Source organism: Haemorhous mexicanus, chromosome 15 (assembly GCF_027477595.1).
Source record: "Haemorhous mexicanus isolate bHaeMex1 chromosome 15, bHaeMex1.pri, whole genome shotgun sequence".
NCBI classification, from domain to species: domain Eukaryota; kingdom Metazoa; phylum Chordata; class Aves; order Passeriformes; family Fringillidae; genus Haemorhous; species Haemorhous mexicanus.
The window spans coordinates 6,616,653-6,752,734 of NC_082355.1; the positions used below are offsets into that span (position 1 = coordinate 6,616,653).

Consider the following 136,082-nt stretch of genomic DNA (forward strand, 5'->3'; position numbering starts at 1 on the left):
GAACAACCAAATCCCCAAACTAGAGACCAAGAAAGGGATGTCCCTTTCCCTGTTTTTTTGGGCATGATGTGAAATGGGGGAAACTAACCCCAACATCCCCGGGGGTCTGAGACCCCGGACATCCCTCCTGCCTAGGGACATGGCAGAGCCCAAAGGTCCCATGAGCTGTGACTAACAGTGGCAGAGAGGGGCTGAGGAGGGCTGGTGGCATGTCCCCTCCCTGCCTGAATCCCAAGGACACAAGAGCATCCCTGGAGCACCAAGCAGGCAAGGTGCTGACAGGGAAGGGGTGGGAAATATCCACATGGGATATCTTCCTCGTGCTGTTTACCCATTTCCTCCCCTCTGTCCCCTGTAGTGGTGTCTGGGGACAGACCACGGTGCCTGTAAAAAGGGTGACACCATCTTTGCAAGTAGGGAAGGGACATCTCAAGGTCCTGAGCACAGACAGTGACTGCCACTGCCCCCTGCAGCCCCCACCTGCCACCTCAGTGTGGGATGGGGACATCTAGGGTCCTTGGCACTGCATCCTTCCCTTGTTCCCATAGAAGAGATGTTGGCTTTGACCTTCTGGGCAGGAGAGGACATCCACTGGTGGCAAAACTCCAAGTGTGGTCTGAGATGGCGAGGGCCACATGTGTGCTCTGTTTTCACCAGATTGAGTGGATTCCTCAGCACTGGGGCTCTTCATTGGTGCCCACCCCTGACTGGCACCCATGAGGGCTCCCAAAGCGGGTTCCCCTTCACCAGCCCTTGTGTTTTTGGCTGGCCAGGAGAAGGAAGGCATGAGCCCACTCACCCAGGGTGAAAAGATATGCTGTCCATCCCACGGAGCCACAGCTCCACTTGTCCCTGAGCCCCCAGCCCTGCACTACACAGGATACCCAGTAAATCCTTACTTTGTCCAGTGTTTATCCAGTCACACTCTAATTTGAAATAAAAAACGCAGCCAGTAAAAGGCCTTTATAGCTCTTCAGAGCTCATAAACCGGCAGCGCTGGCAGACAGGGGCCAGATGATTGGGGGCTGCTAGGAAAATTTATTGCAGATTTTGGTAACTTAAACATTACAGCTCTGTGAGCCCCGGGACTGGTTTGCTGAGCAGCTCCCAGCGGCAGGGATGGAACAAGGGATGCTTTATTGGGTAAGGGAAGTGGGGGCTGACAGGTCTCACCCAGACCCACAGTTAACATCCACCCAGATTTAGACTGGCTTGTTTTTAAGGCAAGGCTTTGCACAGCCTGAATCCATCCTCGTGCCAGGAGGGAATGTATGTCCAGGATCCAATCCTCATGTCCAGGGCTGCTGGACACAAGGCTGCATCACCCTGGCATGAAGACAGCCCTCAGCAGCATCCCAGGGAGATGTGAATGGGACTGTGCCAGAACCTCCTTGTGCCAAATCCACTGTCTTGGTGGGTGACCTTGCACCAAGCCCTGCCTGGGCAGGAAGAGCTGGGACAGGCTGGCCAAGCTTGTCGTGGGAGTCTGTAGAATTTGGAGAGAATGAGAGGAAATGGCCGGGGTGGGGAGCGTGCGAGGGAAGGCGGGTAGCAGGAGGGAAGGCATTTTTTCCTTGCCAGTGTCTTGGCTGATTCGGTGTGAACTGCTATAAATTTGTTCCTTATCTCTCAGGCCATTTAATGTTTTCATGAAAAGAAAATAGTCTGCAGGAAAAAAACCCCACTGATAAAAGATCCCTTTGGCATTGGGAGGAATGTTAAATGTCTCTAATCAGCAGGGTTTGGGGCTTGGAGTGCTCCTGGAGCTGGCAGGGAACTGAGGAGTTGTGGAGACTGGGCAATGCTTGGAGCAGACTCTCCCAGCACCCTTCCAGGCCTGGGGGGGAGTTGGCATCTGCACCCCTGGGTGCCCCTTGCACTGAGACCTACATAGAGGAGGTGGTGCTCAGTGTGGGACAACAGTGGCTGGGATGGCTCCAGCCACTTCACCCTGCAGGCTTCAACATGAATTAAACCAAATACTGCCAGAGAGAATAAAAAGTGGGAATGCGAGGTGCAAATTCTATGGGAGAAAAGATATGGATCCAAATCCTTCCTGACTGCTTCCCAGGGTCAGGCAGGAACATGGGCTGTGCCAGGGACCCCCACAGGTCTTTGCACTTCCAGGATCTTCATCCCTCGCCTGTGCCTGCCCCATGGGGAGGCCGGGGGAAGCCCCAGAGCCCCGTGTGGCTGGAAGCATTCTTCCCAAGAAAGCTGGCCCACGGACCAGCTGCTGTTTGGATCTTCAAAAGCAAATCCTGCATGAGTCCTCCTTGGAATGAACCTCCTGGCCCTTACTGACAGTGCCCCGTCTCCTGCTGAGGACTGGGATGAAGGGCTGGAGGCAGAGGGGTCACGAGCATCCCTCTCTGCAGGATCAGGTACTGCCTGGCTGCACTTCCCATGACGTGTGGGCACTGAGCTGTATCCCTCCAAGCACTGGGTGATGCAAGCACACCACATGCTGCTGCATTCCCCACTGGGAGCTTCCCAGATTGGGAGCATCCCCACCTTGTGGCTCACTGAGGGCCATCCCACCCTGCAGCCTGAGGCCAGCAGAGCCATGGCACCGGGACACATGAGCCTCTGAGCTGCAGCTTCACACCCAAGCTGGAAAACAAACAAGATAGCAAAAATGTGACTACAAAGGGGATTTTTCAGGGTGGGAAGGAATGGTTACTGATGATTGCCCCCCACACCTTTTTTTTTCCTCTTTTGGTAATGTTTCATTTTATACTCCAAGGGAGCAGAAATGTCATTTCAAATGAAAAAATCAAACCCTTCTGTTTCAACACACTCCCCAGCTCAATGTCCTCATGCACCAGCACACCTACATACCAGCTTTTCTCCCAAACACAGCTCTGGCCCAGCGGAGCCCGTTTCCAGGCAGCGGTCTCCCTTGGCCAGTCCCAGCCCCATAACCCAGCATCCTGCCTTCCCTGCCAGCCCCACTCCCAGCCCCATCCCGCCATCCACATCCCCTCTCCACAGGCAAACACATTTTCTTCCACATCCATCACGTGGAAGTAGGATGTGCATTCTGGTGCCAGAACATGCACAGCCGGCTGTGCCAGCAGCGCCTGCACGGCTGCACAGAGCTACTGCTGTGCTGGTGGATCGCAGTTGGCTTTTGTGGGATGGTTTTGGCTGAGCCTGGAATGGTGGGGAGGAGCCAGGAGCTGGCACTTGCCATCAACACTGACCTGCTGAAATTGGTGTGGTGCCAGTTGTCTCAATCTTTGCTTGGACATCTGTCTGTGTGCCCACTCTGGCCTTGCTGTGGGGCATTTCTGTGCTGTTCAGAGGCAAAACCATATGTATTTCGTAAAGCTGGGCTTTGTTTGGCAGACTGGCAGCACCACTGGCACCACAATGGCATCGTGGAATGAGGACAGTGACAGTGCATTGGCCCCAGGCACCCAGCATCCTCCTGCCAGTGGGTGTGGGCATGAGGGTCCCAGGCTCTCATCTCTGAAGTGCCCAGTGGCAGCTTCCCTTGGACTTCAGTGCAGCCCCATGCTTTTCCTGCCCTCTGGAAGACCCCCCCCATCCCATCCTGCCGCCATCTCCTCTGACGCAGGCGGCTTCACTCCCAGACATGCGGTGCTCACCCTGAGCCCCAGCCAAGAAAAAGCCCCTTTGTTCAGCTCAGCCAGCAGGGCAGACTGACCCCAGTGACCTCCACCATCCGAAAACACAGTCCCTGCTGTCCCATGGGTCAGGGCAGGCATGAGGACAGGGACAGGGACAGCCCCCGACACACCTTCTCGGGTCAGGGTCAGTGCCCAGGGACACAGGCATGGGTCACAGAGGGTGCAAGGGTATGGAGCTGCCCTGGCCAGCCAGGAGGGATGGATGGATGGATGGAGGGATGCTGTACAGCCAAACCTTTCATCTCATGCTTTTTGAGAAGGGCAGAAATCACTGGGAAATAGTGGAGCTGCCAAGCTCACCAGGGTGGGATGAGGAGCAGGGCTGGTGCTGAACAAGCTGCTGCTAATGAGAAACAGGTGGAGAGCCTGGCGTCGCCTCCCTCCACCCAGTCCTCTCTCAGCCCTCGAGGTCAGCCTGTGTTTTCTTAAGTCCTGATTGCAGAGAAGTTGGAGGCTTGTGTGCCAGTGGGTTCTGGTGTGCTCCAAAGCAAAGGGAGCCTGACAGGACCTGTGTTTATGTTTGGGAATGATTGGAGACTGTTCTGGCACTTTGCACCCTGGCTGAGCAGGGCACAAGACCCATAGGACGATGCCTGTCCTGATCCTGCTCCAGCAGAAGCATCCCAGTTGGGAATGGCAGCAGCCCATCCAACAGTGCTCAACTCATCCCCGATTTGCATGCAGGAGAAGAGGAACCCTGAGCTGCTGAGCCAGAGAGGAAACGAGAGCAGAAAAATGTGATAAACAGCTGTAAAGCCCAGCCCTGGCTCTGTGCTGCTCCCGCCGTCGCGGGTCGGCCCCTCAGACTGTTTATGGAAAGCCCAGTTTGCCGAGAAATCCATCTCCCGTTTCCTGTTGATCGCTGGGAGCCAAGGTCACTCCGCCAAGGGCTGCCGCCGCCCGCGCACGTCTCGCTGTGAGACAGAGCAAGGGGCTGAGCACAGGGCAGCTCAGGAGCTCTCCGGGACGGGGTACCAGTCCTGGGGGGCTGGAGTATCCCCTGGGAGCTGATCAAAGCTCTCTGGTGAAACAGAGCAGCTGGGCATGGAGGAATTAGGAATGCTTCCTCAGGCTCCTCAGCACCGAGGGGGTGTGGGTGGGATGCTCACACCCACCTGCGGAGATCCAGGGCTGGGAGTGCCCATCCCATTTCCAGTAAGGACCCCTTCGGCCCTCGGTGCTCACCGGTCACATCCAAGCCCCCGGTCTGGGGACGGGTGCTGGGTCCCCACTTCCCTCCCTTCCTGCTCGTGTGACGCCGCGGGCGGGTGCGGAGGAGCTGCCGCTCCGTGTCCTCTCGCTCAAGGCCAACCCCATTGTTGGTGCAGTCGTGCCGGGGGGAGCGGAGCCAGCCTGGGACGGAGCCGGAGCTGCAGATCCTGCCGCTCTTGACTGAGTCATCCGCCCGCGGGAGCTGAGCAAGGCAGAGCCGGGTGCTGACCTGAAATCAGGGCAGGGAGGGAGGGAAAAAGGTTGGGGGAAGGGGCGAGCAGTGAGTGGGTTCTGGCTGCTCAAATCTCCCCTTTTTCCAACTGCTCCAGGGAGACATGGGGCCAAGGCTGTGCCAGAGGGATGGAGGGAGGCTGCAGTGAGTCATAATGGGGGCGGACAAGAGGAGATGACAGTCTGCAAGGAGAAGGAAAGGGCTGGGAGATGTCAGGCATATGAGTGCCCATGTTTTCACTGGGCTCATCCCAACTAATCCTTGGAGGAAGAAGAAAGCGGGGAAGAAACAGAAAGAGCTTTCCACCCCCTCTGCCAGGTCCCCTCCCTGAGCCTCAGTTCCCGTTGGGCGGGAATGGGGATCTCGCCCGGCATGTGCCTCCTCCAGCTCCGAGCACGGGGCCAAATCTGAGACAACCCCCCAGGGACAGTCCCATCCCAGCAGAGCTGCGGGCCAAGGGCAGATCTGGATCCTGCTGGCTGGGGAGGATGGCTGCACACCAAAAGTCATCTCTGAGTGGTCGAATGGGTAAAAATAAGTCCATCCCATGGACAGCTGAACCACCCCTCCCCGCACCGTCCCCTTTTCAAACCCCATCAGCAATCGCTGTTGCAGGAAATCCTGCCTCCAGCCCTTCCACGGGGCTTTACAGACCCCCCAGCAACCCCAGCACCAGAGCCAGGGAGAACACCCACCCCAGAGCCACCCCATCCCTACCCTGGGCTGCTCCCCACGAGCGGGGAAGTCCACCAGCACAGCTGGGGAGCTGGGGACCGTCACCCATGTGATCACCAGCTGCTTGGAAACATTTCCCTGGCTCCGGGTTATATGAACAGATTTTTATAATTATTAGTCTTGGTAATTTACCGTAAAATATTTATTCTGGCTCATTCCAAGGCGTTTGATTCCTGTTGGGTCCGTACAGCTTGGGGGGCTGTGAGTGGGGAGCCACGCGGCCGTACAGGGCTGGATGCTTGCTCCTTTCCTGTATAAATATCTATATGGATGTGTGTGGCCGGGGAAGAGACCCTGGTGGCAGCCGGGATTGGGGGTCCAGTTCGCCTTGCGGCTCCTCACCCCCTCTTACTGCAATCCCATCAACCCCAGCCCTGCCGGACATGGGGCAGGGGAGGGTGGAGGTGATGTCCTTCATGGAAGGAATGCGGGGGGAAAGCCCCCTGGCAAACCCCCGCGAGGGCAGGTGGATGGAGGTGTCAGGGAAGGACGAGGGGAGGAACCCGGGGGTGGCAGTGGCGATCCCAGCACGCCTGGGTGGTCGGCAGGGCTGGGCTGCTCGCACCTGGCTGCGGAGGATGGGCTGGGAAGATGGGAGCTGAGATGGGCTCTGTGCCTCGCTGAGCCCCCAGTGAGGGGGGAAAGGACACCCAGAGCCTCCCCTGCCTGCCCCGGCGCTGGGATCCACGGCACGGCTCTCCAAGCCCCGGGGGCTCTGGCAGAGGCGACCCCCGTGATGCGCGGGGAGGATCCAGCGATGAAACTCAACCCAGATGTACAACAGTGGGAACCCTTTAACATTTCCCTGTTCTGTGCCTGCAGCTGGAAAGCCCCTCCAGCAGCCCTGGCTCCCGAGTTTCTCCTCTCTCTCTCCCCACGTGTGCCCTGAAAAGGAGCTGCAGATGCTGTCCCAGGGAGGAACAAGGGCAGGGATCCACGGGGGAAGCTCCAGCAGCTCTGGGCAGTGCTGGGATGGTTGGGGAGGGCAGCAACCTGAAAGCACCAGCAAACAAAGGGCACCGAGTCCCCACGGGGCTTAAAATGACAAGGAGAAGTATTAAAACAGTTGAAAATTACAGATTGTGTGGGCTGAGTTCCACCCCCACAGCAGTGCCAGCCCCTTGGCAGTGGGAATGTGCTGGTACCAGCATGGGATTTGCCTCTCCGTGAGCTCAGACAAATTTCATTTGCACTGACGTGGCCAGAAGCTGGATTTGCTCAAGGAAAAGTTGCCAGGACAGCCAGAATCACACACATCTTGTCACCCTTTGCCCCCCTCAGAGTCTGGAGCCTTGTTTAGTGTCTGCCTTCACTTTTGTTTAGGGCTCAGCATCCCCCCACACCCCTTCCTCATCCTCAGCCTCCTGATGTGAGAGGACACCCCAGCCTGCCTCCCAGCCTGCCTCCCAGCTGGCCTCTGCATTATTAAACCAGATCCTCCTTATCAGCCTTTATCTTTTTCCACTCATGCAAAACCTGCCTGGTTCTAGCTTTGCCAGCCCTCAGTACTTCCAGCAGGAGCTAGAGGACTTCGGGTCACCCCTTCGGTGCTGCCCCTCAGTTCATCCCCTTGTGCCCCTGGAATCCCTCTGGGGGGGGGAACAACCCACTGCTTCCCTGCCTCCAGAGCCCTGGGAAGCAGCCCCTGCTGCCCCCAGACTCAGAGCTGCTCCCACACCTGGTTTCAATAACAAACGGCGCGGGAAGGGACAAAGGCGCCTTGCACGAGGGCAGCGGGATGCAGGATGAGGGGCTGCAGGTGGGGAGGGAGGGGAGCTGCAGGACTGGGATGAGGGGCATGCTGAGGGGGGCACCAGCCCAGGAGCTCTGGGGGCTGCAGGGGCCCAGCTGCCCATCACCACATCTCTGAAAAAACAGCACTCACAGAACGGGGTTAACTGCAGGCACCGGAAAGCTGGGATTAATGAAAATTGGTTATAAGAATTTTCCCAGATGGAAGAAACATCTTTTCGTCATCTGTCCTTTGACATTTCAAGTCTATTTTGCATCCCCAGCATTTTCTGATTTGGGCTGTGACATTTAAATGGGCAATTTGTGTTTACAGTCTTAGGCGTTGTAAATACCTTATATATAAATGCCTTTGCATGTATAGGAGACATTCTATACATTTGTATCTTTGAAAGAAGAGCTATAAATCTTTACAGGAAAATGTAGCTCTACAAAACCATTTACATCAGCTTTGTAGTCACAGGGTAGATGAACATGTAACAGAAATGCATTGCCTTTTTCAGACACTGGGGTCTAGTCTTGTTTTATCACAAAGTATAAATATGTCACTTCAAAATCATGACAGGCATTAAAAGAAATACTTTGCATGGCTTTTATTCAAGGACTTACTGACTTGCACTGTTCCCCCCTCCTAGGCATCATCCCCCTCCAGTCACAGGTCCCATGACAAGGATGCAGCAGTGTCAGGGCTGCAGAGCCAAGGTCACATCCCAGCAGCTGGGGGCGGGATGCAAAGGGACACAGCTCTCCAGCGGGGCCTGGCATGGCCACAGCCCCCTCCCAGCACACAGCACTGTGTAACACCACGTGGGGCCTCAGGAGGCGTTCAATAGCCCCGAATCTGACCTTCCATGAGGGTCCCATCATCCCAGCAGGAGCATGACTGCAGCCAGAGCCTCACAAGCAGCACCTCTGTCACCTCCCTGTCCATGACAAGATCCCTTGGGAGGCCTGCAGGGGAGCAAAGGGCTGTGGAAGAAGGTGAAGCCATTGCTGTGTTCACAGTCCTGAAACAGTATGAAATATTTGCAATATCTGCTTTTACCCTCACCTGGGCTGGGGACACCTTTCTTAGGGAGCAGGGGGCTCCTCCATGGTCACAGATCTCTGTTATTGACTGGGTGTACACACAGCCTGCTTCTCCCTGTGAGAGAGCAGCTTCCACGGCCTGTCCTGACTCCTCCATGGCTGGGGTCTGGCCCTTCTGTGCGTCTCTTTGGAGGAGTAGAGATGGGGGAGTGACAATGAGATTCCTTCAACCGAAACCCGTGGTATAGATATTTGATTGAAATAATTTGATTGAAATAATTCTGATTTCTGTTGAGTCTCATTGTAAAGTTTGATTTAAATGTCGAGGCTCAGCAGGCTGAGAAGGCTGGGGAGAGCACAGGGCGAATGGAGGAGGAACCCATCCCACCCATAAACTGCTGAGCACCCCCACCTCCATCTGCTTTGGGGAGCCAACACAGGAAATGGCTTTCAAGTCATCCAGGAGCTTTGTCTCTTGTCCCCCCCACCCACCCTGCTCACCAGATGATGGAAAGCACAATATCCCTCTGCAGGGGTTTGCATCCCAACAGCCACATGGAGCCAGGGCACCACTGGCAGCAGGCAGGAGGAGCTGGCTGGGTGTACATGCACCCCAAATGCTGGCACTGCCACCTCATTCCCTGGCAAAACCTTTCTCCAACCCCTCCTTCCCAGGGCTGGGGGTCTTAAATCAAGTGAGGCACTTAGTGGTGGGATCCTGGCCTGGTCTGTACAGCTGTGCTGGGGACAAGGAAAGGGTTAGAGGACCACAGGTCCCTGCGTTCAGTGGCACATGCCCATCAGTTACCCCACTGCCTGCAGCCAGCAGCCTCCAGCCCTGTGTCCAGCCAGGGGAGCCCTGTACCCTGCTGCCACATTATACCTTCCCTGCACCCTGCTGCCAGCATCCTTCCTTCCCTGCATCCCTCCTGCCCACACCCCTCCTGGCAGCACTCCCTGACCCCATGGGAAAAGCAGCCCAGGCACAGCTGGGCTCCATGTCCCTCCTGCAGACATTTCCAGCAGGGATTCACTGGCACATCCCAACAGCCAAGAGGATGCAGGACACGTTGGGGCACGGAGGTGGGATGTGTCGGAGCGAGGATACGGGATGTGTCAGGGCACGCTGCAGGATGAATCAAGGTACAGAATGCAGCCATCAGGGATGAACCCAACCTCACAGCAGTTTGTGGGCTGGAAAGCCAGCCCTCACCATGGCCACCGTGGTCCTGCCTGCAGGCTGGGGCTGTCAGGAGCATCCTCATCTGCTCCTCTGGGAACCCCAGGAAGCTGCTGACATACAGCTCATGCAAGCTCAGAGCTGGGCAGGGGCTGCCTTGGGGTCTCTGGTAGGGGGCTGCAGGACAAGGCTGCAGCAGGGACAGCCCAGACAACCCCTGCAGTCCAGGGGCACTGAGGGTTTGAGTCTGCTGGCTGCAGCTGCTCAGCCTCTGGCCCTTGCTCAGCCCAGAAAGGATTTTGCCAACTTTGCACATTTTTGGCAGAAGCTAAAAAACATGACTGGTGCCAAGGTGGGTGACAGGCAAAGGGAACAGATCCTCCCTCACATAGGGCTCTCCTGTGGCTGTGGGAGGGCAGGCACCCAATGGCCACAGCATGGAGCTGAGCTGTGCTTATGATCCTTTTTAATTAACAAGCAATTAATTCAGGACTAAGCTGAGCACCAGCTGGGCCCACCTGGGGCAGCCCAGGGCCAAGATGGAGGTTTCCTTGCACACCATCTGGGGCTGGAGGCCAGCCCCTGACACTGCTTCTTCCTGAGCTTGGGGACACAAGGAAGGGAATCGTGGTGGGTGCAAGGCCAGGATGTGTTCTGGCACGGCCAGGAATGAGCAGCCTCCTCTTCTGGGCAAGCAGCTCCATTGTTCCCCCCAGATCTCCCCCTGTAGCCCCCTCTCCTCCATCCGACGGCTCCTTCGGCACCACACATCGTTTGTCACTCGGACAGGTTCAAACAAACCCGTCTGGGATTAATTAGGCTCCGTCTTCGTTTCCTGCAGCGCTCCGCAGGGGCCGGGCAGCGGAAGGCAGCGGGGAGGCAGCAGACGGGTGAGCAGGCTCGGGCAGGCAGGGAATGGACCATGGGGTAGGGGGCAGAAGGCAAACAGGGACCCCCCCGGCCCCCAAATCCCTCCCCAGTGCTAAAGCAGTCGGTGCTGGATGCTGTCCCGGGAGGAAGAGGCTGTGGGCGCTGTGCAGCGTACATGGATCCGGGACTAGAGAGCTGCTGCCACCTCGTGCATGGAGAGCTGCTCCCACAAACCCCCTTCCCAAAACCCCCAAAGATGGGCCCAAAGGCAGCCAGGATCCCCAGGGGCAGGACTGGATCATGCCAGCGAGGAGAGACAAAGGCAATAACGGCAAATAAAACCAGAGCCCCCCCATTTATTAGCAGTTGGTTCAAGAGGACCTTACACCAGTGCTTGGGAGCCCTCCCCAGCACAGCCCCCATGGCCCCACGTGTGGCTAAAGTGGCTCCTGTGAAACATCCAGGTGGGAATGCTGCTGCCAGCAGAGCAGTGAAACATCCACCCACTGCCCTGGCCCCACTCGGGCAGCACTGGGCATTGCCTCCCCTCCCATGGAACTGCTGCCATCCCACATCCTGCGGGGCAGCTCCATCCAAGGGGAACTGTGGGCCCTTATCCCAGCAAACCCGTGATGGCTCAGTCTCCTCTGCCAGCAATCCCAGGGCGTGGGAGAGGCTGCAGCTCTGTACAGCCCCACTGGTACAAAGATGTGTCTCCCACTGGGAAACCCTCCTGTTTCCCCACTGATCTTTGTCCGTGTCATGTCTAATGACCGAAGACACCACGTAAAACCCTCAGGGTTTAGGTACAAATCCTGGCACTGAAGAAAAACACCTCCCTGCAAAATGGGAACCAAATGAACACTCCCCCCCACACCCGTAAAACCCAGTATTATTAAAATACTTTCATTTTTAATATTCAAGAGGTTTGAAGTTCTCTCAGCATTCTTCTGATTGCCATTATCCCAATGTCTGCTCTGTCCCCGAGCTCTCCTCCATGCCAGGGTGTGCTGGGCACCACTTGGCTTTACCACAGGAAACACCACATGTGTACAAGAGTGCAGGAAGGGCTTGGGGGTCATGAGCATACTGAGACCAGTATGCCCAGACCAGCATGCCAGCCCTTTCTCCTCCTAGGCCACGTTCCCACCACACTGCCCATGGAAGAGGAGCCAGAGGTTGAGGAGCTGGAATATGATGACAGAGATGACAAAAGAAATTGTGCCCCAGTCTTTGAAAGCAAAATCCACCTTGTTCTTAGCTTTTCCAAGTAGGTGCTGGGGGAATCCAGCAAACTCTCCTGTTTCCTGCCATGAGGCTGAGGGCAGGAGTGGTTTCCTCTGTGCTTTGGGTCTCCACCAGCTCCATCCCTCTGCTCCAGCTCAGCAAAGTCACCACCAGTGCACCCAGAACAGCTCCTCCACCCTCGGACCAGGAAGTGAGGGACAGCTCTGGTGCTGCGCTCAGGCCCAAGGCAGCTAGAACCCATTTTGAACAGAGAAAGGAGGAATTTGTGCCACTTCCCTATGCCAGAGCAAGGCGGGAAGGGACAAGGAATTAAAAAGGAAAAATAAAATGAAAGAGATACAGGTGTGGGGCAGGCAGAGAGGTGGGAGCACAGGGATTGCAGAGATGGACCACTGCTCAAACAGCCTCCAGTGGAGCCCTGTGCTCCTGGGGGTCCTCTCCAAGCCTCTGGTGCAGCCATACGCTCCTGGGGATCCCCTCCAAGCCTCCAGTGATGCCGTGTGCTCCTGGGGTCCCCTCCATGGCCAGGTATTGCTGAGAAGGTCCTGCTGGCACAGGGTCAGCCCAGCTCAGGTATTGCTGGGGGGTGGCAGCAGCAGCTACCTGGTGCTCTGCAGCTCCTCCCGCAGCCAGGTGGGCAAAGTCTGCCCCATTTTGTACAGGAGCTTGGAGAGCTCTATGTTATGGTCCCTGTAATAGTCCCGCAGGAAGGAGCGCGACTGCAATGGGAGAGCAAAGAGGAGCGTCAGGGGACCAGCCTGGAGCTCACCAGCCCAGCAAAGCCCTGCTCAGGACCAGCCCAGGAGGCCTTCTGCATACTCACATCTGAATCCATCTCGGGGTACTTCCTCCCTTTGCTCTTTCCCAAGCATTTCGTTTTCCCTCCATCCAGAAGCTGACACCAGAATCCTTTCTTTGGATCAAACCTGCAAAGTGAGAGCTCTGTCTCAGCCCTCTTATCCCCTTCACAGTTTCCATGGACATCCTGTCCAGCAGGTCCCACTGCTGTCCAGCCCTGCACAGGGCAGTTATCCACCTCTGGAATCCACAACCCAGCAAACATTCTGTCATCAACCCCCTGGTACAACAGATTTCCCCCTGCAGCTGTGCAATAAGCAGTCCACCAAGGCTCATTCATTGCCCTGTAGAGGGAGCACAGAGTCTACCTGGGTTTAATCATCATTTTCTGTGGCACTTTTGTCCCTGGATGCCCTCAAGTGCCCCACAGCAACTGGGTGGACACATACATAGACAAGCCACGGCAGAGGAAAATTATTATTTCTTTAGGAGCTCTGGAGGCTTCCCACGGTGGGGTTTAATGGAAGGCTCAGAGCATGGTGACACCTGCAGAGGTGCCACACAGCCAGCAGCTGCTCTCAAGCATTTATGAGGAGTGCCAGGGCTCAATACCACCATCTGTGTCACAAATGCTGAAATCTGCTCCAGGAGCCCAGAGCTGCTCTTGGGCTGCCCGGAGTGACCTCACTACAGTGTCTGCATAAGTCTCAGGTGAAAGCTCAGCCTCATCAAACTCAACAGCAGCTCTGTGGAGAGGCCCAGGGCTGGGGGCTGCTCTGGGACAGTGCTGGGTGTCCCCAGGGCAATACAGTGCACAGGAGCAATGGCAGGAGGAAGGAGAAGCTGGGGGAGGGACTCACGCCAGGGTCTTGTGGTAATCGATGAAGTTGGTCACACCGAGGAATTTCTGGACCGTCTCCATCACTTTGGCGGGTTCTGTTCGGAGCAGCTTGCCATCCAGCACCAGGATCTGCAGGGAGCAAGGCAGAGGGCTGAGGTGTCACCCTCCCCTCCTGAGGCTCCCACCCTTGCCCTCCTGAAGCAAGAGGACACCTTTACCACATCTTTGGTCATCTTGGAGCCAAATCTGCCACCAGCCTGCACAAGGACACCTGCTAAATACCAATGTGCCCTGTTGCTCCCTTACAGTGGATGCTGGAAAATGAAATGCAACTAAAGCCAGGGCCAGGACCCACCCAGGACAACATCAGAGCTTCTGCTCAGGGCTACCCAACCCACAGGCAGCTGGGATTGCAACACAGCAATTACACTAGCAGCTGGTAACTAGTAAGACTTTATAAGGTTAATCAACAGTGGAAAAATCATTCAGGGATTGATCCCATACTCTCTAGCACTGCTGCACTGCATGGGTCACAGTAGGGCTGGCATCCAGCTCCCATTTTCCCTGCAGACAGCCTGAACTATGGGCAGCTTCACCTGCTATTTTTGTCCTGTTCAATGCCACGGTGACACCAGACAGGGCAGCCCCAAAGGTCTGTGGCCAAGAGTGAGGGTGAGTGTTGGGTGACCCTGCAGAGCCACCCGCAGCCCTCTGCCCCCACTCCCTTTCAACCCTGCTGTGACAACCCACACAAGGACATCTTTGTGTGTTATCCATCACCAGGCTCCCTTCTTGCACAGCACCTCCCCTCTGCCCCTTCTCCAAGTACTTTTACTCCTCTCCCCTTAGTCTGTAGAGTGTAAAAAAGTCAGCTCCCATGGGAACAATTAAACAGCGCATCTTGGATCCAAGATCTCTTTCCCCCAGATCCTTGCCTGGGTAAGGGCTGTCCCTGCAGGACTGGGTGCTGCCATCCCTACCTGGTTGGCGTGGTAGCTGTTGAACCAGCGCTCGATGTGGGTGGCGTACCAGCCCGGCACCAGGCAGCGGCTCTGCAGTGCCCGCAGCTTCGGGGCGGCCTCGGGCCCCGCCGTGATCACTTCGTGGAACGTGTACTTCAGGGCAACCAGGTCATCGTGAGCTCGCTGGTGCTGTCAGGCAGGAGCAAGGCAGGTTTGTCCCCAGGGTAACCAAATCCTGGGCTGCCCACGAGGTGCAGCGGCTCCCAGGCCACCACAATGTGTCCTCACGCATCACGATCAGCCACAGTCACCCCACATCCCAAACCAAGCCCACCATCCCATAGGACTGCCCAACCCAGGGGAGAGGTAGAGGCTGACCTGATACCAGGAGTAGGCTCGATCTGCAGGGTTGATGAGGATGGTGATGATTTTGGCCTTGGACAGCAGGGCTGCAGCTCGCCGGGGAGCCACTTCAGAGTCAAAGTAGTTGGCACTTTTCTCAAAGTAGAAGTCAGAGGTGGTGTTGGAGGGGATGGGGAAGAATTCCATGTACCTAGGGGAGGCACAGTGTGAGGCTGGCAGACAGGCACCACAAGATGGCTCCAGCACCGCCCTCACAGGTGTCATCTCAGACACTCAGAAGGGAAACCTGACAGCATCACTGCTCGCTTTCCCAAAGTTATGGGCACTCCCAGCACAGTCCCCACAATGCAGAAACCCACCAGTCGATGCCCTTGTGATAGTTGTGTCCATTGAAGAACTGTATCTCCTCAAAGGTCTCTGAGCTGGGGTAGTTGCTGCTCAGGTCCGGGTGCATCCCCAGGAAGAGATAAAGGGCAGTTGTTCCTTTGGACAGACAGAAAGAGGGAGCTGACACAGGCCAAACCTCCCTCCAAGCGCTGCTTCAGGGCAGGAGGGCTGACAGAGGCTCTTTGTGGGTTCTGTCAAGTTCCCCAGCATGCTCACAGAACTGAAGGTGAAGGGAAGCACCTGTTTTTTGAGGCCCGATGATGAGAAGCTTTGGGAATCGGTCACAGGTCTTTTCTTTGGACCAAATGTCCTTGTGTCGTTTGTCTTCACAGGGATCCTGAAACACAGTGTGGAGGATCAGAGACAGAGCAGCCTGGACGGGACCCCACCACTGCTCAGCCTCTCCAGCCTCAGCAGACACAGGGGAGGCCACCCTGCTCAGCAGGCAGGACAAAGACCAGGGTTATCTCCAGGTCTACAGGACAAACCCCCTTCTGGCACTGCCTGCAGAACCAGTGAGAAGTGAAAAGCCACAGCTTACCCAGGGAACCAGAAAGAAATCCAGGTTGGAAGCTACCTGAGGCCCAAAGCAGGGCCAGATGTACCCCACTACCCTCTCCCAGCACAATAAAAAGAGTCACCCCCCCTACTATAAGCACGGGGGTACCTGCCACAGTGGGTCCTTTTCCTCGGAAAAGATCTGGAAGTATTTCTGTGCCAGCTGCATGGGGGGCAATGTCTGCAGCTTCAAGTTGGTCCAGGAGTTGAGGAAGCGGACCAGGTGCTTGAAGGTGTACAAGCCCAGGCGGTCGTTGCCATAGTTGGACAGATGGGTCATGAAGATGCTTATCTGAAGCCAAGAGGACAGAGCAGGGGTTAGAGGAGCCTCACCCAGCAGCCATCCCACAAATGGCCCCACCCTGGCTGAGGACATTGGGGACATCTCCCGCAGCAGGGCCAGGACAGCTCTGTAAGACGCCTGTCTGTCTCTCCCTGGGCAGTACTTACAGGGTTCAGGAGGACAGTCAGGAACAGTTCACCCCCGTTGATGATTTTGTCCAGTTCACTGGAGCCACCAGGGTACTCATTGTAGAAAATGGTGTGTGTGAACAGGCCACAGGTTTGCCGGGGGAGTACCTGGGCAGGAAAAAAGATATGGATGGAACAGGTGGAAGAGCCAGGGCAATGAAATGGCCACATGGCCTCCTCCTGGTTTTGAGAGCTGGGTCTCCTTCCCTTCCCAACAAAAAGGGGAACCTTACCTCAATCCCTCAGAGGCCAGGACCAGTTCCACTGCCCCTCACCACCCTTGACTTGAATCCATACACAGAAGGGAAGGATGTGGACAGATGGAAACGCCAAAAACTGTCCTCACACAAGCTTCACCCATGCAGGATGAGGAACGGCTAACAACCCCCTCAAACTGGAGCTGCACATCCCAAGGTTCTGGTTTTGGTGGGGGAGGCAGGAGAAGAGAAGCTCCAGAGACAAAGGCCAGCACCCACCATGATGCCGTTGTGGATGAAGCCACGGCGGTAGCGGGCGGGTTTCAGGTGTGGATATTCCTCCGTGCTCGTCACCCTGATGGACCAAACCTGCTTCCAGGCCTCATACAGCTGCATGTGCACAGGGTACACGCCAGAGTGGTGGGGGGCCACAGCGTACCCCATGTCAGTGGGGATGCCATGCTCCTGCAGAGAAGAGAGTGTGGAATGGGTGACTGTGGAGACCCCAAAATCACAAACTAATCCCTCTCCATTCCCAGCTACAAACTGCCTAGCTGCTCCTCTGCAGAGCAACCAGGACACGGATGTGCCTCTGCATCCTCTCCTAAGCCTGGCTGTCTCCACAAAAGGGAACCAAGAAGCAGCCATGCTGGGTGTACACCCACTCCTCTGCTTCATTCAGACCATCCTCATCCTTGTCTTCTGCTGTCACCCACAGATCAGCCACAGCCAGGCTGTTGTGTGAAGAATGAGGAGATACAGCTATATAGGTCTGCAGATTGGTTTGTATAAGTAGATACAAAACAGCCTGGAAATTCTGAGCTGGAACATTGCCCATCCTAAGTAGGAAAGGTCTGGTCTCTCTCTAATTAAGCACTTGTAATTATCAGATAATAAACTCAAGTTAGGTCGAAGATCCCTCCCTTTGGCCATAGGATCCAATTATTAACAGGTCTGGCTTTACCAGCTTGGATTCAAGACAGCTGTCAGTCAATCACAGCATGAACTGTGTCAGTGCCACACAAAGGACAGCCCAAGAGCAAGCTGAAGGTCAGAGCCTGCCTTTACAACCAAACATGTCCCTGACAGTTCAGCCTGTAGAGGGAGTTTCCATCAGCCAGAGCTTCCAGCACGGCCACGGCTCCAGGATCCCACATCATCACCCAGCACAGATTCACACTGCGCCAGGCTGAGCATCCCCCCGGGCTGTACCTCCCGCCTGAGCATCCCCCCGGGCTGCACCTCCGCATCCCCACGGTTCCAGGCCAGGTGAGCACGGCTGCAGGGCAGAGTCTCCCCTTGAACAGCCACTGGGGCAGCTCACTGCCACAGCAACAAGTTGGCTGCTGCAGATAAATCCTTTAGTTCTAGTTACTAGAATATAAATGGATTTACCCACACAGCTGCAACATGGGGGACATGACTTAATGTCACCAGGTCCCTCTGCTCCAGCAAGAAGGGGGCATTCCCTGGGAATCCTCTTTGCTCCTCTTCTACCATCCTCCCCTCAACAAAGGCAACCCCACTGGAAGCATCTTACTCACTACAGCAAATTTCTTGTTTAAGGTCATCTGCTCGGCAAGAACCGACTGGTTGTGGAAGAGGTGAGGCTGCATGTGGCTCCACATGTGGGGGAACCACCAGAACTCCTTCACGTAGGACAGCAGGAGGTCATCACCTTCGTCCTCAGCATCAGTACCTGTGGCATGACACTTGCAGTCACCACCGAGCACAGAGAGCTGTGTGAGCAACTGGGGCAGGGGGAGAGCCAGACCCTCTTGGTGGCCAGGTGATGGAAGAACAGGGTGGGTGGGACACCTGAGGACTGTCCTACAGCCCTGTCAGCACCCTCTCTGAGCACCAACTGGTGTGCCCCAGCACCAGCTGTACAGCACCCAGGAGAAGCAGCGCCCTTGCCCTCCTCACCTGTGTGGAAGAATTTTCCTGAGTATCCCAGGTTGAAGGTGAAGTTTGGGATGTGGGTGCGCAGCTCATTCTGTGTGTCAAACAGTGCCTGGGAGAAGGGGAGAGAAAGCAAAGTGTCCTCAGCGTGTGGCCTCAGGGACAGCTGCCACATCAGGGCAAACATCAGTGTCCCTGAGCACTTTGCAGAGGGGCTCTCAGAGGGACAGGGGAGCAGGAAAGTTCATCTCTGGAGCATCCCTGAGCAAGCACAAGTGTCCAGCCCAGCCCACCCAGCCAGAAGAGCACAGACACACCTTGACATCTTCCACCTTCATGCGTGTGCCCTCCTTGCCCACAAAGATGTCATCAATGTCCACCAGGATGTAGCGGTCAAGGGGCAGAGACAACCTCTTGCCCGTCAGGAAGGAGACAGAGTCCACAAAGACCAACTTGTGCAGCCAGAAGTTGAGGTTGTTGCCAAAAAGCACCCTCTGAATGCCATCGTGGAGGCCCAGGTCCTGCATCACGGTGGTGTGCAGGGCAGCATCCACGCTCATGTGAGGGATGGACTCAGCTGACTTGGTCTTGGCCAGGAGGACAGGCTCATAGGTGGAGTGGTTGGACTGGAAGACAGTCCAGTCCTCCCCGGGGAGCACACCCTTCTCCACCTCATTGGGGCGCGTGATGTAGAGCAAGGGCGACTTGGGGTTGATGCTGCAGTCCTTCAGTGCCAGGTTGGAGTGGAGGAAGAGTGGGAAGCCCTTCAGCTGGGCACTCAGAAGGCTGTTCTCGTTGGCCTGCATGGGGAAAATGGGAGCTACAGGAGATGGGACACTGGGGACAAGGCAGGGGCTCACAAGGAACATCAACAGCCACAGCAACAGAGGCAGAGGCTCATCACCCCTTGAGATCCAGGTTCTGGGTTCTCTCCTTCCTCTCTGGAGCACAGGGTGCCCTCATCCCCCTCACACACTCAGTCCTGCTCATGTCCTACGTGCAAAGTGCCCCAAGGCTAGGGGCCCTGGGCAGGAGAAGGGCTGCTGAGCAAAATATCTGTTCATGCTTTTGGCAAACTCCAGCAAGGGTCACTGCTGGAAAACAAGTGCTAAAAGCAACTGGATTGATCCCAGAAGTGTGTTTTTCCCCTAAAATCTCCAAAGGTCACACAGCCCTTCCAAAGGGAGAGCTTCTCTGCTAGAAGCCTGTGCCTCACACCAACTCACACTGCTTGTAGAAATCATGGGGAGGGCAAAGTCCCTGTGGGGCAGCAGGACACAGGGCTCACATCTGGCCTGGCCATGGATCTTGGTTTGCCCTTACCTTGAAAAAGCCGATGATGCCCACGCCATACTCCACGCAGTACTTGTCCAGCAGCTCCCGGTTCCAGGCGTCCAGGTTGACGTACTTGAGGATGTTCTCGTAGATGATGAGCGCAAAGCGTCCCCGGTCCTTGTCGGTCAGCGTGGGCATGTCCCCCTTCCCCGGGGCAATCTCTGTCCTGTATTTGAAGCGACTCGACTCCAAAATGGCCACAATCTCCTGGCCCAGCTGGGAGTAGAGGCTTTCCACAAAGACCAGCACCAAGGGGTCCGTGCGGGAGGAGTCGGCCACCTTGAGGGTCTTCAGTGGCAGCAAGTGGGAAGGGGCGACCTTGGGCTCGTCGCAGTCTGGCCCTGCCACATCCCCAGAGGGCTCCAAGCCCCTTTTCCACCCATATAAATAATAAGCAGAGACGAAAACACTGAGCAGGCAGAAGGCAAAGAGCAGGAGCAACACCACCTGCGGAGAAAGCTGCCAGATACCCCGCCGGGCCCTGGCCAGCACAGTCATCCTTGCATCCGCTGAGTGAGGTGGGGTCCCTCTCCCCTGCCCGCCCCCTCCCCTCACGAGCCCCGGGGAGGGGAAGAAGCAAGCAACCAACCAACAAAAAATCAGGTAAAATCAAATGGAATACTACGAATAAATTAAAAAACTAGCAGGCTGCCTGTGCAGGCTCTCTCCCCTCCAGCAGTCCGGCGTCCCTCGCTGTCTGCTTCATGTCACCATGGCAGAGGCACCAAGAGTCCCCTTGCTGAGCCAGAATTCTTGTGGTGATGGCAGCAGCAGCAGCAGCAGCAGCAGCTCCATGGCCTCAGCAGGGCAAGGGGGTGGCGGGCGGCCTCGGCGCGGATCGTGCTGGGAATGCGGGCATGGCGGATCCCTGCTTCCCCAGCTTCACACGGCACCCTGAGAGAGAGGGGTGGGATGAGAGGGCAGGGACAGTGCCAACCTGCTGCTGTTGTTTCTGCCTGCCTGACAGCCCCAGCAGAGTCCTCACGAGCTGGCTGGCGTGCCAGGGCTTGCCACAAGAATGCTGTGGCACCAGGGATGCAGCAGGAGTGCGGCGTGCAGCTGTGCCAGGGATCTCGGGTGTGGGTGCACCTGGAGTGCAAGTGCATCACCAGGTGCTATGGAGGGGAGCCCCAGACCCCAGTGAATCTCTGGTACCTCAAGCAGCTGTAGAAGCATCCCCATTCCTCCCTATGCCCAGCAGGAGCTGCACTCTGCTGGGGAGAATGGGCGGTGGTCTGAGCCCCCACGGCCCAGCTCGGCTGGCAGGGAGGGACATGGGGAGCCTGCTAGCTCAAGGCTGAACCAGGAGCCGCAAGCCAAGGTCACTGAGATGGGAATGCAGGAGTGTCCACGTGGAGCCAAAGGGACCTTGGGAATATTTCTGTCTTCCCTGTGAAAGGCTGATTTGAAAAAAGAAAACAATAAGCACTGCTTGCCAGAAGGTGAAGCCAACTAGGGGACAGACTGATGAGGCCAATGTGTTTAAGGAAAAGAAGTGACTCACTGCATTGTCCCCAGACTTACTACCAGTGTTGGGGACAAGGGCAGGAGTCCCTGCTCCTCCCTGGGAGAGCTCCCTGTGCCCTGCCAGCACCACGGCTGAGCACCATCCCTGCTGACACCAGCCGGGCTCCTAACAGGATTAAACATGGCTGGCTGAGCGGCACTGCGGATTACAGGCTGGGGCTTGGCAGGGTAATCCTGTCATCCCTGCCCTTCCCAGTAGCAACTCCTGCTTCAGGCAGTGCTTCCCAACCCTGCCAACATGGCACTGCTTCAGCCAGGCCCCTGTAGGTGCTGCTGGCAGCCAGTTTCCTTCCAGCCTCCATCACTGTCTCTTCCTTCACTATCTCCAGGACACACCAGCAATCTCCCCTTGTTGGCTGTGCTGGGCACGGTGGAACACCTGGGTTTACTGATTTCGAATTAATCTTTGCGCATATGGATGGTCTCCAGGCACGACCAAGAGAGACTGCACCTTCTCTCCTTAGCCCCCTGAGGTGTGTCCTATCTGTTCCCTCAGTCCTTCTGCCTCTCCAGCATACCTGAGACAAAAGCCCTGCTGGGGTTTTGGGACAGGGCACTTCTCCAGGTCTGTTGATTTCTGGGATGTGTTTGTGCAGAGAGAGGCTTCCCTGCATCTCCCTGCCAAGGGATGCAGAGAGCTGGGAATGCATTATCCAGCACCCTGGCTGTGCCATCCCACTCCCTCTCCATTCCTTTCATCTGCCAGGAGCAGTGGGTGCTGGCAGCTGCATTCCCACAGCAACGGGCAGGCAAATGGCAGCAGTGGGTTTGATGCCAAGCACAGGAGCCAGCAGCTGATGGACAGGACTGTGTGTCCATCCTTGCTCCACCCTCCATGAAACAGGGAAGAGGGCTCTGCATCTACATCACCTGCCATTTCCAAGGGTGCTTCATTAGTGCATTCTCTCCTAAGAGCTTTTAATTACTGGTACTTAATGATCAGGCTTTGGAGACAGCATCTCCGGCCAGACTCCAGCTGAGTCTCCCCAGGCTGCCACGTCAAAGCCTGTCCAGGCAGGGGGTCAGCACTGGACCCCCGGAGCAGCCAGGTGAGAGCTGGGGCTGGGATGGGCAGCATCCCGCCCCAAGGACCTGCCAGTGTGGCAGGAAGCAGGCAGGAATCCTGCTCTGCCAGTTCACTGCCAGAGCAAACCCTCCATGGGGAGCATGCCAAGGGCCCTGGGGCGATGCTGCAGGGTGGGGATGCTCCAGCCCAGGGCTTTCCCGTGCAAGTGGGTGATGGCTGCATCCCGCCCAGCAAACCCCTGCACAACCCCAGCAGTGGTGGGATAGCTCATTGCCAGAGAAGGAAGCAGGTTCATACCCAAAAGCACAAAACAAGTCCTTGAGACCAACAGCTTTTCTAAAACAAAAACGGAAACAAGATGGTACAATTTAAAAAACCACAAGACCTGGCAAGGTGACAGCTGGGGTCAAACTTCCTTTTAACCTGATTTTTAGATGCTGCTAAGGTGCCTTTTAAAACCACAGTGGTTATTTAAAAGGCACCAGCTGGAAATGTCAGCCTGAGTCTCACACACAGACCTCAGGCCCCCAAAATCGGTGCTGGCAGGCTCCCGTCACTGGGCAGGTGCTCAGCCACAGCTGCACATCAAGGACCCCGGGAGAAAGAGCCCTGGAAAATGCTCTTTTCTCGTGGGTCTCTGAGCAATGCCCTGGCACAGACTCCACTGGAGAGGAGGCTCAGTGAGGAGGCTTAGCCACTGTGCTCTTGATCCGGCTGCCCTGACAAACACAATCAGCATCCAAGCAGCTTTCCGGCGTGGCTGGGAGCCCGGAGAGCCCTGCGGAGCCGGATCCGACCGCAGGACAGACAGGGAGTGCAACCAGGGGACAGGGAAGCCCTTTACTTTTCAAATCTAAGAGAGCTGAAGGAAGAAAGGAAAAATGTTTGAAAAGCTTTTCAAAACACACCCCCTGGTGCAGTTTGGGGATGGTGGTTTCCCCTTCCTCAGAGTTATTTTCCACAAATACTTTCTGGGAACCACTGCACCCCAGAAAGTCAGGGAGGCACCAGATGGGATGAGAGGGAATGAAACCATCTCCATTAGTGACTTACAGCACTCTTCCTTTAAATACCAGTGTGATTTTGCAGGAATGCAATGGAAGGATTGAATATAAGCAAGGAAGTGCAAACAGATCTGGAGGACAGGGAAGGGTCAGTGATCCCAGAAGACAACCACAGAAGGGTTTGATTTATTGGGAGGTGGAATAGGTCTGGTTGCAGTGCAAGCAGTGAAGATCAGGCAGTTCACAAGTCCCATCTGTTGGATAAATCAATTGTCCCAAGCCCATGGCTCACAAACAAGAGGTGAGCTCAAAACCTCGGGTGTGACAGAGCAAGAAATTGCTTACACATTTCCCTCGTACCACTTCGGAAAGGGCAGAAGGGGAAGATCAGGCATCCACTGTCATGCAGAAAATACTTCAAGATTTTGTGCAAGAACCTCGGTCCCCAATTCTAGAAGCACCCATACCTCCAACATTCAAACCCACAGAAACGAAGCCACATCCTAAACATCACAGCCAGATGGGTCACCCTGCTTCTCTCCTGCTGGCACCCTTTGGGTGAGCAGCCCTGCTTCTCCTCATCACAGCAGGGAGAGACCCACCACTGCTGATTAATCACCTCCTCACCACCATGCCAGCTCCACTTCTCCATGTAAGCCAGCCCTGGGGGTTAAGCATGGATGGAGGAGGATATAGAGGCAGGATGCTAAATTGCATTGCACAGCTCAGCGATTTGCAATCACTCCTGCTCGCTCCAACACTTCCCCTCTCTGACCACTGCAGGGAATGTGGATGGATCAGCCCCACCTACACATCTGCTGCACCACCCACTTGAAAGCAAAAGGCTACTAGAAGGTCTAAATTTGGCCAGGCTGGGGCTCAGGCCCCCAGCAGAGGGATCGTACTCGCCCAATCCCACCTTCTGTCTCTCCCACACCTCAGGCACCCTCACCAGCATCCCCAGAGATCACCAAGTGGTGCCCTGCAGCCCTGGGAATCAGCACTACCTGTAAAAGATGCACAAAAGGCAGCCAAATTATTATTAATAGGTTTAAGTCCCTCTAGAGGGAATCCCCTTCACTCACGGGTAATATTTAGAAGGCTACAGATTTAAAACCACTGAGCTAAGCATGTCCTTAGAGAGGAGATTAATGCCATCACATTATTCAGGAGACAACTGCAAGCTCAAGACAGGGGAGGTTGCTTTGAAAATGAAAAAGTAACTGGCATGAAAAAATGGCCTTTAAACACCCACATCTGCACTGCTGCCTTTATCGGTTCTAAATGACAGTGATCCCAGCTATGACTGGAAATATCTGCAGGCAGCTGGAAACATTGCCAAGGGAAAAGAGCTCACTCAGGGTGTGAAGGACCACTGTCTGTCCCTGTCCCCATCATCTCCCTCCCCAGCCATGGCTGGACCCATTGACCAAGAGAAGGCACAATCAGGAGATGATCTTTATTATGGTGTGTGGTTGTGTGATGATGATCCCACCAGGATGCTCCTGGAGCTGGGGCACAGTCCCTGGGCCACAGGACATGAAGCCACAGCAGCCCAGGAAGAGAAACCCAGCATAAAAACTTCAGCCACTGCAAAACCAGGAGTTTTTCCTGATGATCCCCATGTCCTGACAGCCTGGATGAGCCTTCAGGACGGGCCCAGGAGACTTGGACAGCTGTAGGGACATCCATTTGCCTCCTGCCAAGCTGCAAAGCCTGGGTGTCTGGGCAGGGGAGAGAGATGTGGAGCACACAGAGAGGGGAAAACAGAGAGAAGGACACAGAGGAGCCAAAAGGAGCTTGTCCCAGTCACCCACTTGCCAGAGGTTTTGTAATGCCAGATAAGGAGCATCTTAGTAGTAATTACACAGGCTGCTTAAGTGCTTTGCAAACAGTTACAACCTACCAGGGAGAAAAACACCCTGCTTTGGGAGAGGGACAATCACAGCGCTCCTTTCCTGAGGACACCAGCCTTCCACCAGTGCCCAAGAGATGCCAAGTTAAAAATGGACAAGGGCAGCCCCAGCAGCTGCCCCTGAGACAGGCAGTGACAGGCAGCCACTGGTGCTGCTTCCACTGCAAACCCACATGGCTCAGCTTCTCCCCTTCGTGCACAGGCTGGATATGACCAGACACAAGGGAGTATCAGGAAAATTCAGTCATGATTTATAAGGACTGGAGAATTTCCACCCCAGGAAGACTTCAGCAGGAAAATCCTCCCTTTTTCTCAGCTCCTTTTTGTTAAGATCTGATTTATAGAGCCTGGTCAGAAATGAGCAGTTGGAGCATCCACCTGGATTGCTAAACCAAGCTTCCCCTTGCCACTCCACTCCATTCTGGAAATAAATCTCTGGCTTTGCCTGCCCACCACCTTCCTGTTCCTGGGGGAAAGAAACCAATATGAGCAATGAGACTAGTGAAAGTGGTTACGAATTTTCAGTTAAAAAAAATTTATTTTTAGTCAACGTGTCCAGCTCTGGAAGAGGAATTTTTTCATCTACAAAGCCCTGTTAGCACTTCAGTTTCACTGCAAAAGATAAAAGTCATATTTTTCTCAGGTTTTCTTCAAAAAAACAATAATGAGAACAGCTCATTGCCTGCAGAGGGATAAAAAAGCAAGGTTCAGTGTGTGTGGCATGTATATGCTGAATTTTTAGGGGAGAAAAAACCTGAATAAATTTTTTTAAAAATATAAATCCCTAAAAACTGGGTTAGGTTTCTGGAAACCCATGATTAAAACTTTTCATGGCAGAGCAGCTGGTAAGCCCAACTGGAGGGTTTCTAAGACTAGTTCTAGCAAACCCCACATTACAAACCCACATCCCAAGGTCCTGTCTCTGCTAATCCCCACCTCCCACTTTGTTCCCCAGCCCCATCAGTGAGGCTGTACAGAGGAATGCTCTGCAGAGGTCCTCTCATTTCTGATCCTCGGGCAGCAGTGGCTCCCACTCTCCTTGTCCTCAGCATCCTGATCTGGATGAGCACCTTGCCATTTCCCAATACCCACATGAAATCAGTCTCCTCCACAAACTAGGCCAGCAATTAGCAGCAGTCATTAGTTTTCCTATGCTCCAGGGACACTGGGGTTGGGCAGCTGATCCCTCAGCACTGATGATCCCCAACACCATCCCAACAAAACACTCCAACACCCCACAGCCAGGTTATGGTTTGGGTTGTGCCACTGCAGGCCCCCCAAAAAAGCTGAAGCCCTTCACAGGTGACTCCTCCTCAGGGGTGTTTTTTGTCCTTGAATCCTTGGGAACAGCCTCGGAGCAGAGCTTGGGGAATTCTCTCAACCTTAATTGAAAGAGGCGCTTAACGAGGGGAGTTTCTTTTGTCTGTTAATTGAAACAGGTTCTTACCGACAAAACTACCCATGAATTTTAAGTGGGTTTGCAGGGGGGAAAAAATCCACTCAATGAATTGGGTTTTCCTGCTTTGAAATGTGCTGTGTGTCAGTTCCTGTGGCTTTCCAAGCACCCAAGAGCCTTTCTGGATAATGAGGGTCTGAATTCCAAGTATTTTAAAAAGGAAAAGGATGAGGGGAAAATAATCTCACATGCATTTTTATATTTCACTGGAGTGGCAGCCTGCCCTCTCACAAGCAGGTCACACGAGGACTCCTACCCAAAAAAACATGGTCTGAAAGTCCCTCGATGCCACCTTTTGCTGCCTCTGACACTTGGCTTGGGCAGACTTTCCCTGCAGAGATGCTGGTCCTGCCATGAGTGTGAGGGTGACACTGGATCTCAGAGAGCCTTGAGGCAGCAGCGATTCCCTGTGCTCAGCCACAGCAGCACTGCCAGCCCCATGGGATGGGCCAGCTGCTTCCTTTTCTTGACAGCTTCCCAAGTTGGTAGGAGAGCAGAGCCATCCTGCCAGCTGTTCAGGGGAGCACAGGCTGCCCTGCGAGTGCTAACCCAGCCTCAAACCAGCATTTTGCAAAGCAGAATCCATAAAACCACAGCATGGACCAGCTCACACAGAGCAACCCACCCTCCTGCCAGTGCCCACATTCCAGAGAAATCCCTGCAAGGATGGAGCTGCTCCCTCCTCCCAGGGGCTCCCCTGGATGCTCCTGTCACACCACATCCATCCTGCCTGATGCCCCAGTGCTTTGCTGAGCTGCCTCTGACCTCCACTTCGCTGCAGTCTGCCAGGAGCCCAAAGCAGCCTCAGGGCCAGGTGCTGGCAGCCAGTATTGAATGAGAAGTCAGAGCAGCCCCTGCCGTGCCGTGGATGTGTTCCCACCATGGCTCCCGCGGTGGCAGGTCCTTTGGGAAGGGCTGGGCAGCACACACTGACACACAGGCAGGAACTTCCAGGGCCAGCATGCTCCAAGGTCATGGCCAGGACAGGATGGAGGTCAGATCTTTTATTAGACCAATGGACACAGTTGGAAAAAGCGACACATTTTGGCCACGCAGGCATTTCTCAGGCCCAAGAGCACATCTGTTTTTTCCTAAAGGTATTAGTTAGGCTAATAAAAGACATTACCTCTACATATAAACTTTGTCACCCTTCAAATGTACCAGAGGCTGCAAGGCTCAGCAGCCCAGGGAAAACACAGGGAGCAGGAACAGGCGCAGAGCACAGGGGACACTTGCAAGATTTGTTTTGTTCTCACCCCTTAGAACAGCACTGCCAAAGGCCACACTTGCCCCCAACAAGCACAGCTGCTGGCATCTGAGCTGCCTCTTGCCTCCCCTATTTCCAGATCCAGGCTGAGGCTGCAGGAACCTAGTGGCATGTCCAGGATAAGTATGTCGCTTTGGTTTACCTGCTCCAGCATCAGCCCTGTCCTCTCCTTCTCCTCCGCAGGTGCTCCAAGGCAAGCAAATGCTTGAGGAACCAACCTGCCATGCCCCACCCGCACCAACTCCTTCCCTCCTGGCCTCAGTCCCACTCTCTGACGCAAATCCATGAGACCAGCAGTGCACCAGCACAGCAAGGGATGGATCAAGGCCGATGGAGGAGACTGAAAACGGCCTGAGCCACATGTCCAGGCATTGACAGCATTCACAGCCATACTTCAGAACATCAGAACTAATTAAAAAGTTTACACTTTTTAATGCATCCCCTTTCTTTAAGAGCTCCAAGCCCTGGGGCTGCAGGGCTGTACAGGGCTGTGAAGATGCAGACAGTGTTGGAAGGAAGGGGAATATTTGGTGGGGTGCTGACAAATAGCAAGAAGGTATCTGGATTTTGCCAAGACATGGGAAGCAGAGCCAGGAGAGCAGAAGGCTATCCTGAGGAGCAGCAACATCCTAGGGACTGCCATCCTTCTTAAACATACCCAGAGCTTTGGGGTGAGACACACATCTCCCCGTGTGGCAGAGGGAGCTGAGCTGGACATCCCTCACTACATCCAACCCCCAACATGCCCAAGCTCAGAGACAGGAGACACTTCCTCCCTGCTTTACATGAGTGAATGTAAATTCCAAGATATTTTGGGTTCCCTGGCAGAAGCAGGACAACAGGGCAGAGGTCCTAGAAGAGAGTCTTGATCTCTCCAAGACAATCTCCAATTCCTCAGCTTTGACCAGACCAGTAGCAGGGCTGAACTCAGGACATGCCATAAATACCACGGCAGTTCCTCTTGGGATACCTCCCATTTAGGGATCTCTTGACCTTCCTAAACCGCTTTAGGAAGGCTTGTGCCACCTGAAGGTAGTGCAGAAGGTAGTGTCCTGTTTCTGGAGGCTGCAGCAAGGTCCTGCTGGTTTTGGGGAGGACATGGGAACCGAGGTGCTCCCAGTGGCAGTCCCCTGCCGCCAGCCGCAGTCACACACAGGATTTACAGCTTGATATTGATCAGTCTTCTGCAAGCTCTGCCATTACAGTCAGTGGCTTTTGCAGGAAAACAACATGAATCATAAGCTACAGGCCACCATCTCTCCATGTCCACAGGGTGTGACTCACCCAGCCCTTCTAGGAGTCCGGCACGAGGGCTGTCCTGCTCCTCCACACCTGGGGACAGGCACCACCTCCCACTGGCACCTGCAGACTGGGCACAGCCCCCAAGGCTTGCAGGATGATCTCCAAGAAAGCAGCATCCCATTTTCCCTCCACCCAAGTCCTCCTGCCCCTGTGTCAAGTTCCAATACCACCAAAATACATGTGACAATGGCACAAAGCAATGCCACCACCTCAGCCAAAAACACAAAGGGCTGTCCTGAAGTAGGAAGGGTTGGAAACATAAGTGAGACAGACTGGCAGCCCCTGTTCTCTGAAGGGCTCTCTATTTTCTCTACCTCAACAGCCAAAAATAAAACCACAGCTCATTAACGTACATCTAGAAGGCAGAAAAAAACCCTTTTAAGCGAAACCCTCCATGACTCTGCCCCAGAGTACAAGGAGCCAAGAGAGCAGGTCCATCTCCAGCATGCAGTCAGAAACCGGCCAAGATGGGAAACTTGGTGGGACCACAGCCCTCCATCCTCAGCCTAGCATCCAGAGATATCCCAAAATCAAAGCTGCTTATAAAACCAGGTGCTGATGGTGACACTCTGCAGCAGAGACACACATTCAACTGTGCCATACTTCACCATGACACGCTACTGAAGAAAATATTAATCATTCCCTCTTCATTCCAGCCTGGGTTTTGACTTACGAGGTGTCTTCTTCCTTCAGTTTAAATTACCACCAACAGCACATTAAATATGTCCTGTTCTACAGTACTGACAGAGACACACAGGAAGGGGGGGGAGGTGGGGGGAAACCCAAACCAACCTGTCAGGAAAAGTCTGTTTGCCTGTATGTTGGTAGCATGGATTTTCCAACCCCATCCAAACAAATAATATCAGACCCACCAGCTTCCCAAAGGCACAGGAAGTGGAAAGGGCTTTGTGTGTGTGAGCTTCCCCACCAGCATTTGTGTCCCGTGCCAGCAGCTCTAGGTTGGAAGGGGCAAATCTGGGGGGCTGCAGCTGATGGGATGTCATGGCATGTACTGGGGCTGGGTGAGGTGACCGTAATGGATGGCACAGGGAGGTCCTGGCTTCCCCATACCCACACAGAGATGCCCCAGCCATGGAGGGGCACTGGGAAACATGAGCTTCGCCTTCACTGTCCTTGCCCAAAATGAACACTGACACAGGCAAAGGGAAGATGCTCAGCTATTTTGCCACAGGCCACCAGCATTGGGGTTTATTCTCCTGCCATATCAAGCCCCGCATGTTTTTTCTATTGTTTAATTTCCTTCTTCTCCACCCAAGGCAAGTTCACTCAGAAGAGAGGAACTTATTTCCTACTGAATTTGTCCTACTTGTTTTATTTGGAAAAGGACAGCTTCCTCAGCTGTGGTCCCCATGTGCAGCTGAGGGGAGCAGGCACAGGGCTGCTCATCTCCCCATCCTCATCAGCCCAGCCCAGTAAAAACTACTGTCGAGATGTGAGTAACAAAGGTGCTGTTTTGCTGCAGGAAGAGCTGCTGTTCCAAGGCTGCCGGTGACAAAGGGGCACTGCAAGGCACCGGTTTCCCAGCCCTGCAAGCACCAGCACCGTTAGCGGGAAGACAACCATCCCCATGGTGTGCTGTAGCAGCAGCTGACTGGGATCGTGAGATGGAAGAGTCCCGGTGCTGGGATATGACTGCAGTGCTGTGAGGGAGCGCCAGTCTCGATAGGAAGCAAAGTCTTCCAGGTGATGCCAAAGGTCACCCAAGCTGGTGTGGCTTCTGTGCTGCCGGGCATCAGGGGCTGCCCCCATCTGCAAGGGACAGCCTGGTGCGGTGGTAGAGGCAAACCCAAAAGACTTGAGGAGATAATACCCATGGCTATGCACAAGAGGCCCAGGAGCTCACCAGCGGGGGAGAAAATGCTAGGACCTCTTCAAGAGGGGGTTGTGAGGTGCTCCACAGGAATGCCAGCCAGGCTGGGCAAGCCGTGCCATGCACAAGGTGTGCACCTCCAGGTGTCCTGGCCGCGCTGCTCTGGCCCTCCGGTCCTGCACGGTTTTAGCCACCTCCACTCCCACTCCTCGGAGCGGGGACACCCCAGGCCACGCACCCCGCGCCTGGCACCGTGCTGCAGCTTGGCCTCGACTGCTCCGCGGCGGTGACCGGAGCGGCGGAGCCACGGCAGCCCCGGGCACCGCGCGGCCTCGCCGCCTCCTTCGAGCCCCGAGCGGCGAGACCCCCTCGGCCTGGCGGGGCCGCGGGGCGGGGGGCTCCCCGCCGGACCCCCGCTCCACCCGGGCCGACTCCTCCCGAGGGCACCGGGCCGTTCCGCCGCGGGGACGGGCGGAGTGTGCCGCCGTTCGCGGGGGACGGGAGGAACCGCCGGGCCCGGTGCCCGGCGCAGCCCGGCCGGGGCGGTGCGAGGCCCGGCGGCCCCGGCCCGCGCTGCCGCCCGCCCGCTCCCCCGCCCGCCTTTTGTCTGCGCCGCCGCCCCGCTCGGGCCGTACCTGCCGCCGCCGGGCCCGTTCCGCTCCGCTCCTCTCCGCTCCGCCAGGCCGCCGCCGCCGCCCGCTCCGCCGGCCCGGCCCCGCTCGGCGCGTCCCGCCCGCCGCCCGGGCAGGCACCGCCCCCGCCGCCCCCCGCCAGCACCGCCCCGGGGGCCGCGCGGGGCTCCGTGGCTCGGCCGGAGCCGGGGCTGGCCCGGGACGGCGCTGACCGCAGCGCCGGGGGCAGCGCGGGGCTCGGGGCTGCCCCCGCCCCACGTGCCTTCCCAGCGCAGCCCCCGCTCCGCGCCCCCTGCGGCCCCGGGGTGACCGTGAGGCGGGCGGTAATCCCCCGGCGGGAGGGCTCAGATCCCCGCGCCCGGGGTGCCTGTGATGATCTCGTGCTCGGCGATGCTCGCACCAGTACCTCACATTTCCACTGTTTGACGGGATGAGCACGATGGAGTGTCCAAAGGGTACGGCCCAGGCTATGTGTTTGGTGTAATGGGGTATCAGGCTCCTCCACAGAGCCTTTTCATCCTTCCCCCAGTGTGCACACACCCTTTGTGTCGGATTTCTAAAGCCAGTCAAACCTGAGGCTGTCCCCAGCCTCCTGCCCATCTGCAGAAGCCAGGTGTCATTTCAGGGTGCTAGTATCACATCGTTTCAGCTTTTCCTCCCTGACTTCAAGATAAGCTCAAGGGCCACATCCAAGTTACTGGCTGGCTGCCCCCAGCCTGTATGCACACACACAAAATTCCCTTCATTCCTCAGAAAGGGGGGAAATTAGCTGCTCCACTCCTGCCCTGCCCTTGCAGGCTACTGGGGACTGTGTCGGCATGTGCAGACACGCTCCGGTCCAGAGTTAATCACCCACTCGAGCCGCCCAGGTCTGCCTCACTGCCCACGTTAGAAGGGATATGGTGCATTAAGACAACCCTGTCAGGTTTTGTGTCCAGCCCATGGGGGCAAGTTTCATGTCCAGCCCGCGGGGATGAGATGTGGCAGAGGTCTGCTGGGTTTGGTTTAGGCAGCGTACCCTGGGAGAGCTTCCGATTGAACAAGAGTGGAGGAAGCAATTTCAATCAAATAGAGCAAGCAGATAAACAAACAAAAGGAAAACAAGAAAGGAAATTGTAGGGAAATAGACACAAAGAATGGCAGACTATTATGACTGCAAATTTTCTAAGTGTTCATTGAAGTCAAAGACTTCTTATCCTTAAACATTTCACTTCCCTCACAAGCATTTTCTCTGAAGATCCCTGAATATTTTGCAAATACCAAAGTTACTTGAAAGCTCAGAAAACAAAAAGGGACAAACAGCAAGCTTTTCAACTGTGAACTGCTGTAAAGGGTCTTAAAGGGATTTTTTTTTTTTTCAGCCTTAAATGATTTGCAAACTCAGCCTGAAAAAAGTATCTCCCCCCGGGAACAGAATTCTGAGGCCATACTAACTTCCACCAGAGGAGATTCATGCACAAATCATTGAGCAAAAAGCCAGCAATGAGTAATCAAAGGCACGCACCAAACTCCAAGAACAATCTGCAGAATCCACAATCTCAAGAAGTAAAGTTTTCCACTGAATAATTTCTTCTGAGAAAAAGGAATTTGTTGAATTCTAGTGAATTCTAGGTCTGGCATTTGTGAATACTTTTTTTTTTTTTTTTTTAAAGAAAGAACGACTCACTGGAAACAGAAAGCTGCTCAGAAAGGCACTGGGATTTATTAATACCAGCTTTGCCATTTTACATGAGTATCAGGTAGCTTTTTTTCTTGCCTGTCTTCTGTTTGCAAACACAAAGGAAACCAATTCCTTTCCTGCGTGCTTTAAGCTACAGACTCTTCTTCAGCACATCTGTCAGAAAACAGTTCAGCGGCTTTCCTCTGCATTGTTTCCAATTTATTAATCAACACTTCCAGCTCCCTACTGAGTTACAGCCACATTATGGTCCCCTTGAAGTCCATGGCAGCACTTCCACCAACTTCATTAGGACCAGAAACTCGCTCTTGAAGTCTCTGCCAATTCCTTAAGTGCTTTAACTTCAGCGTTGGAGATTTCTGTTTTAATCTTCCTACGCCTGTTTCTGACACATCATTTTACATGTGTGCTTGCACCAACTGCCCTTTTTGAAACTAAAAATGGCCTTAAAAGCAAATGGAAAAGTTTGGGGTTTTTTTCACCTGTGAATGATGCGACTGGCACCCTGAATGTCTCTTTGCCATGGCTATTAGAGGAGAGATGCCATCTTGAGGGGTCTGTTAGAGAGCCCCAACTGCAGACTCTGCTCCGTATCAGGCAGACAGCTGGGGATCAGCCTGCTGCAGGGGGAATTTTGGCCTCTTCCAGTCCAGTCTCTGTTTCAAGGCCACCAGTAAGGCCACAGGTCCACGGCTCGTGGGAACAAGTCCCAGCCATGGAAACAGTGATATCTGAGCAGCAAAAATTCCTTCTTGTGGGAAGCCTGGAGCTGGGGCCTTCGCAGGTCAGGCCAGTCACTTCCCACTGACCCCACTCAGCCTGAACCAGTTTACTCCAAGGCCAAAGCCCGGCAGGAGAAGATGTTAGGAGCAGCATTCCCGTTTGCCTGCCCTTTTTGTTTAGTCACCAGCTGAGTTATGAAATCCGCCTGCAGCGTCACCGTGTCTGTGGGTTTCCCATGGGCTGGAGAGGCTATTACCAAGGAGCAGCTGGAATGTTAATTACCCATTAAGGAACTAAATCTGGGGGATTTCTCAAAGCAAATACACATAATTTCTGGCACTAACCCCACAGTGGCCTGAGCATCCTTCCCAGCCAGGCGGGAGGATGCAATCCTTGCAGCCCCTGCTGGAAGCCCCTCCCTTCTCATCCCAGCCAGGGAACGCTCTCAGCGCTGTTCTCAGCTGTAGGACAGCCTGACTGGAGCTGGCATTCGAGCCCCAGGAACATTTTGCAGGGCAGGCAGCTCCCTTGCAGACACACCAGAACCAGTGCAAGGCAAAGTGAAAGGGAAGAATGTGTCCCAGGGAGTGGAGAAAGCTCCATCCTGTCCAGAGCCTGGAGGGACTGGGAGCAGTCTGTCTCTCAGCAACTTTGGGGCTGAGGGTAGCACAGGATTTTCAACCAGTGGGTTAATTATTTTAGCAACTCATATGGTTATTTCAACCTGTTGCCCATAAGTGGAGGGTTGTATCTTTGCCTCTGGCTTGCATCTGTTCCAGGGTAATATCCATAAGCTCATCCTCCTGGAGGATTGTTGCAGGCAATTGCACACGTGGCTCCCTAGGGACAAACCCAGCCTGCCTGGCTGCCTGCGCACCCTTCACCATCCCCAGGCTCCTCCTCAGACAGGGCACCCACAGCATACATGCCCTGACACAGGCTGACCTCTGTTGCTGACTCTTTCCTTCCCCTTTCCTCCAAATCAGGCCACAGCCGCTGTCACTGGAGCTGCCGGCTGGAATTACAGCAGCTCTGCCAGTGTGTATTTTAAAAGCCTCTCCTTCGATATTCAAACAGGAAGATCCCTGATGCAGTGGCAAAAGTGTATCGAGCACAGGAGCAAGTGAAGGTGTTCCAGGGGGTCAAGATTGGGGTTGCAGTGGCATCGCTGAGCACAGAGAGCTTTCCCTGGGAAAAATCCCAGCATGGGTGGGCGCGGTGCAGGGGGAGAGGGAACCTTAAGGACTAAAACTCTTTTCCCTGGTGGCAGCCCAGAGGTTTGCATCCTGGAATGCTTGGCCAGAGAAAGGAAAAGGTGTGGGAAATCTGGTTGAGCAATATGGGCAAGTGGATGCTACCCTAAAACCATGTAGCACCCTTCAGCTGCAGAGGATATGGACATGAGAAGGGAGGCAGAGGATTCTGACGGGTCAGCACCAAATACTCTCAGTGATGCAGAGGAGCTGGACCCTCCCTGCAGATGTTTCCAGGCCTTTGGACTGTGCAGCCTCACTAGCAGTGCTGTTACAAGGAGCCTCCCTTGTCTAACTGCTTCTCCTCCATCAGCCCAGCTCTGAGCACAGTTCTGGGTGCAGATCTGAAGCTCTGTCAGGCGTTCCCATGTAGGGACCACAGGTGCTCCTGCTCTATCACTCACGCCCCAGCCCATGTGGCTCAGAGCTCTGTTTCCCAGAGGCAGCCCAGCACCAGTTGAAGCAGCTGGAAGCAGGGCAGGATCATGCCCAGGAGGCATCTCATCAGCACTATAAATTCAATTTCATTGTGCCTCTGTTCCAAAGGTTTTTGGTGTTCCCCATCCTTACTCTCCTGAGCACTTTTTAAATCACTTGGAAACAGAAAATATTGCCTTGTTGGACCACCTTTATGTAAAATTTTACAAACTGACATTCTTTTTGTCGAGGTTGAACAAACCTCTCCATGTCACAGCTCAGGGAGGTGTTCCTGCACCATCACAGCTGCAGTCTCTGCTTCTCCTATCTGCTGCCAGAGCTCCTGAGAGAATCACTGTGACTGAAACCTCTCCCATCAGCTCCTTGACGAAAATACGCCACTCACACATATTAAACCACCACACACCCTCTCGTGGGTGAATTCCCCAACACCCTCTCGCAGTCAGGGCTCCGGCCTGAGCTCGGGGCAGGGACAAGCAGCTGCCTGGAGACCCCCAGGAGCCCTCGCCATGCTTAGCCCTGACAGCTGAGCGAGGAGGAAAGGCCTGCGCCCCAGCCCGGCTCTAGCTGAGCCGGGGCACAGCCGGCTGCAGCAGCGTAGCCGGGGGAAAGCAGGATGCTTGCTGGAATTACACCCATTTCCCTTCAGTTGTTTTGTAAACCGTTTCGTTTCCAAAGCTCTCCCGGGCCGGCTCCGTCCCGACCCTCGCCGCCATCTTGGGGAGGGAGACGGGGGGGAGGCCGCCACCATCTTGGGGAGGTCGGGCCGGCGGGAGAATTGTGGGGGGGGGAACGGCGGCCGCGCCATCCCGCGGAGATCGGCCTGGCCTCGGGAGAGACGGTCACGGTTTGGCCCGGCCCGGAAGGATCGGGACTGGGATGGGGACACAGCCCTGCGCCCGCGGCAGCGGACACGCCGCCTCCCGCCATCCCTTCCGGGTGAGGCGGTGACCCACGCCCCCTGACGCCGCCGCTTCCTTTCCGCGGCAGCCGCCGGAGGAGACGGGCAGGTGAGTCCGGGCCGCGCCGCATCCGCCGCCATCCGCCCGCCCGCGCCTCGCCGCGGCCTCCGCGCCCGCCGCCCGCCTTCGCGGGACCGGGGCTGCGCGGGGCTGCGCGCTCGGCGCGGGGGAGGCGCACCCGGCGGAGCGGGGCCATGGGCCGCGGGAGAGCCGCGAGCTGGAGTAGCGGAGCGCCCGCTGGGGCTTTTGGGCCCCGGGCCGGCCCTCTCCTGGAACCTGAGCGGTCGGGGCCGCGGCGAAACGCGACGCGTTCGTCGCTCGGCGTTCGATGCCGGCGGTACAGCGTGTGCTACGTGCTCCGTGTCGGCCTCGGTGGGCTGGGGAGAGCGCTGTCCGTGGACCCCGTGCGCCATACATGTGTCGAGGAGGGGATGTGGTGCTATTGAAGTGGCCGCGCAGACACTGCTGTAAATTGATGTTATAGTGCTCAGGGCAGTTGGTGGAGAGGGCACGGCCGAGGGTGATCGTGGGTTGTGTTTGGGTTGTGTACCTTGGTGCACCGGCCGGACATCTCCCTTGTGCAGGGCGCCGGCTGTAGCAGGAGTTTGGCAGGAGAGGGCAATATGGAACCGTTTTTCTGTGCTTGGGAACGGATGCTCAGGATCCTCGGTCATCAAACCGAGCACAGCCGAGTGCTGCCCCTGGTGTTTCCACTCGCTGGGGGTGGACTTCGGGGGCAGGACACTTGGCTGAGCTAGTCCCAAGGATGTGGTTGGGAGACCAATAATATGGGAAAACCCAGGCTGGTACTTAAATGTTTACAGACTCAGGGCTTACTGGGAGTACTGGGTCTCTGTAATTGTTTGGTTTGGTGTTTTCTTTCCATAAACCCACATAAACAAGGGGAAATGCTCGGCGTTTATCAAGAAAATGAGCTCCCTCATGCACTGCTGTGGTGGGACTCAGGGACATCAGCTGCCATGAAGTGCAGCCGGAGAGACTCCACTAAACAGCTGTAGGTGATGACCTGTGTGTCAGGATACAGCAAAGCTGGAAATTATGGGGTTTATAAGAAATGTACCTGTGTTTTGCCAGTGGTAATTCATTTTTTCTTGCTTGGTAAAAGGTTGAAATAGCAGAAATTTCATAAAATCATTTAACAATGCTGAGAAACTACCAACATTCATACATCTCTTTTGTTGTTGTCCAGAAATGGCACCTCGTAAGGGCAAGGAGAAGAAGGAAGAGCAGGTCATCAGCCTGGGACCCCAGGTTGCTGAAGGAGAGAATGTGTTTGGCGTCTGCCACATCTTTGCCTCCTTTAATGACACTTTTGTCCATGTGACTGATCTGTCTGGCAAGTGAGTATGGGACAGGCATCACCTCACTGCAGTACCCAGCTCCTTCAGGTGTGGAAGCAGAAACTGGGTTTGGCAAGAGGTTCCACCAAAATTCTTGAGTTTCTGCTGAACTTTATGCATGGTGCATATGCATGAACTGGGTGGCTTGGTGAGCTCTTCTGATAAAGATGGTGTTCAGGGTACTGTGTGGCTTATTGATCTGGTGATGTTGGAAATAATAGGTTCTGGTTTGGGGGAAGAACAAGGCATGGCTTTCTTTTGAACATCACCTTTTCCTTCTGTAGGGAAACCATCTGCCGTGTGACTGGTGGGATGAAGGTGAAGGCAGACAGAGATGAGTCCTCTCCCTACGCAGCCATGCTGGCAGCCCAGGATGTTGCTCAGAGGTGCAAGGAGCTGGGCATCACTGCCCTGCACATCAAGCTGCGGGCAACTGGGGGCAACAGGTACAGCAGGAGGGCTGGGACACTGGTGGGGACATGGCTGTGGGGACTGATGGTGAATGTGTATGGAACACCAGGAGAGTGGTTTGGCATGGGGAAAGTGTGGCTTTCATATTCCTGGCTGTTTTAAACTGTGTTCAGCTTCTGGATCATTAAACTGTGTTCAGCCTCTGGGTCATTGTTGGTTCTGACTCTCCTCCAGGACCAAGACTCCTGGACCCGGTGCTCAGTCAGCCCTGAGAGCTCTGGCCCGCTCTGGAATGAAGATTGGCCGCATTGGTGAGTTTGGAAAAAAGGGATTATTTAGTGAAGTGATTGCTCTGCTTGATCTTAACTTAGGGACTTTCTTCATGGCTACTTAGATGGCACCATTGAAAGGATTTAATGTAAACAGATCCTTAAATTGACGAATTGACCAGTAGGTGGTGAGAGCAGCACTCAGAACCCAGGTTTCTGTGCCCAGGGCAAACCCCAGCTCGGATCAGGATGCTGCTGCTTCTCTGATGTCACATTGCTGTTCTGTCACCTAAAAATACCTTGTTGGTCTTGATAACTCAGTAATAATGGAGTTCTCCAGCTGTTGTAGGGAGAGTCCTCAACTTTGTGGGGAAGTCACAAGATGCAGTGGTGGTGGTTGTTCTGAAAATTCTTCAAGCATCCTGTGTTTCTTTTGAACTGCTTTAGCTGCTTGGTTTGACTGGGATAGAAGATGGGAATTTTTGCTTGCAAAGTGTTAAAGCCTTGGGTACCCAGCCTGTGGCAAGTTGCCAAATACCTACACAGAGAGTTCCTTCTGCACATGTGCAGCTCCTGTGGTGTCCAGGTGCTGAGATGTTGGGTGATGGCTGTGCCCAGGTGGTTTCTGGGGGTGCCTCTGGGAGGTAACTGTGTTCTGGATTTTCTCCCTGCAGAGGATGTCACCCCCATCCCCTCCGACAGCACTCGCAGGAAGGGTGGTCGCCGTGGACGTCGTCTGTAACCAGTGCAGCACCTTCTGTTATTAAAGCTCTCTTAAACCTCTGTCTAGCTCTGTGTTTTCTTACTGGGGTGTGCTCAGAAGCCAAGGGGCTTCCGTTAATTCCATCCACAGATGGCTTGTGCTATGGAGCGAGGCCTCTTGCTTGGAGGGGAACCAGGCTGCTTGATACAAAGCCACAGGGGTCTTGGGCTTCATATAGTAAAAGCTGCTTTTAAAATAAATCATGACCTCTTGCATCTCCTGGAAAAGAAAGCTGGGCTGGGAACGAGCAGCTGCTGCTGGATTTTCTGCAAAATGTTACTTAATGCATCACTTCCCTTTTCTGTGGAAAAAGTCCTCTCTCTGCCTGGATATCTGTTCCTAAGCTAGCGTTTCCCTTGGCACAGCCATAGTGTTTTATTATTTTATACGTGGCCATGGAAAATGTTAGAATAAACTTCCTTTACTGTCTTTAACGTGCTCCATTTGCCGTTCACATCACTGTTTTCCTGTCCTTAAAGTGGTGGTTGAACTCTTTGTGGAGAAGGTATCAAAAACATGAAACCAGCAGCAGCTTAGCCAACATGGAGCTGAAGGAGGAGGGGGCAGGAGAGAGGAGAGAACAGGTAATGGGGCACTGTTACAAACAGCTCCACTCTGTTTTTTGATAGGCTTTGGATGCAGTGAAAGCTGCTGCTGTTCTTGTTCGCCAGGCAGGCTCAGGGCAGGGTTTTCTTCCACATGGCACATCTGAGGGCATGCTATGGTAGATCACACAGGCAGGGCAAGCAGGCAGGGTTGCAGGTTTCCTCCTGCTAGTGGAGTTTTTAGTTTATTGTTTGTTGCAATTTTGTTGGTTGCTTTTGGAGTTTTTTGTTAGTAATGGTTTTTACACAATGAAGAGCCACAGTTAGGACACGATTGGATGTAGCACTTGGGGCCATGGTTTAGTTGAGGTGTTAGGGCTGGGTTGAACTTGATGATCTTAAAAGTCTCTTCCAGCCTAGTGACTTGTGTGTTCCATGTGAGTTACTCTGTCCCAGGGGATGTCACTATGGCTGTTTCATGGGGCACATTTGGAGAGAGCTCTGCAGCAAAAATCCAACCCAGGACCTTTGCTGCAGCAAAAACTCAGCAGGCTCTGCTTGTCTCGGTGCAGGGGGAGGTGTTTCCACTGACTCCCTCTGCTGCCCACCCTTGTCCAGGCTGGTTCAGCCCTGCTGGTTTATACACCACATGTAGAAAGGGGAAGGTGTCTGCTCCACGGGAAGGTGGATTTGCTCTATTAACTCTTAATCCTTGGAAGCTGGAGCCGTGCAGGTGCACACAGGGCTGGCTGAGCTGAGTTGCTGTACACCCAGCCTGTGCCATGTGCTGCTCTGGCTGTGCTGTGCCATGGGCAAGCTGGTGCCTGGGCTCACTGCACAATTAAAGGCAGAAATTGCTTTGATTTCTGAGCTGACCTGACGTCTTTGAAGCAGCTTCCTGTGTTGATGCATAACCCCAAAAAGGAAATGAATGAGGAAGAGAAACCTAAGCCCCAGCAAAGGGCAGCTTCCTGGCCCGTGTCCTGGGACTTTTTGGAGGGAAAGGCCCTCCTGTCAGAGTGGCACAGATGGGTCTCCTGGCTCTTGACACTCCCTGGCCTGACCCAACTGGCTTGTCTTGAGTGATTCAGTGAGAAACTGAATCACCTGCATCCCCTGTAGCTGGGTGATGGCTTCTGGCTGTGTGAGTGGGGGACGCTCTGCCTGCCCACCCTTGCCTGCCCACCCTGTGTCACCCCAGCAGGGATGTTCATCCTGTGAAGGGCATGGGCCTGTTGAGGGGCTGTGCTCAATCCCTAGACACAGTCAGTGCTTACAGGTGAGCCCTGTGGCTCAGCCTTTCCCCTCAAGTTTGCCCGGGGCTGATCCTGTGCTGTTGAGGGTGTCACCTCAGGCTCGGTGGGAAATGTGGGTGTGTTCCCCAAACCTTTGCGCAGGGTCTGGGGGCTGAGAGCTGTGAGACAAGGCCCAGCTGGTGATGAATGGCTTCCTGTGAATGCGCACTGGGTTATTCCACCTCACTGCCTGAAATAATTGCTCTACTGGCCTGGTCCTCATCAGAGTCCTGAAATCACTCCTTGCTCCAGATGGCTTTTTTTGTCCTCAAAAAAGACTTGTGAAGTTTTTGATGGGCAGCACCAAATACAAAGCCTTGGGGTAAAAGGGTGGTGACAATTCATTGCCAGCCTCAGGCAATGGGAGAGTGAGGAGGGTCAGACAGGATGGAAGCTGCTCTCTCAAAGTGTCTTTGTCTTCCCTGGAAAATCAATTCACAGATTGAGAAGCCACCGGGTGTCACAGCCCTGGGCAGAAAGCTGTGTGTGAAGCACTGAAGAGCTGACTGGAAATGCCTGTGTGTGGAGCAGGGGCAGATTTGGGGCTGACATTCCTCCTCCAGGCTGGGGCTCGAGGGGCTCAGCCTGCCTGGGAAGGGGGATGTTCCCACCCCCAGATTATCACCCATGTTTGTGATTTGCACAGCTAGCCCAGCTCCATGGAATCGCTGGGGTTTTGTTTGTGAAGTTCCTGTTCCGACTTTCTCTGGTTCCCCTTATGGCTGAGGCTGGTCATGGAATGCACCAGGAGCGTGGCCTCGAGGCAGGGGTTGTGGCCAAAATGAGGAACTGACCAGGAGCTGGAGCTGTGAGGAAAACCTGTGTGTTCCCCAAAAGTCCCAGTGCCCATGAGGGGAGAGACAAAAAATGTATGGAAGGCTTTGTGTTCTTGCCTTCCCCCCCCATTTTTTCTTCCTTTTTTTTTTTTTAAACTTCTCTTTCTTCCCTTTTCTCTCAATCTCCTCTCCCTTTTTATTTTCTTTTCAAGCCCCTCTGATGGTTTCTAAAGACAGCTTTATTACAGGCCTGGGATGAGGCTGATGGACACCCTGGGGCAGTGCTGTGTGAATCCTTGGGCACCCAGGCCTTTCTCAGCTGGGTTGCAGGGTCAGGACCAGACTCCAGGCACCAAAACCCTTCCCCTGTGTGGGGCTGCAATTTCCCATCTGGAAAGCAGGAGCATCATCCCACCACATTTCCTCCAGGAACAGTACCTGCCAGGAGACCCCACCCTACCCCTGCAAGTGCTTTGAAATGATCCCTTTGTTTGCTGTCCCAGGGCTGTCCTGCCAGCTGAGAGGCTCAGGACTGAATCAGGAAAAGAAATGGAGTCGCTGAAATGTGTCCCTGCTTGCCCCAGGGGGTTTGCCAGGTAACCCGTTGTGCCTGCTTAGGTAGGGTTAGGTAGGACTTTCAACTCCTCATTTGCAGTTTCACTTTTGGCTGAGCTCTGGCCATCGTTGTGCTGAGTCCTGACGCTGGAGCCAACTTGGTGCTGCACTCGGTGTGACCCTCGGCCCAGTGTGGGCATGGGGGTCTGTTACGCCTGGGCTGCTCTGGGACATTGTGTAACACCACCAAAAACCAGCACTATGGGGTGGATGGCTGCTCCTGCCCATGTAGCCCTTGTGGGGCTGTGGGGGGCTGGAGACCCTCATTGCCCCACTCCCACTGGTGCTTTGGGATCACTCACATCGAGGGGCTGTTCCTCCTCTCTTGGCTTTGGGTGCTCAGTCCCTGGAAGCTGCTGCAGGCAAAGCAAAGAGGGTCGAGCTAGAAGGAAGGAGAGCTTGAAAGCCCGTGATCCTTTAGTCACCATCCCCTCAGCCTGAGAAGTGCTGGCCAAGAACCCCCCACAGGGAGGGTCCAGAGTGACCCTCAAGGAGGGGCTTGAGCCCAAGTGCAGCTTTTCTCCAGCAGCAGGGGAGCAGGCCAGGGAGGAGGGATGTACCCTGGCACTGTGCCCCCACAGAAGGTCCTGCTCAGCTTTTGGTGTGGGGGGTCCTCTCCATGGTGTCCCATTCCCCTGTCCCAGCTCTGCATCCCACTTCCTTCCTCACACCTTTCCTCTCACCCTCCCCACTGCCACCCCCCTTTTCTCATCTCCTGCCCCCCGGGGATACCAGAGCCTCTGGGCCCATGGCAGTGGTGTCACCAGCTGGGCACGGTAACCTGCTGGTGGCGTGGGGTGGCCCCACAGAGCGGCCGTGGAGCTCAGGACTGTGTCCAGCATCATTTCTGAACTGGAGACCTCTGGAGCAGAGCTCTGCCTGACAACGAGTGATGCAAGTGCCAGCAGCCAATAGGACTTTTTTTTTTTGCTTCCCACCCGGGGTGTCAGGGCGGGGTGGGGACCCGAGGGTATTTCCAGAAACCTCCCTCGGGGTGCTCATTGTGTTCGGGGAGCCCAGCAGAGCCATGGCTGAGGAGCAGAGGGACCTCATCTCTGACCGCGCCAGCAGTGTGCTCAGCGTTGGGGACACCCAGAGGTGCCATTGCTGGGGACACGGGTATAGGGCACATGGGGAGGGTGAAGTGGGCATAGTGGGGACGTGGAGCAGGGGGGTATTGCGTGGCTGTGATATGGAAGGGGATACAGTCGGGTCAAGGGGGCACAGAGTGACTATGGGGCAGGGGATGGGGCGCCGGCTGTGGGAATGAGGCACTGTGGTGCTAAGAGGACCGTGGAAGGGTCTGTGAGGCAAGGCAGGGGCACAGGCTGCTGTGGGATGGGGGGAATTGGGTGGTTGTGGGATGGGAGGCATGGGGCAGCAGTGGGAGGGGAACATGGGGCGGCTGTGGGATGGGAGAATTGGGTGGTTGTGGGATTGGGAGGGCACGGAGTGGCTGCGGGATGAAAGGGGTCACTGCACCGCTGGGCCAAGGGGACAAGGCATGGCGGTGGGGTGGCCAGGGCACAGGGTGGGGCATGGAGCCATGGCGTGAAGCTTTGGGGGAAGCAGCTTTGTGGGAAAGAGATTGTGGGAGAGGCAGGATGATGACGTGGCCACGGGGCAGGAGCGACCCTGGACCCAAATGGCTTTATGCGGCTGCCCCGTCATGTCCCAACTCTTCCCTATGTCCCAACCCCCGCAGGGGGGGGGACACCCCGCCCAAAACTTGCAGCCAATCAGAAGCCCTGGGTCTTTGACGTCACCAGTCACCAGGCAGACGCCCGCGCAGCGCGTCCCGTTCGGGACTTGTACCTGGGCCGGGCAGAGTCCGCTCCTCCCCGGGCCGCGGAGGCAGGGGCTGACCTCCGGGGCACTGCTGCACCTCGACAGTGCCGCATTCAGCCAGCGGGGCAGGATCTGGCACAACGTTTTAAACAACGTCCCATGAGTCATGTCCTCTGCTCCATGGACCAGCCAGATTCCAAGTGGCTTCATCATCCCGCAAAAGGCGATGCCCAGAGTGATGCTGTTCCCCAAAATCCCCTGGCAGCGCCCTGTCACGTGCCCTTCGGTCCCCCTCCCGTGTCCCCCCTTCCCCCGCCCCCACAGTGGGTTTCGCTTCCCGGTGTGGGGGGTTGCTGAGGTTTCACTTCTGCTCTCTGCAATTGGGGAATTTGCATTTGTCTGGCTGCAAACCCCCGGAACAGGAGTGTCGGGTCGGGAGGGGGTGACAGCAAGATGTCACCTCCTGCTGCCGCTGGGCGGCTGAGCTTCCTGTGCGTGTCCCGCAGGTCTGCGCTGGGGCGCAAAGCCGCCTTCTCCACGCTCTCCATCCTGGTGGCGCTGCTCATCGCCGGCCAGGCTGTCACCGTCTACTACGTGTACCAGCAGAGCGGGCAGATCAGCAAGCTGACCAAGACCTCCCAAAACCTGCAGCTGGAGGCTCTGCAGAGGAAGCTGCCTGCCAGTCAGTAGCCCCATGGGCACCAGAGTGCTGGGAGGTGGAGGGGGAGAAGGGATGAATCCCTCCGGGACCCTCCTGGACCACCCAATCCACTCACAGTTGGGTCCACTCACAGTTCTCCTTCCTCGGCAGATGCCAAGCCAGTGAATAAGATGAAGATGGCCAAGGCAAACACACCTCTGGTCATGAGTGTCATGCATCCTGCATCCTTTGAAGACCTTTCGGTAAGAGAAGTCCACCACTGCTTGACACTCCTGCTCTCAGGCCTTGCTGCTGTGTTCACACTGCCCCTTTGCCTTTTCTCTTGAGTTCAAGGCCCCTGCTAGCAACAAAACCGAGGACATCGTGAAGCACCTGCTGCTGGTAAGGTCTCCTGCTCCCCCCTACCCCACAGCTGCCTCCTGCACTTGTCTGGGGTCTCTCAGGGTGCTCAGAGCTGGTGGGAGCTCTGACCTCCTGCAGCATCTGGCTGATACCAGCAGAACTCCAACCCCCACCCTCCCACCTCATTTTTCTTTGCCCTCACTGTGGTGGTTGCTCTACAGCAAGCAGATCCCAGCAGGAAGTTCCCGGAGCTGAAGGACAACCTGATGGACAACTTGAAGCACCTGAGAAGTACCATGAATCATATGGACTGGAAGGTCAGTGCTTGTCACTGTCATCCTGTCCCACCTGCCTTCTGTCCAGGAGTGCTTTGGGACAGGACATTTATTAGGATAAACAAAGTCTGACTTTTAGCCAGGCTTGGGCTGCTCCCACCCAAAGGAAGGGGATGGTGTTCACCACCTTCCCTGTCCAAACCAGAGCCTTGACACGGCTCCCCTGGGGTGAACTCCTCCCATGCCCATTAATGTTCTGGACCCTCTGATTGCAGTCCTTCGAGTCCTGGATGCACAAGTGGCTGCTGTTTGGGATGGCCAACAACCCCATGTCTGAGGACCACAAGACAATCCCAGCAGAGAAAGGTATTGGGCATGGAACTACTGAGCTGGGGACAGGCAGGGAGGTGTTGGCATGGGGGCATCTCACAAGGATCCAAGCCCTCCCTCCTGTCATGGACCTATCTGTTCTGTGGGGAGCCCCTGTTTCGTGGCTGTTAGGACATCACAGAAGATCTCTGCCTGTAGGGCATTTGGGGTGAACAAAAGGCTGGAGCCCCACCCCAAATGATCCCTGGTCAGACCAAGAGCCTCAGAAAGGTCCCTGAGCAGGGGCTTGTTCACCTTTCACTGTTTCTGGATAGAATCTCCTGCTGAGGAGAAGGGCCTGGGGGCTGATGGCATGTCCCCTCTGTTTCTATTGCCCTAGTGCAAACTAAGTGCCAAGCAGAGGCCACTTTTGGGGATGATCAGCTGGGCCGCTTCCGCCCCCAGTGCGATGAGAACGGCGACTACCTGCCCAAGCAGTGCCATTTCTCCACCGGCTTCTGCTGGTGCTGCTACAAAAATGGCACCAAGATTGAGGGCACTGACACTCGGGGAAAGCTGGACTGCCCTGGTAGGTTGCCAGGGAGGGGATGGAGAGGAAGGAGTAGTGTCCATGGACTGCTTGGGAGTAGGGAGGAGAGCTAGGAGAGGTGGGCATCCAGGCTTCAGGGAGCACCCATCCAGTGCCAGTATGTCAAGGCTTTAAGGGATCCCAAAACCCACAGCCCCCTGCAGGTATGCAGTGTGCAGTTTTCCATGAGCTCCCTTTGCCCCCCACTCAGCAGTGGGTGCAGGCTCTCCCCTGCTGCCCTCAGAGGGATGGGGTGGGTGATGGGGCATCCCCAGGGTCGAGCACCCACATCCTGCCCTCCTTTGCAGGCACTGCTGCTCCCAGTGCTACTGCTGGCACTGCAGACCCAGAGGAGATGATCTTCTCTGGGGTTGACATGCTTAAGCTGAACCCAAGCAAAGGTGAGTGTCCCAGTGCCCCCAGAGTTCTGGGGACTGCTGGAGAGGGGTTTTGGGAAGTCCTTGAGCTGTTTTACTGACTACCTCCTCTTGTTCCCCCATAGAAGTGTAGAAGAGGATGCCAGCAGTTGCCTTCAGCATCCCTGCTCCTTCAGCTCCTGATTAATTTTTTCTTTTTCTGCTCTTACATTGCTTTTTCAAGGCAGTTAACATTGGGCATCCCTGGGCACCCTTCCCCTGCTGCAGAGCATCAGCCAGGGCAGAGCTGCCACCACCATCAGACAGAGTCCCCTCAGAGGGTAGGTAGAGCAGGCTGGAAAATTTTTTCAACCACCTCAGATCCATAAATCCTGTTCTCTTTGACTCGACCTCCAACAACACCCAGGCAGAAGTGCAGCTCACCCCTGCTGAAGAACTTAAGCTTCCTTAGAGTGAACAAACATTAAAAACGGCAAAATAACCCCCACCAGCTTCTTAACTGATCGCTGTAGGCTGGAGCCCTGTTGGATTACTGGAATAATGGGCTTTTATTGTGGAGTGCTCAGATTTGTACATAGAGACTCGCCTACAGCCTCAGCAGTGGGTAGCCATAGGCAGAGGGGCTTCTAATTTTTCTGAATATATCTGATTGTTCCTTTACAAATGATCTCACAAGCTAATAATCTCAAATAAACTTTTGAATAACAAAGTCTTGTAAGCAACTCCAGCAGGGCTTCATGTGCCATTTGCAGCTATCCGAGGTTATAAAGAAATGAAACTTAACAAAAAAGGGATAAAGAAAAATCTCTGCAGGCACTTGGACAGCTGTATCTCCACCCAGGACTGGCTGTGTTCCTTGTCCCATTCCTAGACCATCCCTTGGTTTGATTTCACTGGGACCCTGGGGTGCCCCTGCCCCAGACAGGCAGACACTGGGCTCTTCTCTCCCACCCATAACATCCTCCAGAGCCAGCCAGCCTTGACCTCCCTGAAAGAAGCTGAAGAAAAATCTGTTTGTTGTTTTTTATTTTGTGTTTCATAAAAAAAAACAACACAAAAACTGACTCTGCCTTGGCTGAGAACAGCTGCTGGACACAACTGTTCAGTGCAACTCCAGGGACATGATAATCACTGCTGTCAGAATAAAAAGGAAACCCAAGAGCTTTCTTTGTAGTAGCAAAAGGACTGACACCACAAGTCACAGGAGAAAGGGGAAAAAAGGTAAAAGTTTTTCTCAAAAATATAGCTCTGTGGTAAGAGAAAGGGATAGCTGGGTGTCAAACAAGGGGAAAAGCAGTTTATGCTCTGTTCTGGTCAAACTGCCTCCTCCCATTCCATTTGGAGGGACTATAAACACATCTCTGAGCCTCAGCAGGGCAGGAGGCAGAAAGTTACACAACTCTGTTCTAAAAGTCACAGTTAAAAGAAATTATAAATTACTATTTTAAAAAATGTTGGAATTCTCCAGGTGAGCTTCCTTTTCCTCTCTTCTGTTTGATCTTCACCCATAAATCTTTAATCACAGGAATGCGGTACCTTTAGGGAGAGGAGTTAAAAGTTAGGGATGGGGAGGAGGAGAGCAGCCTTACAGCTGAGCAGAGTGTGGGCAAAGGCATCTGGTCCACTTGCAGGTGGCTACATCACCATCTAATCCCCATCACTTTTCCAAGCTCCCTGGGGTCAGCAGGGACAGACAGACACTGCCAGAGGCCACTCATCTCTGCTGGTGACAGAGGTCAGCAACACCCAGGCTGGACATCTCAGCAGCTAAAGAGTTGAAGTCAGACACATCCAGAGGAGCCAGCACATGGCTGCACGACATTCCTCACACTGCTCCACTCCCTGGCCCTCTGATCCAAGGCCAGGCTGGCTCAGGGAGCTCTTAGAGGGCACATTGTCTTCCCAGATCTGGCCCAGGAGTTCTGAATGTGGCCAAGGTTATGCCGCTCAGGGTACCAATGGCCCGTCCCCACAGGCCATGTACCTTCTCACAATCCTTCAGGCTCAGCTCCTTTCTTCTTCTAGAATGGAAAGGGGGAAAATACATCAGTATCATTTGCACCACAGACATGAAGGACCCAGCAAAGCCAGAGAGTTTTCATGGCCATGTCCCTGTAGAGGTGGCAGCCACCACAAGGAACATCCTGTAGTCTCCCTCTGTCACCCCTTCAAGCCCTTGGGATGGGATGCAGAAGTCTACCAAGCCCTCAGGAACTCCAGCTTCTGCTGAGAATGAGATGAGCAGACAGCTGGAGAGCAGCACTTCTTAGATAGGACTAAGTCCTTTGCCACCAAAAGGGTCCCTGGGTTTGACCATTCCAGGGAGAGGAATCTCCTAGGGCAGCAATACAGGAACAAGCCCTTTGAGTCACTCTAACCCCAGCCAAAGGTCAGGGTGTCTTAAGACTGGCCACAGTGAACTATAGGCTTCCCTGCACTGCCAGCAAGGCCAGGAGATGGCTCTGTTCCTTCTCCAGCCAGGATGAGCACCACAGCCCAGGGTGTGACACATACCTTCTTTTTCTTCTTGTGAACCTCAGCAGAGCCATCTACTACAGGCCCCCCTTCCAAAGATGCTTTTTTGTTCTTCTTTTCTTTTCCAATCTTCTTTTCTAGGAGTGGGAAAGAAAAGCCAGCTAAGAGAGGGACTCTGGTATTTTCAGCCTCTGAGAGGGAGCACAGACTGTTAGGAGCATCTCCAGTGAGATTTCGATTACATCCAAACCTTAGCAAGATTTCCAGAGCAGGAATTGGGTGAAGGCAGAGCTCTACCACAGGCAGCTGCACGCAGGGATGTTTCCCTAATACCCCTGAGCCAGAGCAGCTTGATCCCACCATCTGTGCACACACATGGGTGGAATTACACAGAATTTCCTTCTTTCCACCTCCTGCTGCCCACCTGCTCCAAGGAACTGCTTCAGGGCTGGAGTAGATGGGCACATGCCAGAAATGAGAGAGAGGGGAGCTGCTGACACAGGGTGGACATGAGGTTCAGCTCAGCACAACTGCTCTAAAGGCTCCACTCATTCCTGTTAAACAGCTCACACAGGGGCCAATAGACAAGTCTGTCTCCTCCAAAAATAAGGGCTGTGTTTCAACAGAACAGAAACACCAACAGACCTGGCCCAGCCAATCCACTTCCCCTCCCCAATTTTTCTTTAAATCCTACCAGATCCAGCACAAAACCAGCTCTGATTTGCAAATACAGGCTGCACTGCAAAGAAAAAAAAATGGACTTTGGATTAGGGCAGAGAGCAGGCCCCTACAGAACAACAAGCTGTAGAAGGGTCAGAAGTGACAGGACAAGAGAAAATAGACTCAAGTTGAGCCAGGGCAAGTTTAAGTTGAATATTAGGGAAAAATTCTTCACTAAAAAGGTTGTTAAAACACTGGAACAGGCTGTCCAGGGTAGCAGTGTGGTCACTAACCTTGGAGGCATTTAAAAGATGTGTAGGATGGACCTAGGTTAATGGTTGGACTTGATGATCTTAAGAGACCTTTTTCAAGCCACATAACCATTTCCATGAGGGAAACAGCCAAGCAGGAAGCCAATGGGAAAGTGGGTGCTATTTGCAAGGCCTTGCACCAGAGGCTGAAAGTGCATCAGCTGCAAGAACCTATTGCAAACTAGGCCCAAAGTGTAGATGCTTACTTTTAGCTGCTTTTTTCTTTTCCTTGCTGCCTGCCACCTTCTCCAGGTCACCATCTGCTTTCTTCTTTTTCTTTTTGGGTACTTCTTCATTAGCTTGCCCTTTCAGTTTCTTCTCCTTGGGCTGCCCCACAGCCCCATCCTCTCCCGTCAGCTTTCGCTTCTGAGACGTTTTCTGCTTCTTGTTCTCTTTGTCTTTGCTCTTGGATGTTTTCACAGCCTTGTCTGCTGTGGAGGATGGTTTCTTTTTCTCCTTTTCTTTTTTCTCCTTTTTCTCCTTTTCTTTTTTCTCCTTCTTTTTCTTCTTCTTCTTTTTCACTTCCAAGCCCTCTACTGTCTGACCTGCAGGGACTTCAGCAGCAGTGGTGACCTCAGTTTCACTCCCTGAGCTTGCCTGCTGTGACTGTGGGATGGAGAGCAGGGCATGTGATGATGCTGGGGTCACTTGCACCTCTGTTGCCCCAACATTGTTCTCTTTTGTTGCCAGGGTTTTCTTCAGTGAGGAAGCTTTGAGGCTGGCATGACCTGGCTCTGTTTTTCCTGCCACCTTCTCTTTGTTGGAGGCTTCTGTAGCTTCCTGCCCTGAAGGGGGGTTGTTTTCTGCAGAAACAGACAAAAACAGAGAAGACAACTCAGGGAGCATTCATTACACAGACTAGTCACAGGAGGATGGAAATATGCATTTGAAGAGGAGCATCCAGTTCTTCTCCCCGCCAAAAAAGCTTAACTTGTTGGTATCTGTAGCAGAGTCAGAGAAAGACGCCTCAGCCTGAAGTAGGTGATAACAGCCACAACAGCTCTGGCTGTCTGAGATGGGTGAGCATAGATGGAGCAGTCCTTCCCCAGGACACCATCCCCAGTGAGTTGGGGACTTCCCAAGGTGGTGGGGGTCTCCACACTGACTCCTGCAATCACCACCAATGGCCAAGCCCAGAGCCCCCGGCCCCTCCTGAGCCCCAATATATGTAGTTCTGACTTCAACAGCCCTTGGCACAATTTCATGATGTGCCCAAGGGACCAACAGACCAATCTGAACTTCTAGAGTGGCGAGAGTTCATCTGAAGGTGCCAGGGTCACACCAGAAGCAGCTTTCGGCTCCAAGTTTTACAATTTGCCAACAAACCAGGGAAATGGTGGGACATTTTGTTTCTCCACAGGTCTTCTCGCTTGCTTCCCCTCCTCTGCTCTCCAGACATGCAGCAGAGCCCACACAGCCCAAGGAGATACCAGCACTGTGCAGCAGATGTTCTTCAGGCACTGTTTGAGCCCTCCACAGAAGCCAGCAATGCAGTGTGCACTGGCTCCAGGGAGAGCCCTACTGCTCCTGTTAATTACTGTGGTTAGAGCACATCTTGGAAGAGACAAAGGCACTGAGCCTTGGAGGCAGCCAGCACAAGCAGGGTGTTGAAGGAGAAGGCTGTGCTGTGGCCAGGGAAGCCAGCAGATGGCAGCAGTGCTCCATGCTGTGGTTCCATGGCGGAGACACACTGGGAACAGGGCCCATCCCAGTGCCACCCCCCGTGCCAGCATGGCTTTGCTCCCGGGCCAAGCAAATTTCCAACCTTGCCAAAGGAGACCCACCTGCTTTGTGGTTTGCAGCCACCTGGTTGTCATCTGTGTCGGAGTCACTGCTGTCACTGCTTGAGCTGTTGGCCAGGGCTGCTTTCAGGGAGCCCTTGGCGAGGGAGTTTGCAGCACTCACAGCTGCCTTCCCTGGCCCCACCTCACCTCCAGGCTGGGGGGGAACCGTCTTTGGTGCCTGGGGTGTAACTGGGGTCTTGGAGAGGACTGGGTAGCCTGTGAGAAGGGACTGAAACAGCACAGACATGCTGAGGAGTCACAGCAGGGCAGCCTCCCACACACCAGACATGCAGCTCTGTCTCTGCTGCTATTATCTTCATACTTCAAGTGAAGGGCCCACCTTTGGCCACCTGTGGAGCCAGCTCTGAGAGCCCAGGGCTACCAGGAGAGGGGCCAGCACTGACAGACACGAGCTGAGCCAGAGGTTCTCCTTTGTTCTCACCCAGCAAGGCAGGCTGGGGGAGGCTCCTGGCCATCAGTGTGCACCCACGCACACTTAATGCACTGCAGATGTGCTGCAAGACCTGCACGTTACTTACAAAGGCAATTTCATGTCTTGGACACAGCTTAAGTTACAAACTGAAGTGGGGGAAAAAAATCCCTGCTGCTATTGGCACCGTACACAAGTTCTGGTTTAACCCTTGCAAGGTACCACATCCTGCTGTCTATTCTCCCAGGGAAGGCACCATGAACCCTGGACCCAAGGCCTGGCTGCCTGGGGAAGCTTTCCAGGTTCAAAAGCTTCTCTCTCTCTGCCAAAAGGTCTTGCTCACACCACTGCACTGGGGAACCCCCACTTCTCTGCTGGCAAACCCACCCAGCACCCTGTCTGCTATGGCTGAGAACTGAGTCTCTCAGCCCTATTTAGGAGCCAGTTGCAAGACACCAGAGGATCCAGCCTGCTCAATATCATACCTGTGATGCTGCATTCTCCTCCTCCTCACTGGACTCCGAGGAAGAGCTGTGGGCTGGCTGGGTCCCTCCTGGTTTCTGTAGGGAGCCTGCTGGAAGAGCAGAGGTCCTCCTCTTAAACCACAGCTGCCTGGGGCTGAGCTCACCTTCCCAGCACAGGCACTGCCACCAAAAGCCCTTCTGCCTCCAAAAAAAGGGGAGAGCTCTGCCAGGCTGAAGAGGAGGAATGCCTCTCCAACCACTGCCAACCTGCCATGGGCTAACAAAAGGCTGTCCCCATCCCAGTAGCACTGAGAGCATCTTCTGGAGAGAACTGACCAGGTTTGGAAGGCTCCTTGGGTGCCTCCTCCTCATCACTGTCGGAGGAACTGCTGCTGTCTGAGATGTCCTCTGCATGAGTGGGTGGCATAGCCTGGCTTGGGTGGGTGTCCTGTCCTGGCTGCAGGACTGGCTGCCTTGCCTTGGCAGTGGAACCTCCTGGGATGGCAGTGCTGGCAGGAGAAGCTTTTCCCACAGGAACCGTTTGCTTTTGGCTAGAAGCAGCAGGGACCTAGGGAGAGGGAGGTGAAATAGATCTGGAAGGAGGAATAACTAACTGCTCACATCGATGAACTATAAACAGCAGCCCAGAGTAGATGGGCTTGGAGCACCTTGGCCCTTCTTCAGCTGTACTGCTCCAGTTTGTGTCACAGTCAGCCCAAGCCAAGCAGAAAACTGCTATCACAAAAGGAAAGAAGCAGCCAGCCAGCTGGGAGCCAGGAACAGAAAAGGTACCAGGGCTGCCCCTCTACTCCATCCCACAGCAGGATCACTGTGGTCAGGATAGGGCAGCCCCTCTCTCCCAGCTTCATGAACACATCCCTCAGCTGGAGATGTGGCACCAGCCCCAGGCAGACCCATCTTCTTCCTCTCCCCTTAGTCTCCTCCATCATTACCTTTCCTGCCAGCATGTTGTGCTCTGAGGCATCAGTGCTTGAGCTCTCAGTCACTCTGCTCACTGCAGGGACAGCAGGGGGTTTTGTCCTCTTCCCTGAAGGCAGGCTGGCATTTGCCTTTGCAGCCACCATGCTCGAAACTGCAGTTACTTTGACATTCTGCTGGGACAGACTCTAAAAGAGATGGGAAAGAAAATCAGGACAGAGCAAACTTGTAGGGAAAAGATACAGGGGCATACACCAATCCAGCACCAACTCCAAAGCCTTTCCATCATTTTCAGCACAGCACCAAGACCTTTTGTTTTTTTAATTCTCTCCTTTATAAACCAGTTCTGCCTCCCATGAGCCTCTGAGCAAGGCCTGTGGCACAGCCAGGAGCAGAAATAAGGGCCAGCACCCCAAAAGTGCCAAAAGCATTAGCTTGGTGCCCAAAAGACACCTGCCCTGAGGGCAGGCAGGGGAAATGTGCTGTGCTTGCAGGCTGTGAATCCCTACCCACTGCAGCATGAAAAAGTCTGCAGCTGTAAACCTGCGCAGATCAGGCACTTGGACTCCCTGATGTCTTTTACACTGTAAAAATCACACACCAAGAGTTAATTGGCAACAGAGATAAATAAAGACACTAACCACAGGGAAAATCTGCCTCCAGGTCCAAAAGCCAAGACAGATTAGGGGTCAAATTAACAATAGCAATTTTGTTGCCTCACATTTAAAAGCTCCCATCAAACTTACCATAAGAGGGGTCAAAAATAGAAAGGCCAGGGGCATGGAAACCAGGCACTGAGGACAGGACCATGACACAAATGCCAGCAGAAGAGGGAGAAGGAGCCATGAAGGAGCACTCAGCCTGCTGGTTTGTGTTACTGACGAGGCTACGTGAGCAGCTCTCCCCCTGCAGATCTCTGACAAGCTGGGCCTTTGTGGGCTGACACTTCCCCCACACATCATCTGGCTTAGGAAGGAGAAGGCCCCGCTCACCGTGCAGCCCAACGCGAGCTCTCAGCCCTCTCACACAAAGCTCAAGTTACAGCAACTGCATTATTTTATACACTCTCAGTAATATAAACATGCTTTACTCAAGGACTGCTCATGATGGCTGTCTGCCCATCAGCTGGAGGGAGACAGCCTTTCCACTGGCCACAGCCTCAGGCCAACACGGGGAAGGGTTTCCTGAGCGCTCATAATGTTCCCCTCCCAGCAAAGGCATGTGTGGGGTATGAAGTGTGCTTGGCCACCAAGCCTTAGGCTCAGAATACCAGCCAGGCCACCACCATGTGGAACAGCAGCCATGTTCCTCAGTCAGTAGGGTTTTATATGTGGTTTCTTGGGCTTAAACTGCAGCACAAGTGCAGACACCACAAGGACAGCTTCACACCAAGGCAGCTCTGGCCCCAGGGAGCTCAGCCACAGCTTTGCAGGACTGGCATGGAGACACAAAGAGACTCCAGTGGGAGAGCTGGGATCAGCTCCATGACACTCAGGGGTGCTTTCAGCACAGATATGGGGTCACCTTCCCTTCTCTCCAGCTGAAAGGCTGCAGGACTGCTGCACTACCCTCAGGGCAGATCCTGCCATCCTCCCAAGGCTTGTGGAAAAGAAAACCAAAGAACTTCAGAGGTCTGTGAGGAACCAGGCAATGGGTTGCCTTGGAGCTACACAGGTCATGGAAAGACTCTTCCTATAAGGATTTGGCTGCTTTTCCAGCCTAAATTCCTGGAGTAGAGCAGAGGGGACAGAGTCCCAGGGAAGGTCTGGACTTGCGTGTCTACTCATGTTCCTGTCAAAGCACTCACACTCTCCACTGCTCTCACACACTGCAGGATTGCTGCGGCTGAGACGTGCACCCAGAGCTGGGGTCAGCCAGACCCACAGACACAGCCAAAGAAACCTAATCCAGCCAAGGGGAGGCTGCTCTGCACTGCTTACCACCTGCACAGCCACCACCTCCCACCTCCTGAGACCTCCTGAGTGTGCAGCATTAAAGCCTACACAGCCAGTGGGTCAGCAGCTCCTCACCTGGGAAGGGGGGACTATTTCATCCTCTGAATCTGACTCCTCACTGGAATCATCACTGCTGTCCACAGCTGGAGGGGCTGTGGTTGGGGCTGAAGTTAGTGCCTTTTTCACGTTTGTTGTTTGGGGCACAGAATTGGTTTTCACTGCAGGAAAAGTGTAAGAGATTGTCACTGTAATAAAGAATTGCTCTCTGGGGCTGTCCAGAGCAGGAGCTGCTCCATGTGCAGGGGAGAGTATGAAACCCATAAGGATGCAGGTGAGGGATCCTGGCTACTACCAGGCAACTTACCAACTGCTGGAGGCTCTCTCTGTGCTGCAGGAGACTCCTCTTCACTGTCAGACGAGTCACTGCTCCCACTTTCTGAAACCTGGCTTTTCAAGGTGCTTACCACTGCTTTTTCAGACTGCCCAGCTTTAGCAGCCTGGCTCAGGTTGGGAATAGGCCCGGGCTGGTCTGATAACCTCTTAACAAAAAAGAAACACAGGCCCAGAAATGCAGTATTAGTACAGGTGTTGTTTTGTTTAGGAGTTTAAGTGCAGTTTCAGTTCAGGCTGAGTTTTGTTGCACCCTAACAGAGCTGTTGCTAACATTTTCACCATCCTTGGTGTGTTATGAGTGGAAGGGGCTTCAGCCACTGCCTGGGCTGAACTGCTGTAGATAGATGCCTCTGAATTTAGCAATTTCCTTCTGACAGAAAGCCCAAGCACATTTTACATGTGCACACAGGCTAATAGTGCTTGTAAGCTTCTAAAAGCACTAGTCTCAAGTTCTTTCTTGAGACAGAGACACTGGCTGAGGACAGGAGAAGCACTGCAACCCCAAGACTCCCATTCCAAGGAAGCCATATAAGCACAACCTAGCAACAGTTCAAGGAATGAATCAGTAGGAGTTGGGAAGCCTTGGGCCATCACACTTGCAAGATTCAGAGACAGCACTGGAGCAGCTACAGCCCAGAGCTGCTAAAGAGCTCAGTGTAGACACAGGGCTGACACAAGGGTTGGGAACACAGGGCAGGCAGAGACAGAGTGCGACTCAGTCTCTTGGAAGCTGATTTGTCAACAGGTCTAAGAATTTAGAAATCTCCAGACAACAAAACACCTCTGACACTCACTTGGGCTGTGTCATTCTGCAGCACCTGCCAACACTTAGATGTTCCAGGACAGACCACAAACCACTTTTCCTGTTGTGTCAGCACCAGGAAGCCACAGTTACCTGTGCCCCAGATTACAACTGCCAGGTGAGACTCTCTCTCTTCCTGACTCTCCTCCAAGGGCTGCAGATCACTCTCCTTCACACTGAAGGTCAGTGGTGGCAGAGGAGAGGAAGTGCTTGTGGAATGATCTGGGAATTTCCTCTCCTGCAGATATTCCCCAGGCTGGCAGTGCTCTGCACCCGCTCATTTACTCTACTCATGGCTCATGTCCGGGCTGCTCTGCCAAGGAGTACATCGTGTTTGCCAGGGCAGGGAGGCCCCTGTGCACCCTGCATGTGATGCCAGCCTGCTTTGGGGCTCCATGAGAGATTCCTGCCTGGCTGCACCATCCCTGCTATGCTGCTAATGTAGTGATACCCCCACAGCCCACAGCAGACAGCCTTTCAGGAAGATCAATCCCACTGTGCTTCCTGGCACAGCCCTGCCAAGGGCTGCCATTGGGGCACTGTTTATCATCTCCAAGCCAAACACTAAACAGACAACAGCATCTGCATGTTTATCCCATTACAGAACAGCTCTCTGAACGAGCCAAGCACATTTTGACTCTGCTTAGAGAAACAGAAACCTCCACAAGTGCTTGGGGAAGGGGGAACCGCAAACCTCACTTCTCTGTTTTGTTTTGATACCAGTGAGTCACAATCTCCAGGAGAGAGGCCAGCTTTGCAATGCTGAAGAGACACAAGTACTTGAAGCAGTCAGAAGAATTCACACACTGCTCTGAACGTGCTAACTCCTCTCTGCTGCTCTGAACACTGCTGTGCAAGGGAAGAGCCTACCAAGATTAGAGCCCACTGAGTTTTAAGTGCTTCATAGCAATGGTCTGGCCTCTCCCTCTATGTGGATGCACAGCAGAGGGCTGCTCCATTTCCTAACTTAGCAATGGAGTGGGAAAGAGCTGCCATGCAGGGGCATCATAACACAGAAAGAACATAACAGAAACCACCATAAAGTTTACACAGCCTCAGAACTTCCTGGGAGGCAGCCAAGGTCCATCCATCATCAGATGGATGAGAGTCTCAGGTGGGATCTGGCCAACAGCACAGCCAAGTTACATCCACAGAGCAGGTAACACAGGCAGAGAGCTCCTGACAGCTTGAGAGTCACAGGTACTGAAGTAACTCAGAGAGGAGGAAAATAACTCAAGAGGAAATAATTTTTCCTGCTCCCTCTCCAGCTCCCAAAGCAGAGCTGCCTGTGGCTCAGTGAGTGTGATGACTCAGCTCCCGCAAAATCCATCTGCCACTCCTGCCACTCGCTGGGTTCATTTGCATCCTGCAGCGCTGCATGACAAGAGGAGGAACAACACTGAGCCACGTGTGCCCAGCACGTTGTAAAATCACACTCCAGCACTGCCTGTGTGAGCACTGCCTGTACCAGCACTGGGACCAGCACCTCAGCTGTGTCATGGCTCAGCCAAGGGGCCACTGCCACCTGCACAGGAGGGGGAAGAGCGTCCAAGGAGGAAAAGAGACCCTCTGTCTCTTGGGAGATTTGGCCTCTCCCCACGCAGCCTGCAGTCCAAGATTAAAAGTTGCTGGCACAACTTCTGTCAGCACAACCCACGCGGGTTTTCCTGGGATGCTCAAGGAAGACACGGGTTCCCAACACATGGATGCACGTGTATCTCACACCCACTCCTTGTAAACAGAAGCCAAAGCCTGTCTATAGAGGGCTCAAGTGCCACCTTTGGCTCAAAACTCTCAGGAAAGAAGCAGCAGAGCAAAATTAGCGGTTCCAAAAGAAAAGCAGCTCACAGCATCTTTAAGATCAGACTGTCCCCCATCACTGTCCTTTCCCCCCAAAATATGCAAACACCTTATCAACTTCTTTGACTAAATATTCCTGAGTCTTCAGGGGTAAACACACCCATTAAGCAGTTCAATTTAGGCATGATGTTCATTTTAATTGTGCTAATCCACCCCCACAGGGAAAGATGAAGCAGCTTCCAACGCTCTGTATCTGTTTGGATCTTGCACAGAAGCCAGAGGAAGTTGCAGGATACAGTAAGTCAGTGGTTAGCATATGCCCAAGTAGCAGATGGTGAGGAATGAGCTAAGAAGAGTTTGACTGGGAGGACAGGACTGTGGACACAGCAAAGCCCAATGGTTTATCTTCAGGCTTCACTCGTGGTCCCTGCCTGTAGGCTACTAACATGGGAAAGAACAGCCTGTATAGCAAAAATAGAGCTCCCTCGATGACAAACTCTTCCTTGCTGACTCTGGCTGTGGAAGGGTAAATGTCAGTTTCCAAGAGGGAAGATGCTGAAGTGGTTAAATCAGCAGGTAAAACTTGCTGTTGAAAGCTTCACAGAATCAACACTGGTGGACACAAACCTACCCCAGCACATAAATCCTGCTAAAATGGACAAATCTCGATGGTTTTACAGTGGGACCTCATGGCACAGCTATCAAATAGCTGCTCCTGTCACCTAGAGCTGAATCCTCACATATCAGGCAAGAAGAGAGCAGCACAGAGCTAACTGTGAGAGAAACATCCTCCTCCACCCACCTTAGCAGACCAAGGCTATGAAGACAAAAATGCAGAGCCTTGCTGGCTCCTGCCTGTCAATAGTCAAAGGACGTGTTGACAAAGAGCCTCCTTGCAATGACACGTGAGGTTCTACTCCCAGCTTCCCTTCCTCCCTTGCAGACAGTAAGGCTACATCTCCAGAAGACTGCTTTCAGGGCACTTTCTGAAGGCCCCTGCAGCTGAAACTTGAGGCAGAAGGTCTCAGTACAATGTGCCTAGGGATGCTCTCAGGAAGGGATTTGCACCCCTTTGAGTTTAGCCATCTGAGACCATTGTGAGCTCCCAGTCCTTGTCCTTTGGTTTGAGAACTCTGACCAAACCCTGACAGGAGAGCCAAGACCAATATACCTGTGACCCTGCACACAAGACCACTCCAGAGGGGCAGGGCATGAGTGAATAGCTGGTATCAAACCACTTGCCTCCCACCTCCTCTGGTACAACTGTGTGAGACAAGTGAGGCTGTACTTGCTTCCAAATAGAAAGATCTTCCTCTCCAAGGGACTGAGAAACCAGGTACTCCTGGTGTTTCAAGATCAGTGGCAGCATTTAAGGGATAAACACCTGTCTTGCATACTCCATCCCTTGGCACTGGGCTGAATGCAGCACCTACCTTCTGGCTGATGGGCACAGGGAGATCCTCCTCTTCACTGGCTGACGAGGCAGAGCTCTCCACTGGCTTTATACTTTCAGCAGGCTTTGTGGGAGCAGCACTCCTTCCCAGTGAGGTTTTAACCTGCTTCGGCACTGTTGGTTTTGGTGTTGCCTTCCCTTGGGACACTGGAAGTGTTTTTGCTGGAGCTGCTTTGACTGAGAGTGATGCTGCTGATGTAGGTTTCACTGGGGATGGGACGGCCTGGGAGGATTTTGGAGGTGGCTTTGTCTGGACAAGATATGAACAGTGTGAAATAAGGCAAATCCCACATCAGCATAATTCATTTGCTCAGGCTACAATCAAGGGAAGAAACTTCAGAGCCCCCAAGGAAAGGCAAACCCTGAAGGAAGATTAGTGACTGGCAGGACACAAGGAATTCTTTCATCTAGCTTTCTTCATCAGTCTGGTGCTACTACCAGTCCCCCCCAGTGAGGTACAAGGCAGCATTTTGCACTCTCCACAGTAGGGAAGCTGAGCTGCACTACAGTTTGACAGATTAGACACTATTTATTGCAATTTATACCTGAGAAGCAAATCCACCATGTTAATTTGCCTCTTCAGGTGGGAAAAGAATCACTGTTTTTTTTTTTTTTTTCTTTTAAAAGTATGATGGATTTTTCTAAGAAAGGCACAATGGGTTGATTAAAGCTCAGAGCAAAGACACGGAGGTGCCTTTTAACACCTCACGCCTCCTTCCTCCCACCCCCAACATGACTTTGTGACACACTACATGCATTTACAAAATTTTCTTTTCACAGCAGTTCCTAGCTTTGAGAGGCATGCAAGGAGAGGGAGGATCTCAGAGACAGGCACTTGGGTTACCAATGGATGTTCTTCATCTTCACTGCCTGAGCTGCTGCTCTCTGATGTGTCATCTGGCTGTGCAGCCCCGGGAGCTGCTGTTGATGCTGGTTTGGCCTGGCTTGCTGCCAGGGCTGTTTGCTTCACTGCATTCTTCTTCAGGGACACTGAAGCAGCAGGTGCACTTTTCACAGGTGCTGCATTAGACCGCACTGTTTTCACAGCTGGCTTGGCCTGGGAAGGGGGAAACAAAAGGGAACAGGAGAATCAGTAACACCTCGGAAGAAAACAGTTGAAAAGCTCCAACTGCATGGAATCTGTTTTAAAGCCAGCTACCTTGCTAATTTTGACCAGGACAGGCTTTTTCAGACCCATGAGCTGTGGCTTATCTGAAGCAAGTGACTTTCTCCATGGACTGCCTGACTATATCCATCAAATTGCATACTAATCACCTCCTACAGATCCAAGGATCTCCCTCAGCCTCAGGCACTAGAAAAAACTGGAATAGAATGGTTGATGTCGGCAGGGTTTAGTGGGGCTCTCAGCCACATAGCATATGCTCTGGTCTTGGGGATCTGAAACATCCAAGGTAAGGGATGCTGTCACAATACAGCACTGCAGCATTTCCTCTCTTCTTCAAAAGAAGGGAAGTGATTTCCTAGGGACAAAGAATCCATGCTGGAGAGGTTACCTGGATGGCTGGAATTACTAGGTCCTCCTCAGAGGATGTGTCCTCGCTTGATTCCTCACTGCTGCTCTCAGCCCCAGCTGCCGGCTCTGAAACACAACGAGATGTCACAGCTGCTGCCTGCTCTGAGCCCCCAGAGCGTGATGCTAACGTGGCTTTTGAAGTCAGGGAAGCAAAACAAGCCACAGAGAGGGCTAAGGGGATTTGCAGGGAAGGGGACCTAGCCTTGCTGAAAACATCAATGGCCTGCTGGGAACAGCTTCTCCAGACAAATGCTGGCCCACAAACACCTCTCCTCAAGTGCAGGCAGAGATGGGAAATGCTTCCTGGCCCCCCTCTGACCCTATGGGGTGCTGCCCAGCCACACACAGCTCCCTGCAGAGGCACCCAGCCTGGCTGGGCCTCCTCTGGATAAGAGTCAAGAGGAGGATCATTTCCAGAACTTTAACGATCTATTTCTCACCCTCCTCCTCCAACACACACAGACACACTACAAAGCATTTAAAGATTTCCCTGAAGACTTCAAACCCCAAAATGAATCACTTTGCAATTGGGAATAAAGAGAAAACACTGGAGGGCCTTTCCATAAAGCTGAAAGTATCAGCAGCATTAGTACCGCACCTTCTCCGGACACACTACACTGTTAGCCCCAACCCCTGGGTATGTGCTGGGTGCTGCCAGACATCTTAGCACAGGATCTGCTGCTTGAAATGGGAGCAAGCACGCTGCATTCATCCCACGGAGCTCCAGAGCTGGCTGCTTTGCAATGTTCTAGCAGCCTCCCCAAGGAACAAGCATCACTCTGAGCTTTCCAGCAAGGGAGCTGAAAGGAACAAGCTGAAGGTATGTCTCTGATCCAATCTGCGGCAGAGCTGGAGCTCACACACATCTACACCACCCTGCAGGCTCCTTACCCGCTTTGGGGACTGGGGCCTTTGCAGTCGGCGCCTCCTCTTCCTCCTCGCTCTCAGATGAGGAGCTGCTGCTGCTGCTGCTGGAACTTTCTGGTGCTTTTGTTGTTACTGGTGCTTTGCTTTGTCCTACTTTGGCCACAGCTGCTGTGGCATGTCCAGGCTTCCCAGGACCAGGCAGTTTCTGGGCCTTGGCTGGGGATGGAGCTGCAGCCGGGGCATTGGGCTGCTGCTTGTTAGAGAGAACAGTTCTGTCAGCAGCAGAGAGCCCCTCTGCTCTGCCTGCTAGGGCAGCGGGCTTGGGAGGAGAATGCAGGGAGTTAGCAGCTCTGCCACCCACCACAGCTGCTGTTACCTACAGGAAATAAAGGAAGTTAGAAGGCTACACACAGATGGGGAACTAAACTGGAGACAATGTACCTGCAACAGTAATGTGGCAGCAAGGTAAGCCATAGAGCTCTAAGGCAGTGTTTATGGGAGCTCTAAGGCAGTGTTTATGGGACAGATATCTAAGAAAAGGCTTATGACAGCATAGGAGGGTCATTTAAACATGATTTCCACCCCAGGACACAATTCTGCACATGCTGAGGAGTCTGGGACAGTCCTGGCCTCAGAGTACCACCAGCCTTAAAAGCCAGGAGCGTTGCCTTACCGTCACTGCACCTTTCCCAGCCAGATCCTCCTCTTCTGATGAGGACTCATCTTCCTCACTGCTTTCTATATTCACTACCGAGTTCGTGGCCAGAGGAAGGCTGGCTGCTGCACAGGAGAGAGCCACAGAGCAGCTGTGTCAGTGTGTTTCTCACACCAACATGGTCTCTGGTTCGCAGGAGGGCCCCAGCAGCAGGGCAGAGTCCCATCTGCACACCGGACCCAAGACCATCACCACTCCACCCCATCCCTCTCCCAGCCACCAAGACACAGAATGTCTCAAGATCTGCACTTTTCTAAAGGCTGGTCTACAGCAGATCAGACTGATCTGCCAAAATATATCAGACACAAGTTTTTGTTAGACTCTGCAAGCCAACACCTCCCACATCAGCTGCACCCAAGATCTATCCCCAGCTCAGACAGAGGGCACTGGCCTTCCAGACCAACTATCAAGACCTTCCCTAACCCATGAAATAAGCCTGCCTTTGCTGGCCCAACACACACCTGGGACCAACTAGAAGGTGCTTCACAGTGGGCAGAAAGAGGTTCCCAAAGCTTCATCTGAGCAACAACACCCATCCCTCCCCAATGAATCATAACAGGTTTTTTCTAGTTTCAGCAGACATCTGTGCTCCTCAGAAACTCCACATGAGAAGGGGGTGCTAAAATAGTTGTCCTCTTTTTCTACGAGCACAAATAAATAGCCATCACTTCACAAGCATTTTGTCCAGCCAAGCAAGCTGGGCTGTTCCTACACAAGTCTCCAGTCCTACCCTGTCAACTCCAGGGAGATAAAAGGCTCCTACCATTTGCAGCTTTTGCCTTCTCTTTCTCATCCTCTTCTTTCTCTGAGCTCTCAGAGCTGCTCACGGGATCAGGAACTCTGATCTTTTCTGGGACTGCTGCCTCCTCATCACTCACATTTCTTCTCTTGGAATTTGGTGGAGTTCTGAGGGAAGACAATAGGTGTCAAAATGGGGAAAAAATATCTTGAACAAATTAGAATATAATTATTCATTTACTCTCAGATCAGGCTCCAGCCTAAGAATAGGCAGTGTAATTTCTCTACAGAGGAATTCCGAAGGGGGTGGGAAATACTTCTCTAACCTCCAAGGGACATCTCCAGTCCTCAGTAAGCTTCCAAGAGGAACATATTCCTGCAACACTCAGGAGAAATACTGAACCTAGATGATTTTTCTGTGCCCTAGGCAGACCGCTTCTTACTTTAGCAGAGAAATAAAAACATAGACAGTCAGGCTGGTGCTGGATAGAAGGCATCCTACAGAACAAATTCCTTCTCCAGGGGCTACAGCTACAGCCTCAGAGTAAGTGTAGCCCCAGGGTTAGGGCAGATATCCCAAAAATACCAGGTCCTGGTATTCCAGAAGGCCAGGAGAAGCCAATCTAAAGGGTAAAAAAGCCATTTGAACTTGGGCTCCCAAGTCAAAAGGAAAGTCAGGTTGCAGAGAGGTTTAAGAAAGGAAGTGGCTGGACCTACAGAAGATGTATTAGAAAAAGAGGAGGAAAAGAACACAAGTATTAAACACTTAAGCTGCTCAACTGGGTTAAAACATTAAGCTGGAGAAAGATTTCTCCAGGCTCTAAATCCCACTTGTACCAGAAGAGATGATGTGGCTGAAGTTACTCATGTTTTCATTTGAGAATTAAAGACAACACGTTTGTTTTATTACAAGGGTAACACTGGGAACATGCTGGTGTGACTCACACATGCAATGCTTCTCAGCCCTGGGACACACAGTTATCAGAAGCAAATATCCTCACTTCTGGGCCAGCTTAGCCCATTTTATTTGTTCATCTGTTTTAAAAACAAGATTAGTTTAACAATTTGATGAGTAAAGACTGTGCTTGGTGTCAGAGTGTTTTGGCAGCACAGCTGTAACAGCAAGTTTTGTGCAAGCAGGCTAAGCCAAAGGCATATTTGCTCTTAGAAAGTCCTGTAACTACTCCAATAATCCTTTCAATAAAGCAACAGGACAGCCCACACAGGCAGCTCTGATCCTGCAACACCATCCTGATCCAGTGGCAGCTGACAGCACAGACTGATGTGAGAATTTGTAGTGAGTGACCAGGAGCTCAGGGATATCCTGTGAGGGGAAGAAATGGTGTCTGCTAGCACTTTCCCTGTGGCATTGTGGAACATCTGAGGCCTGCAGGGCTCAGGTTGCTCCTAGGGCTGGACTGGTCCAGCTTTCCCCAGCTCCCAGGCACACTTCCACCCCCTCTCTGCATCCTCCAAGTGTAAATGCAGCCCTGGAGAGAGGCCACTTCTGGAACTGCAAATCTCAGCTTTAGGCTCAGTCTGGAAGAGTTTCTGGAGAACAGCATCAGGGGTGGCCTTGGTGAGAAAGGCAAGAGCCTCGGGGTAGATTAAGGAAGAACATATTTGGGCTAAAAGCCTATGAGCAACAGGATGTGATAAAGACAGCTCACTCACAGGAGCACTCCAGGATAAAGATACTGGCCAACACATCCCTCATTTTGACTCCCAACCAGACAGACCAGGAATAACAGATGTCTTTGTGGGGCAGGACCAGGACAGAAGGGTGATGCTGAAGAAAGAGGAATTAAACCTGATGCAAATGCCCTGTTGCCCCCCAAGTTTAAAAGCAACAGTGTCTGGGAGGGTTTGCAGCAGGCAGAATAACCAGCACGTGGGAAGGTCACCATCAGCACCCATGAGAGCAACAGTCTGCAAGAGGGAGGAACTGCAAACCCATTTCTATGCTGCTACATCCTCATCTAGACCCAGCCTTTCTCCTGCTCAGGTATGGAGGACCAGAGCAAGGAATGAGGCACTGAGCAGAAAACACCTTTGAAAAAACACTTTCCCAGGCTGCTGGCATGGCCCTGCTAAGGAGATCCTCACTCCAGAGCTCCCAACTCCACAGATTCCCAGACAACCCAGCACTGAGGCTGCCCCAGGCCTCACAGTGCTGCACTCAACATCTGACCAAAGCACAGGGTGGATGCAAACATCACAGATGGGAAGGCTTCCTCCTGCAGACCTTCAAAGGGGGGTAAGGATGGGAAGGTGTTTGGAACATGTAAGGACTTGAAAGGACAGGCTGAAACCAAGAGACTTCATCTGAGTCAGATCATCTGTGATCTATGCCAAGGTTTAAGTCCGTGTAAGAGCTCTGGCATTTAGGCACCTGCTCAGCTTCTCTGTTCTCAGGTCAATAATCCTGCAAAGCACGTGGCTCTAAAAAGAAAGTGAAACAGAACTGGAGAACAGATTTCTTACAGTAAAGCTTGACTCTGAGCTCCACAACACTCCAGCATCAACCAGCACAAACAGCATCAGCTGCTCAAAACTAAAGTAACAACTTATCTCCAAGCATAATCCTGAACATCTGAAATGAACTGCTATGAAACCAGAAGTTAGGAAAAAATTCTACTAAGCACAGTTATCATCTGAAATCGTTTGACAACATGGAATTCCAACAAGTAAAAATCATACATGCCATGCAGCCCAGACGTCAGCACAGTATGGAATCTGTTTGATATTCATTCCCTCCTGTGACTTACTTTTCCCAGTGGGTAAAGATGTCCTCGAGAGAGGTCGAGAGGGAAGGGAGCAACTTCTGTGAAAGCAGAGCGAACACCAGTCAAGCACCGGCCCCAATGTGACTCAGTTTCGGGATGTGCCCACCAGACAGAAGCAGCGACCGCGGGGGTCCATCCAAACCCCCCCAGGATAACGGGACCGTGCTCCCGGCACACACCTCCCGGTGAACCCCGCCCACTCCACGCCCCGCGGCACCCAGGGCCGCGTGTTTCCCTGGAGATCTCTCCCGGAGGCGCACGTGTTCGGGGAGCAGCAGCCCCCCGCTACCGGAGGCTCTACCCGGCGGCCTGCTAAAGTTCTCCCCGGACGGCTCGGGGCCGGGCAGGCCCGCGGGCACCGGGAGCACTCGCTGGGTGCCGGGACACCACGTGAGTCTAGGACGGACCTGTGGGCCGGCGTGGAGCCGCAGGCCCGCGCCGGGCCCGGCACCCACGTGGCGCTGCCGGTGGTCGGTGAGAGCGCGAACCGGGACCGGGCCGTGCGGCCCCGCCGAGGCCCGCGCTCCGGGTCCGCGCCCCCGCTGCCTCCCCCGCGGCCCGGATCCGGCCGCCCATTACCTGCCCGCTCTGCGCCTGCAGCTCCCGGGCGGCCCGCGCGAAGCCGCCGCGGAGCAGGTGCTGGTGGATGAGGGCGAGCAGCTCCCGCCCGCCGCCGCCGTCGGCGGCCATGGCGCGGCCCGCGTGCCGCGCCGGAGAGACGCCACTTCCGCTTCCGCCGCGCGGCCCCATGGGAAACGTAGTGCTGGGAGTGTCCGGGGGGCATCACGTGGGGGGACCCGGCGGGGGGCGGTTTGTCACCTCACGGGGGTCGGCCCGGGGGGAAAGGGGGGGAAAGAAGGAGAGCACCCCAAGGGGTCTCTCGTGTCGCCCCGGCGGGAGGTGGGGGCAACGGAAGGGCGGGGGGGTTCGCCCCATGAGGTTCTCTTCCCACCCCCTCGGCTGGGGATGGGGGCAGAGAAGAGCGGGGGTCCCTCACGGTGGGCCCGCATCGCTCTGGCAGGGCATGGTGAGCAGGGAAAGGGGGGCCAGCCCACGACCGCTCCCTCCATCGCCCTGAAGGGGATGGAGAGCCAGGAAAGAGTTCACCCCGTGGCCTGAGCCGGGCGCCTCACAGCCCTGGGCGGGAGATGGAGGCGAGCAGAGAGCGGGGAAGAGAGAGAAGGACGAGCCGCCCACCAGCGGGGGCGGCACACCGGGGCTGCTCACCAGCACCAAATGTAATTCTATATATTTCAGAGCGGTTTTCCCTAAGATTGATCCAAAGTACTCTGAAGATGAATCCTCAGGGCTGATTTAGTGCCGAGTGGACTTTGAGCTGCTCGGAAGAGCCGCACTGGTGTTTGTGGGGCTTAAATAAGCAAAGGGGTAGAGGGAAGAAGCTTCTCCTGATGCAGAGCAGCTGTTGGGAGAGGGGCCTGTTAGGGAGGGGCTGCCCCACTAGCACCCCTCTCCCCGTGGTGATACTTTCCAGGAAAAATCTGGCTCCCATCACTTTGGCAGGGGTTTATTTTTGGAAGGTTTAATAATGTCCGTGGTGTGCCTGTCGCTCATTCAAAATACAGACCCTGTATTTGTATTCATAGGCAGGATTAAATATAAAACTGGCCTGGCTCCAGCTGGCTCTTGCACCAAATGTCTTTGACACCAGCATGGTCCAAGGCTGTAAAGGCACGGTCCAGGTGGCAGTTTTACAGCTCCTGTAAATTAATCACAGACCTGGACAGCCCTTTCTGGGTCTGACCTCCCCCTGCTCCAGTGGTCACCGCAGCCTGGTGTGAATGTGGCCTCAGCACACACCGTGATGGGGTGGCTGGACCACGAGCTGTCCCAGCACAGCTCTGGCTGCTCTGAGATGACCTGAGGCAGAAAGTCTTAGCTGGTGGCCTGGTTTGTGGCCCTGCCTGGAGAGGAAAAGTCAGATGAAGCATCCCAGGGCAGAGAGGAGAGAAGGATGTCTCCTGGGGAGGCTGTGGATGGGCTGAGCAGGCAGAGGCAGCCTGAGGGTGCTGTTCATGGCCTATGAAAGTGAGGTTGGGTTCAGATGGAGCCCAAAAAGAGCTCTGTCTGCAGGGATATGGATGAACAGCTTTGGACCTACTTTGACATGGTCTGGAATGGCTTTATACCTCCAGGAATTGCTCCATTTGCTTTATTTATTTAAAGAAAAAAAATCCCAAATCTGAACACTAACCCAGCAGCCTGGTGATTAGAGGAGCTGCTGCCCCGGGCTCAGGGTCTCTCCTGGGCAGCAAAAGTCTCCAAACATTTTGAAACAAATGTCAAACTATTAATGGAGGCTTGTGTGGTGCAGGGAATTGCAAAAAGCACTGTGTGGAGAGGTCTAGGGAGAGGGTGGATGGGACATTTAGCACTGGGAGGGTGGCAGGTGACCAGGTTAGCAAATCATCAAGATGCCAGCAGAGAGACAAAGGAGGGGAGCACATCCTGCTAACCTGCAGGGGTGGGACAATGCAGGGAGACCCTCAGGTCAGGGAGGGCAGGAGAGGGAGCACAGCCCTGCAGGGTGGTGCTGGCGGTGTTCTGCCAGCCCAGCTTTTCCAGAGCCCTCTGATCTCCATGCCAAGGGATGATTTTTTACAGGGTGCCCGGGGAAGGCAACCCAGCATTTGGATGCCAGAAATGCAACTAGCCTCTGCTGTGCTGCATTTTCAGGCCTCCCCTGTTCTCCTGCGGCTCAGGGTACACATGCACTAGAAAGCATAAAGGGTTTGGCTTTGACCAACTTCAATAAAACCTGGAAGGGAGGAAGGTAGATGGGCACAGATGGGAGGAAACGCTTTCACAAGAGAGTGCTTGAGAAAGGCAAATAAAGGATTTTAGAGTTCTTAGCATCCAAATGGCTTGAAAAATTGACTCAATTTTTCCCCTGCCCCCACCAAGTATCTCCTCACTGGTCTGCCATAGTTCAGGGTCACCTGAGTCCAAAGCTTCATACCCTCAAACTGTGAATACGCTCCACAAACCTCAGTGTAGGGCCTGGGAATAACACAACCCACTTGAATGAAGAAATCTGAAAAAAATAATATGTGTGCTGCACCACAATTACAGGTAGAGAAGGTATTTGAGGTGGTTAGTAAACATGTCAAAAAATAAATACAGCTATTCAGTCAGCAAACAGCTGCATGATTATAACCAGGAAAATCTACCCCAGCCCAAAACCAGCTGAGACCCAACAACATGCGCTTATTAAGGAGTGGTATTTTATTTTGTGTGCACATTTTTTGGAAGGAGGTTGAAAATATTTTGCCCACTCTTTATTTTAGGAAGGTGAAATGTCCCTGGTGGATTTCAAAAGCCAACCTCTCGGGTATGTGTTCTCCATGCCAAGACACTGAGTCACGAAGGGATCGGAGGAAGCTGTTGCAAGTCCAGACAGGATAAAACAGCTGTAATTGAGGAGCCAGCTCAGCTCCGTCTGCTAATAACCACACAGCCCTTCCCTGCCCTCAGCCTACAAGCTGAGGTCTTTGCTTGCTGCCACTTTCACAGGCTCCCTGGTTGTTTCTTGGGGTCAAACTTGTCCACACCTATTCGGTTCTGAATGACTGCTTGTGTCCCAGCCAAGCTTGGGGTCAGGGAGTGTGCCTGCAGGCTGGGGAGCTCTGTCCTTGCTGCGTTTTTCCCAGCAGGAGCTGACAGCCCCCAGGCACGTCTGCAGGACCCTTGGGCTTGCAGGGACACGTTGCTGCTCTCCAGGCTTCAGGTCTTTGTCCACCCTGGCATGTCATGTGTGGTAGCAGTGTGGGACACGTCTCCTGTCACGCTCTTGCCTTTTGTTTGGTGCACGTGGGGTTGCTGATGCCTGATGAGAGCTTGCAGAATGAAGGGACTGTGATCCATAGGGATCACGGGGCAGGGTGTACACAGCACGTGTGAGGTCTAGATGTGGGAAGGTCCCAGACTGTTTGCCCAAGGAGGTTTCTGCCTCTGGCTGCTGGTGTTTTCATCACGGTGGTGGAGCAGGGAGAAGAGGAAAGGTGCTCTGGTTGCTCCTCATCTGCAGCAGCTCCTTGCCTGACATGCTTCATGGCAGCTGATCCCATCCAGAACATGAGCTGCAGGCACGATGCTCCTTCTGCCTTGGCTCCAGAGCAGGGTGGGATGGGTCACCAGGGACAGGACCCTTGTGACCCCCAACAAGTAGCTCTAGTGTGTCTCATGGGTCAGAGCATTGGCTGAAAGTGCAAGTAATGTTTAGAGGGATAATCTTCATTGCCCAGTTCGGAAGTTGAACTGAATTTCCCTGCTAGGAGTACCCTGTCAAAAGAGCTTCAAGCCCTCTGTCTCCTGGAAAGCACCCTGGGGGCACCACCTGGGCTGAGCAGAGAAAGGAATGTGGAAGAGGTAGAGATGGAGCAGGACAAGGTGCAAGAGGTAGATGGAGATGAAAAATGTTGAGGTACAGTGAGGAGAGAAGGTGGGAGCATGGGGAGAGAGAGGCAAAAGGGGAGCAGTGAAGGGACAGAGAAAGGGGTTCTTATTTGCAAGGGAAAATGAGTCAGGGAAGGGAGGTACAAAGCAAAGGAAAATCTGAGGAGGGCTGAGAAGCAGAGGAAATGACGAAATTAGCCTGTGGGGATTTGCTCAGTGGGGCCCCTGGCTGGACAGCTCTGGGTGTGGAGGGGGTTGCCAGGTGCTGCTCGGAAGGGATTTGAGTCACAGCAGATCTCTCACCATGTCTGGGCATCGTGCTGGGCTGCAGCCAGGGAGTGCCGGGGGCAGGATTGTCCGTGGCCGGTGCCACTGTCCTCTGCCCAGCCACTGGGCTTGGGCTTTGCAAGGACAAGGAGCTGCTTTGAGAACAGTCTGACTCAGGAATCCCGTTTTATTCTCACCCCCTTTGTTTTGCTGTTCTCTCCCCCTCCTCCTTTTTCTTTGTCTGCTAATGCACAGCAGATGGGAGGAAATGCCATTTTAAATGCCACAGCATCCTGATGAAATGCGATGGGTTATGGCAATCTCGGATGAATCATTGCATTGTTTTGTGCACAGGCCCTGCTGCTGCTTGGCCTGGCTTGGGCAGCTTTCTCCCTCCAGCTTTGCAAGTACACTGAGGAGCCTTCAGGCCTCCCCACCAGCCTGGTGGCAGGTGCCCTCCCTAACCTGGGTGTCCAAGTCACATTCATTAATTTCAACAGCTGCATTTCTGGAGGCCAAACCAACCCATGACACTTTTCCAGTGGTGAAACCAGTGTTTAGTTTTGAAACATCTGCCCCACATTGCCTTTGGGGACTTCAGGGGTTATAAATGATACTCAGTTCTCATGTTAGGTTCAAAAGTTTTTTGCACAAGGTGGGAGAACAAGATCAAGGGAGCCTGACCTGGTGAATCACAGCCTTCCCCAGCACCTCTAGCTTAGCCCTTGGCCCCTCTGGAAAGCTGTGTCTCCACACCTGCTTCCTGCTTGGCCCCACGGCCAGGATGGACTCACAGAGACAAACCTGAGGGCTGTGATGTGGCCGCTTGCTGTTGAGGCTTTGCTTGGGGTGATCAGATAATTTCCCCTAAGCTATGAGGCAGGCATCGAATAATATTGACTCACTCTCTGGCAGCTTGCTGCCAGATGAGAAGGAGCAGCTCAGAAGTGAAAAGAAAAATATTAAAAAAAAAATATATATATACCCATTTCCCAACAGCTCCATCACTGGAACTCAGAGTGACCCAGCCCTTTTAGTTTCAAACGATTTAACTGGGGGGAAAAAGTCACCTCTAAGCCTGTGGAATATAAAGCAGTCTTTTAAATTTGGTAGCTGGAAGAACAGATTTGAGAACTCCAACGAGCAGAAGACGTGACATTAACATTTTGTTGCAATATGCTTAACAGCCTCGGTTGGAAGTGTCTCTGGCTGTGTCTCACTGCCTGTGTGTCTGCTGGCGTGGCAGATATTCAGCGCTGGCACTGAACATCAAGTAGCATTAGGCCATTTAATTTCTCATTTTTTTGGGGAGTAGATCCAATACACATGGATGCAGTGAGCAGAAGGGCTGTTGATATTAATCAGCCCCCAGCCCTGCTTTCCTGCAGGCTCCTGCTCTCCTTTGTAAGCCTATCCCTGTTAAAAGGCCTGGCAGCCTTGCCTGCAGCACGGCCAACACCAACAGCCACAACAGCTCTGCTGTGTTGATCCAGGACTCAGCAGCTCTACCTGGGAGGAGAGGGAAGGGGCTCTGTTTGCCTTCATGAAGCCAGGGATCTGGGGTATTATTTTTCTCCCATCGAGCATACTTTGCTGCTCCAACTGAAGTCCAAAGGTGTGGGGCAGGAAAAGGGGAAGGAGGCAGCAGGGGGAGGCAGGGGCTGCTTGTGCCAGGGTCCTGCTATGGACCTGAGATGTGGTTTGTGTCCTTCCAGCATCCTGAGCTTCCTCAGCTCCATTCTGAGCAGAGCAAAACTCTTGCACCTGGTTAAATGCCACAATATGAGACTGAGAAAGGAGGAACAACCCCTTGTTTTTCAGCAGTGAGCTGCCTCACTGCTGTGGCTGTATTCTATTGCTTGCTTCAGGACACTTGGCTCTTGCTTGTGCTCTCACCAGACCAGCAGCATTTGTCCCTCCAGTCTGGCAGTCTCTGTCCCACAGTCCCTGACCATAACCACCATCTGTGGCCAGCTGGTTTGCTCTGAATTCTCCCTGTGTAGAGTCTGGGAGGCTGGGAAAGAGAGGAAGGCTTGCTGGGAAGGCTTAGCAGGATGGGGATCACTCAGGGGAGGATCACTGTGAGGAGCATCACTGTGCAGCGGCATGGCCCACCACCCTCACTGTCGCACTGTCCTAGTGGGGCACAGCCATGTGCCAGCAGTGGAGATGCAGCAATCTGAAAACAGGGTTAAAAAGAGAGAAAAAAAGTAAGAATTTAGGCCTCTCTTTCTGAGGGTATCTGTTTTGTTCATTAGCGTCCCTTCCTGGTCCCCCTGTGCCTGAATGTGGCTGCTGGGCACGAGAGAGCCCCATTAATGGGCTCTTGATGTGTGTTTATTTCGTTTAGCACATCCTGAGAGCCCTGGTGAGAGCCTCAGAGACGTTCATTACGCTGATTGCTTTCCCTGCTTATGAAGATGGAAAAAGCCACAGTGGTTAAAGGAGTGGAGTGGACAGATGCCAGAAGCTTTAGTGCTCTGTGCAGTCATGGAGAGTTCCTTCCTTAGGAGTTTTGCCTCAGGAGGAGGAGGAGAGTTGAGAAGAACATGGCTTCCCCAGGACCTGCACTCATTGACCAAGTGGTTCTGGGTTGAGGAGAGACCCCACAAGGGACATTACACCCTGCAAGGGTCTATCCTGCTCTAGCAGGGCTCATCTGAAGGCAGGGGAGACGTGTGTGAGCACATCCAGCATCAGCCTTGCCTCATGTGTCACAGTGCTGCCAGCCCTTCCTGATGCTTGTAGCATGGGCAGCCAGGGGTGGGCAGGGCAATGGTCCTGCTCACAGAATCCTCATCCTCTAAAAGTGTGGCTGCTGAGCCAGCCTGACTGGCTGCAGCCCAAACCCTCTGCCGCTGCCCAGGAGAGGCAGCCACACAAGGGTGGGTGGGTGACCCAGCATAACCTCTGCTCTCTGTCAGCACAAGCTCTGCCTGCCCTCTGCCAGACAGGAAGGTGGGCAGGCTTGTGCTCCTGGTACCCAACCTGTCTGCTACTGAGCTTCCCGGGTGAACTGTGAGGAACTTTGCTTCTGCTTAAGTGGGACACAACCCCACACTGGCTCCAAGCACATTCTCCAAATTGATGTAACTTTGATGTACCAAGAAACCTCAAGTTTAAGGCAGGAGCAACATGTACACATGTGCTTGTGAAGAAGTAACATGTGGGGGGACTAAATTTGCACCTGCACTGATGGGGACAGCCAAGATGAGCTTCTGTAGCAGCATGAGTTTCTGTTCTCCCTGCCTTGCTGAGGGGGCAGCACAGCCAGAGATGCCATGTTTATCTCTGTGTGACAACAATATGCAGGAATTGCAAACAGATTTTTGCCTTATCTTGCTTGAGGATTGTTGCAGTACAAGGATTTATTTTGGCTTTTCTGCCAAAAAAATGTAAGCAGAGATTCCACCAAAGCACATCTATATATGTTTCTCTTGGGAACAGAAGAAAACCATTATCTGAAAAAGCCCTGCACTGTTATTAATCTCTGGAGCTTTATCCAAGTTTCATTAGGAATCTGGACATACTTGAAATGGCTTTCAGATAAAGCTGAATGAATCTCTCTCTGTCTCAGGGGCTGATGCAGCTTAATTTCCTAGCTGAGATTTGGGTGGGTTGGGAATTGGATAGGAGATTTTCAGCCACCTAAACTGGGAAGGAGGGAGTGTCTTAAAGCAACCTAACCTGAATGACTCGCAGGCACTTTCCATGGCTTGCTGGGAGTGTGGGGTGAGCAGGGATGTCTTGGTGTAGGGAAGCTCTTCCTTGAACTTGAAATTGCCTTGGAGACTCCTGACTCACGGGGCAGGAGAGCTGGGAGAGCCAGTCCGCTGGGGGTGCACAGCCTCCCCTAATCCCTGGGAGCAAAAGGCCAAAGCAGGGATGCTGGAATAAGGAGGATGCTGAAGGCACTCCCCTGCCTTCCCTGGACCAGGGGCCCTGGATGTGGCCACCTCAAAGCCACAGCAAGCCTGCCAGCCCTTGTAAGCCACAAGAGGGTGACAAAGTGCCATCCTGTGCTATGGTGGCCCAGGACAAACCCAAAGGTGTCCCGGGCTGGCAGAGGACAGCAGTCCCCTTTGGAGGGCAACCAGAGACTCTTGGAAAGTCCTTGATGAAGTCCTGGATGGAAGAGAGTGCTGGCTGGAAATGGGATGCTGGTACTGAGGAGATGGGGACTTTTTATTCCACCTAGCTTTAGTTAACATCAGTTCTGGCATCAGCAAACCATTTTTGTTGCCAAAAGCGAAGGGAGAGGGAACTCCCCAAAATTGCTGTAGCAGACAAAGAGAGAAGCCTTGCCCTTGCTCCTCCTTGGTGGTCTAATGTGAAACCCATGTTTTATAGTAATTTTGGAAAAGCAGAGAGCTGCTCCATATCTGTTTTTTGTGCTCATGGAGAGCTTGTGACCATCCAAACCTGCACCTTCCAGTGCTCCAAACATGCTGGCGGCTTGGACACATGGATTGGTGGAGGAGCCACCTGAACTCAGACAAGGTAGGGATGGAGGCAGCTTGGTGCCACTGAAAAGGATGCTCCAGGAGCATCTGTGCCACCTGAAGTGATACTGAAGAGGGAAGATGCTTTTGTTCCTCTTCCTTCTGCCTGGGATATCCCCAAGGTGCCAGTGTATGGTCACCCTGGACATGTCACACCTCACAGGCTGCGGCCTTCTGTCCATAGCCATGTACTGCTGGGTGTCTTTTGGCCCTGTGGGGACTCTGTTGCAGATCCCAATCCTTATGGCCTTCCCTGGGGAGAACCAGTCCCTTCTGCCTCTTCTCTCTCCCTCTGTGACAGTAGCATCGCCTGTGGTGTAGAGTGGTCAGGGACTGGGGAGCTTCCTGCAGGATGATCTTTGCAATTCTGCTTCCAGAAGGACAACCCGTGCTTCTGAGCAGCTGCCTGAGGCACTATCCAAGACAGAAGATTGAAGTGCTCTGGGAGGTTTCCAAGCCAGAGTCTCATCCTCCCTGTGTCCCAGGAGGCTGGGGCAGCGGGTGTGGGCTCGAGGCATCTCTGGCCTGGAGCACCAGCCAGCTCCCTTGCAGCTTCATCTGGGCTGGGGTGGAAGAGCCTGAAGTGCAGCACACAGGAGGGTGGCTCTGCCAACCTCGGATCCTATTTGGTTGCTGGGAGCTGGCCCTGCCTCCCGGGAAGGTCGGGCTGCCTGGCTGGAGAGCCGGGCAGCATTTTCCCACGGAGTGTGGGTTCCTTTTACCCCTCATGCTGTTGCAGGAGTGCACGTATGGATATGGCATATTGGGATGTATATTTGCAAATCCCCTCGCTCCTAGCTGTTGTTTGTGCTGTTATTGTGCTGTAAAAAGACAAGAGGACAAAGGGATGATTGCTCTATTAAGTGCTTTAAGAGATGCATGTGTGGCAGGGACATGGGGCGATGTTAAGGAGGGTGTGTGCCTGGGTAACACAGGCTTTTCCTTGCAGCTGCAACTTCTTCACTGAGTTTACACTCCAAGGAGATTCTTCTCTGTTCTCTTTAAATACTAGAAGTAATTAGAAGCTGCTTATGAGTAATTGCTTGGACTAAGGAGTCTGGTTTCATTTAAGTGGTTGGTATGAAATGCCTGATGGTTTGGTAGGGAAAAAAGTAAGAAAGACTCCTCTTTTAGGCTCCCAGGAGCTGCCATGGGGTTAAAGCCCACCTTTCCTCACCCATCTGGGACTGTGAAGACCTCCAAGAGGGAGGCGAGAGAAAACATTTTCTCCCTTGAGAAGGGTGGGGAAGGTGGAAGAGGGGCTGGTTATGCCAAAACTAAAGGGGCCAGGGCTTTTCAGAGAGGAACAGCTGATCCCACGCTTACCTTCAGTCCCACAGCAACACACAGGAACATTTTCTGCCACTCCCCATGGCAGAACTGTGAAAGCCTAAAGCCAATGTTAACGACCGGCTTGCAACACGCTGGCTTTTACCGACCTCAGTGAAAATTGTGACAATAAATCTACCTCAGGCTCCAGTCGTTAAGTTGTCCTCAATACCACAAAAATCCCTGCAGATTTTGTGTTTACTTTGGCCCTGCAGACGCTGTGCTCCGTTACAGTGTTAATGGCAGGGGAGATTTTCGGGGCTTGGCCGCGGGTTTGGCCGAGCCGGCGCGGAGAGCGGATGGAGGGAGCGGGCTCCGCTCGGTGCGTTCAGCACATTTTATCAGCTTCTCCCGTCCGTGGGCAGATGAAACACTGCAAGTCAGGCGGGGTGAGAAGAGATTTCCCAACAGGGTAAGCAGCATTTGGAGGCAGGAGGAGTGTGGGAACTGCAAGGGAGAGGAAGGTTTGGGACTTGGGGCTGGGGAAGGCTCTGTTCCCTTCTCCTGGCCGAGAGCTCGGGCTGAGGGGCAGGACCATATGCGTGGCATCACCTTGCACAAGCTCGGTATTTATCCCACTCCTCGTGCTGGAGGCACATCCTTGTGCATCCCAGAGACCATCCTGGAGATGTGATGCTGAGGAGCTGGACCAGGGCTGACCTGTGCAGCCATTCCCATGTTATCCTCACATCCCTGGGCTCTGGTCACCTAGCAACTGTGCATCAGATCTCACAGCAGCCTTAAATAAATGGTGTTCAGCAGGACTGTGAACCCTGCCGGGCCCCACATCTGCATCCCCACTGCTGCAGCCTCAGCTCTGGCAGGTCTGCAGTTGCCAGCACACAGTCTGTCATGTGCTGCCAGGGCAGCTACATAATCCATGCTCATGCTTTCCCCTTCCAGAATCCCCTCCATCATCCCAGATTTAATCCAGTCCTGGTACACTGAGAGCTGTTTTCAGCATATTTGAGAATCAACTTCTCCCAGGGCGGGATCCCAACCCTGCTTTGACTTGGAGCTGCATCCCCTGTTTTCATTTAGCTTGGTGTTTAGGAGAACTGAATATGGGTTATACCTTTCCATTTATAGTTTTAGCAAAGCATGATTGGATTTTGTTCCAGTCATTTTGACTAAAATGTCGGTTTTGAAGACCTATAATTAGCAATTTTTTGTATAGCTTCTGGATTACTGCAGATAATCATGAATCACCCTCTGCAGTATTGATATAGGTACTCTAAGCCTCCCAACAACCACCCTGTAAGTTATGCCTGCGACTACAAGCAGAAAACCCTCAATGGTAACAGGTGGGATTGGAATATGGGGATGGTGCTCCACATCCAGTGTCTGCAGAGCACATTTCTCCAACAGAGCCCATTTCTCCTCCTGCATGTGGCAGGAGTCCTGGTACACATGCTGTGGTTCAGCTCCAGCTTCCAATTACAGCCTGGGACTTTGCTTCCAGTCCCTTCCAACCCCTTCTCTACATTTGTCCTGCTTGGTGCCCATGTTGCTTTACATGGTCTCCCAGTGCTGGGTTTGGTGCTTTCTGTTTAGGAAACTGCATCTCTTTGCTTGATCTGGTGGTTTTACTGGTGCCTGGTGGGCAGCTGCCTGCACTGGAGTGAACACAGCTCACCCTGACCCATGGCTCCAGGAGGAGGCTGCTCCAGGCCCCTCTGCTTTGGAATGAAGTTATTTGCACCCATCACAAAATCTTAGAATCATTAAGTTTGGAAAGCCCTCTAAGATCATCACATCCAGCCATTAACCCAGAACTGGCAGTTTCATTCCTAAGCCATATCTCTAAGCACCAAATCTTTATGCTGTTTCAACACTTCCAGGGATGGTGATTCCACCACTTCCCTGGGCAGCCTGTTTCAATGCTTCACTACCCTTTCAGTGAAGAAATTTTTCTCAACATCCAATCTAAACCTCCCCTGGCACAATCTCACCCTGCAGAGTTTGTCTGCAAATGCCATGTGCTGCCTCTGAGGAATCACTCCTGGAGTTTTCTGTTTGAGTGAAATACTCCAGTGTTCTCCTCAGTAAATTCAGCTGAGAGAAACTGGGTTTTATTCTCATTATTCTGCTCTGTTTCCCATTCAGGAGGGGGGAATACAAGCTCCAAAGTTTAATCCTAGATTTCTCTGCTGACAGAGCTCACTGCACAGCCAGGAAAGGAAGATCTACTTGGCTTTGGGCACAGCTGATACAGGATCATGGTTGTCCTGGACCTCTTCTCTACTAGTTTAAGGTCTATAGGGTGTCTGGGTTTAAACCAGGACCTTCTGGTTTGACTCCTCTTGGGAAGCAACAGCAAGGCTGCTGTGTTACAAACCCAGGGTGAAGGGAAACTCAGGGTGCTCAATGTTCAAAGCTCCATTCCCTTCTTTCTTGCTTCCCACCCTGCTAAAATGTCTGTGGGCACCCTGGGCCTTCGAAGAAACTTCAAAGGAGGCAGCACACCCTCTTCTGTTAGCACTGAAGACTGATGAATAATAGAGTGGACCCACCCACTTGTACTTTAATCTGTCATGTTCTATGGAAATTAAGCCTTTCTTTTACAAGAAGGCAATTTGTGCTCTTGGCATCCTGGGCGAGAAAGAGCTCTCATCTCCTGCTGGATTATTGATACCTTTTGTATTAAGCAATGCAGTGTCTAACTGGGCTCTTTGCCTGTTCCGAACCACTCCCCAGACAGTGCTCAACAGTACAGAGACCTTTGGAAAGGGTGGGAGCTGGAGCTTCCAGCGCCTGTGCCCAGGGCTTACTGCTGCCTGCAGGGATGGGTGGGCAGAGAGCAGCTGTGGGTTCTGGCTGGACGTGCTCCCTGCCCTACTCCTGCTCCAGCAGCGCGGTTGTGGACAGCCTTGATGTCAAACTCTTTGAAATGCCACTCCTGAGCTTTCTGACTTTGTCTCCTGCCAGGATGGAAAACAGCCCTTGGTGCTGGGGAGCAGCAGCATCTCTGCTGTGGTCCCCCAGGTGCCAAGGAAACACGTCCTGGATAAACAGGCGGCCGTTTGCCCGAGGGGGTACAGGTGTGAGCCCTGCTGGCATGGGCAGGTGTGTTTTCCTTGTGCTGAAGTGGGGTTATAAACAAGCAGGGTGCTGAGGCCATCCTGCCCTGCCCTGCTGCAAGCTCAGCAGTGAGAAAGGGCTCCTTGTCTGGGGCAGGCACCTGAGCCAAGCCGGGGAGTGCTGGGCTTCATCCTGCTCGTGCTCCATGCCTTGGCTCGGGGCAGCAAGCAGAGCTCTGGGTGGGCATCCTGCCCACCGCCCTTCTCATCTCCTGCCAGCCCAAACCCACTGCTTGCCTTTGAAGAGGTTGCACCTGAAAGGGGAGATGGAATTTAAGGGCAGGCAGGAGCCAGGAGGCTGCCCAGCCCTGGGGAGAGGATGGCCAGTCCCTTGCTCTGCTGTGGCTTGGGAGAAGAGCCAGGACCCTGATGGGGTATCAGGAGGACATGGAGGGGCTGGGAGCTGCTTTCATGGGCCCAGGAATTTGCTGGGTTCCTATATACCTGATGGCCATGGCTGCTCCAGGAGGGAAGCCAGTTCAGGGGCGCCACCAAAGGTGCTGGGTTGCAACCTGGAATGGCTTTGGGATGGGGAGACATTTGCCAGGTGGGTGCTGGGAAGAATTGCTCTTTCTTTCCCAGCCCGGGTGAGGCTGAAAGTGATGCCAGCATCTTGCATACTTTGAGGATTGAGGAGTTTCTGTGTCTCCCATGATAAATCGTGTCAGGAATGAAGGTGGGGGAGTCCAAAATCAATAAGCTGGGAAAGCCAGTGTCAGGGTCACATGGCACTGCTGCCAGAAACCAGCTATGCTAAATGCTTAAATCCTTCCTTCCACTGCCTTGGGACCTTCTCTGCTTCAAAGAGTGCCCTCGGAGGCCAGGGAACTGCTGACTCTTTTTTTATACTTTTTTTTTAGCAAGGTTCAGTCCTTCTAGAAGGTGAGTGTGTTGGGGGCAAAGTCCATGCCAGGAACCTGAGCCATGAGACCCTGACTGGACCAGGCTGTGCCCAGGTGCTCTCAACCTTCTATCAAACACTGCCACACCTGGGCAGGTTCCTCATCTCCAGCCTGTGCTGCCTGCGAAGCCAGACTTGAGTATGCTTCCTGTCACCCTCTCTGAAACCTGTGGGGATCCACATCTCCACTCATCCCTGGTTTACAGGAAAGGGAATTCTCCATCCAGACTGCCAAACCACAACGTGAGCCCTGGGGCTCTGCTGCACAGCTCCAGCGGGGAGCACCTCGCTTCAGGGAGTGCTGCATTTTGGGCTGGAGAAGAGGGAGCAGGATGAGGAGGGAGAGCACCCAGGCGACATGGAAAGCTTGCCATAAAGCATGGGAAGGAGGGAGCAGTGCCAAACCCATGGGCTCCTCTCCAGCTCTTCAAAGCAAGTCGTTAGAGAGAGGAGAGGAGAAGGCGGCGAGCTGCAGTTTCCCAGAGGGTGGAGAAAGGCAAGGGAAAGAATATTATGTGAAGGAAGGGAAGCTGATGGACTGAAGTCTCCTGAATGAAAGAGAAGGAAGAAAACAAACATGAGCAGGAAGGCGTAGAAGTAATTTCACAGGAGGATTTGCAGAATCATTGAGATGCATCATCACAGCGACCAAAAACAGAAGAAAAATTCCTTACCCTAAGAGGAACTTTTCTTATTCAGGGCTTTTCTTTCCTATTTTGCTGGTACTGCAGGACCTGGAGAGGAGGAAGGAGAGCAGCAGTGTTTTGATGGGGAACAAAACCTGGCCAAGCCCAGCATGTGTTGTTAGAGGCCATGGTTTACATTAGAAAAGACTCTAATACTCTGCTACAGCTTCCAAGTGCATTTTGACGGTGATGATTATTTTCAGCTGCTCAAATGGTGTGAAATACAGGCAGGGAGTTGAAAAAAAGACCATTTGGCTTCAAGAAAAAAATCCCTAGCCCCTGTCAGAGGGACAGCTGATGCTCTCCTCTCTGCTCCATAACGTGCTGCCTTGGTGGCTTTGGCATCCTGTGCCACGGCTGCTGCTGCACTGCTCCTCGTCCTTTCAGCAGTGATCAGGGTTGCATAACCAGGAACTGATGCAGATTTGCTGTTTTCTCCTCCTCTTGCTCCAGCTGCCAGAGAGTGAATTATGGCGTGTTTAAAAACCTCTGAGTTTCCCCAACGCAAACCCTGTAATCTGGTGGAGGTCTTGCTGCAGCGGTTGCCACTAGAAAATTGGTTTCTATCCACAGGGTCCATGTGGCCAGAGGCAGAGAGGTGCTGGGCTCTGTGTGGGAAAAATGAGGTCCTAGAATGGGCAAAAGAATATGGAAGGCTGGTGGGGGAGGAGGCAGGGCCTGGCACTGTCTGGCAGAAATGCTGCTTTCCTGAAATGCACCTGGGAGTGAAAATCATCCTTGGGGATACCCCTGGAGGATAAGACACTGGGGAGCAAAGAGTGCTCCTGACAGGGAGAAGACCGGGACAGAACCATTCACGAGGCTGAGGACATGATGTCCAGGACCACCTGGAGGCTCCCATAGTCAGTGGAGAAGCACTCACCTCCAGCCCCTTCCTCTCCTATGCTTGGGACTGGTGATGCCTCCAGCCTCTTTCCCTCACCACAAATTACCTGGCCAGCCCCTTCCGTCAGCCTTTTCCCCCCTTTCTAGACAAAACAACCTTTCCCCATTCCTGCGACTGCTCCCTTCTTCTCCAGACTTGCCTAGCCTCTTTCATCATGCCAATAAAAGAGTAAATGCATCACACGCTGGCCAGGGAGAGTGGAAACCCTTAAACATCTAAGAGGCGAGAGCAACCAGAGGTGTTTTTCCGAGGCTCCCTGATGCCCTGTTAGGTCAAATGTCTTGCTCTGAAGCAGGAGAGAGGGGACTTATTAAAAACCTTTCATTTTTCTGATTTTTAAGGTCCTGTTTCAGCAGGCCGGAGGCCGAGGCGTGAGTGGGGCTGTCGGAGGGGAAGGGCAGCGAGCTGGCAGCGTGCAAACAGATTGTGCAATATTTGCCTTGCACAGAGCTCCCATTGTAAAGCCTGGGAGTTCTGCTTCCAATAAATCCCCTGCCATAATGCCCCATTGATGGCAGGAGAAAGACAGTATTGAGGGCTGAAACAGCTACGGCCTCAGGAAGGGTTAAAAAATAAAGAAAAGGGGGGGGGAAGTGAAAAAAAAAAGAGAAAGATTTGAGGCTTAGTTTTAAACTTTGCTGTGTGGCCCTCGTGGCAGATCTCAGGCACAGAGAAATATGTGGAGCCTGTTTGCATAACCCCATTCATTTACAGGGAGCACTTTCGGAGCCAAAACGCAAGCGCGGCTGGAGCTGGGGGGCAATGAGGAGAAAAAAGCAGGAAGGGCTGTGTTTATTTTCATTCTTGCCCCAGGCCACATAAAATTAAAAATTAAAAAAAAAAAAAGTAATAATTAAATATTTGGTCAGAAAACCAGCTGTGCAAATGTGAGGAGCTGTGACAGCTGCAGTGACATGGAGAGACTTGGTCCAGGTACTGGCCAGGGTTTGATGCCCTGCAGGTCGTGTTCCTCGGTGTAAAAGCACCAAAAAGGAGCATTCTGGGCTATGGCTGGTGACTTTACCCTGGCTGCTGAGTGATTCCTCAGCGTGGGGAGCTTGGTTCCAGCTGGGAATGCTGGGCTGGGGGGCAGGGGGTGATGCTCTGCCCACAGAGCTGCTGCCAGCCCCACATCCAGCACCCAGCTCACTTGATGAGCCTCCCCATCATCCTGAACTGGCAATGCCACTGCAAACCAGGCTGGGAGGGAGATTCAGTGTCTTTTGTCACAGCAGCTGGTGTGATGGGAGGAGCAGGGCTGTCCTTGCCAGGGCAGATGTAGGACCAAAGCAGGCAGGGTCGGCTGGCTGGCTCAGCACTCACAGCCGGGACGGCTGCCAGGGGAAATATCCCCATTGTGCAACATGCTGGAGCTCTCCAAGGAAGCTCCTGGCTCTTGAGACATCTCTGAGTGAGGCTGGACAAGTGACTGCCTTGAATTAAGAGCAGTTGAAGGGGTGCCTGAAGGCCCTGAGTACTTTTTCCATCCCTAGACCTTGTGATGCATTAATCACTCTCAGAGCAGCTGTGCAGACAGCTTAAATCGTCCTGACCCCAAAACTCCAGACTTGTCATTTCTTCCTCCTCCTCCCTGCTAGCCACTCCCTTCTCCTGCCTCCTGTCCTGATATCAGTGGGGCTGCTTGGAGGGTGCCATTGCACCCCATTTCCTGGGATCTAGAGTGCTTTCACTGCACCCCTTGCTGCTTTTCACCCTTTTATCATTTCCTGAAGGAGCACGCAGAAGGTGTCCATGTGCTGCTGAGACCCAGCCAGCCGTCCCTGAACCTTCTGAGCAGGGTCACTGCCAACAAATTCACTATATATTCACCCTTTGGCTCTTGGAAAAGCTCCCTCAGCTGAGTTATCCCTGCTGTTTCCTCCCCAGACCTGAGGCCAGCTTGGACCCATCACTGATTTAACTAAGCCGGCTGCCCTGGCTAGCACAGAAGGTCCCCTCCCCGTGTCAGCACGTGCCCAGGTCCCTGCTGCCACCTCCTTCCCTCCTTCAACCCTCTGAGCTTTGGCCACTGACAGCAGCTGAAACTCAGGATGACTCTCCCAGCCTCTGCCTCCTCATCCTAAGGGTGTGAGCTGGATGTGACCCGCCACACGGCTGTGGAGCAGCAAATCCACACACCCAGGAGGTGCTTGGCTTTGCTTTGCTCCTCAGAGGTGGGATCCAGACCCACTCCTGTGGCCGCACATTCCTTCTGCTGCCCCTCCTGCACCTCCCTCCTGCTCATCCCCTGGCCCCAAGCAAGACATAGTTTATCAGTAATCTGTGTTGCCTTGAACACAGTTTCTCTGCCATGTCTCAGGCCTGACATCTTCAATTTCCTCTCTCATCTGTAACACTCACCCAAGTGGACCATTATTTATTATTTGGGAAGAGCTCTGATTACAAGCCCTGGCAATGATTCTGTCTCTGGTTTGGAGTGTGTACAGAGCCATGTGTGCAGGAGAACACAGGACCCAGGAGACAAGGATCCCCCACCTCTATTTCCCTTCAGTCAGGTCCAGGTTTTTCCAGGAGGAGGATATTGTTCAAAAATAAGGTGTTGGGGAAGAAAAGGGAGGCAAGTGGTGGGAAGGAGGGAGGGAAAAGGGAGAAGAGAATTGGGTGGAAGAAATGAGACACGAACCCCTGGGGATTAATCAAACCTCACTGAAGGACTTAGCCCAGCCCTTCTGTGCTGTCGAGTAAGCAGGGGTTCCTGCCAGCAGGGAAAAGCACAGAACACAGTAATCCATCCCTGCCTCCTGCTCTGTCCCCTGCACCCCTCCCTGTGCTCCTGCAAGGTCCTGAGCCCTGGCTGAAGCTGGTCCTGGTCCCTGTCCTAGACCCCATCCTCTCTGCCTGTGTCTAAAGCCCATCTTCCCTCTGCTGTTCCTGGAGTCCCTGGGAGTGATCCCCTCGTGATCCCTCCTCCCCACTCCTCCATGGTGCCTAAGGTCCTAGGGAGCAGGCTGGTGTGGGGCAGGGCGGACACTTGGGAGCTGGAGGGTCAGTGGAAGGACAGGGAGTGTGGGAGGAGCCCAGGGAGGGGACCCAGAGGAGGGGATCTGGGAAGGAGATGTGTAGGGGGCCATGAAGCCATCTGTCTCATCTGCTCTTCTGAGCCAGTTCTGAAGGCAGAGCCCTCCCAGCCCCCCAGGGAGCCCCCACCACAGCCCTGTGGTTGTAGAGGCAGGTGGGGTGGCTGGGCTGGGGGCTTTTGGGGTGCCGAGTGTACTGGGACCCCTCAGGTCCCCATCACTTTGGGACTGCAAACAGCCACAGGACTCAGCTCCCAGCTCTGACACGGGTTTGTGCTAAAAATCCCTCTTCCTGGGCCATGTTTTTGGCTGGGAAAGTGGGGGGGACAAGATGCATACCAGGCACGAGGGCTTCCTGATGAATGCAGAAGGAATTGCACGGGGCCATTGCTAATCTCTGCCAACACCCTCCCCTGAAGCATCAGGGAAGGGCCCTTGTCCCAGTACCCCGAGCTCAGATCAGTACCCCTGCACTGGCAGAAGTCTCTGGTTCCCACCAAACCTTGCCCCTCTCATGTGACAATGGCCCTTTGCTGCCTCAGTTTCCCCACTTGGGAAATGTGTTCAGCAGCACCCACCACTCCTTAGTGCTCTACAAGTCCCTGGGTGGTTTTATTAACACTGGGGGTGTTCAAACAAGTTTTTGCAGCTTCTCCTTGTTCATGATTACTTTGGATGATGATCCTGCCAGTGTGGGCAGCTGGCCTAGCAATCCCTCCCAGAGATCCAGCCCTTCCCGCTGCCCTCCCGGGCTGGATGCTGCGGGGGCTTCAGCTGAGCATCCCACCAAGGGTCCTGATCCATGTGTCACACGGCTGGGTGCAAGCAGGGAGGGAAGCATCGGAGGCTCAGGGAATGCCAGGCTCAGGACCCTGCACGCCCTGGGGCTTCCCAGCTTTTTGCTGGAGCCGCTGAGCTGGGAGGGGCTGAGCCGGCAGCTCCCCATAAACCTGGCGGCTTAGACAACTCCTGACAGATGTTGGGACTGTGCCTTGGAGCGGAGGTTGGGAAAAGGAGAGGGCGGCTCTTGCCCGGAGAGTGAGGAGGAGAGCTCGGCACCTCTGGGCTTGAACTTTAGCACCCTCTTCCGCAGGAGTTTAACGACGAGGTTCGGCGTGTCCCGAGCGAGCCGGCTGGATACCGGACAGGCGGAGGGCTGGAGCAGACAAGAACCCAGAGCAACTTTGACGAGGATTTTGCGGAGCTCTTCGTAAAGGGAGAAAGCCCCAGGAAGGCAGGAAGTGTTTCCAGCGCTCGGGACGCTGGTGAGCGGCCCCGGGCCGGCGGCAGTCGGTGCGAGGAGCCCGTCCTGCCGTGCAGATGTGTGTGATTGGAGCAGCGCGGGGTTTATTTTCCTTTGACTGAAAGCGACCCAGCCCCGGTGGATTAAGTTCTTTGTGTGCACGCGAGTGTGCCTGGATGGAAGCTGCTCCCGCAAAACCGGCTGCGGGGCTTGCGGGGAGCATCCTCTAGGTCAGGGAGCCCTCCTGGAGGAGGGGGAGACCTCCCGTTTTCGTGGCTCTGAGGCGATGCTGGGACAGTAACACCCTTGGCAGGCAGCACAGTGCTTCAGGATGGCCGTCTATGCCCTCACGGGTTTCTCGCTCGTCAGCCTGCTCAGCTTTGGCTATTTGTCTTGGGACTGGATGAAGCCCAGTTTGGTGGCCGATGTGGCCACAGACCCCATGGAGAAATCACTGCCTCCCACCTTCACCAGGCCGCCCCATATCATCTTCATTCTGACCGACGACCAGGGCTACCACGACATCGGCTACCACGGCTCAGATATCCAGACGCCGACGCTGGACAGGCTGGCAGCAGAGGGTGTGAAGCTGGAGAACTACTACATCCAGCCCATCTGCACCCCGTCCCGGAGCCAGCTGATAACTGGCAGGTAAGCCAGTGCCTGCTCACAGCCTACTCATGTCCCCCTTTTGTCCCTTCTCTGAGGGGCTTAACCCCAGCTTGCTGCTAGAGTGATGCCCTGATGTATTGGCAGAGGATGGAGATCCTCCAGCAGATCTGGATTTCTCTAGAAAACTTCCTGGGTGAATAGTTGATTTCCACACAGGACAAAGAGTGGCACATGGCAAGCGCAAAAATGTGGATGCTGCTGGGTAATGATGTCACTTTGCTCCCAAAGGGAGGGTGGTCTCTAGTCAGGAGGTGTTTGGTGCTGGGCAAGGAGCTATGTCCCCAGGTAATCCCTGACACGCTGGCTCTTGGTGATTTGCTGTGAGGCCCTTGGTCTGTGCTTTGCCTGCATGCATGTTCAGTGCTGCACTGGCCAGCACAGGCTGGATGTTGCTCCATTGCCCTCTCCCATGGCAGCACAGTCAGATGTCCCCTTATCCTGGGCCATTCTGCCTTCTAGGATAGGTGGGACTTTCTCTGGAGCAGTGCTGTGTGGTCAGCACTTCCTGTAGGAGGCAGATCCCACCAGACCACTTCCTGCTGAGGAGTGGGCCCAGGGAGGTGCCTATGGATGTGGTCACCTACTGCCTGGAGTGGTGGAGCTCACCAGGGTCCAAGCAAAGGCCTCCCTTCTCTCCTGATGGTTCTTGAGGGGTCCCAGACATCTTTGTGGTGTGCAAAGCAGGGGAAGACAGAGATAGTGGGGACATTCAGGTGGGGCATTATGAACCCTCTTGCTTGTGCTGCCCAGCCCTGACACAGCCCAGCCACCTCCCCAGGCTGGCAGCAGTGGGGACAAATGTTGGTGGCATTTTTGTGAGATGTCTGCTGAGCCTCTGTGTTCTTTTCATCTCCTTTTGGTACTTACGGATGGATAGGAGCTCCCTGTCCCTGGCTGGAGCTTGTTTCATTGGGTTGGGCTGGGTGACATAGAAATCTGCATGTGTTTTGGGTTTCCAACACACAAAGTTCCATCACATCTCACCCAGTGTTGCTCCTCATTACCCAGTGCTGCTTTCCTCTGGCTCTTCATCCTGGCAGGTACCAGATCCACACAGGGTTGCAGCACTCCATCATCCGCCCTCGGCAGCCCAACTGCCTGCCCCTCGACCAGGTCACTCTGCCACAGAAGCTGCAGGAAGCCGGCTACTCCACGCACATGGTGGGCAAGTGGCACCTTGGCTTCTACAAGAAGGAGTGCCTGCCCACTCGCCGGGGCTTTGACACCTTCCTGGGCTCCCTGACAGGCAACGTGGATTACTACACCTACGACAACTGCGACGGGCCGGACGTCTGCGGCTATGACCTGCACGAGGGGGAGGACGTGGCTTGGGACCAGAGTGGGAAGTATTCCACCTTCCTCTATGCCCAGCGTGTCAGCAAGATCCTGGCATCCCACAGCCCCAAGGAGCCCATCTTCATCTACGTGGCCTTCCAAGCGGTGCACACGCCCCTGCAGTCCCCCAAGGAGTACATCTACCGCTACCGCTCCATGGGCAACGTTGCCCGCCGCAAGTATGCGGCCATGGTGACCTGCATGGACGAGGCGGTGAAGAACATCACCTGGGCCCTCAAGAAGTATGGGTATTATGATAACAGTGTGATCGTGTTCTCCACGGACAACGGCGGGCAGACCTTCTCCGGGGGAAGCAACTGGCCGCTACGGGGTCGCAAAGGGACGTATTGGGAAGGGGGAGTGCGTGGCATTGGTTTTGTCCACAGTCCCCTGATCAAGCGCAAGCGTCGGACAAGCTGGGCGCTGGTTCACATTACAGACTGGTACCCTACTCTGGTCAGCCTGGCCAGGGGCAACCTGAGCAATGTCCAAGGCTTGGATGGCTATGATGTCTGGCCTGCTATCAGTGAGGGTAAAGAGTCGCCACGCACCGAAATCCTGCACAACATCGACCCCTTGTACAACCATGCCAAGTACGGCTCCTTGGAGGACGGCTTTGGCATCTGGAACACGGCTGTGCAAGCTTCCATCCGGGTCGGGGAGTGGAAGCTCCTCACTGGTGACCCAGGGTACAGTGACTGGATACCCCCACAGACCCTGACCAACTTCCCAGGGAGCTGGTGGAACCTGGAGCGTCTCACTGATGGCCTGAGAAAGTCCGTGTGGCTCTTCAACATCACCGCTGACCCCTACGAGCGCTACGACCTCTCAGAGCAGCGCCCAGACGTGGTCAGGAGCCTCCTGATGAGGCTCGTGCACTACAACCGCACAGCCATCCCAGTGCGGTACCCTGCGGAGAACCCCCGCGCTCACCCAGACTTCAACGGCGGTGCCTGGGGACCTTGGGCCAGTGAGGATGATGGGGAGGAGTGGGAAGGAGGCCGGGAGTCCCTGAAAAGCAGGAACAAGAAGAAGAAGAAGTGCAAGATCTGCAAGCTGCGCTCCTTCTTCCGCAAGCTGAACACTAGGCTCATGTCCAACCGCATCTGACAGGACACTCCCCCAGCATCCACCCATCCTGGCCAGGGTGGAGCTCTGGACTGCAGTGCCATGGGATGGGAGTGAGGGACAGGCAGGGAGGTGGCCAGTGCTCTCTTGCTCTCCCTGCTCCAGGGTTCACTCCAAAACACTTCTCCTCCCTGGCTGGAGTGGTGGCCACAGGGAGTTGCTCCCAGTGGGTGAGGAAGGGTGATGTGGTCTCTGCTGCAGTGCTTGGTGGTGGTGAATGATTGTGCTGAGCTGGGCTGGCCCTGCACAGCTGCTTCCAAAGAGAGAGACCCTTTCCTCAAGGATTCTGCAGCCAATCATAAGCTTTAAGTGTTGGCCATTGCAAGGGCAGGAGGAAGCATGGGAGTCTCTGCCTTCACATTAACCCTCGCCATTTTCCTCTATTTGCTCCTGGCTTGCAGCCTGCTGCCAAGCAGCTGCAACCTCTGCTCTTGCTCTGAGAACTTGAGGGCCTCCCCCAAACCCAAGACCATGTTGCTTCTTTGTGGCGGGATGGATTCCTGACCATGGACGTCAGAGTTGAGATCAACGTGGCTGGACTAAGTCATGCTGCTACAGTGACCTCATGTGGGGCTATGGCTTTCCCTCTCCCCTGGCTTGGGGGGCGGGGAGCAGCCCTGATGAGGAGCTGTGGCCCATGGAGTCATGGTTGGATGCTCCCAGAGGACAGGTGGTTCTCTTTGGCCCCACATTTGGGAGGCAGGTTTGCCTCAGGCTCTGGTGGTGGACTCTACATGGGTCAGCTACCCAGCAGAGCCTTTCACCCAACATTTGCCTAGACACCCCCATCCTGTGCAAGCCTCTAGGCACCCCTGTTCCTCCCTGTGAATCCTACACATCCAATCAGCCAGCCACACTGTCTGCCCCTTCCCACTGCTGGAGCTGTCCCTGTCCCTGTCCCTGTCCCTGTCCCTGTCCCTGTCCCTGTCCCTGTCCCTGTCCCCACATCCCATTGCTGAACCTGGGGCAGAGAGAAGATCTCAAGAAGGTCTCTGCAGAAGCTGATCTGCTGTTATGTAGATGCAGGACTTTTGAAGCCATGGTAGAGGACGGGGATGATGGGGCCGTCTCCTGCCTGCCAGCCCCACGCCACATCCCCTCCTCACAGATGGGCACTACTCTTCCAGCAGCACACGTGTGGGGAGGAAAACACCTCCCCATCATCCACTGCTGAGGGGAGGCAGCCCTGGGATTGCCAGGGGCCAGGGAAGCCAGCAGAGCTCCGGGCCCCCGCGCCTTCAGCAGGGTGAGAGCGCGCATACGTGCGCTCACAGGAGAGCTGGCGAGGATGGAAGGGGGTAAATAGCTTTAAAATCGTTTTGGATGCATGGTGCATTTCCATTTACACAATGTGTTTTACATTTCTCCCCACAGGTTTCTCTTGGTGCAGCGTGTGTAGGCGAAGGCCCTGCTGTGAATTTTGAAAATAGTTATTTTTGTCTCTGGAAAATGAGGCCCGTTAGGACTTGTCAGCTCTTGGATGAGCAGTGTGGGCTTTCTATTTTTTTTCTTTTCCCCCCTCTCTTTCTCCCTTGCAAAATAACATTCATTTAAAATCTGTCATTGAAAGATGTGACAATTGGCAGCATGAACACTGAATACCTTTCAGTGCTCTTTCAAGCCCTGTGTGTGAGAGAGGGATGAGGATGGGAAGAAAATGACATGTTTGTATTTTTTTTTTCTTACTCTTAGCTGGATTATTTGGGGGTATTGGGATTTTCTATAGAAACAAAGGAAAAAAACAGCTGACAGCAAGGCAGAAGAGAGGAGGCCTCTTCTTGTAGAGCTGGGAAGGAGTTTGAAAAGCTGGAGTGTGGCAGTGTGTGCGCCAGTCCCCGCAGCTCTGCACACGCCCATCGCTGTGCCATCCCACCCCACTGGCTCCTGCATCCCTGCATCCCTGCAGGCACATCCCAAGCACAGGGTTCAGAGGGGGCTCAGCTCCTCCATCAGCCCCATCTCCATCCCTGCTCCCTTAGCATGTTTCTCCGAGAGGACTGGTCCCCATGGCATCGCCTGGCTGGAGGTGAGCCCAAGAGGATGCTCCACATCCTCAAACTACCTCAAATCAAACCAGCCAGCCTGGTCCCTGGGGATGTGCACCACCAGCGGAACTGCGGCACCGGCTGCCATTTGGCAAAGCCAAGCAGTTGCTGAAAATAAAGCAACACTTTGCTGAAGAAGAGGAGGCTGCTGCAAGCAGAGCCAAAGCCAGGGGAGAGCAGGGTGTGATGCTGCAGGGGCTTGAGAACAAATATTAGCTAAGGGAGAGTTGGTGCTGAAGGGAATGGGAGAGCAGGGCTAGACATGAGGTGGTTACAAGGTTCGGGAAACAGCTTTCATTTCCATATTTACATAAATGCATCCAAGTTTAGTCTTTATTTTATTTTTCTTCAAAAATGGAAATTTCCATGAAAACATGCTCAATCTTTCTCCCTTCACTTTTTACTAACATCCCCATGAAAATGTTCGTCTGGTAACACTTCCTCTTTCCAGATTTGGATCTGCTGGGCTGATGCTGGGTTTGCAGTCAGCCTGGCCACAGTGGTGGATCTGTTGTCATCTGTATTTTTAATTAAAAAGAGTTGGATTCTGGATCTTTGCAAGAAGAAGCAGCTGAAGGAAAATCTTAGTCCCTGAAAACAAAGAGGAGAAGTAGGCAGGAGCATCTCTGGGTGCTTGGAGAGAGCAAAGCCTCCAGCCCGAGGGCAGCAGTTGTCCTTCACCCCTGATTCCAGCTGTGCTGTGTCTGAACATTGGGCTGGGAAAGGAGATGCAGCTGCTGTCACGTGTTCTCCTCATCAGAGCAATGCTCATTAATGGTCTGTGCTGGGAAAAACACAGCTATGTGCCAAAACCCCGTGTTTTCAGAGAGCTGAAGTGCCCTGGGACTGTGTGCACGCTCTGGCTGCCAAGGGGTTAATGCAGCTGGAGAGATGCTCAGGCGGTGGAGTTCCCTGCACCCGGGAGATGTGTTTTCACAGACAGGCTGAGGCTCCCCTCCTTCCCAGCCTCCCTTCAAAGCGCCTGGCAAGCCCCAGGCAGCTGCAGAGCCCCGCAGGAGCTGGGTGCAGGACGGGGCACGGGAGGGAAGGGCAGGGGGTGCATCGGGGCCCTCGGGGATGGAGCGGGGCGGTGGTGCCTGCCTCTGCCACCATGGACCGGCTGTCTCCACCCGGGCTGTTTCCAGCCTGCTGGCTGGTGCGAGGGGGAAGGGGATGGGCTGGGAATGAATGGAGTTGGGATGGGATAGAGATGGGGAGGAGGATAAGAGGAGGGTGGGGCCGGGCTGGGCTGGGCTGGGCTGGGAAGAGGAGGGGAGTGGAATAGGACGGGATGGAATAGGGATGGGATGCATTAGGCAGGAATGGGGGTACGTCAAAGCCTCTCCAGTCCTGCAGGAACTCCCACCTGAGAGAGGGGAGTAGCCCAGTATTAGGACAGGGGATGGGCATCCCAGCAAACTGCCCCAGTGGCAGAGCACCCTGAGCACCTCAGAAGGTGTTCTGCATCAGGGGCACTTGTGTCCTTTCTCATGCCAGAGATCTGAGAATGACTGGTTTTGCAGGTTCTCCCCACTCAGATCCGGTGCATGCTGGTTCCAGGGAGCCATATGGCACCTGCTGAGTGTCCCCAAGTATCATGGGCATGTCCCCAGGAGGGTCTTTGCATATGAACCCTGCTGTAGGGGAGAGGGTGGCACTGAGGGTGGCACCCTGTCTCAGCCTAAAGCACCTTTCTGTGGTTGCAGGAGCAAGTGCTGGGCCCATAGGGACAGGGCACGTTTGCAAACACAGCCCTAAATGTAAATTAGCTCTCCTCACCACGGTATTTATAATCTTATCTAAAAATAACCCCAAATTCAGCTTCCCAGAGGACAACAACTGAGCATCCCCCAGACCCCAGCTTGCATGTGAAACTGTCCCAGCAATTTTGGGATCTCTGCAGTATGTAATTGGCAGCCTGGCTGGTTTGGTGTGCGAGGCACTGCTGCAAGTCCCATCCCCTGGGAGCAGGGACACTGCTGCAGCCCCCCAGGACACGTGGATCCATCCTGAGCTGCCCATCCCGTGTGGTTGGGGTTCAGCATCTGACCTCGGGTGCCCACCCTGGAGCAGCCCCGTGCTGGGATGCAGAAACCAAAGCTCTGCAGGCAGAGCTGGGGCAGGGTGTGGGGAGCAGGATGCATTTTTGGAAAGGCCAGCCCAGTGATGGAGAGGAGCGCTGGGGATGAAGGTCTCCATCAGGTGGCCAGACCCGAGCATGGCAGCAGGAGAGCAGCATGGCTCCCAAAGCCCTGCAAGAGCAAATCTTGGGATGGCTGTGAACAGACACGTCCTAAGGATCTCCTGAGGCCTCTGAGAGAGAACTGGGACTACTCCCCCCTACAGGGGAGCCCCCAACCCAGAGGTGGAAGGTTCCACCCAGAGCTCCTGTTCCCCTGGAATTGTCCCCAAGCACCCAGGACTGGGACCACACAGCAGTTCCTGCTTGGGAAAACATTATCAGCAAAGCAGAGCCTGTTCAGCACGCAGAAGTCTGACACCCCCTTACCCTCAGAAGGAAAAATGTCGAGGAAAAGGAAAAAAAAAAAACCGAATAGAGAAAAGAGCAGAGAGGGAGAAACTTTTCCTGGTGAGCCGTCTCTGCCAGGCAGGAGAGCCCTGGGGAGGGAGGCAGGGTCCTCGTGGGGACTGTGCCATCACCCCTGCCCGGGTGAGGGGTTGGGCTGCAGCAGGGCCCCGGGGGGAAGGAAGGGACAGAGCCCTCCCCGTGTGTCAGGAGCACTCAGAGTCACGCGTGTCGGGCTGAGCACGTGTGGCAGTGCGGGGGTGGCACGGGGAGGGGGCAGGTCACATTGCGGAGCTCACGGGGACACGAACGAACGGCAGCGCAGGTGGGAGGGAGTGGGAGTGAGGCAGGGGCACAGAGCTGCCCACGGGCATCCAGGGGGTCCTGGGAGTGGGGGGCTCTTGCCTCTAGGGTTCCAGGGGGCTGCTGGGGGATGGCAGCAAAATGCTGCGGGAGGAGAGCACTCCCACAAAGATCCGGATGCACCGGCCCCCATGGCAGCCCCCACCTCCTGGCACAGCCCTGGGGTGGGGAATGAACCCCTTTTTTGTGGGAGCAGCACGGGGAGGAGTTGTGCAGATGCCTGGAGGTGTTTTGGGGATCGTCATGTCCCCGGGGCACAGACGGCACATGTGCACTGCCTGCAGCCCAAGCGAGGGTGCCTGGTGTGCTCTGCCCATGCCAGGGCACGCCCAGGGTGGGACTGTGGCTCCATCCCTGTACCCTTCCATGGCTGGGAATCAGTCCCTGCTCTGCCAGCAGGGTCCCCTGGATGGGACCAGCCAGGAGCGGGAGCTTGGATGCAGGGGTACAAGGTGGGGATGAAGGTGGGTAATGGTGCAATTAATGGAAAAGCCATTAGACCTTTCTCCTCCTCCCCCTCCTCTTCCTCACTCCGCCACTTGCTGTCCTCCTCCACTTCCACCTCCTTTCTTCTCTCCCTCTCTGCTCCTCCTCTCTCCCCTCTCAAAGATTTCTCCCTATTTTTGTCTGGTTAGAACCTTTTCTTTTCCTTTTAACCCTTCCATGGCAGCCTGAAAGGGAGCTCAATCCATCTCAGCTGCCAAAGGCAATGCCCTCCCAGCTGACAAAGGGAGTCCCTTCTCCTGTTGTCAGGAGGGTTCTCCTAGTGCAAAATCATCCAGAAATGGGACAAAAGCTTCGTAGAAAGCTCTTCTGGGGGAAGTCAGCAGGTGGAAAATGCAAGGGGTGGTATAGACAGAGAGGGTGCTGCTGGATCCCCAGTGAGGGCTGGTGGGGACTCAGAGGGAAACCCCTTCCCTGAGGTTTTGGACCTCACAGCTCCACTTTTATTGCACTCTTTGTGCTTTCTTATGTTCAGCATAGCAGAGAGGCGACTCAACAACAAGAAGTCCAAGGACTGAGGGCCAGACCTTCCTCCTGTTCTCACTTTGAAACTCCCCCATTTCTACCCTGGCTTGGGCAGCACTGGGACATAGCACCCCAGGACTCTGTGCTCCCCTCTAGCTGTGCTTCAGGCCAGGCTGCTCACCCCTCTCTGGGGGAGACCCTCAGGAGCTGCTCCATGGGAACCCCAGGGCCCTTGGGGGACACAGTGGGCAGAGGGGAGAGTGGGAGCAGCGAGCCCTCCCTGCAGTGGGATCAGGGCCAGCCCCTCTGGGGACCCTGGCTGAAGGCGGGACGGTGTGGGGACCTGGGGACCTGCCATGATTTCTCCAGCTTTTCCTGACACACTTCTGCTCCATCTGCTCCCTCCTGCTGTGGCCCCATCCCATCCCACAGCCCCCAGGGCCCCCAGGAATGCTGCTGCAGGTACCAGCAGGGCCTGGATTTTTTTTTGGGGGGGGGAAATAAGCAGTTGCTGGGGTGACAGCATCCTCCTGCAACATGGAAACCACAGTTTCCATGGAAACCTTTTTTGCCCCAATTATTTTACCACTGCCACAGCCTTTAATTTGCCATTAATAGTTGTATTTTAGATATCCCCCTTCCGCAGCAGGGGGATGACCCCTGGGCAGCCCCTAGGCCGGGTCCTCAGCAGGGCCTTGGTCCCCCAGAGGGTGGCGGGTTTGGGAAGCAGTTGCCCCGGCAACAGAAACAGGGCGTTTCTGGCAGCGGTGGTCACCATGGGGACGGCGATGCTGACGAAGGCTTGTGAAGCTGAGAAGACAAATTGCCCTCATCATTATCTCTGGGCTTGTCAATCAAATATATTCCCTTATTTACCTCAGCGAGGAGAGAGCCCCGGGAGCATACGGAGAGGGAGGGAGCGAGAGGAGAGCTGCTTGCCCCAAACTCTGCACTGGGAGGGAGCATTTCCAGCCCCTCAGGATGGCCACCATCACCTGCAATCGCTTCACTGAGGAGTACCAGCTCTTTGAGGAACTGGGCAAGTAAGTTGGAGATGGGGCTGGGATGCTCAGAGCGGGGCTGTGCCCTGGCTGGGAGAGAGACTCAGTGGAGCTGGGAACTGCTGGAGATGAGGGAAAGGAGGTGGGCATGGAGAGCATGCAGTGGGAATCAGAGAGGGCACGCGAGTGAGGATGGGGACTTCCAGCCCCAGACCTGCTTCTCTGTCCCTACCTGAGCTCAGGGGCTGCTGATGGGTGCTTGACTGGGGGCTTGGGACACCCCAGAGGTCTGGAATTACCTGTGAAGGGCTTGGCTGCCCCTATTATAGAAAAGCTGATCCCAAAAAAGAAGGCTGCTAGCTCCCTTGGGAAGTTCCCCAGCCGGGAGAAAGGACAGGACAGCTGAGGAGGAAAGCCAAAGCAATGGACACTCCAAACATTTCTTTAGGGAATTTATCTGTGTGGATTCACTGAGGCTTGACTAGACCTGCAGTAGACCCAGTCTGCCTGGCAGACCCCAGAGAATCCTGGTGGCTTTTGGAAAGATCCAGGGTATTCGCTACCCCCTGTCCCAGTGTGGGTGAGCCATAGACCTGTCTGACCCTGCTCTCCTGCGAGGGAGAGCTCCTTGGGTCCAGGTGTCATCGTGTGTGCCTGCATCAGGGGTGTGTGTGTGTGTGTGTGTGTGTGTGTGTGTGTGTGTGTGTGTGTGTGTGTGTGTTTGTGCAAACAGAGCTGCCTGTGCCCAGCAAGGGGATCCTGGGGAGCGCTGAGCACCCCGGGTGCAGCAGGGGATGCCAGGTTCCCTGTGTGGAGGGATGCTCTGCGTCCTGCCCAGTGTGTGGCTGCAAACCGGCGCAGGAGTGAGCAGGCATGTGCCTCTGTTTTGGTTTCTGTGCTTTTTTTTTGGAGCTGGTGTGTAAATCTGGGCCGTGTGGCCACTGTCCCTGCAGAGTGCTGACAGTGTGGTGGTGGGCTCAGGGTGCCTGTGCTCCGGAGGGGAAGCTTCGTCCATCCAGAGGCACAGGGATGCTCCAGCCCCACAGCCCCGCACTGCCCAGCGCGGTGCAGCCGGTGCCTGAGCCTGTGCCCACCTGCATGTGGGCGTGTGAAACGGGGGCAAGGGAGAGGGGAGAGGGCAGAGATGGGGAAATGGAGAGGCTGAGACAGGAGGACTTTGTGCTGGCTGGGCTGAGTGCTGCTCATATTCCCCAGCCATTCTATGGCACAGGGGTGCTGCTGTGAAGTACAGCTCCGTGGAGGCAGATGGACTATCCCAGTCCTGGGACATTCACACACATCTCTGTGGCATCAGGGTGACAGAGAGGGGCTGGTGGACAGCAGGGGATTGGGTTGGGGAGTGGGTCCCTGTGGCAGGGTCAGCCCCAGCTGGCACTGCAGGCAGGGGAATGGGCACCCTCTGGGGAGCTGGTGGCAAGGTGGGATGTGGGACCTGCTTTTTCCAGACTTTTCTTGGCTTTTCAGGGCTCTAGGGCTTTCTGGTGGTGGCAGGGGATGGGCAGGTGAGGCAGTGGCTGCTCTGTGCCAGTGGTGAGGCTGTGGGGCTCTGGCTGGGCAGAGGTGGCTGTGGGGATGTGGAGGGGAGTCCATGGGCCAGGAGTGATGGGAGAAGACCAGGAAGGTTCCTGGAGGTATCTGGGCTGCGACGCTTTGCTGGGTGAGTGCTGACTGGAGGGCTGAGCACCCAGCCTCAGGGGCTGCCTGCATTGCCTGGCACTGTGGTCTAAAACCACCTGGACCATGCATTTTAAAAGGAATAAAGGAGCAAAGCTGGCGCAGCAGCTCACCAGCCCCTGCGAGCATCGCCCCCGACCACCTCAATCCAGGGGTGATGAAGGGGCAGCAGCCCCAGCTCGGTGCATCCCACAGCTCTTCCATCCACTCCAGAGGGCAGGTTCAACAGCAGCACTGAGGTGTTCCCGAGCTAGGGGCTTCACCAGGTTAGCCAAGGTGCTGTGAGGCTGGTTGGGGATTTTCCACTGGGATGGTTTCCAGCACATCCTGGCACATTCAAAAATCAGCGGTTTCCCACGGGGAAATTTCTGCTTCATGGGCTTAGAGAGGGAAATCAGGACGAAGTGCCGCACCTCTGCTCTGCTGCGGCAGCTGCTCGCGCTGCGAAGTGCCGTTCCTCCTCCGGCTCCCGGTGCCAGCCAGGGTTGGTCTGTCCTGGCAGGGCTGGGCAGAACGTCTCTCCCCGCACCACAGTCTGGCAGGGAGCAGCGTCCTGCAAGGATTCAGAGCAGAGAGGGTCCATCCTGAGTTTACTGTCCCCAAGGGACTGGGGCGGGCTGCTGTGGGGCACACGGTGTGTGCCCAGCCCGGCCGGCAGGACGGCAGGTCTGGCTGCCAGGCTGCTGCACCCAACCCTGTTTCTCTGCCGTTTCCTCGGCTGTCACCCACCCTGACAGCCGGGCAGGTGGGGTTTGAGATGCCACACACCTCATGGCAGCACCACGGTGGGGCTTTGGGGGCAGGCAGAGACTGGGAGGGAGATCTGCGGAGTCTGCCCAGCGAGCCACAAGCCCTTGGCACATCCCTGCAACTCCCAAGCACGGGGGGGCATCTGTCCCGAGCGGGGGACACGGAGCCGGGGAAAGCCCACTCCTGCGGCAGCCCCCGCAAAGCCGAGAGAGGGAAGGAAGGGCTGCTCCGATCCCCCACGCTGGCAGGAGGGAATTAGGCGGAGGGGGCAGCGGGGGGGACAGGGAGAGGATCCTGCCCACGGCCCCCCGGAGTAGGACAAACATGAAGTGCAGCTCCATCGGCGCCTCCAAATCCGCCCCCGCAGCAGGTTCAGGGAGAGGCTGGAGACAATTACAGTGCCGAGCCGTAGGATCAGCCCCTCCACTCCCGGAGCTGCAGGAGAGGGGGCTTATTAAAGAGGAAAAAAAATATGGAGGAACAAATAATCCCCAGCCCACACTCTTCTCTCTAGAAAGGAAAAAAAATGCCTCGGAGGAGGAGGAGGTGTTGAAGAGAGGGAGGGTGGCAGCAGCACAGCCGGGCACAGGCAGGGAAGGTGTGAAAAGGAGAAGCGGAGCATCCTGGTGGCAAAGCCACTGCTTGAGCTGGTGGGAAAGGCTGTGGGAACAAGGCACGGGGTCATGCCTGGCCTAGGGGTCAAGGGACTGAGGCTGAAGAGCTGGGGCTCAGCAGTGCCAGGGCTCAAGGCTGCAGAGACAGGGCTGTGGGTCCAACGTCACCCTTTGCTGGCAGCCAGCCAGGTGACAAGGACACGGTCTGTGCCCATGGCCCTGCAGGTGATGTACCCAACCCCTGCTCTGACTGGGACATGCTGTCTCATCCAAGCCAGGCTGAGAGGGGGATCCTCAGCTGCCACCAGGTTTGGGGTGATCCCCACCTAAAGACCCAGTGCCCTGGGAGCAAAGGGACACGCTGCTGCCCATGGCCAGGGAACAGGACATGATTCCTTCCTTCCAGAGGGGTTTCTTGCAGCTCAGGGGGACTGAGCTCCCTGCCTGGCATGCCTGGCACTCCCAGCAGTGCCTGCCGTGCTCCATGAGCCCCTGGTGTGGAAGGGGATGCTGCCTTTGCCATAAAGATGCTGTATTTAGGTGGAGCAAAGGGTTTTTTTTTTCTCCTAGGATGGAAAAATCCTACATGGAACTGAGTAGCAAGGGAGCAGCCTGGCACAGGGAGTAGAGCCTGGCTGGGGTTAAACACCCACTGTGGAGGGTTCCTGGCCAATGCAGACCCACTGAAGGACCCAACTGGAACAAGGATGGGGGTATGGCAAGCATGCTGTACCCCTGGGTATCCTGCACCTGCATCCAGTGTTCTATGTTCCACCCACCCACCCGGCACACAGGGTTTTGCTTATGCTTTACAGACCACAAATAGACATTTGGTTTCTGTTAGGAAGGTCTGGAGGAGCCAAAAGCCAGGAATGCAGATGGGGGAATGAAACAGTCGCTTCCCATGACTCCCCCTTTTGTGCTGTTCAGTTCAAATAAGTAGATGAGCAAGTGGCTGTGGACACTGGGACCAGGAGTGACCATCAGTCCCCAGCCTCCAGTGGGTCTGGGACACCCACAACCCTCCAGCCTCCTGCTGGGTTCTGCAGTGAAACCCTGAGCTGGGACAGAGGGACATCCCGGCTTGCTGCACTCTCTGCTGCAGGCTGTCCTGCCACTGCAAAAACATCACACATGTCTTTAGGGAAAAAAATAGATGAGTCCCAGGGATCCACAGGAGCCCACAAACCCTGCACAGTGTGGGGCTCCCAGCAGGATGAAGACAGCGAGACCACAGGACTGCCAATAGCTCTGGTCTGCCTACCTACAGCAAGCAAGGGTTTGAAGCATTTCGCCCACCCTTTCCACTTAATTCTTCCCCAGTTTTCAGGGATATTAACAGCTCAGCTCTTTCAGCAGCCAGGATTAAATGGCAGGACGGGGAAGCTGGGAAGCACCAGGATGTTTTCCCCCCAACTCCTGCCTGGCACGTGCCGTGAGCGATGCTCTGCGCGGCAGTGCTGGGCGCGTGGGCTGCCAGCTCTACTGGGGCTCCATCCCCATCCCTCCACACCCGCTGCTCGCCTGCTCTCCTAAAAATCACATTCCAACCCAAATTGCCCGTCTCCACCCGCCCCCGCCGCTAAAATCAATTATCCGCCGCTCTCGCCAGCCCGCGGGCTTTTATTGCTCGGCAGGGAGTTGGAGCGGGTGAAGGGGATTGGGGGAGGGTGGGGCAGGAGGTGGGATTGCTTTTGATAGTTGTTACTTTAGCGATTGGAGAGGTTTGGCAGGAAAGGGAACCTGGCACAAAGGTTGTGCTCAGCAGGGCTGGAGCGTGCATGTGTGTGTGATTGCAGTGCTGCAGCTCCCAGCATTGCGCCGGCACTGGCAGTGCCACGGGCTGGCAGGACTTGGGGCAGGGCGTACCACGGCAGACAGGAGTCCTTGGAGTGTCCCATCACTCGTGCTTGCTTGCCTGCCAGACCCCAGGAGAGATTTGCACATGTGCAAGGTGCAACAGCATCCATCCCTGTCCAGCTGGGCTCCATCCTTGCAGAGTCCCCTGGGCTGTCCCTGCCTGGGTGACATTTTTGCCGTGGTGGGGAGGGGTCTGGCACTGGTCACAGCTGCCAAGTCCTGCTGTGACTGAAAGGTCTAGAACAGGGAGAGCCACACAGACTGAAGTGGCCAAGAGCTACGTGGCAGCTGCAGCCACCACAATTTCCCTTGGGAAAACCAGCCCCCCTGGTAAATCACTGCCCCTTCCCTCCTGGCAACAGGGAGGGCAAAGCCAGGAGGAAGAGGAGGAAAAGTACACAGTGCCTGGGGTGTCCAGGGGAACACGGAGGGGAGAAGCCCACATTCCTCTCTAGGTCTGCATGTGCCTCAAGGACAGTGGTGCAGGGAAGCTGATCCCTCCAGGTTTTGTACAAGTCCCTGCCCCAGTGAGTACCTACCCCCATCCCCATCCTTGTCCCCATGCCTGTGGCTGTCCCTCACCCCACAGCCACACGAGGGCTGAGCTGTGCCTGCTCCCACACCAAGCCCTTCACCTCTGGCTTCTGCTGTTCCCAGGGGCGCTTTCTCCATCGTCCGGAGGTGCGTGAAGGTGTTGGCAGGACAAGAGTACGCAGCCAAGATCATCAATACCAAGAAGCTCTCTGCTCGAGGTAAATACTGAGGGTGTTTTGGGGAAGCCAAGAAGTGAGCAGGGCTCATATAGTGGGGAATTTGTCCCCTCTACATGGTGCTGGGATGATGCCTTTGAGGTGGGGGGTCTTTGATTGAGGGGGACCCTCATCCCACCCTGTCCCCGCTGTGGTACTCCCCGAGCTCCTTGATGGATGGAGTGAACATCCCGAGGAGGTGTCTTGGTGGCTGCTTGTCACATCCCATCTGATCACAGGGATGCATCTGTAGCCTGGCTGTGCCAAGGCTCAGGGGAACTCCCAGACCCCAATCTGCCTCAGGAGCCAGAGGACCCCATTTCTGTCCCTGAGATCCCCCCACCACCCTGCACACACATTGCAGCAAAATGATGGTTACAGCCTTGCAACAAGTCAGTCCAGCTTTGGGCGCAGGGTAGCACAGTTATTTTGGGAGGATAACTTCCTGAGAGGGCCCCTGCTGACTGACACCCCATCCCTGCTCTGCGGTCTGTAAGTTTTCTTACTCATATACCTACATTAATGAAAGGGGAACATCCCTTCAGGTGGGGGTTTGACTTCATTTCTACCTGGAAATGGGCCCTCACCCCTTGCTGCCATCTGCTCTGGTGGAGCACGTTGGCTGCTTGCTGCTGGAAGAGGTGCTGGAGGGCCTCTCCTGGTGGGTCTATCTCTAGTGAGGCTGAGATGAGCCAGCACAGAAATCATTACCCAGCCCTTGCCTCAAGCCAGGGACCCCTCTGCCCCCCTCTGCCCCACCTGGTAGAGGAGCTGTGATGAGGTGCATTGAAAGGATGAAGCAGCAGATGCCGTGTCTCCGCTCCGGCTCCTCCCTGGCTGTCGGCAGGGCAGGATGTGTGCTGGGAGGAAGCACCCTGCCAGGAGGGTTTAATTAACCCCCTCGGTGTCTCTCCCAGTTCCACTGCTGACCTCCGAAGGCAAAACAGAAATGCAGAAAAGAGTGACAAGCTCCTTTCTGACCTGGAATTAAACTAGCATGTCGCAGGATCTCTCCCACAGCGCTGCCAAAGCGGCGCAGTGCTGGCACTGAGCCCCTGAGGTCCTCCAGCACCAACCCTGCCCCTCTTCAGGGATGCAGATAATTTTCTTCCTTCCAAGCCAAAGGCTGGGCTCTGGGCAGGATGTGCAGTGCTGGGCTCAGCCCTTGGCTCCTGCCCGTGTACCCCAGCTGGCAAACGCCTCCCAGTTTTCAGGGCTGCCTGGAGCAGCAGATTGAGCCGCCCTCCCTTTGCTCCCTCCTGCCTCCGCTCGCCTCCTCCGGCTGTTTGCCCCTCTCCATTCTCTCCTGGGGTTTGTCCCTGCAGTGCCCAGCAGTCCCCTGGAGAGGCTTCACTGGGGTTCTTTTCCCTGCTCTGCCAGCTGGAATCACCAGTGACTCTGGCTAATGGGCTGGAACCCCCTGTTTCTGCAGTGCTGGCAGGCAGGATAGCATTTCCCCAGATACAAAAGGCAGGCAGGAGAGAAGTGGGGAGAAGGTGAGAGAAGCTGAAAACACCCCCAGTTATGGTTTCTTTAGACATCCTCCTGGCTGCCAGCACAGAGGGGCCAGGAGGAGAGAAGGTGGAGATTTTGGAGGAAAAATGGGGTTTGGGTGTGTGCAGGAGCTGGGTTTGTGGCGTAGGAGAGGCTGTAACCCACATCCCCAGTGAAGTGCTTGCCCCACTGGTCACACTGTCCCTCCATCCCATCCCCATTGTCCACCCCACAATGGACTTTAGTTGTGAGAACATCCTGAACTCCAACCTCTCATTACCACCCTGTCCCGCTTTGGGAAGGCTGTCACCCATCAGGGGAGACAATGTGGGGAGCTGAATGAGGCCACCAAGGTTATCTCAGCCTTCAGCTTACAGCCTCCAGCACAGGCTGCAAAGCTCACCCCAAGCCCCAGGGTGCCTCTGGGACAGGATCCTGAGCCCTGGGGAGGCTGCAGCCCTGCAGAGAATGGGCTGTTTTGCTTTCACGGCTCAGCGGTCGGAGACACCCAGGTTTGGTTTGATGCAGAGCGAGACTCTGGGGTGTGAACCTGCAAGGTAGCAGTGAGAGCACTGACAGACAGCAGCCCTAATTATATCCTCACTTGTCCTGGCTGCTGAGTGCCTGCACAAAATGCCTCCAGTCAGGCACCTCCATGCAGGGTGGCTGGGTCAGGTGTGAGCAAGGAGAGAGGGGCAGAGGAAGAAACAAAATGATTTGCAGATTCATTCTGAGCTGTCCCAGGGTGGAGGATTTTTTGGCTCAGCTCAGCTTGCTTTGCCCAGAGCTCTGTTGTCTCACATCCCCAAGGCTGCTGAAAGCTGGGGAGTGGGACCTGTGCTTCCTGTTTGGAGACAGGCACCAGTTGTGAGATAGGGTTCTGCTGTGGAGGAGAGCAAAGCCCTGGTGTGGAATGGCTGACGATGGCGAGGGGGAGTGAAGCCCATAGCCTCATTTCATCCTCACAGCTCTCACTGGTTCACTCTGCCTTCAATTGCTGAAATTGTACCATGTGAGGCTGGCAGTGTCCTGGGTGATTGCCTGTGCCTGGGTGAATAGGAGAAAAAGGAAAGTGCTGCCAGCAAGGATAACCCAGGCAAATCCAGGGTATTTAGGAGGTGATATGAGATTGTTCAGCAAAGAACAGGGAGATTGAGGGATCATTTCAAACCCAAGATTGCCCATGGCATCAGCGCCTGAGGGGCTTAGCCAGGGACTGCATCTGTGCTGAGATTGTGCCCAGTTGTGGTTTGATGCAGAACTTATCCCAAAATCTGTAATTCTTTAGCAAAAAGAAAAAAAAAGCTGCTCTGTCCCCCCAGGTTTCCTGTGCCAACACCTCCTCTGAGAGCCATTGATTCCCTTCCTCAGATCCTAAATTAGGGCCGTTGCCTCTTTCAGATCACCAGAAGCTGGAACGAGAAGCCCGGATCTGCCGTCTCCTGAAGCACCCCAACATTGGTAAGTGCACCCCCATTGCTGGTGCTCCATCCTGGCTCTGCTGCCCACCTGCCCTCCCAGATCCCAGCCAGGGCCAGGGAGTCTCCAGCCACAACCCAGCCCTGTCTGCAGCAGCACGGACTGCTTGTCCCAGAGGCCGAGAAAGGCTCGGTGTCGTCCTGCCCGACTGATCTGCAGAGCCATCCCTCCTCTTCTCCACGGGAAACACCATCTCCAGATGGGGTCATGGGGAAAAAGGCCCCCACTGGGCACAGGGGGACTGAAGTAGGTCCGGAGTAACCCACTTGGCCACAGCTCCCTCGGGGAGAAGCGGAGCCCCAGGAGGCTGCAAGAGGCTATTTTTACTGCTCTCCCCCCGCTCGGGTGCCGTATTCCTCTGCGTGCTCCAAAAAGCGGCTGCAGCTCGGAGCAGCAGCAGCGGCAGCGCGGGGCGTGTGGGAGGAGCGATGGCGGGGGGGAAGCGAAGACTTTCCCACCGACCGTCCATCTGAAAGTAGCCTCCTTCGGAAAAGCTGTTTCAGGAAAACTCCTGAGCCCCTGCAAAAGACAAAAATAGGCCAGAAGGAGAGAGAGAGAGAGAGAGAGAGAGAGAGGGGAGGGGAAAAAACTGCAGTAAAAAAAAAAAAAAATCCCAAACTCCATCGTGGAAGTGATGCTGATGCAGGCTCTTGATCCCTGTGGATGGTTTGGGTGAACCCCCTCTTCTCTCTGCTGCACTCCAGGATGTACCAACCCCAATGAGATCCTGCAGCTTTAGGGAAAGCATTTGGTGGTTTCTGCAGCCCTCTCAACCCACAGTCAGGAGCTGGGAGGGTTCGTCTGTGGCTGAGCTGCGCCCTGGCCCCCTCACTGCTCTGGTGACCTGGATCCATCTTTCCCCAGGAGCTGCTGCAGCAGATTCAGGGAGCTAGAACCAGGGCCACTGGGACAAGCCATGTGGCTCCTGTCCCATAAATATTTCAGTTCCAAAAAAGACTGTCAGCTTCCATCTGTCTCGGGCACACGGCTGCGTGGCAGGTCTCCCCTTCACAGCCGGGGAGCCGGACCCTGCAGCATTCCCCAGCCTCTGCTCCAGCAGGACCAGGAGCTGTCCTGCAGGGGTCCCTCAGGGGCCTCCAGCCTCCTCTTTGTATCAAAATACCTGCGGGGATTGCTGAGACCTGAAGACACATGCTGCAAAGTGTGTGAGTAGGAAGAAATACTAAACCTGGAGGAACTCACTGTGTGAGACCGGCAGGATGGCAGCTGCCCGTTCCCCAGGTTCCCAGCTTGGCCACAGCTCTTTCCCACTGCTGTCTTCTGCCCCTACCTCTCCATCACCTTCCTGTGGGGCTGGCAAGGTCTCTGAGGACCAAAACACCTCAGCTGTCCCTGTCCTTGTCCCCCATCCCTCACAGTTTGGCTGTGACCTGGCAGCTTCCGAGCTGCAAAGGCTGGAAGGGGTTAACAGTATGAGATGCCAACAAGCCCAATCTGCTGCTATTTATACCCAGGAGGCTCTTCTCCACCCCCCACCCCACACCCTCTTTCCTTTCACCCCCCCTCTACTGCTCCTGCTGCCTGGAAACTTGGGCTTGCAGCTTCCCCTCCGTGCACAGGCGGCTCAGTACCCACACAGGAGCTGGAGCAAGCGGCGCCACTGCAGAGCAGCCTGGCCTGAGGAAGAGGAGGCACTGCTGCTGGAGGAGGCAAAACAGCCCTGTCCAGCCCTTCCTGGGGAGAAGCACCCCAGCTGCCAAGGGGCTTTGCTGTGCTCTTACTTGCTCCCTGCAGGGAGAGGGGGGTCCTCCCATCTCCCATGCCGTGCTGCAGTTCCTGGAGGAACCGACCTGTGCTCTGCGCCGTGCCTCACAGGGAAAGCTGTGCATGAGCAGTCATAGGCAGGCCCAGGTCCCCAGGACCCCACAGCACATCCACAGCACTGGGTGATATACTAGGGAGAGCTGTTTCCGTTCAGGGAAATCTTGCTTTATTGGGAAAACTTTGGCTGCACTCAGCCCTGGAGTTTGAACTCCAGGTACTTGTCCTCTGACTCTCACTCCTGAAGCTGTGTCCTGCTCCTGTCTTGGCTCTCAGCTCTGAGCTGGAGTGGTTTGGCCAGTGTGGCTCTCTCTGACCATGGTCAGTAACAGATACTTGTAGGATCAGGCTATATTTAGAGCAGCTGCTCCCTCTTATACCTTCTTGGCTCCTGGCATCCACAGGCTTTGGGACTTCCCCAAGCAGGGAACGTAGCTGGACCACATGCTTATGGTTATGCTGGCTCTATCCACACCAAACTCACCTAATCTCTCTGAGAATACTTTGGCTTCTGTGGGATCCCAGGCGTGATACCCCCAAATCCCTCCCAGGCGAGATGAAGCAGGAGGAAATGTGTTTCTTCCAGCAGAGGAAGGCAGAAAAGCTGGGGCTGTATGTTGGAGAAAAACGTAGCAGACACAGATGTCAGAGCACAGGGGGTGTCTGCAGAGGCCAGCAGTCAGGAAGGATAACTAGGGAATGAGATGAGCAAGTTGTGTCAGTAGCCAAGACCACAAGAGAGACAGAAAAGATTCTGACCAGCCCATCTGTCCCAATAGGACACGAAATGAACAACACGCACACGCTGAAATGTCCAAGGTAAAAAAAGAGTAGTTTATTTCTGAATTCATATCAATAGTTATAGAATTTCAAAAGTGACCATGGATTGGAGGATGAAATTGCCACCTCTCCAGCTACACTGGTCAAACCAACAGTCCATCAATTCGCTCCTTCTCCAGAAAGGAATGCAAACCAATCATTATTTACATGAAAAGTGCGTGAGAAACTCCATTACAAAAACATAAACATCAGAAGGCTTAGATAAACTTAGAAGAACAGGGAGACACCCATCAGCCCTCTTTTGCTCTGTGCCCTGGCCAGGTGAGGTGACACTGCTGGCAACATGCTCTTGGCAGCCTCTGGATTTGTTCATGGAGCTTGGAGACAGGAAAAGGACCAGCAAAGTGGTGTTTGCTGGCCTGGCAGATAAGAGTGACACAATGCAGTGTCTGTGCTCAGTGCTGGGGTTGTTATCTCCCCTGGCTCACACTCAGTCTGGAGGATGTTTCCATATAGGGCTCAGCTGATTTAGATGCAGTAAAAGGGGCTAGGAGTAAAAACTCCCACAAAATCTCTCACCTGAATGTTTCTTTTTTCTTCCCTGATTCCCAGCATTCTCAAATATGTTGAAAGTTGTATCAGGCTGAAACCAGGTGAGAGAGAGGAAGCATTGAATATTCATAGCCTCAGGGGAATCAAACAAAATATGAGGTGGGGGCAGAGGATGCTGGACAAGTCTCTGTTTATCCACCCCACCTGTTTCTGTGCCAGTCCCCTTGCTGCACACTTGCCTGCTAAGTGTGAGCAGGGATCTGAGTCTGAATAACCAGCATGCAGCAGGGTGACAGGTTTGTACCTGGCTGCACCTGGCAAGGCATGTGCCCAAAGGGAGAGGGTGCCAGGATATGGGAAAATTCATCCTCTGGAGATTCCGAAGGAGAAAAGGAAGGACATGAGCAGAAAATAAAAAAGCCCTGTGGGTGCCAGAGTTGTTAGCTCAGCTCCCTGCTGAGCTCTCCCTCTGCTTGGGCACCTCTCCTGGTGGGCCTGGGGACACCCATGCCTGCAGCCTTCCCAGTGCCCAAGATAGCCCAGCAGCTGCCTGGAACCCTGGCCAGGCACAGCCCCGGGCAGTCCTCAGTTTGGATGTGATCTTTGAGACTTGCATGACTGGCCCAGGCTGGGGCCATGGCTGGGGTCCCCTGGTGAGCAGGGACCCCCTCACCCAGCCAGTGGCAATAGCAAGAGGAATAGCCCTGCTGTGCCCTTCCCCAGCTCCTGCTCGTGCCCAAAGGGGAGCAGAGGCATTCCCAGGGAGTGGGGTGGGAGCCAGCAGTACTTCATAACCTTTCTGTCTCTGCTGCAGTGAGGCTCCACGACAGCATCTCTGAAGAGGGCCACCACTACCTGATATTTGACCTGTGAGTAATGCATCCCCTACCCACAGCAGCCCCGTGCTGCCCCCAGGGTGATGTGACCTCCACCTCACTCAAGCCCCTCCCACAGGCTGGGTTTGACCCAAACTCGGGTCCCCCAGGCCGGGCAGGGGGCAAGTCCCTGTGCTGCACCCCCGGTTCTCCCCCCATGCATGCGCAGTGCCATTTTTGGGGGCATTGCCAGGGCTGGGTGTGCTGTCAGTCAATCCAGCCGCTGTTCTCCTGCAGGGTCACTGGCGGGGAGCTCTTTGAGGACATTGTGGCCAGGGAGTACTACAGCGAAGCGGATGCCAGGTGAGCCAGGCTGTGGAGGGGACAGGAGGTGTCCCCTTCTCCCACAGGCTGCTCCCTCCCAGGGTCCTGCCTGACTGGCTCTCTGCAGCACCAGCTCATTCTGTACTGGGAGGTGTTACAGCCACTCTGCAACACATACTCATAGACTGGAACTGTGGTGCCAAAAAAAAAACAACCAAAACCACCCAAAATACTCTTTTTAACTCGCTCAGCTTGTGTGCCAAGAAGTGCATGTGCTGCCATAGCACTGGTCTCCACTTTGGCTCCTGTGGCTCCCAGCCATTGCCCACAGCATCCTCATCCCCAGGATGCTGGGATAGCCAACATCTGACCTTACTGTAAATGAACAGGGTGTTGGGGGCTCCATGCTCTGGGGGCATCAGGACTGCCTGCTCTGGGGGCACCAGGGCTCCCCAGGCTGGCAGGGAAGAAATCCAACACCAGGCTGGTGGCCAGCCAGGGCCACAATAGCACAGGCACCCTGCAGATGCCACTCCTTCCACCTGGAGCTGCATTCCAGCCCTCTGCAAGTGTTTCTCTGGCATTTGCCACTTGAAAGCACTGAGGAGGAGCAGTCAAGACAGGCTGTGCTGGAGCTCTGCTCCCTCCCGCACTCCCACTGGCACTTTCCAGGTACCATCTGCAGAGCCGTTTCAGCCAGCCCTTTGGTCCCTGCAGCTGATCCAGGGGACAGTATTAGTCTCACTCTTTTGAGGGGACATGATCTGGCCCTCTCCAGCCTCCAGATATCACTGTGCCTCTTGGCTTTGCCCCCAGGCTAAGCATAGCCTGTATGTATGTCCAAGGGGGTGGTAAACTCGACACTACCTCTCTGCACGGAAATATCCTTTATTTCTAGGCAGAAAACAATCTCATTTAATGGGCTGCCTGCACTGAATCCACTTATAGCCCATCTACTTATTAGAGTCATACAAATAAAATAAAATACATGTAAATAAAGACCTTCTGCCTTGCACATAAGCTGTTTTGGAGCAGAAGTGATCAGTGCCTCTGTCTTTTTCCCTTCCTGTCTCACGCACACAGCAGAGCTTGAATGTAATGAACTAGATATAAAGCAAGCAGACACAGCAGAGCCACCTGCATTAGAGGAAAGCAGGGAAATGGGGCCGGAGCAAAGGTTGCACAGAGCACATCTGCTCTGCCTGGGTTTGGAGACCAAATCTTTGCTGGTATTGTGGTTCCACCATTGGTCTCCAGCTCCCTGCCTCCAGTGCTGCTCCTATGGGGTCCCCACGGGCTCAGCTGGGTCCCCTAAGCTCCTGCTCACCATTATTTGGTGCCCAATAGCTCTGTTAGGTTCCTGCTGGGTTAGAACTGCTCCCCACAGGTGCCTGGGTGTCACTGGAGGGGGATGCTGAGCTGGGCTGCAGGGCTGCTGACGGGCAGAGTGGTGGGGAGAGGGGCAGAGGGGTGAAATGCAGCAGAATAGAAGTGTCTGACAAGACTCTGCCTCACCGGGCACTCGTGTGAGCTTTCTCCTCTCTCCCACAGCCACTGCATCCAGCAGATCCTGGAGGCCGTCCTGCACTGCCACCAGATGGGGGTGGTTCACCGGGATCTGAAGGTAGGAGCTGCAGGGAGGGTGCCTGTGGGAGAACAGGGGACGCCATCTGTGATGCAAGGCGCTGTGGAACAACGCCCAGAGTCCTTCAGGGCTGCTGAAACAGCAGGGAGGAACACGTGCAGGGCTGGGGGAAACCCACAGAGCAAAGAGCACTCCGGAGTGAAATGACACAAGGGAGATGGGGTAGGGAGGTCTTTGCAGTCTGTGATCCCCTAGGGATCCAGGGACACCAGGACAAAGAGCAGGACAAAGCAGTTAGGGAGTGCATCCAGATCTTCCTCTGTGCCGTGCTGGGAAGCTCCCTCTGCCAACAGCAGAGCCCCTGAGGGGTTTTCACTCCTCTCCAACCCCCGTCTCCTTCTGCAGCCCGAGAACCTGCTGTTGGCATCCAAGCTGAAGGGTGCTGCTGTCAAGCTGGCTGACTTTGGCCTCGCCATCGAGGTGGAGGGTGACCAGCAAGCGTGGTTTGGTGAGTGGGACTGGCCTGAGGTGGGGCATGGTAGTTCAGGGGGGCTCCAGGACCCCGAGCCCAGGGTCATGGGAGGGCCCCAGCAGCACCAGCCCAGGAAGGGCTGTGGATGAGCAGGCTGATGTGGAGCAAACAGCTCCACAGGGACTCTGTGAGTCACCGAGGTGTCCTGGCGAGATGGAGAAGCCAGCAACAGGGCCAGACCAGTGCGGGGAAAGTGCTGGAAGTGCACAGCAGAGCACTCCAGCCTTGGGCACCATCTGGGGGTTGGCAGTGGCAGAAAAACACAGTTTGCTCTGGCCTCGGGAGTGACAGAGGTTTCTGGAAGGGGAGTGTGTGTCCAGGGGGTCGGGATGTGCAGCGCTCTGGGCTCTCGCTGTCCCTGCTGGCGAGCTGGGGCACAGGGCTGCCTGGCGGTGGGCGTGACGGGCTGTCTGTCCCAGGTTTCGCCGGCACCCCGGGATACCTGTCCCCCGAGGTGCTCCGGAAGGACCCCTATGGCAAAGCCGTGGATCTGTGGGCTTGTGGTGAGTCTGACCCGGGCTGGAATACCGGGAGCGGGCTGGGCTGGGCTTGGCTGGGCGGGATGAGGCAGGCTGCTCATCCAGCGTGTGTCCCAAGTTGCAGTTTCCAGTCACACCTCAGCGAAGTCAGGGTGGAGGATTTACCCAGGAGATGGCACATCACCCTGGGCAACACTCTCTACCAATCCAGTGGCACCATTCTCTGAAGGATCACCCCCCTCTGGGTACCTAACTGGGAGTTATGTACCCAAAGCTCCCAGTCAGGCGATACACTGCCTCTTTTCCTTGTGGTGCTGGTGGAACCAGGCAATGTCTCCGTGCAGTTGCAGCCATAGGGGAGCCCTTTTCCATCCCCCCACCCCTACCAGGGCACCCACTTTGGGCTCTGCAGGGTGGTTGCCAGAGCCTTGACCCTCCTCAGGTGCTGAACTGGACCCACCAACAAGCCTTTTGCTCTTTAAACAGTGGGCAAATCTTCATGCTTCCCTAATTTCTGTTTCTCTGTTTGAGCTTGATCAGTCCCCAGGCTGTGTGTGCTCCTGCCTCCAGCAATGAATTCTTTCCCACTGATCCTGTCTCCTCTCCTGGGCAGGTGTCATCCTCTACATCCTGCTGGTTGGGTACCCACCCTTTTGGGATGAAGACCAACACCGACTCTACCAGCAGATCAAGGCTGGGGCTTATGATGTGAGTGGGTTTGTCTTGCTGCCCCTTTCACAGTCTCCTCTCCTGCTGTCCCTGCCTCACAGTCTGATGCTCTAGAAGAGCAACCAAGACAAATTCTGACTGATGGGAACAAGCACTTTCCTCTGCCCTGGTAGCAGAGCGTTGGCCTCATTGCCATGCCCAGTGCACACATTGGCACATTTCAGGGCCACTTTGTGGGAGAGACAGGTCCTGTCCTAAGCCTTCCAACTTCCATCTTCCACTCCTGCTTTTTGGTTTTCCACCTGTCAGCTCTTTCCAGTGGCCACCATTTCTCCAACCTGTCCCAAATTGCAGGAGAAGCAACCCAAGTGCAGAGGGGGTCTCTGCCATGTCTCACCCTCATCCCTTTGCTTTGGCAGTTCCCCTCCCCTGAATGGGACACGGTCACTCCTGAAGCAAAAGATCTCATCAACAAGATGTTGACCATAAATCCCTCCAAGCGCATCACGGCAGCCGAGGCTCTGAAGCACCCCTGGATATCGGTGAGCTGGGGCCCAGGGCAGAGAGATGTGGGGATTCACAAGTGGGGAACATCTCACTGGGGATCACTTGGTATCAAACATGCTGCCAGCTCTCTTCTGCATCCTGGGAAGATGGTTTCCTGGCAGGGTTCCTCTCAATGCTCTCACAGCAGTATTTTCCCTGAGGTTTTACAGCAGAAAAAAGCTTGTGAGTGCAAAGAGCATGTTCCTGGGGGACCTGGTGATGGAAGGGACACACAGGCTCCCTGCCCTGGTGGGAACAGACTAATTTCTCAGTGTCATGCTGTGCTGGGGGGGGGGGGGGGGGGGTGTCTTTCTTCAGAGGCAATGGGAGTAGGCTCATTTTTATCCATCCATCCACTCCAGCAGCAATCCCTGCACCCTTCACTGCATCCCACTGTTTCAGCTGCTGATTCTCACTCTGAATCAGATCCTAAAGGCAGGAGGAGTCTGTGGGCTTAATCACACACATGCAAACCCTGAGCACATTGCTAAACATGGCTGGTCAATCAAGGGGTTAACTCAGGGGGCAGCCAGTTCTCCACACACCCCCACCACCAGAGCAGATCCTGCTAACTCCAAAGCTTCCATCTCCCACTGCTCATTAAACTTTTATCTGCTGCTGCTGCAGGCAGCTCTGGCCCATGCCTCGGACATGGGAGATAATACACGAGTGTGAGCATGTGAGAGCCAGGCTGGGGGGCCCCTTCCCCCCAGAACTGCTCTGAGGCAGGTCTCTCTCCCCCCAGCACCGTGCCACCGTGGCGTCATGCATGCACAGGCAGGAGACTGTGGACTGTCTGAAGAAGTTCAATGCCAGGAGGAAGCTGAAGGTAACTCTGTCCAGGCTGGCTGTTAAATGCACAATGAGATCATTGGTGGCTTGTCCCCTGGGTGGGAAACAACGGGGTGGTGTCTATGGCAGTGGTATGGGGGTGATGGGCATTTGGCTACCCCCATTGCGAAGAAGGGGAAGGAGACTGAGTGGGGTGACAGCTTCATGTGGCTGTTACCAGCTGCTCAAAGAAAGCCATGGTGAAGGAAAGCACTGAGTCACACTGGACACTGGTGAGGACTTTTCACTGGAGCCAATGTCAAGATGTTCTTTTTGGGGCTGGCCTGAGAGGCACAGTGAGACCCTTTGCCTGATGGCCAAGGTACTTTGCAGCCAAGAATAAGTTGATCCACAGACAGTCAAAAAGCTCACCCACCCCAGCAGCCCCACAGCCCTTCCCTTCTTGGATGCTGTCATGCACCACAGCCTGGACCCCTCTGAAATCACCATCTCCATCACCCATCTCCCGGGTGCTGCTCAGCCTCAGCTGGCAGCAGGATGCTGGGAACGGGCTCTGGAAATCACAGTGCTGCCTGCAGAGCGGGGTGAGGCTGGTCTGTGCCACAGCCTGAGCCATCAGTGCTCCAGGCCTGAACACAGCGTGACACAGAGCCATACATCTGCAGACTACTTACAAGATTATCAAGCAAAGAAACTGGCCATAAACTATTATTACTTTTCAGCTAGACAAGTAATCAAATTAGTTCAGGCATACACTTCAAAATAGTAATCCATTACTGTAAGCAATTAGTCCAAAGTAATCTCATTATACACTTAGCAACTAGTTAGTAGACTCAGCTGGAAAAGGGGAAGGATTTTTACAAATGTTGTTTTGTGGTGATGATCTTTGCGTGGCTCCCATGAGCAATCCCTGCCCTGCTGCTCTGAGCTGGCACAGCTTTAATCACAATTAAATCCGCTTCCACTCCCAGTGGGTCCCCTTGTTGCCAGCTGCTGGCCCCAGTCAGTGGGGTCATGCTTCATCTAGGACAGGGTAGTATGGGAATAAAAAGTGCCCTGCAGATATTTAATATCCCTTTAATCTCGGAGGGAAGGCAGTTTTAGAGAATGCAACCTAATGCCAGCCATTGTGCTGGGGTATGGAATCAGGTATTGAGAGCTGCTTTTGATGGCAGGAGGAGAATATCAGTCCGTGGGCCAGTTTCCTTCCTTCCTTCCAGTGGCTGAGGGACAGGTGCTGAGCAGGGCTTTTTTCCCCCAGGGATGGGGGGAGCAGCAGGGTGCAGGGGCCTGGGGTCCAGCACACCCTTTCCTTCTGCCTTCCTTGTCTTTCAGGGAGCCATCCTCACTACCATGCTGGCCACCAGGAACTTCTCCGGTAGGTGCTGTCTCTGGGACTCGTCTCCTTGTCTTACAGGATACCCAGGGCTAATCTGTAGGGTCCCTGGAGAGCTGGCTTTGCCTCATGTGTCACAGAGAGGCTGAGGTTGAAGCCTCGTGCCTCTGGGGATGTGTGGCTTTGGGTGCTCCTCCAGGAGAGGTCACCTGGCACCTCCAGGCTGGCTGCTGGCTTAGGATGCGAGAGAAAAAGTGTGTGGTTGAGGCTCAGTGATCCGCAGTGCTTTAGGGTTTTGGGGTTTGTATGCACCCAACCATCTGGCTTGTGCAGGGTTGGAGATGCGAGTGCTGGGGGCAGCAGAGCTCAAGCAGCTGGTTTGGTTTTGTGTCCTCCTGAATATGTTTGTGGCTCAGGGAGAGCATCCTGTGCATCGGGAGTAGGGAAAGGCCCCTGGCGCCACCGCAGGCAGATGGCAGCAGGATCTCACAGGTCTCTCCCCAGGCAGGTGGATGCTAATCCTGCAGGATTCACCACTCTCTTCCTGCCTCCCTACATCCCGAGGGCTGCCATGGCGACAAGACCAAGCATGGCAGCCCAGCCCGTGCACTAGAGAGGTCTCAGTGCAGCCAGAATCCCTCTGCTCCAGTGTCCTCCCTGAGAGCTGTTCCTCTGGGGACGCCTCACTGCATATGGGATGTCACAGGCGATTCCCCAGGCATGGAACCAAATGGAGCCGTGTCACTGCAGGGCTGATCCACCCGCTGTCACCTCCTGCCCTGCCCAGTGCTGGGGATGGCCCTGCGGTGGTGTTACAGGGCTGGGACGCACCAGCCAAGCCCTGCATGCTGCTGAGCTGGCTGATGGCAGCTGTTTGGGGTTAGTTGGGTGTTTCAGGGTGCTTTGCTGAGGCTCCCCGAGTGTCATGTGCAGGAAGTGGGCAGGGGTGCCAGGGCCAGGGCTGGTATCTGCATTTGTCGTGGGGGGATCGTGCTGACACATTTAGCACTTGAAGCGGGCGCTGGAGGAGTCCAGCAGCTGGGGGGATCCGGTGTCAGCCCCACGCCGGGAGAGGCGGACAGGAAGCACCGAAAGGAAGAAAGTTCAAAGCATCTCTCCTGGTGCTGTCCGTCCCACGCACGGCCCAGGGGCTCAGCAGTCCCTCCTGGCCGGCAGCTGCTGGGCGGCAGGCTCTGGACTCCAGCGGTGCCGCCTTGCGCTGGGGTCCCAGGGCAGTGGGTGTGCAGCCGGGGGGGCCGCGGCAGTGTCGGCAGCGGTGGGTGGGCATAGGGCAAGGCGCCTGCTTTTCATCGTTGTCAAAATGCGGGCTTGCAGCTGTCGGGCCGGCGGGCCGGCAGCACATGATCCCGGCAGCATGGGGCTAAAATTAGAGGGCGGCAGGCGGGCAGCCCATTCCTCCACACTGCACCACGCCGGGTCAACAGCAGCGCCCGGCCAGAGCCCGCCTCTGCCGGGCAGCCCTGCCAGCCCCCTCCAGCCGCCCCAGGGACTTGGCGTGACGTTAGGGCTCGGGTCATGCCCCGGGCCAAGAGCCACTGCGGTAGGACAGGACAGCGCTGGCAAGGTCGCCCCTGAGCTCTCACGGGTTGCAGCGGTGATTGCTGGAGAGAAGACGGACCCCACCAGCCGGGCCGGGGGCTCCTGCCGCTCTGGCACCCGGCACCATGCTGCTGATCCTCGCCCTCCTGGTCTTGGTGCCCTGCCTAGCTCTGCTAATCTCCTTCCTCCTCTCTCCAGGAGGCAAAAGTGGTGGCAACAAGAAGAATGACGGCGTGAAGGTAAGCTGAGCCCCGGTGCCCTGTGCTGCCTGCCCCGGTGCTGGGGGTCCCTGTGCCCGGGTCCCTGTGCCGGGGTCTCTGTGCCGGGGGTCTCTGTGCCGGGGTCCCTGTGCGGGGGGTCCCTGTGCCGTGCCGTGCAGGCGGTGGGCGTTCCCGTGCCCTGCTGGCCCTGGGGGCTCCGTGCTGTGCCCGTGCTCTCCGCGCCACGCCGGCAGTCCCTGCTACACCCCGCGCTTTAAAGGGCAGATGCTGGCTCGGCTGTCCCGGTGTGTCCCCGTGCCCCAGGCCGGGCTCCTGCCAGCACAGGCAGTGCACGGGAGGCTTTGCAGCGCAGGGGCGAGGGGAGTGGGCTGGTGCTGGATGGAGGGTGCGCTGCGGGAACTCGCTGCTGTTTCAGCGCCGGGAGTATGCGCTTGTCCCTCGCTGCCCCCAGGGAGGGGGAGAGGCAGAGGCTGGAGCAGGACAGGGGACAGGAGGAGGCAGCTTTGCAGCCCAGAACCATGGCTCCAACAGCAGCTGTCTAGCGGGAGGGGTGGCCTCATCTCCTGATGGCTCAGCATGGGGGTCCTGCTGCAGCTGGTGAGGCTGGTCCCAATTCCTGTCCCATCCTGTACCAAGGGCTGGTGTGTTGCTGGGTGACACATGGGTGCTTTTAACCACCTTCACAGTGCTGCTTGTCCCCTGTGCCCAGTACAGACAGCAAAGAAACATAGTAGTGCTTCGATAGAGTAAATGGCTTGGTGATGCTCTAAAAACAAGCTGGTGCTTGATGGATCTTGTTTCTTGGGCTGTAGAGCCTGCAGGTTCATCAGCCCCTCCGAGGTGGGGCTGCAGCTCTGCTCCAGGACAAGGTGGCTCCAGGAGGCAGCAAAATTCTGCTGTTTCTGGTGACATGGAGATGTGGTGGATAGCAGTTTTTATTGAGCTCTGCTAAGCTCCTCCTGCAGGAAGGAATGGTCCATGTGAGGGTCCTTCTCTCCTTACCTGTTCCCTTCATAAATACAATGGATCACTCAGCAAGGGAGAGCTGGCATGGTGACATCCTCCATCGTGGTGACATCCTTCATCGTCAGGCAGAGCTTTGGGAGCCCGACTGCAGAGTGGCTGGTCTTCCTCCTCCATAGGGGCCCTTTGCTGGGAGAACCTACCTTCTCCTGCCCTTTTGCAGGGACCCCACTGTTGGGCTGTGACAGCTGCAGAGTATTGGAAGAGCAGAGCCCTCAGCCAGCTTCTTCCTTCCTCAGTACGGATGGTTGGTGAAGCTGACAGTCTAGGATGGCTTGTGTTTCTCTCACTCTTCCCAGACCCAGCAGCTGGGACAGGAGAAGCCTGCAGGGACTGAGACCATGCACAGTCCTCCAGGCCTGGGCTCAGCCCCACGAGAGTCCATTCTGGCCATGGAGAATGAGACTGGTGGCCTGGATGGCTCTGAGAGGACATTACTTTGGGCTGTCAGGATATCATGAGACTCCCAGAACAGAATTAATAGGGCTGGGGCTGGCAGATCCCATGGTAGTCACAACACCCCATGTGCCAGCCACTGCTGGCCTGTCCTCTGCTGCTCTGAGGTCCTGGTTGCTTCTGAGAGCCACTTAAGATGTGACACACAGGTAGAGTTGACTTGCCACAAGCTCCTTGATGGAGCACAGGTGAAACCAAACAGAAGATGCTTTTTTAACCTACTCAAGGAGAGATTTCTGGATGAAGAGGCTTCATCAGGCACAGTCTTGAATCTAATTTTCCAGCAAGAAGGGACAGGTTTGAATTTCTGTGTTGTGGTAGACAACCGTTTGCCAGCCCAGCTTGCTAACGATGCTCCCCCCGTTGGACTTCAAAGGAGCTTTGAGGGCAGACATTATCCTGGGAAAAGAGGCACTTTCTATTGTAGCAAAATAGCTTGTTTGGGTGAACAACCTTCTGGCTCTTCACTGAAACTCATTGAGGAGAGTCTGGTTTCAGAGCAGGATCAGAGAGGCTGGTTTGCATCCAGCCTCAGCCCTCAGACCTCGCTGGCCAGAAGGGAGCAGATGATGAGGCTTCATTCCAAGTGCAACCTACCCACCAGCACTCATCTGAAGAGTGTGGACAAACTCTGAGAATGAATTTGCTTTTTTATTGCCCCCTTTTCAACAAGTAAAGGGGAGACAGCCTGGCTAGATGGCCAGGAAGGTGCAGGAGGAGAAGACAAGGTAGAGACAAGCTCACTCCCAACAGCTTCCTTGCACTGTCCACCTTCAGCATAACCATCCCCACCTCTCATTTCCATGCTCAGCCTGGGGGAACCTGCAGCATAACTCATTCAGGGGGGTACGGGGAGGTTGGGTGTTGTGGGTGAAGCTCTAATGGCCCACTGGTCAACCAGCAAATGTCAGGACACTGCTGAGCAGTGTTAACTTCTTTAACTGGCTGGAAGAGCAAGGTAGGAACCTGGAAGCCTGCCTTGAATGTTTGGCACGGTGGGAAGGGAATGGTCCTGCCTGCTCAGAGCAGGCCCACGTGGTGTGGGTCACTGTCAGGAGAGCGGTGTCCCCACCTGGAGTAACGTGCTGGACTGGCCATCCCCACGAGAGCAGGCAGATCCCAGGCAGCCCCCCCTGCCTTTCCTGCCCAAAGCTGGGCTGGTGGGCAGCCGGCAGCTGGAGCTGCCCTCTGGCCTGTCTGCACAGCCCTCCAACACCAGCACGGTGCCAGCCCAGGCTCAGAGGGCTCAAAACTCACCCTCCCGAGGAAATTCCTCACCTACTAGAAGCATGCCTGGGACCAGAATTCCCCCTTGAGCCCTGCTCTGGGATCCTGCGGGAGGTCCTCTGGTGCCAGCAGCTATGATACTCTCACTGCCCTGTGTAGTGTCACATCTTGTCCCATTGTAAACCAATGGAATCACTGCCCCATGTCACATCCTGTCCCGTCCTGGGCTGATGAGCTCACTGCCCCGTGTCACATCCTGTTACTGTATGTCCAGACTCGATGCAGTCACTGCTTTGTGTTGCATTCTGTTGCGTCTGAAATTTCTGCAGTTTGCTGCCCCGTCTCATGTCCTTGGGTAGCAGAAGTTGTCAGTCCTTCCTGCAACAGCCCAGCTCCAGTGGCTCTCCTTCTCCTTGAGGTTTCTGACAAAATACCACAGCTCACTCTGCCCTTTAGGACATCTTTTTCTCGGTGAAGGAAGGGCGAGAGATGGCCCAGTGCCTAAAGGGGTTACAAGAGTGTTGGAGAGGGACTTTGGACAAGGGCATGGAGTTCCAGAACAAGGGAAATGGCTTCACACAGATAAAGGACAGGTTTAGATTGGATATAAGGAAGAAATTATTTAATGTGAGAGTGTTGAGGCACTGGAACCAATTGCTCAGAGAAGCTCTGGGTGCCCCATCGCTGCAAGTGTTCAAGACCAGGTTAGATGGGGCTCTGAGCAACCTGGTCTACTGGGAACTGGAGAGATCTTTAAGGTCCCTTCCAATCCAAACCATTCTGTGATTCCATGATTCTATGACCTAGTGAGGAAGGGGAGAGCAGCAGTAGTAGAGGGGGAAACTCACTGAGGGTGCTGGTGGGAGTCAGTTAGGATGTGAAAGGAGCAATGAGGGAGAATGGATATCATCAGTTTTTATGCTGTACCCCACCCATGCACCCTAATGGGTCGCTCTATGGGCTTTTCCAAGAGATTTGCACAGTGTGTGCTGCTTTTCCCTCTGCAGGGCAGGCACTGCTGGTGCCTTGTTAAATATGCTGGTACAGCACTTTGTTATTTGGCACTGCAGATTCTGATTTCTGCACGTTGGTATTCCCTGACGCACACTGGGATTCATTCCCTGGGAGCCAGAGGTGCAGAAGGGGGTATGAGGTCAGCAGGCATGTTCCCCTGTCTCCTAGCTAAATTAGAGATGGAGATAGGGAGCAGAGTACAGTAAGGAAGGAGAGTCCAGAAGTAGTTTGGGATTGCAAGTAGAAGAGTGGATATGGGTCATCCAACTCAAAAACCTTAAAGCCTACTGGTAGTGGTCAAAGATGGAGATAAATGTGCAGGTCTTCTCTTTGGAGTCCTGATTTAAAGCACTGGAGCTGTGCTCAGGACTGCTTCCCACACTGCCTTGAGGCCTTAACGCCTTTCTGGCCTTAAACCAGCCAGCTTAGGACTGGTCTAGTTTCAAAGCTAAAGGAGTGTCTCCTCTGCAGTGAGTGCCATCAGCATATGCACCCAGAGCAGATCCAGAGAAGTCAGTAGAGCATTCACAGTGGGCACAGGGCTGTGGTGAAGCTACCTTAGCTTTTAAGTACCCTGCTTCTGTTCCTGTGAGCTTGCTGGCCTGGCCACAGGCCACCAGAGTGGTTGCTGACTCCTAGGGGATTCCCTTTTGGACTAGTCAGGTCCTTGCGATGAGCAACCCCAGAGATTGTGGCAGGTCAGGAGAGAAAAGTGCTTGCAGGAATGCGGGGAGGGAGCTGGCAAGTCACCACCAACACTGCAGCCAGCGGCACATCCCCACAGGAGCAACGAGTCCCTCTGCACCTTTCGTTTGCCCATGAGGACCAAGAAGGGTGGCTCAGGAGCTGCTGCCTTTCATGTGCTGCTCTCAGCCTTTCTCACTCTGTGTCTCTTCCTGTTCCATCTCTTCTCCTTGTTTTTCCAGAAAAGAAAGTCCAGTTCCAGCGTTCAGTTAATGGTGAGTGTCCTTCGTCTTCCTAAATGCCGATATTGCTGGGCCTCTCCACATGTTCCAGCTTCCCCCGTTTTTGGAAGTTACCTCGGGGTAGGGAAGAAGGGACAGCGGGGTTGGAGGGAACATCCTCAAAGCCGTATCACCCACAAACCCCATTAACAGGGTTGGTGCAGGCACTTGCTGGCCACCAGCTGGTGGGAAGCCAGCCCTGGTTCTTGCTGATGGGTTCTCATGCCGTTTCTCCCAGTTCTCCTGACTCAGGTCTGCAGGCTGCATCGGTCCAAGGAGCCTTGGAGAAACACCTTCCATGCCTCTGCGGGGACTGTATGGTCATGGGACACCTTGCCAACCTACATCGGGGTCTTCTGGGTAATACACAAGCAAGGCTCTGCTGGGAAGAGCTAGCAGAGCCATTGCTCTAGCTCCGCTAGCAGAGTTGCCTTGATGAGGCTCCCGGAGAGAGACGGGGGGTCAGTACCCCTCTCCCTCCAAATCTGTGTAGTGCTCAGCTGTTTCTTGAGAGAGCTGTGTCTCAGCCTTCAGTGGTCCATGTGGGTCTTGGAAGCACTGTTTTATTGTACATTTCTCTCCCTACTCTGCGATCAGTGTGGTTTCTCTCACTCCTGCACAGTCCCCTCTTTTTCATCCCAGCTCCTTCTCGCTGTTAATTTGTACATCTCTCTCTTTATTGTACAGTCAACATGGTGTCTTCCACCCCTGCACAGCCCCTCTCCCTGCCCCTCCGGCAGCGCTCCTAGGAACCCTCCACATGGCCCCTGGACCTGCCCCCATCTCTGTCCCCACAGGTGTCAGTAGGAAAGGCAGCGCCGTTCCTACGAGACCTTCCACAGCCCACCTCTTGTGCCCTTGGCGACAAGGAGTGGAGGTCAGGGAGGGCTCTGCCAGTGCTGCCCTAGAGCTGTGCTTGAGGACAGGTTGGACCTGCTGGCGTTTCCTTGGTTTCTGTCTGTTGGCACAGTTGAGCTGTGGGGTCAGACTCGGGGGGCTGTCGAACACATGAGCGCATCTGTCACAAGGGGAAGACTCTCCTCACCATGCCACGTCTCCTTTCTGTTCTTTGCTCAGGAATCATCGGAGAGCACCAACACCACCATTGAGGACGAAGACACCAAAGGTACCAGTTGGGGGCAAGTTGGGAAGGTGGGCTGGTTGTTTTGGAGGGGTGCCCATGGGTCTGGCCACCCCTCATGAGATATTTGCCACAGCAAAACCCACCACCATCAAGCTGCCTCAGGGCCTGTCAGAAGTTGCTTTAACTCAGGTGGTTTCACTGCTGAGTTCCTGACATGAGCAGCTGGGGCACTGCTGGTGAGGAGCGAGGTGCTCCCATGAACAGGGTTCCACCCTGAAAGCAGGTGTGGAAATGGCAAAAATCTGCAGGGATAGCAGCCTGGCTGCTCTTTTAAAATAAGCTTCCCTTTGGGAAAAGCCTCCAGGGGAAATCCCTGTCTGCTGCCTGCCTGCCTGCCAGAGGCAGCTTTCTAAGAATAACCCAGGGAATAATTTATCCGTGTTAATTTGTAAAGTCTCTTGATTAAGTGATCTCAGCACAAAGCAAAATGGACTTTGGCCTGACACAAGAGCTTGAGAGCTAATGGGACAACTTGTCCTCCTGGAGAGGGGCTCCTTGGGCCTGGCTGTGGAGGCAGGTGGTGCTCAGGAAGCGATGGGATTCCCTTGCCTTTCTGAACAACTCCTCTTTTCTTTCATGAGTCACAATGCAAAGGAAAAAAAAGTCAAGCTTGATGCCAATTTGCATTTGAAGCAGGGCTTTGTTAATAAGCCCAGGGTTACTCTGACAGTTCCTCCTACACCCCTGGGAGCCCCAAAGCCACTCTAGGAACCCATCCCTTCCCAGATGAACTGGCAGTGCCTGGAACCTCTGGCAGCAGCTGCACAGTTCTGTGCCCTTTGCAGGGTCCCTTCTTGTGTTTCCTGGGTGGCTGCACATGTCACTCACCTCTTCCCTTCCCTTCTGAGACCATCTCGTCCCATTTCAAAAGGAAGGTGAAAGCATCCTCGGTCCAGCTTGCCTTAGCTGGCCTCTGCTGTGACTTCATGGGGTAGAGGGCCCCTGCTTGGCAAGGTTTTTCAGCCAAGACCAACCTGTCCCAACTTTTGGGCTGAGCGTAGCTTCCCACTTGGTGATTAACCTTCTGACTCTTTAGGAAATTACAGGCATTTTCAGTTTTGCCCTGGCTTTGAAAATCTGGAGATGAAGAGCCCTTCTCCACCTCTCTCTCCCCAGTTGCTCTCCTGCTTTTTCCCTGAAAAGTTTCCAAAGTCCCCCCACATCCTCTGGTCTGTTTCTGATGAGGTAAAGATCTCTCACCAATATGGTAACACCAGTGCCTACTTCTGGTTTGTTTTATCCTTTTATTTCCCTTTTCTCTTTAAACCAACAGTACGGAAGCAAGAAATCATTAAAGTCACAGAGCAGCTGATTGAAGCAATAAGCAATGGCGACTTCGAGTCCTACACGTGAGTGTGCCCAGTGTGGGTTTGGGCTGGGTGAGGGCTCAGCCTCCCAGGCTGGGGTCTCACACTCCTACAGTGCTGCCCAGGAGATTTTACTGCTGCCCAGGGCAGGGTGACAAGGTGGATGTGGTGGGGAGGAGTGGACACCATCCAAGAGAAGAAGGAGACATCCGTTTCCGAGCCTGATGCTGCTCTTGTGTTCAGCTGATCTCAGTTCTCTGGTCTCACTGTCACAGATGAGCCCAATTTTTGGTTTGTAGAAAGAGGAATAATTGTAAATATGACTTATGGTGAAAGAAGTGTTTGTATCCATGGAATCCATTATATCCAGATTGCCAGAGGCTGCTCTGAAGTGTAGATGATTTCTGCTTGCTGAGTTGATGCTGTTCAGAGTACACCTCTTCTGTGTCCAAGACTGATGTAATTAGTGAGGTCTGAGTGAGTGCAGGTTGTCATCCCTGCCTCAGAGGATCGCAGCAGGGATATTTTGACACAGAGAAGATAATATGAGCTTTTTCCCTGATGTCTTCCTTTCTTGTAAAGAAGATGACAATGTTTGAGGAGGTTTAATTGCAGAGCATGACTGATGGAGAAGGCACCCTGCTTTGGTGCGGCCTTGGCTACAGTTAGTGGGCAGGAGGGGAGATGGGTTGTGCAGAACGCAGGGTTGAGGTCATATTTTTGCAAGAATTACTCACTGGTGCAGACATGCCTCAGGCTGAGGGAGCCATCCTGAGCAGGAGGCATTTGGATTCTTCAGGCTCTCATGCCAGAAGTGGTGAGATGACCTCTCCCTTTTCTCTCCCTTTCCTGGCTCCCCAGGAAGATGTGTGACCCTGGAATGACTGCTTTTGAGCCTGAGGCTCTGGGCAACCTTGTGGAAGGCCTGGATTTCCACCGATTCTACTTTGAAAACCGTAAGCAGCTCACTTGCTTTCTGAGGGACCCCTCCCACCTCCCATGTGCCTGTCAAGAGGGAGGGAATAGGGCTAGGGTTGGTGTGGGAGCGTCTCTGGCTGATCTGGAAGATCCCAGCAGGAGGTGCTAGGTCAGCTGGGGCCAGGTATCTCTATAGGTTGTTGGGTTAGCTGTTTTCTTGATGGACCCATCCTGAATCCACCTGTACAGCATTTACTCAGTCCCATCATGCAGAGAGTTTAACACAAGTGTCTCCCCTTCCAATATTGCTGCCACCCTGAGCAAGAGCCCCCCCAACTCCTTCCCCTGCCTAAATCCACTTGTGCTTGTCCCCTCTCCAGTGTGGTCCCGGAACAGCAAACCTGTGCACACGACTATCCTGAACCCCCACATCCACCTGATGGGGGACGAGTCTGCCTGCATTGCCTACATCCGCATCACGCAGTACGTGGACTCTGGAGGGATCCCCCGCACTGCTCAGTCCGAGGAGACCCGCATCTGGCACCGCCGGGATGGCAAATGGCAGATTGTGCACTTCCACAGATCCGGCGCGCCCTCGGTCCTACCGCAGTAAGCCCCTGTGAGCATCCAGGGTCACGAGGGATAGGGAGGGCTGGGGGTGGGCACGCTACAGCTCACAGGACGTGGGATCCTGTGCTGAGGATCTGTGGGGGGAGATGGCTGATTGCTGTGAGGTAGCAGTGGGGAGAGGGATGCTCTGCCAAAGGGATGGTCAAAGCGAATTCCGGCTCCTCCCGGTTTGTGTTTTGCAGCTGAAGTGTGGCCCTGCCCGTGTTGGGTTTGTCACTGACTGACTACCAAGGGGAGACCCCCTCCGACATGTTCACCTACGGGACTTTGGCTGTTGGCTCTGCTGCTTGGTTCCCGCTGGAATAACCCCTCGCTTCTCACCGCACACACATGACAGCCCCGCCAGTGCAGCACAAGCATCCCATCAACCCCACTCTGCCGGGGTCACGGCGCTGGGCCCCCTTCCTCTGCATGAACCAGAACAAGAGAAACCATGAACTCCAACCCAAGCATCTGGCCGGTGTACAGGCCCCCCCTCATCGGCTGCACAGCGTCGGTGGGCCTCCTCACTACCCAGCACATCTCCTGAACTGGGCTCAGGCTCATCATCCACCTCCATCCCCACCCCTGCTGGAAGCCCTCTGAGGAAAGGGGGGCAGTTTTGAGCCGCTCTCTGCTGCATCCTCCCTGCGTGCTGGTGGATTTTGCTTTGCTGCTATCAAGGTCCCTGTCTGCTGCCATGACTCCTGCCTGCTCCCAACCCAAGTTCCTGCTTCCAGCAGCCTCGTCCAGGGAACTGCAACTCAATCCATTTGCCAAGTCCATTTTTCATGTGTACCTGTGCAAGGAGGGCCGTGTTTGGATGGGTGAGTAAAGACTATCTGTTCATTTTCTCTTCCCAGCACAGGCTGGCTCCTTCCCAGGAGAGCAAGTGGTTTTGCACCCTGGTTCCAGGCAACTGCTGTGCCAAGAAGGATGGCTCTCCCTTCTTCCTCCCTTCTCTCTTTGGAGCAGAGACTGGCGATGCTGGGAGAAGAGAGGAGGAGAATGACCACTGCTTTCCATCAGCACAGATGGGAACTGGGGCTCTCCCATCCATGTCTGGGCGGTAGCATTGCCCCTGCAGCTTCCTCTTCACCCACCACCCAGCCTGGATCCTTTACCCCAGCACCCACCCCTGCCCCCCACATACAGCACTGGTGTTCCCTTGCTCCCCACTCCCAGGATGGGATGGGGGCAGCCAAGCTGGCTGCTGGCTCGGGGCACAAACCTCCATGGCCCATGTGACTCCTTCTAGCGATAACAAGGAAAGCAAGCTTTAGTGACAAATTGCAGAATCTGATTGTGCTTCAACAAAAACAAACAAGCCTTTCGCTGTCTTCTCCTTTGAGCGCATGCCTTTTTATAGGGAAAAGAAACCAACCTACCGTGTATTTCGTAACTTGATTTTGAGTATTTGCTGAAATGGATCTTTATGTAATAACTAGAAACATTCAACTGTTTAAGTGGGGCGGGAGGGGGGATTTTCAGGGGTTGCTGTTTTTCATTGCGTTTACATTTGAAGTGGGGTTGTTTGCCACGATGCTCCTGCCAGGGGTCCACGGCTGGCAGCCCCCTCCTCTCACACCATGGTGGCTTGTCCCATTCTGTCCTGCAGCATTGGGTGGCAAAGGCACCCGCCTTCAGGGGCACCCACCTCCAGGGGCACCCACATTGCCGTGGCGCCTTCCTGCACCCCATGGGTCTTCCTGCAGGGCAAACCACAGTGGTGGTTCTGGGAGTGCCACCAGCATGTGGCTTTCAGGACAGAAGACATGGCCGGGAAGGGGAATGTTGGTCTCACCTCTTTGCCATCAGGTAGAGGTCTGAGGGTGGCTGTTCTTCCGGCAATTCTTCCATTTCACATTCTCTTTTTCCCAACTGGAGCCTCTTCACTCACTGGTGTGAAGCTCCTGCAGCACTGCTGCCCCGGGGTACTTTTCTAGCTCCACTCTCTCTTTGCATGGTGTTTAACTTTCTAGATGGTGTGTGTGTTGAAAAACAAAGAAACGAACAAAAACTGCTTGTTTTGGACCTAAAAAAAAAAAGGAAAAAGGAAAAAAAATGGAAAAAAAAAAGAGGAAGTATTTCCTCCATGTAAATTCTGAGTGTGTATTTTGCCTTTTCTGTGGTTTTGAATGCTTTGCTCTCTGTTGAGGCAGGGACAGCCACCATGCCAAACGCAGCTGCGACCTTGCAGACTGCAAAAATATTTTCCCACTGGATGGAGGGGAAGAAATCTAAACTGCTGGGGCACGGACAGGCCCTGAGAAGTGTTTTGGTGTGTTCCTCTGTGCCAGCAGTGCGATGACTGCTGGTGATGTATGTAGGAGATGCCTTTTTGGGGGCAAATCACAGAGCTGATCCATGGGGTTCCTCGTGCCTTTGGTGGACCTGTGCACCATAGGCTTGCAAGAGTTCCCCAAAGCAGGGAAATCCATGCAGGGAAAGGATTAGTTTTTAAGGTAGAGTTTGGGTGTTTTTACAGATCTGTTTTTCTTCCTGTAGTCATGTAGTGCTGAAGTTTTTTTTTCAATTTTTAAAGGAAGGACTCAGCTCTTTCACAGTTCTCTCTCTCCCTCTCCAGAGCTGGCTCTGAAGCCAGCCATGGTCAGTGTCATCCACCTTCTGATGTCCAAGCTCTCCAGGTGTCAAGAGGATTTTTGGGAATTGGTATAAGGTGGATGATGATGGAGGACATCATATCAGGGCTCTGCATGGGGGCTGAAGGGCAGATGCCATCACAGCCTGGTTTTGAAGCTGCTGATAGCTGCAGACCTTGGATGGGCTGTGAGGGTGAAGCTGCTCCAGCAGCTGCTACTGAGAAAGGACTGGGACTGGGGTTCTGGTGGGATTCCCTGGGAATAACAGATGAGATGTAGGGGTAGATACAATCTCCTTTCACTGAGAACCCACAGTCACTTCTAGGGAGAGCATCTTGGCTCCCAGGAAGGCTTTGAGGTATCTTTTTGGAGGGAGTTTCTCCTCCTTGATATTTCCCTAAGATTATCTCCTCAGGAGCCAGATGGATGTCCTTGCAACACTCCTTTGCAAGGGAAGCAGAATCTGAAGTTTAAACTCATTCTAGTCTTCCAGTCAAGCTGCAGCCTGACCAAGGAAGACCCAACTTCCCAACATGCCCATGCTGACAGCATTAAGCACCTGCACTTTAGGGGTCTGTCCTGCCTGGTGTCTCTGCCTCATCTTGCCCTGCTTCTCCAGAGTGGGTTCCTGTATCTCTAGAGCATCTCAGCAAGCCCTGATGGACCTCCACCTTTTCTCTCAGTATCCATGGAAAGCATCTGTTTCTGTCTTCCATCGCCTTTGCTGATTTCTCCTAAACCTGCAGGAAAGCTATATAAATAAGTTTCCACCATCCTTCTTTGGCTGGAAGAGCCAGGGATGCTGCTGTTACATCTCTACTTTTAAGCTGTTGACACTGTCCCTGACACATGCAAACAGGCATTGCCCCAGCAATCCTACCATGGTTCTGGGAATGACAGCATCCAGGGATGTTTCTAATAAGCAACATAGACAGGGCCACCTTGTTGGGATAGAGCTTACCACCATGGACCTCCTGTCCCATCGGCTTCAAGGCTGGAGATCAGGCTATGGCACACTTAATTTCCTGGCACAAACAGAACTCCTCTCCTCTGGTCTCCTGGTGCCTTGGTCAAACCAAACTCAGAAGTCCTCCAAACTCATCCTCTCTTCCACCCCTCCCAGACCACAGGGGATGTCTAACTGGAGGCACTTGCTGTAGTGGTGTTGAGCTCCCAGCTCTACAGGTGGGTTTGGGAGCTGCCTGTTTTCCCTTCCTGGCTGCCAAGGTCCACTGGCAGCAACATGATTTCTCATATCTTGCTGATGCATCCGCTCTGGAAGACAAAGAGGCCTCTGCTCTTTGCTGGAGGAGCAGGCACCCTCCTCTTCATCCCAGACAGACACTGCTGGGAGAGTTGTCTTTCCCCCCTAAACCGGCATGAAGTGCCCCTTCTGCCAGGCACCAAATCCTTGTCTGACCCCAAACCTGCCTCTCCTCCCATGGATGCCCCCATGGATCTCCAGAAGCTGGAGCAGGCAGCAGTCATCTAGTCCCACCTGGAGCTCCTGGTGGGCTCTGCAGCCCGTGGTGGGATTGCAGTGCTGTGTGTGAGGGGGCAGCCCCACAGCCCCATGGACCGAGAGTGTCTGCCAGCAGGAGATCACATCCTCTGATCACCCCAGGAGACAGACTGACCCTTCTTCCCCACCACAGGATGGGGTTATGGTGTACCCCATGCTCTTGATGCTGCACAGATCCTCCAGCCAGCAGAGACCTTGCCCTTGCCCATGTCCCAAGGTGCAGGTCCCATCCGTTATCAGACAGGGAAACCCAGACGTGAGCAGGCTGTGGGGAAACCAGAGCAGGGGCTGGTGGCCACTCTGCCACTAGATTCCTCTGAATCTCCTTCCCTCCTGCAGGTCATCAACAGGGAGTGGGAGAGAGGGAGCAGTGGAGGGGACTGTATCGAGTGGCTCCTTCCTTCTTTGGATTGTTGTCCCTTTTTTCTAATTGTTGCACAATTTTAGGGCTTTTGTAACATTTTTTGGACAAGCAGGGAAAATATGTTAACAGTGGTTTAAGGAAAGAAAATGAGATCTATCTCTCTCTCTTATATATTATATATATATATATATAAATATATATACTTACAGGAAATCTCTATGGAAATATTTATTTAAGATGATTGCAAAAAATATATTATAATTAAGAGTATACCAAGCTTTGTCACGTTACAAAAATCAAGCCCCGGGGAGGGGTAGCTGCCTGTCCCCTCGTGTCTGTTTGTCCGTACGGTTGCAGCTGAAGCCTTTCTCTTCTCTTTTTGTAAGTGCACTCGAACTGTTGAGCAGTGTGACCGTGTTGGATTCAGTGGGAATTTGGGGTGGGGGGGGTGGGGGAGGACTGATTTTGTTTCCTTTTCCTTTGTGTTTTCTGAACCTGCGGCTGTGAACAGAATGATCACTGCTCAAATCGGATGCTCTGTTTGGGGAGGGCGGTGGGGGGGGGACGGGGAGCGGGGTGGGGGTGGGTGTGGGAGGGAGGGCGAGTGTCAGTTTTATTCTTGGTGTTCAAGTGCAATAAATAGCTACCAACTTCTGAGCATGGAAATGGATGATTCTCCGTCACTGCAGTGACTCAGACCGTCTGCCACCTCCCTGTCCCTCCATCACCGCACTCCTGTCCTCGAAAGCATCGAGGCTGAGAGCAGCCCTTGGGTAGGGGCTGCAGGTATCCTGCTGCCTGCAGGGTGCTGGGACTCTGGACACTGCCCACCCCTGGTCTCCAGCATCTCTGGGGTTTTGTGGAGCTCAGTGTCCTGCCCAGACCCAGCTCATTGCCATCCAGCCCTTTTCCCAGGGATAGGGCTTTGCGTGCTGCAGGGGTCTGGGAGCCCCCAGCAGGTGTCCAAGCTAGATGGGAGTGGGGGTGCCCACTGGGCAGTTTGGGAGAGTTTAGAGGAAGCTGGTGCTACAGGGTGAGGGGCACAGGACCTCCAGCTAAGTCTGGAGATGGTTTGAGGGGCTCCCAGGGGCACCTGCTGGCCTTTGCTCATGCAGGTGGGCTGGTACCTCAGGGGGACTGGAGTCAGGCTGTCACATTCCCTGTTCCTGCTCCATGCCAGGCCCTGGGGTGCCCCTTTGCCCCCTGTCCCAGCCATCTGCCCCAGCAGGTGTCAGCACTGGAATGTTCCCGCTGCTGCATCCCCCACCAGTCCTGGCCAGCCACGCATGGCACAGGACACGTGTCCTCTGGATATGCCACTGCCCCGCTGCCTTTTGCCCTTGGTGTCCTCCCTCAGTGCCAGCTTTGCCTCCCAACCACATCCTGGCACAGCATCAGCTCCATCCCTCCCACTGCTCTGCAGCACAGTGCTGGGTGATGGCAGCTACCAAAGGAGAGCCCTGAGGATTCCAGGATTGCTGTGGGGATTTGGGGAATATGGGAGGACCCCATGCAGATAGGAGAAGCTGAGAAACATCAGAGACTGGACCATCTTGGTCAGCCCAGAGCAGCTTCATGCTGTGGGAAGGCACCAGGTTCTCCTGGTTCTTCTGGTGCTTTGTGGCTGGCAGCACCATCACAAAACCCTGGAGTCCATCACCGCACACAGACCCCTGTGTGTGCCCCTTCGGGGGCCAGCACAGCCCAGGCTCCCTGGCCAGCATCCACAGCGATGGCTGGGCAACACTGTGACCTGCAGAGGCCTCCTGCTCAGTAAATAGTGTCAAGGTTAGAGCAAGGGATTCATTGGGGCCATAAATGTTTATGGCAGGCCCTCCCTGCTCCCCAGCCGCCATGGCCTGAGCTTTCCATCAGCCACGCTTTTATGGCCAGGCTCTAATGATTAACTCAGGGCCAGCAGCCCAGGGCGCTGCACGGCTCTGCTGCCAGAGCCCCACAGAGCTGGGGCAGCTGCAGCTGGGGGACCCCATGGGCTGCAGCCATGGGGGGGTGCGGGGAGAAGGATGGGCAAAGCCACCAGGGGTCCTGCAGGAGAAAGGAAAGGCACAGCCATCTGGAAATGAGCTCAGCATCCCTGGACAAGAGGAGCTGAGCAGGCAGGAGGAGCTGTAGGAGCTGATCCTATGCTCTTGGAGGGGCAAAGGCAATAATTAAATCTATACTGTAGGGAAAGAAGACTGCAGCCTCCTGACAGAATTCACCCTGGGGGCTCAGGCCAGTGCTGGACCCAGTGCACCAGGAGCACATCCACAATCCAGACACAGACCCTCGTTTTTCTCTTTGTCCTACAGTTTTGTCTTTTACCAGGACAAAGATTTGCAGAAAAAAGACCAAGAGGAGCTGTGACCCCCTAGATGTGCATGGGAAGCCCTGGAAGCTCCTCTAGATGTGCCTTTCTTCCATGCTGAAGACCCCCCAAATCACGCAGGCAGGGGCTGTGTCACACAGCTGTGGGTGAGCTGAGGGCGCATGGCACAAGGCACACATGACATTGGGATGGTGGGGACTGGCAGCATCAGGTCCAAACAGCCTCATCCAGGAGGCCACCAAGACCCTCAGGCCAGCAGTGTCAGCAGGAGGTGGGACATGGGCTGATCTACCCCAAATCACACACAGACACTGAAACCCAGCCCTTCTCCTTTCCCTGGGAAAAGCAGCACTCGGGGCTGGGGCCACACCTTGGATCTCCCTTGGCAATAGACACAGGTCCTCCTTGGACACTGGCTCCAGCTGAAACCTGTCCCTGACCCCCTGCACACATGAGGGACAGGTTACACCATCTCTTCTCTCCCTTCAAATCACCCCAATCCCTCACTACAGGGAAGAGCCACCCTGACCCACCTAGGCTCTTGGGGGATCTAGAGCCTGGTTTGTTTATAAAGCCATTTCTTTTATTCTTCTACTTGTTTATAACTGCTCATTTATTAGGACAAATTGCTTTAGGAGGACACTGATTTGTGCTGGTTTTGCTGGAATACCTCTGTGGGATCAGAGCACTCTGGCACAAGCTGTCCTCTGGGCATGGAGGCTGTTACAGATTCTCTCACATGTGTTTATGGGTTGTTGGAGTCAAATACAGACAAACAGAGAACAGATCAACACACAGGACCTCCTTCTCCTCCTCCCCACCTCCTGCAGCCTAGACATTCCTCCACCCTGGACAACCCTGAGAGGGGACAGCAGGGCTGGGGCTGCGGGTGGGAGTGGGACAGCCGTGACACTTCAACCAGACACTGTCACACAAACACAAGGACTCATCACACAGTTTGTCACACTGAACAGAAACACAGCGGGGGCACCAGGACAGGCAGCAGCTCTGTCCTGGCAGGGCCAGGGTGGTGATGGGGAACCTGGCAGGGTCAGCAGCTCCTGACTACTCCTTGAAAGACCTCCCAAGCTGTCCTGAAGTGCTGCAGTGCAACCTGTGCAAAATGGGAGGCAAGCTCCCACCCAGCCTGTGGGACGCTGGGTCCCCTCATATCATGGACTCCTCCTCGTCCTCCTCCTCCATCTCCTGGTCCACCTCGATGGCTGTGTTCTCGTAGCTGGTGATGCCCCCGTACTTCCTCATGTGGACCATCAGGGGTTTGGGGGACTGGCTGCCAGCCAGGCTGGCCACGTAGGCGCCGGTGCGGTTCTCCTCCAGGGACGGGCCCCAACCCATGGCCGGCCGGCTGGCTTGCTGCACTCGCTGTGAGGGACAGGCAGAGGAGCGCAGGCACCCTGCACCCTCCACTCCACACCCCTAGCTCACCCACCACTCCCAGTGCCCTGCTGGTCCCCAGGGACTGAAAGAACCCACAGGGAAGATAGGATGGGGTCAAAAACTCGTCCTGAAACCTTTTGGGACAGCACTTCTGTCTAAGTGTCTTCTTGTGGGCTGGGGAGGTGTCATGAGATGTGGGTGCTGGTGGTGAGGGCTTGCGGGAGCGAGGGGCTATTGCAGGGCTACAGCCCTGTGCTGCGGGGTTAGAGCCACTCAGACAAGGGGTAAGCCTTGGCCAAGGTGGCTCCTGGCCATGCCACTGTGCCCGTGGCTGTGTCAAGCCAGGTTACAGCCAGCAAGTGCTCTAGCGGGGCATTGCTACCTGGGGAGGGAATCAAGGTCTGCTCCTCTGCTTTTAACAGCCTGGTGAGAGCAGTGAAGGGCTGGGAAAGCTGTGAGCAGCCAGCAGCTCTGTGACCTGCTCCTGGGAGAAGGCTTTCAGGGCAGGGATCCCATCTGGGCTGCCGGCACAGTCTGGCAGCTGCCTGCCTTGCTGTGTCATTGCTCTTGCCAAGTGGGTGCAAAGTCCCAGGTGCCCCTGGCCACCCCACGCTGGGGACAATGTGCTTCCTCACAGGGCACAGCAGGCTTGTTTTGGAGTGGGAGTGCACATTGGGCTGCCCCTTGGGCAGCTGTTTTACTCAGTACCTGCCTGGCATCAAGGGAAGCAGCACTGCTGGAAATGCTTTGGGATGTGCCATCTTTCACACCCCATGGGCAGCAAGGGGGAATGGGGACACACACCTCCAGGAGAGAGGATACAGAAACTTCCAGGGATACTGACTTGGCAGGGGCTTGTGCTCCCTGCTGCATATTTCTGGGGTGCTCCCCAGCAGTGTCAGGCCCCAGTACCTCCTACCTCCCACAGCGTCCCTTCTTCCTGGAGCACAGCCACCACCAT

General features: G+C 54.6%; 7 protein-coding genes and 2 long non-coding RNA genes across 17 annotated transcripts in view; 4 read left to right on the forward strand and 5 right to left on the reverse strand.

Annotated features, from left to right (window-relative positions):
• Positions 1–948: 948 nt before the first annotated feature.
• On the reverse strand, positions 949–5,091 carry LOC132334360 (uncharacterized). Its single transcript, XR_009488377.1, has 2 exons — positions 4,842–5,091; positions 949–3,298 (listed from the first exon to the last, which is right to left on the reverse strand). It is a non-coding gene; the product is annotated as an uncharacterized LOC132334360 (long non-coding RNA).
• Positions 5,092–8,162: 3,071 nt separating this feature from the next.
• Positions 8,163–9,084, reverse strand: LOC132334096 (uncharacterized). The gene is made up of 2 exons (XR_009488339.1): positions 8,636–9,084; positions 8,163–8,553 (listed from the first exon to the last, which is right to left on the reverse strand). It is a non-coding gene; the product is annotated as an uncharacterized LOC132334096 (long non-coding RNA).
• Positions 9,085–10,999: 1,915 nt separating this feature from the next.
• On the reverse strand, positions 11,000–31,790 carry NDST1 (N-deacetylase and N-sulfotransferase 1). The gene is made up of 15 exons (XM_059859835.1): positions 31,690–31,790; positions 19,714–20,619; positions 18,708–19,190; positions 18,415–18,502; positions 18,033–18,187; positions 16,768–16,953; positions 16,271–16,399; positions 15,930–16,112; positions 15,503–15,599; positions 15,235–15,358; positions 14,891–15,065; positions 14,531–14,701; positions 13,570–13,679; positions 12,735–12,837; positions 11,000–12,630 (listed from the first exon to the last, which is right to left on the reverse strand). Exons 2-15 carry the CDS (start codon positions 20,221–20,223, stop codon positions 12,511–12,513), a joined length of 2,634 nt encoding a protein of 877 aa, XP_059715818.1. The 5' UTR covers positions 20,224–20,619; positions 31,690–31,790; the 3' UTR covers positions 11,000–12,510.
• Positions 31,791–36,630: 4,840 nt separating this feature from the next.
• Positions 36,631–39,564, forward strand: RPS14 (ribosomal protein S14). The gene is made up of 5 exons (XM_059859840.1): positions 36,631–36,788; positions 37,951–38,101; positions 38,386–38,547; positions 38,747–38,823; positions 39,456–39,564. Exons 2-5 carry the CDS (start codon positions 37,953–37,955, stop codon positions 39,521–39,523), a joined length of 456 nt encoding a protein of 151 aa, XP_059715823.1. The 5' UTR covers positions 36,631–36,788; positions 37,951–37,952; the 3' UTR covers positions 39,524–39,564.
• Positions 39,565–43,714: 4,150 nt separating this feature from the next.
• Positions 43,715–47,825, forward strand: CD74 (CD74 molecule). Of its 4 annotated transcripts, none has more exons than XM_059859838.1 (9): positions 43,715–43,873; positions 45,070–45,245; positions 45,375–45,466; positions 45,552–45,605; positions 45,788–45,883; positions 46,117–46,207; positions 46,551–46,739; positions 47,048–47,140; positions 47,242–47,825. In XM_059859838.1, the coding sequence occupies exons 1-9, from the start codon at positions 43,803–43,805 to the stop codon at positions 47,247–47,249; spliced, it is 870 nt and encodes a 289-aa protein (XP_059715821.1). In that variant the 5' UTR covers positions 43,715–43,802; the 3' UTR covers positions 47,250–47,825. The 4 variants fall into 4 exon arrangements, with proteins under 4 accessions (XP_059715821.1, XP_059715822.1, XP_059715820.1 ...); XM_059859837.1 differs by having other exon boundaries at positions 43,758–43,894; positions 45,558–45,605; XM_059859836.1 differs by having other exon boundaries at positions 43,762–43,894.
• A 300-nt stretch (positions 47,826–48,125) lies between these two features.
• TCOF1 (treacle ribosome biogenesis factor 1) lies at positions 48,126–67,939 on the reverse strand. Of its 4 annotated transcripts, XM_059859832.1 has the most exons (18): positions 67,802–67,939; positions 67,205–67,260; positions 64,462–64,604; positions 63,657–63,763; positions 63,008–63,359; positions 62,097–62,182; positions 61,427–61,639; positions 60,563–60,832; positions 56,499–56,673; positions 56,210–56,352; positions 54,194–54,367; positions 53,577–53,808; positions 53,262–53,350; positions 52,347–52,575; positions 50,769–51,365; positions 49,631–49,728; positions 49,101–49,137; positions 48,126–48,652 (listed from the first exon to the last, which is right to left on the reverse strand). In XM_059859832.1, the coding sequence occupies exons 1-17, from the start codon at positions 67,910–67,912 to the stop codon at positions 49,105–49,107; spliced, it is 3,108 nt and encodes a 1,035-aa protein (XP_059715815.1). In that variant the 5' UTR covers positions 67,913–67,939; the 3' UTR covers positions 48,126–48,652; positions 49,101–49,104. The 4 variants fall into 4 exon arrangements, with proteins under 4 accessions (XP_059715815.1, XP_059715816.1, XP_059715814.1 ...); XM_059859833.1 differs by having other exon boundaries at positions 48,126–49,137; positions 53,262–53,347; XM_059859831.1 differs by having other exon boundaries at positions 48,126–49,137.
• Positions 67,940–87,009: 19,070 nt separating this feature from the next.
• Positions 87,010–93,318, forward strand: ARSI (arylsulfatase family member I). Its single transcript, XM_059860223.1, has 2 exons — positions 87,010–88,239; positions 89,301–93,318. The coding sequence occupies exons 1-2, from the start codon at positions 87,920–87,922 to the stop codon at positions 90,703–90,705; spliced, it is 1,725 nt and encodes a 574-aa protein (XP_059716206.1). The 5' UTR covers positions 87,010–87,919; the 3' UTR covers positions 90,706–93,318.
• A 4,223-nt stretch (positions 93,319–97,541) lies between these two features.
• Positions 97,542–131,817, forward strand: CAMK2A (calcium/calmodulin dependent protein kinase II alpha). 3 transcript variants are annotated; one of them, XM_059860228.1, is made up of 19 exons: positions 97,542–97,670; positions 103,205–103,299; positions 106,192–106,251; positions 110,198–110,252; positions 110,496–110,561; positions 112,074–112,146; positions 112,513–112,615; positions 113,059–113,142; positions 113,732–113,826; positions 114,207–114,329; positions 115,079–115,162; positions 116,461–116,507; positions 118,230–118,260; positions 122,889–122,921; positions 124,005–124,053; positions 125,345–125,420; positions 126,240–126,334; positions 126,677–126,883; positions 128,569–131,817. In XM_059860228.1, the coding sequence occupies exons 1-19, from the start codon at positions 97,609–97,611 to the stop codon at positions 128,733–128,735; spliced, it is 1,605 nt and encodes a 534-aa protein (XP_059716211.1). In that variant the 5' UTR covers positions 97,542–97,608; the 3' UTR covers positions 128,736–131,817. The 3 variants fall into 3 exon arrangements, with proteins under 3 accessions (XP_059716211.1, XP_059716213.1, XP_059716212.1); XM_059860230.1 differs by lacking the exon at positions 128,569–131,817 and adding an exon at positions 127,109–128,360 and having other exon boundaries at positions 116,461–116,503; positions 118,220–118,260; positions 126,677–126,915; XM_059860229.1 differs by lacking the exon at positions 122,889–122,921.
• Positions 131,818–134,757: 2,940 nt separating this feature from the next.
• The window catches only part of SLC6A7 (solute carrier family 6 member 7), a 12,939-nt gene continuing 11,614 nt past the window's right edge, over positions 134,758–136,082 (reverse strand). The window contains exons 13-14 of the mRNA XM_059860026.1: positions 136,041–136,082; positions 134,758–135,106 (exon numbers count right to left, since the gene is read on the reverse strand). The exon at positions 136,041–136,082 is cut by the window's right edge and continues 126 nt beyond it. Of these exons, the coding sequence (XP_059716009.1) occupies positions 134,891–135,106; positions 136,041–136,082 (258 nt within the window). The 3' untranslated portion in view covers positions 134,758–134,890. The remainder of the gene's footprint in view (positions 135,107–136,040) is intronic.

Bases quoted from the DNA above. Each gene is read 5' to 3' on its own strand.
- NDST1 (XM_059859835.1), bottom strand. From the start codon at position 20,223: ATGACTGTGCTGGCCAGGGCCCGGCGGGGTATCTGGCAGCTTTCTCCG. The intron at 19,191-19,713 runs GTAAGGGCAAAC...TTCCCCATGCAG, and splicing joins GCATCATCGGCTTTTTCAAG to GCCAACGAGAACAGCCTTCT. The intron at 12,631-12,734 runs GTGAGTATGCAG...CTCCCATTGCAG, and splicing joins ACCCCGAGATGGATTCAGAT to TCGCGCTCCTTCCTGCGGGA.
- RPS14 (XM_059859840.1), top strand. From the start codon at position 37,953: ATGGCACCTCGTAAGGGCAAGGAGAAGAAGGAAGAGCAGGTCATCAGC. The intron at 38,102-38,385 runs GTGAGTATGGGA...TTCCTTCTGTAG, and splicing joins GTGACTGATCTGTCTGGCAA to GGAAACCATCTGCCGTGTGA. The intron at 38,548-38,746 runs GTACAGCAGGAG...ACTCTCCTCCAG, and splicing joins CGGGCAACTGGGGGCAACAG to GACCAAGACTCCTGGACCCG.
- CD74 (XM_059859836.1), top strand. From the start codon at position 43,803: ATGGCTGAGGAGCAGAGGGACCTCATCTCTGACCGCGCCAGCAGTGTG. The intron at 46,208-46,550 runs GTATTGGGCATG...CTATTGCCCTAG, and splicing joins GACAATCCCAGCAGAGAAAG to TGCAAACTAAGTGCCAAGCA. The intron at 46,740-47,047 runs GTAGGTTGCCAG...CCTCCTTTGCAG, and splicing joins GGGAAAGCTGGACTGCCCTG to GCACTGCTGCTCCCAGTGCT.
- TCOF1 (XM_059859832.1), bottom strand. From the start codon at position 67,912: ATGGCCGCCGACGGCGGCGGCGGGCGGGAGCTGCTCGCCCTCATCCAC. The intron at 61,640-62,096 runs GTAACCTCTCCA...CCCCCTTCCCAG, and splicing joins TAGTAATTCCAGCCATCCAG to GCCAAGCCAGCTGTGAAAAC. The intron at 51,366-52,346 runs GTGGGTCTCCTT...CTGTTTCTGCAG, and splicing joins GGCTGCAAACCACAAAGCAG to AAAACAACCCCCCTTCAGGG.
- ARSI (XM_059860223.1), top strand. From the start codon at position 87,920: ATGGCCGTCTATGCCCTCACGGGTTTCTCGCTCGTCAGCCTGCTCAGC. The intron at 88,240-89,300 runs GTAAGCCAGTGC...TCATCCTGGCAG, and splicing joins AGCCAGCTGATAACTGGCAG to GTACCAGATCCACACAGGGT.
- CAMK2A (XM_059860228.1), top strand. From the start codon at position 97,609: ATGGCCACCATCACCTGCAATCGCTTCACTGAGGAGTACCAGCTCTTT. The intron at 103,300-106,191 runs GTAAATACTGAG...TGCCTCTTTCAG, and splicing joins CAAGAAGCTCTCTGCTCGAG to ATCACCAGAAGCTGGAACGA. The intron at 115,163-116,460 runs GTAACTCTGTCC...CTTGTCTTTCAG, and splicing joins ATGCCAGGAGGAAGCTGAAG to GGAGCCATCCTCACTACCAT.